The following is a 144179-nucleotide window of genomic DNA, read 5'->3' on the forward strand; positions in this document are numbered from 1 at the left end:
ATGATCTTTTCCTCGGGAATAATGACCCCATTCTCCACAGTCTCTCCGTCTTCCCCACAGTCAAGACGAGATAAGGCAATAAGGCATCTGCCTTTCCATTTACAGATCCGGGCTTGTAAGTCAGGACAAAATTAAAGTCTGAAAAACATAATGAACATCTTAATTGTCTAGGAATGAGTGTTCGAGCAGACTTTAAAAACTGAAGATGTGTTCGAGCAGACTTTAAAAACTGAAGATCCCGATGGTCAGTGAAAACCATCACCTCATGTCTCCACTCCTGGAAGGCGTCTTTAACAGCCAAAAGTTCTTTATCCGCAATGGAATAATTTATCTCTGCTGGGGTCAATTTTCGAGATCTGTACGCCACTGGTTGCAACTGTCCTGTGCGTCGGTGTCTCTGAGAAAGAATACATCCAATAGCCAGATCTGAAGCGACAGCTTCAACATCGAATGGTTCTTCCGGGTTTGGATGAAGAAGCACTGGAGCGGTGAGGAAAATCTTCTTTAATTCAATGAAAGCTTGCTCTGTAGATGCACTCCACTCAAATTTAATATTTTTCTTCAATAATCGAGTAAGAGGACTCACCTTATCTGAAAAATTGGAAATGAAGCATCTGTAAAAATTGGCAAAGCCTACAAAACTTTGTATTTCCTTCACATTGCGAGGTGATGGCCAGTCCTGAATTGTCTTGACCTTTGCATCATCCATAGACACACCTTCTGGGGACAACACGAAACCCAAAAACTCCACCTGAGTGGAATGAAACACACATTTTTCTAACTTGACGAAGAGTTGATTTTCCAATAGTTTCTTCAGAATTGCTCGAACATGCTGGATATTATCTTTCAAGGTGGCAGGAAAAAAATGAGGATGTCATCAATATAGAAGACTGCAAAACGATCTAGAAATTCACTTAAAACGTCATTGACAAAATGCTGGAAAGCCACTGAAGCGTTGCACAGCCCAAAAAGCACAACCTGGTATTCGAACAAGCCCAACCGAGTTCGAAAAGCTGTTTTCCATTCATCACCTTCCGCAATTCTAACCAGATAGTAGGCCCCTCTTAGATCTAACTTAGTGTACACCTTGGCATCCTACACTTGATCCAACAATTCAGAGATTAGAGGTAGAGGGGATCTGTTCTTTTTTGTAACCAGATTTAGTGCCCGATAATCGATGCACATTCTAAGTTTGCCATCCTTCTTCGGAATAAAAAATAGCGGAGAGGAGACTGGTAATTGGGACGGACGAATCAATCCATTAGCTAGATACTGATCTAAGTACTCCTTGAGATGCTGGTTCTCTGCTTCTGACAGTGCATAGATTCTACTACACGGCAATGAGGCCCCAGGTTCTAAATCGATCTTGCAATCGTACTCTCGATGGGGAGGTAACTTCGGAGTCTCCGGTTTATCAAAAACGTATGGCAAATTATGGTATTCTCGTGGAATCTCTTGAATTTCAACAGTACCAATCAAATGGGTCAAACTAGCCAAAATTGTCGGTGAAGCCAAGGAATGATTATTCTCCTTCCAATCAAAACAGTGTTCCTGACAATATACGGAATTCATCTTGATAGATCTCTTGGCCCAATCAATCTTCGGATTATGTTCGGTGAGCCAAGGTAATCCCAAGATGAATTAGAATTGTGGGGCATCGATTAAGCTGAACCTTAAAACACTGATATGATGACCGGGACCTCTCAAAAAGATTTCTTCAGTGTCATGAACAATTGGTCATGAAGATAGATTAGTTCCATCAACAGCACACACCGATTCGGGTCTTTCCTTTTTTTAGGAATCAAATCCCTAATGACTTGACAAATCCAATAGCACAAAAATTTCCAGTCGCTCCTGAATCGATCATGACTGCGATCTTACATACTTCTTTGTCTCCAAATTTAATCAGGACTGAAATAAACAGAGGAGGAGCTGCAGATTGCAAGGTATTGGCAATGAGTTGAGAATCGGGAGTTGATTTATCAGCTTCCACCAGAGCAACTCCTTTTACTGGTGGAGCCTGTCTTTTACCCATGAATTACTCTTAGGCTTCTTTGGGCACTCTTTTACAAAGTGTCCCGAATTTCCACAATACATGCAAAGTCTGCCCACTTGTCTTTTCTCTCTTTCTTCCTTGGTCACGGGCCCTCGGACTGACTCAATTTGCATGGGCTCCTCTTCAGATGCGACCTCTTTAGGTCTAGAATTTTCTGACCTTGCCCTGTCAAAACGAGGGGGTATATATCTAACATCCTTCCTCCGCTCACTTCTTTGTTCACACTGGCATTGGTAAATTTGTAACACAAGGTCAATTAACTCAAACATCAGAAGGTCGCTTCGTAATTTGAACCAACCCATCCTTCAACTCATCTTTTAATCCTCTATAAAATATAGCGGCTCTCATGGCCTTTGGCCAGTTTGCCCCTACTATTAGTTTATTAAATTGAGCCAGATAAATGACCAAATCTCGACTGCCCTGCTTGAGCTCTAATAGCTCGTTGTCAGTAGATTGAGAGATGGAGCGCCTGTCAAAAATACGTAAAAATTCCCTTTCAAAGCTCTCAAATTCATATAAAATGTAATCATTATTGTTGACCAAAGGCATAGACCAGGCAGCCACATCTCCACTCATATAAGACAATATGAAGGCTACTTTAGACTGATCTTCCTTGAAAATAATGGGTCAACACAGAAAATGTAACTAACACTAGGTGATGAAAATCTGGGCCTTATGAGGACCCCCACTAAATCTTTTGTTTGCTGCTAAGGGAATGGTTCGAGAAATAGCATGGACTACCTTGTGTAGTGAGCTCTGCAGACAAGGGTGCTGGTGAAAAGGTCTGTGATTTCTTTTCCTTTGACATAGGACTTGGGCCTACCAAAATCTCTTCTACTCTTTGACGTAAATACTGGGTCTCCTGACTTGATTTTCTAACCTCTTCCCTAGGAGATTTATTCTCATTCATGGTCTCGCTCAACTGTTTTTGTATTCCATCTAACACTGATGCCAAAGCCTTAATATCTATACCCTCTACCATTCTGCTCGGGTGGAAGTTTTGGAACCGGCACTTCAATCTGTCAAGCACCTGTAACCAGAACTGTAATTTCCACAGGAGCAGACGAGTAGTTCCTCAATCCCCTACTCCACTACAGCGAGCTAGTAGACGCTCACTAAATAGCAAAGAGGGGGTAAAGGGGAATGAGAAGAAAAAGAGAGACTGCCACTGGATTCAATCTGGTCTTGACTGGTGCCACTCTTCTGATGGTGCCTGCAGAAAGACAACTTTATATATACACATGTACACTGCCACTTGGAAATATTTTATAACTACATTACTAATAGCGACTCTAAGTTACCTGTAGTGTTCCAGTGATTGCTACTCTCTCTGGTTAAATATTAGAAGTCTGACTTGTCTCCTTCTGTGTTATGTGAAGTCTTATATCAGGTAGGAAATCTATAACACAAATAATCATATAACTTCTACAAAAAAAACTCTAGAAAATTTTTAGTTTGATTGTTTCTTCTAACTTTACCTGTGTGTTTATTTTGAGAACACCTCCTATCTATTCTGTTGTTGTAATTGTCTCTTTATTTCTTTAATCATGTTTTTAATTCGCTTTTCTTCCGATCTTGCTTTTATCATAGATGCCAGACTGCAGTGCCACAAAATGTTGGTAAGTACAATTTTATATATATGATTCTATTTACTTGTTGTTCTGTTAATTCACTTGTCAAAAGTTCTAAATTGCGTGAAAATATCCAAATGAAATGTCAAGTCTCTTCCTGAATTTTGGTGTGCTTATAACTTGTTCTCTAAATAAAGTCTCTCGAAAACACTGGGCTTCACTCTACTCCAGAGCTGCTTCATGGAATCTTTAGACATAAGGAAAAGCACTATTCTCCTGCTTGAACTCAAATAACAATTATGTCCTTGAAAACTCTTCGACTTGACAACAGTAAATTAGAGATAACTTACTTGCAGAATATCAAAAGGAAAGAAACACCTCAGATCTGACTGTCTTACTAATGCTGAAAGTGTTGCTCCGCTAGTTGAATGCCGATTTCTCTCTCGAACCTGCAAATGTCCTGGAAATAGGCCCTAAGAGTAGTGTCTCTGGAAAGGTGTTCAAATAACTTAAATTCTATCTATGAGGGCCTGCAGAACCGTGAACGGCAGCCGGAAATAACAGAGAGCTGCTGCCTCATGGAGAACTTCAGTTGAAGTGTGCAGCGCAATTTGGAAGAGCTGGCGAGCTCAGCTGTGAAGATCTGTCAGCAAAAGAACTAGGCCAGCAACTGGAAACAGTAGCGGCGGCCATCTTGGAATTCGGCGAGAACGAAGTAATCGGAAATCGAAACCACAAGGCTGCCTGCTTTAAAGGAATGGATCGAAGAAACCTGAGAAACAGGTAACGGGCCTTTTAATGCCTACAAATCGGACATAAATGATTTTCTTGATTCTAGACTAGCCAATCCTAACATGCATTCCCTAACTACAACTTCTACCTGACGGTCTACCCCAGGCCACCAATACGTTTCTCTCACCCTGGATTTGGTTAGGCTACGTCCAAGGTGACCTTCATGCGCGAAATTATCTTCTCACAAATACTAGATGGGGGGGAACTAATTTCTAACCACGACAAAGCTCACCGTCAACAATGTTCAACTCATCACGTACATTCCAAAACCCTCTAGCACACCTTGGAACATCACTGAGGACAGGCCACCCGTTGACAACATAATACATAATGATCTTTCTTGAACTGTCTGATGCAAAACTGGCTTCCCATTCAATTTTGTTAATAGCAGGTTCTTTGACCCATGATACAACCTCTGCATTGCTTATGGTGACTAATTTGTCAAGTGGCATCCTGGAAAGACAATCGGCAGGAACATTTTTAAGCCAGGTAAATATTCTACAATGAATTTATACTCCCAAAGTTCCTCGATCCACCTTTTAATCCTAGGAGTGGTGCTCTCAGCCTTTCTGCAAGCAAACATGTGGACCAGAGGTTTGTGGTCAGACCTGACAAGAAAAGGTAAACCCCAAAAGTAAAACCTGAAGTGATTGATCACACATGTGCAGGCTAATGCCTCTCACTCTATTGCTGAGTAATGTCCTTCTGCCCCTTTGAGAGAACGCGAAGCAAAACCAATAACTTTCTCGTTGCCATCAACAATTTGGGACAAAACCGCATCCAACCCACGTAGACTTGCGTCCGTAGTTAGCATAGTTTTCTTAGTAACGTCAAAAATGACCCAAAGTTAGCATGCAAGCGATATCACATTTGACCTTTTTGACAGCAAGTTTGCAGTCCTCCGACCATACAAACTTCACACCCTTCTTGAGCAAAAGTCTTAAAGGTTGTACCACAATAGCAAAATTGTTGGTGAATTCTGAGTAATACTCTGATAACCCAAGAAAAGATTTCACTTAATCTTTGTTAGTTGGAGCTGGAGCTTGAACTATAGCTTCAGCCAAATCTATCTTGGGGTTAATTCCTGCACTGGAAATGGAATAACCCAAATAGGACACAGATTCAACTCTGAATTTACACTTTTCACTCTTTAAAGTGAGCCCGCGTTGTAACCTGGACAGTACTTTGAACATTACTTTATCATGGCTGGCTCTGTCCGTACCATGCACAAGTATATCATCCTGGTAAAATAAAACAGAATGTATGCCAGACAAAACTTCCTTCATCAACCTCTGGAAGCATGCAGCAGCAGATGCCAAACCAAAAGGCATTCTGATGAATCTGTAACCTCCTAGAGGTGTTACAAATGAAGTTAACGTTCTTGATTCCTCATATAGCATGACTTGATGGTACGCAGATGGTAAGTCCGTTACGCTAAAAATACGTGCACCACTTAATGTCGCCACAGCCTCATTAATATTGGGTAAAGGTTGCCTGTCGATACAAATACAATTGTTTAAACTTCTTAAGTCAACAAACATTCTGATTTTGTTGCCTTTGGGCGTTAAAATGATCGCAGCCAACCATTCGGATGGATCTATCTCCTTAATGATCCCCATTTCAATTAGTCGGTTGAGCTCTTCCTGTAGGAGTCCTACCATAAGGTTTTGCACCTTCCTAACCTTGTGGACCACGGGTTTTGCTTTCGCTTTCAGGATTATTTTGTGTTTAAAACCCACTAAGAAGTCCCAATTGGTCACTGAAAACGCCATGAAATTTTCAATGATGTCTTTGTGACCCCCAGATGCGCGATTAACATTACTTGCTCATGCGCATTGGCATTTAAGAATCCCAAAATCTCTTTGGTGGCGCCAACCTAACATTATCGCCTCTTTTGGCAACATACACTTTTCCCACTGTTTCTCTCCCTTTAAATATAATAGTTTGGACACAGTAACCCACTAGATCAATGCTTTTCTCACCATAAGAAACAGGAATGATATCTGGTGGTAACAGTTTCATGTTATCACCGTCAAATATGCTCTCCCAAAAGGGATCACTTATCAGAGTATAAGGCGAACCTGAGTCAGATAAAACTGGAACAGCTGTTTTCAATGTAAACATCACATTTAGGCATAATAACATTACCATTCTCAACATCTTGCATATCATGTACAGCTTCACTTTCGATTGCAGTAATGTGATGAATAGCTTGTTGTGCATACAATGTTTCATCTTCCACAAAGTTTACCTTTGCATTTTGATTATTTCTTGTCAACCTGAGTAAATCCAACCTTCCTGTATGTTGTACTGGGTAATGAGGAGTCTATACTTGTAATAGTCTTGAAGACAACTCCTCTCCCTTTATGCATTTTTCTTTTCAGTTAAAAAACAAGTTGTGCCAGAAAAAACAAATAAATTGTACCTGTAATAGTACCGCCAGTCACTGTAAAGGAGATCATTTGCCAGTTAACATCAATTCTTGCGTATCAGAGCAGCACCGGTCACATCTTCCCCCCGCTGTCTAATGCACTCTTCGCACTAGTTCTTTTCCATTTAAGGACGTCAACGCATCACACTGTGGTTAGTCTACATACGATGATGCGCCACGCTCTGCGAGTCTGCTTGCGCTCAGAACACCTCCGATTCTCTTCGAACTTGGTTCTAACGCCGCTCCACACTTGAACAATGCTGGCCCCATGCGACAACAAGTCAGGACAAAACGCCATAAAAAACCAGGTACAATCATACTTTGCTTTTTTCTTTGATGGCTGACAATAACGGGAATACAAATTCCTATGACTCTTCCCACATTAATACTGTAGCTATTCGCGCATCCAGAGATTCGTTTTACGAAATTGCTGCAACACTGACCTTTCACCGTTTAGTGATCTTTCCCCACTTCTGCACGCTGGGTACTAGGGAGGGTGCCTTCATTCGTCGCCAGTATTGTAAGGAACGACAACACTTGAGGTAGGCTAAACACATGAATTTATTAACACCCAGTGGAGGAGAGACCAACAGCCAGCTTCCTCTCACATCGTTCTCCACAAGCCTCTCTTCCAAAGTTCTGGTGATGCACCCAACATTGTACAAGAGCATTACCAGTTAAAGGAGAAACTACACCGAACTGTAACTCTGGTTCCCCAGATGATCCCTGCCCGCCTCAGTTTCTTAAAATGGTTGCTCTCAGTGTAAACCCTATCCTGAACCGGATTTGGAACGCCTCTCTGAAATCTGGCATATTCCACGTCATATGGAAACAGGCAAACCTACTGCCGCTGCTCAAGAATCCCAACACGGACCAGGAGGTGCTTTGCAATTTTAGACCCATCTCATCATTACTATCGGTACCCGCGAAAATCTTAGAAAAGATGGATCATAGCCAACTATTGTCCTTTGCAGAAGCTAATGGTTTGCTGCACGACAGTCAGTCTGGCTTCCGTGCAGGTTATAGCACGGAGACCGCTGTACTGGAATTGTATGAAACGGTTAGAAAGACGCTGGATGACGGTGCCTCCACTATGGTAGTGATGCTTGATCTTTCGTCAGCATTCGACACATTAGCTCACTCGGCCTTGTTGAATAGACTAAGCCAATTTGGCTTTCAGGGTACAGTGTTATCTTGGCTACGATCTTTTTTAGAAAATGGATTCCAGCGGGTCTTCCTTCGTCCTTTTTCATCTTCACCCAAACAGTTGGTTTATGGGGTGCCACAGCGTTCTGCTCTCAGCCTGCTGCTTTTCAATCTATACATGACCCCTTAGGCCACCCGCATTGAATCCTGGGGAGTCAACGTTGTTACATATGCGGATGACCTGCAGCCTGTGTTTTCATTTAGAGAGCATTCAGAAGCAGCTTTTAATTTCAAAGAGTGTCTGTAAGATATCTCAAAATGGATTAACAGAAACTTTTTTAGTCAGTTGCGTCCCCTCCTTCCAATCTTTGGTGGCCCACGAAATTGAATCCTCCACCAATTCTGGCTTCTTCCGCTAGAAATCTACTACTTATGTTTGATTCCTATCTCTCTTTTGTGGTTCAAATACAGAATATTTCTTAATCTTGCTTTGTTAAGCTAAGATCGGTCAAAAAGCTATTGGGGTTTCTTCCAGAGGAGACCCGAAAGATCATAATCGATGCATTGGTGACTTCGCATTTGGATTACGCCAATAGCTTATACCTGGGGCTTCCAGCTTCTCTGATACATAGACCACAAATAATAAAGAATGCAGCGGCCAGGCTCTTCCGACAGGTCCCTATTCGTCATCACATTTGTCCACATTTGAGGCAACTCCATTGGCTTGCGGTTTCCAAGATGGTCTAGTTTAAAGCTTTGACATTTGCTTTTACAGCCTTAAGTGGCAGAGGACTAAAATATCTCAGGAATAGGCTTAGCCTGTACCATTAGGAGAGAGCCCTGAGTTCTAACCACCTGCGTCTCCGTCACATGATAAGGTTCGACGTGGTGGCAGGTAATTTTCGGAACAGACGGCCAAGCTTTGGAACTCCCTGCCCATTCATCTTCGCATGGCAGAGTCTGAACAGGGCTTCAGGAAAGATTTTAAAACGTTGTTCTTCAATCCAGTTTAGATAGTGTTGGCAGAGTCTTATTCGACGTGGAGAGGTGTGGTGCAGCGGCCATGGCAGCTGCCTTCGGAGCACAGGGTTCACGGTTCGATCCCAGCTCAGCTCAGGACCATGTGACTCTGGGCAATAGCTCACTTAATTTCCACGATGGCCCCCAGCACCTTGAGACCCGTAAGGGTGAGTAGGTTGCGCTATACGAATACAGATTTACATTACTCAGCCTGCTTTGAGCGCAGAGACGCCTCAGTCGAGGTAGCTGCGTGCTGTACAAATGAGTCTGATTATTTGAGCCTTCCGGCCTCGCCTCTGGAAAACGATCAGGGATGACAAATCTTTTGTCTTTAGATTATACTTGCTTTGTAACAGTTGTGGGTTTTTCTATGTACAGCGCTCAGATACCCTTGGGTCATGTTACCCGCTTTATAAAATTATTTAAATAGAATACATAAAAAAGACAATGTAGTTGTATATTATACAAAATACCTTTATAACTACTCCTAGCAGCAATAATGATATACATGAGAACACCTATAGTGTCCTCATCTACAGAGCAAGTGAGAGCCAGTGGGAAGTGAGAGAGCCTTCTCTTCGCCACTCCTGTTAATCACATAAGTCTTGCTCTTTTTACTTTCTCTTGAGTATATTTCTAACACCTTTTCAGCACGTCTTCAGAGTACACCCTTTAGTTCACACATGCCTTAACCCTTTCTTCACAGTTACTGTTAAGCAGTGGCATAACAAAAGCCCAGAAGCCTCTCGGTGCGGTGGAGCCCGGAGCTCTAGGGGCCTCCTCTGGCACTGGCAGGTCCTTGGCCCGAGAGCTCCGTACTGGGTCTGGAAAGCAAGATTCCCCCTCACGTTTTGTTACGCCACTGTGCTAGAGTACTTTCTGCAGGGCATCTTAGGCTTTGATCTTGGATTGTTCATTCTGCCCTCCTGCTCCAGTGATCCCCCCTCCCTATTTTCCCTTCCTCTTCAGTTTCTCCTTTCATATTAAAACATTTCCTTTCCTGGAGATTGAGTCATTCTTGAAACAGTTTCCATGATGGTGACAGTTTCTATGTTTTTTTACCACCTCTTTCAATAATGTACAAAGTTCTAGGCCATGCGTAGGCCATGGTAGGCATTTCCTTCCTTCACACTGGCCTAGATGTAGGTTTTTGCTGCTTTCTACTAAGCAGGTCACCGCGCACAAACCTCCCTCGGCTATCGGGAGGACCTCCTGCAATCTTTCACAACCCTAGTGGAGCACGTATTCTTCCTACGCCACCGCCTACTTCAACTTACCATGCCCCATAATGCCCATTTATCTGTAGGTCATGAGGCTGGTGGCATGGTAGCTATTGGTGGTCTCTTGTCTGACCCTATAATTAGAGGACAGCTCCCAAGGGAACTGGATCTGAAGGAAAGAATCACAAGGCGCCTCTGTAAAAAATAACATATGGAACAGTTACTCTAGGCTGGTAAACACAGGCTGAACAACCTTCAAACGAGATACTGACTCTTTATCGCAAAACAACATGAATAACTTGCTTCCATTCAGGAAGATAAATCGGTCCCCATCCTTTCATAATGCTTTGTAATTTGGGGTTATCAAGTTGCATTAAACAAAAAGTGGAAGCACAGGGATGTCATCAATTTCATCTGTGAGAGTATTAGTGCACTATCCAAGCCACAAGTCTGATTATTGAAGAATCTGTACCATATTGGTACTCAGATGTGCAGGCTACGCCCATGTGGACAATACAGAGGTAAAACTTGCATCACTCATAAAAATACAAAGGAAGCAGTCAGACTAGTCAGGAAATTACTCTTTATAGTTGTACATATTTCGGCCGAGCTCACCATCCGCCTTCTCAAACTTCCTACTGCAAACTGAGTGCATGGAGTAGGCAATCAAGCAAGATGCAACAACCATCTATTCTCTCAGATCCACCACTTTCCTTTAACCTTGAGGCCCACTCGAGTGGTTGCAAAGTCTGTGTGAGTCTAAAACTGCACCACTGACACTTGAAGCCTATAACCGGATAACGCACCACCTATTTCCAGAGAGTTTGACACCCTCTGGACCTTAAGGATTCAAGGGGCAGGAAAATAAGGTCACTAAGCATAAGTTCTCATCACCATGAGCGCCAAGGTCAAGCTTCACCACCAGAAATGGTGTGCACTACTCGTCCGGCACCACGTGCAGATCACTGGAATGCTATTGTATTATGTCTAATGCCTTATGTCTCACCCAGAGGCCCTTTATCACTTCATCGTGGATCTACAGTAAAGCATGGGGTTAAAAATGTCTGTTTCTCACTGGTAAGTATGTGTAGAAACTTGTTGTACCGTACCACCATTCTCTCACTAGAACATTCTAGCACGGATTCCTGCTAGCAATTTGAAGTCTAGGGCACAGCTCTTTCTTGGGAAAAGTTCCAGCTGTCAATGACCAACGTGTTTTTTGCTGAAACATGTACTGGAATAAAAATAAATCTATATTAATTTCATCCACCTTCTGGATAACTGAACACTCCCAATTAAGAAGCCCCTGCCTCCTCCACCCAAATCAACTTGAAGCGTCTGTAGCTTCTTTCAACATGTGCACATCAGAAGAACTAGGACCATCTCAACAGAATGCTTTGATGTAGCCATCACACTCTGTTCTCCATGACCCTCATCCAAGGGCAATGTGCTGCACTGAGTCAAATAAAGATTGATTTGGGGACACTGGAAAAATTCCTAGAAGTCTGTCCAAGCAGTAAACCAAATTATAACACTGTCATCCATGAGAATTACGTCCCCCAGTCTTACAATGACTAGTTTTGATCCTGCCCAGTGATGGAGATCATCCAGATAAGTGACAGTGCCTGCAGAATGAGCTGCAGTGTCGGTGGCCTCTCCAGGTAGCAGAACCAGGGTCTTGTCCAGTGAGGACTGGGACTGCAGTCTAGGTGTTCTCTCCAGGCAGCAGAGCTAGGGTTTCACTTCTTCACCTTCACCACCAGTTTGAGACGAATATCACACAGGAAGATGTTCATAAGCTCATCACCAGCTTCCTGTGCTATCTTGCTGATTAGCTGACCTCCTTGACCAATCAGCATCTTCTGTTGACAACATAAAACACAGATACTTACATACTAGCATAAGCTACATTAAGCAACAGAATGTTTGCATGCTGCAATACTGGAAGGGCCTATGAAGCCATACTACTGAAGAGCAGAGTTTGGTGCCTGTCAATACACTGCCAAGAAGCGGAAGTACTGTGAAACGTTTGGTGAACAGAATAGAACCCACATGGCTCTTTAACTAAGGTGAGCTCTGCTTGAATGAGTGAGTAGCACATAATACCGACATACAAGGGAGAGATCTGCTCTGCGGAATGAGAAAATCTATGTAGAAGGGAGAAATCTGCTTGGTGTGAGCAATGGTGTGAAACGTGCAGCTGCAATATTAGGGCAGCTGGCATCTAGGTCACTGAGTGTAGTATTGGATAAAGCGCAGGTCAGTGTAGGTGAAAGTGGCTCACAGAACTCTGTAGTGATAGGAAAGCTCATCTTGATACCCTGTTGTGTAGGTGACAATGAGGCGCTAACACCATTAGTAGCTCATTAACACGGCGGCTTTAGACCTTAGGCTATGGTGCTAGAAAGAAGGAGTGTGGTTCCAATAAGGAGTTAACACTGGAAGAGCAACGATGAGGTAGTGACAGATATAATGAAGTTTGGTGTCACGGAGTACGAGACTTACGACGATACATTCTTAGAAAGAGTTCAGCACAGTGTTGGTGAATATAGCATCCATGTAGCTTTCACACTAGAGAGCGCTCAACAGGGTTCTACTGAGAATGGGGCCCAATAGCTTTGGTGCACTGGGAAGAGCTCCGTTTAGTGTGGGTAAGTTTAGAAACCAAGATACTGTATCACTGGTTAGTTCGGCTTGTTTGTGATGTATGGGTGGGCTCATGTACCACTGTTGAGCTCGCCTTTGAATCGGAGTGTGAGACCACATATTTTGAGGTCCCATTTACAAAATGATGATGTGATGCCATTTCTCTGAGAATAAAGATTTCACTACTTGTTTTTAGTTGAACCATGAAGCTTTCATGTCTGAATTAAAAGACCTGTCAAAAGTCACACTCACCGCATGGCTATCTTTTTGTACCCAAAGCTTCTGCAAGATAACCAGCTCCCCTCCTGGACCTTCTTCCCAGAGTTCAATGGACTACAAGAAAATGAAAGAAAAACGGTGGCTATGTAAACTTAGAAAGTTCCATTTCCCAGCACCTTTAAAAACACTCACTGGGCAACTCTGCCTCTCCAGTTCATCAGACCTTTTGACATGCGTCCTCTGGAGAAGTTTAAAAATATATTGATTTTCATCCAAAGGGGGTTTAGGACACTCCCTGGGCATTTCTGAGTTCACATATGCTTGCTCTGTGAATAGCACGAACAGGCTTGCCTCCTCGCTTTAAATATTTCTGGGCTTATTTGGACATCTGCACTCACCTTACTTGCTCTCACTGTTTTTTTTAAGGTGCATGTATTCAGTGGTGGCCAGCATGGCTCGTGGGCGGTGTGGCGGGGGCAGGGTGTCGCGGGGATGGGGTGCTTGAGTGAGCATAGTTACTACAAAAAAAAAAAAATTTAAAAACTTACCTGGCGCCGGTCCTGCATCTCTGCTCCTGCTCTCCTCAGAACAGGAAACACAGCCAGGCCACACTGACCCATCACAACTCTGCAATGTAGTGTTGGGATTGGTTTGAGCGCTGGGACCAGCGCTCAACCAGGGTCTGGAGGGGTGGGCATGTTCTCCAAGCAGGCTGTAATGCAGCCTGCATGGAGAAGTGGGAAAGTGCACGTGACTGGTTTGGGCGTCCGGGGAGGACCGACAAGTCAGTCATTGTGCAATTAGGAGTGGGCCAGTCACTCCTCCCCTCCTCTGCTCCCAGAGCTCAGCAGCCCCGCCCACAAAGCAGCAAGAAGAATAAAATGATAACGCGAAGTTAATAACATTTTATATTTTGTGCTTTGCACTGATCAAAAGCAGTGGGCGGTGCTCCTCCGCCATAGCGGAGGAGGCACCACTGCATGTATTACTTTTTATGTCTGTTTTTCCTTCTCCTAGTCTTCCTCACCTTGTAAAGAAAGACAATGCCATGTTCCGATTATGTTTTTCTACCCACTGACACTATGAGCATATTTGCTATATGTACACTTTTGCACCCAATATCATTGCTCATATATGCAGGAGTGCAAATCCCAGGACAGCTTTATATAAGTACAAATGAAAACATCTACTCTCTAGGTAATTTTAACTTTACTTATACAAGAGTTATCTGTTGACTCTGGGCATTTGTGAGATTCCTAGTACAGGCCTCGTTTGCGCTTTCGAGGTGTTTCTGAAATCACCTGTACATGCCCTGCCTGCAATCTCTGGGTTTTCAAAATTCTCAATACAATCACTGGAACCGCTATTTCTCAGCCTGCCCGTAAACGAGCTCCCAGATCTTTTGTAACTGTCCCATCTTTGGTGCTCTACTTACCTGAGCATTCCAAACTCACATCTACAGGCCCTGCTTTGTCTCTAATGCATTTCTAAGCTCACTAGCACGGTCTTTGGCTGCTCTCTGTACTTTTGAGTTAACATGCATAGCATTTAGCTGTTCACTTTGGATATTTCTGAACTAGCTTGCTCATGCTATGCCCAATCTCTGTGTTTTTTTAAGATAACCTGTAATGGCCATTTTCACCCTGTAGCCCTGTTAATGCTTACTAGTTCTCTCTTTGCTTACTCGCGTTGTTTAAAGCAGGCTCACACAAAATGGTTGTCCCTGCTCTCAGCTATGTGTTTCTGAGCTCACTGTATAGAAAGACCTTCGACCCTTAATTCCTGAGATCATCCGTTCAGGTCTTACCTGCTCGCACTAGTCCTTTCTTGCATCACAGGCCTGCCCCAATCTCCCTCGGAATGTGCAAGCTCACTTAAAATAATGATGCATCTGTAGTATTATTGTAAGGTATTGCTCCATTTCAAATACCACAAACATTATATTTAGAATAATATATTATACAATTAAAACTTTACTTCCTATTGTCTGCTTCTATAATATTAATTAAAAGATACATTTACATTGGCGACTGGGGAGACCTTCCGTTATCTGCAAGTTTGTCATGCGCTCCAGGTGACCATCCCTCGGGGAGAGGTACTTCCGGAGTCTTCGCCATTGGAAGACAGATTGTTAGACGAGCATATGAGCGGAGGGGAAATCTCCCTTACCTATAAAAATTGTTAAACAACTCCCCAGACACGCTCTTCCACTTGTGCCACCGCTGGGAAGTAGCCTAGGTGATATGGCAGATGAAGACTGGCCGGACGCTATGGCCTCCCCCAGGGTAGTAGCAATCAAAGCAATGTATTGATTGGTGCAGTTAAAATACTCCATTGATCCCATTTGTCCTGCACCACCATGGTAAAGCTGGTCAGAGTACTTGAATCAACTTGTCGTAGACTATGCAGGCGGGAGATATATTTTTTCTATGTCATTTGGGAATACCCAGTGGTTCAAGACTACTGAAAGTCTGTGATAACGTGTATGAGCCGAGTATGTGGGAGCACTTTCACACCTTCCGCAAAGTAATGTCTTCTCAACATCTGGGATGCCACAGATATGAATTGTATGGAACAAACCTGGGTGATCCTGGGCATGATAATGGCCAAACGAAATATAGCCCATGAATAGGGGGCAGAAACTGTGCAACTCCTCAGAGACTGGAAGGGAGACATGGAATAGTGCATAATTGCAGAAAGGGTTGTGTATGAAAGTAGAGGCTGCCCAAAAAGGTGGGAAAAGATTTGGGGGAAACTGAATATTTATAGAGGTAGTCCATGTGCCGCCCACATGGGGCTATCCTCCAGGTTTGGAAATGTTGTTAATACAACGTCTGACTTCCACCAGATTAGGAGTGTATTGTAGTACAAGCAGAGGACCAGTCCACAATGGAAGAGTACGGTTTACACTTTTTGTATCTATACATGCCTACTGTGGTATGCAACTCTGTGTTGCTTTCTCAAGTGCCCAAAAAAAGAGGTTTAAAAAATACATTTAGATTTATCTCCTATTGACTGTACTATATTTTCTGAGTTTAACCCCTTCTGTGCTCGTGACGGAACCACTCCGTCACGAGCTGTGCTGGTGACGGAGTGGTTCCCTCACGGCACGGCCGCCCCGCCTACGCGGTGTCAATTCCGCACCTGCGCGGCCGTTTTATTGAGCGGGCGGGGCCGTGACGCAACCGCTCCGTCACAAGCACAGTGCGTCCGTGGCTCGTGACGGAGTGGTTCCGTCTCCAGCATGGTGGCGCCGCGCGGCCGCCCCTCCCCCTCAGCGTCCAGGCGTAATTACCGCCACTGCCAAGGGGTTAAATCACATGGTGAGAACAAGAGCATATGCACCTGAGCTATTATTATGTTCAAGTAACATTCAATTTTGCTGGTAACTATGGAAGCCATTCCATACACCTGGAAAAACAAATAGTGGTTCTGATATTTTTATGTTGCTTCTTATGCAAATATTATCCCACATCTTTGAAACTTTTACTCAACTGAACGAGCTCACTTGTTTTGTGCTTGCAGGTATTTGGGCCATTCCAAGCCCTAAAAGTATGGTTTTCCGAGAGCTAACTTTGTGAAGATTGGTTTCAGATTAAATGAAGTTTACTGGTTTTGGTCAGGCATGTGCAAATCGGAACTTGGTCACTTTGGGCTTACCTGGTTGACATTGTAAGGTACTTCCTGGGGCAGATATTCCAATAACTTTGAGCGGACAACATTAACGCAAATATCTTGGGGACACTGGGTGGTCACAACGCCGCTGTGAAACTCCCATGAACTAGGCTTGGCTAGTGATAGTAGGTACCTCTGGAAGACAATGAGACAAGCCAATGTGAAATTAATCCACCATATCTACGTTCTTGTGATTCTCCACCCTTCCCAGGTCACCTCATGCATTTGCATACTCAAGTTACAGGCATTGGCAAAGTCAACAGGTCTTGCCTATGCAAGACCAATGCCAATGTGTTTTAGCCATGTTGTACACCAGCAAGGCTCACAGTTAGTGCCATCGGAAGAGTGGTGTGGAGTGCCGTAGAGTGGAATGGCAAAGAGTAGTGTCAAAGAGTAAAGCGGCATAGATTGTAGTCATGTAGAGTGAAGTACAGTGGAGTGGCGTAGAGTGGACTCGCGTACAGCTGTAGAGTGCAGCTGCATAGGATTCAGCGCCATCCAATGCAGCGTTGTAGATTAGTGTTGCATGATAGAGTGTAATGGTGAAGAGTGGAGTAGTGTGGCGTGGAGGAGAGAGGCAGAGTGCATTGATGCAAAGTAGAGTGGCACAGAGTGCAGTGGCGTAGAATGGTGAAGATTATAGTGTAGTGACAGAGTGCAGTGGCAAAGTGGAGTGCTGTAGAGTGGAGTGATGTGGCATAGAGTGGAGTGATGCAGAGTAGAGTGGCATGCAGTGGCATAGAAGGCAGTAGTGCAGAGTTGAGTGGGGTAGAGCTCAGTGGCGTAGAGTGCTGTGTTTCAGAATAGAGTGGCGTACAGTGCCGTGATGCAACGTAGAGTGGCATAGAGTGATGCAGAGTACAGTGGTGTAGAGTGGTGCAGAGTACAGTATAGTGCCTTGGAGTGCAGTGGCAGAGTGCAATAGCGTGGGGTGCTGCAGAATGCAGAGGAGTAATGCAGAGTGCAGTGGCATAGAGTGCAGTAGCGTGGAGGGCAGCAGAGTGCAGTGGCATACAGTTGAGTGATGCAGAGTACAGTGGCTTAGTGTGCAGTGGCGTAGAGTGCATTGGGGTAGAATGCAGTAGTGCTGAGTAGAGTGGGGTAGAGTTCAGGTGCATAGAGTGCAGTATTGCAGAGTGGAGTTGCATAGAGTGCATTGGCCTAGAGTGTTGCAGAGAATAGTGGAGTGGAGTGCAGAGGCATAGAATTCAGCGGCGTGCAATTCAAAGTCGAGGAATTGAGTGGTGTACATTAGAGTGGTGCATAGTAGAGTGCAGTGGCGTTGAATACAGTGGCGTAGAGTGGTGTTGTAGGGTGGCACGGAGTGCAGTGGCGTACAGTGCAGAGTGTTGTAGGGTGGCATTGAGTGTAGTGGCGTATAGTGGTGCAGAATAGAGTGGCACAGAGTGCAGTGGTGCAGAGTAGAGTATAGTGGCGTACAGTGCAGTGGAATAAAGTGGAGTGCAGTAGTGCAGAGTAGTGTGGCACAGAGTGTAGTGGCATGCAGTGTTGCAGAGTAGAGTGTTGTAGAATGCAGTGGCGTAAAGTGCCTAGGCGCAGAGAGTAGAGTGGCAGAGAGTAGAGTGGCAGAGAGTAGAGTGGCAGAGAGTAGAGTGGCAGAGAGTAGAGTGGCAGAGAGTAGAGTGGCAGAGAGTAGAGTGGCATAGAGTAGAGTGGCATAGAGTAGAGTGGCATAGAGTAGAGTGGCATAGAGTAGAGTGGCATAGAGTAGAGTGGCATAGAGTAGAGTGGTGCAGTGCGTAGAGTGCAGTTGTGTAGTGTTTACTGCTTAAGAGCAGAGTGAAGTGGAGTGGTGCAGGTTAGAGTGGTTCAGTAGCAGAGAGTGCAGTGTTGCAGAGAAGAGTTTCGTAGAGTGCAGAGGTGTAGAGTGGCATAGAGTGCACTGGCATAGAGTGCAGTGGCGTGGAGAGCAGTGGCGTGGAGAGCAGTGGAGCAGAGTGCACTGGCGTAGAGTGCAGTGGTTTAGAGTAGAGTCGCGCAGAGTGCAGTGGCGTAGAGCAGATTATTTGAGAGCAGAGTGAAGTGGCGTAGAGTGGTGCAGGGTAGAGTGTAGTGGTGTAGAGTAATTGTGTAAAGTGGTCTAGCGTAATGGCATAAAGTGGTTAGGGTGCAGTGGTGCACAGTAGATTAGAGTGGCGTACAGTGGATTGGCATAGAGTGCGTGGGTGTGGAGTGGTGCAAAGTAGAGTGCACTGGGGTAGGGTAGTGCAGAGTAGAGTGCACTGGCATAGAGAGTAGAGTGCAGTGTCAGAGTGCGGTGACAAAGAGTGCAGTGGCATAGAGTGGCACAGGGTGGCGTGGTGTGGAGTGTAGAGTGGCGTAGAGAGCCTTGGCATGGAGTAAAGTGGTGCAGAGTCGAGAGGCATAGAGTGACATGGAGCAGAGTACAGTGGCACAGTGGCATGGTCTAAAGTATATATAGGAGAGTGCAGTGACGTGGAGTGGAGCGGTGCAGAGTAGAATGGAGAGGCGTAGAGGGGAGTATGCATGGTGTGGTAGCACACTGCCATTACAGACAACACATTTTCAAATTAAATGACCATTACATTTGCACAGACATACAGTTTTATTTATAAAACTAGACAGCGGACAAACAATGTGTGGAAATGGCATCATCTAGTGTATTGATTTGCTTTGATCTTATTAACGAATCTGTTTCCAACACACTTCAGAATTAAAAAAGATGTGCTTCATTTGTGCTTTGCTAATTCTGGTATATTCTAAAAATCCTTCCACAGTTAATTTCAATGTGTGCTAGGAAAAAAGCCTTTTCTCTACTCCTAGTATCAGGCAAGATTGTCACCTAAATCCTCTTACTTTGATATCAGAGAAAGTAACACCAAACTCCCTCAGAAGATAGAGCCTGACATTTGAGCTCTGTCTTCAAATGCACAGCAAACGAGAAAGGACAAGAACAAGATTTACATGCTGGTTTACAGAAAGGAGCACTCGTGGAAGAATACAAGGAGAGGTAGAGTGAAAAGGCGTTGCTCCTTGGGAACGACTAATTGGACCTGGCAAGCCTAAAACAAATAAAGCCAGAAAATGTGAGTTACATAGCCAATGGTATGCAACGAGTGGTATGCATCCCCAGGGAATGTCTTGAGCAAACCAGACAGCTGGGCTGTCCGGTAGGTTTGAACCTAAGAATGCCAATTACATAATTATTCAGCTTCACACAACAAGCTGAAGGGTGGAAGCCCTGTAGAGCAACCATTCATAGAGAATAATAGGCACGTGAGGTTGGAATGATCAATTTAAGAGTTGTAGTGGTGGTGGGGTGCAGAGGGTGTAAGTGAGGGGCACAGGCAAGGGACGCAAAGCACTGAATGGTTGAGAACCTTCAGGTTGTATTCAGCTGCATGATACAGCCGGTTAATCAAAGATTCTCTCATATATTTACCTTCAGGGTCTCTACCTCCTCTCCGCTCACTGCAGACAGCATGAAGACTTCCTGAAAATGAGGCCAGCCTTGAGTCTTTAGATCCATCACCATCTGGTTCTCCTCTGCAGCTGGAGTAACACAATCTGGATCAAAATCCTCCAAGTTCTCCAACTTGCTTCTGTCTCCATCTTTTCCAGGGTCCAGGCTGTGATCGGAATCTGCATGGATATCACAGCTTGTTTCTTTGTGCCCATCTCCTAGATATTCCCCAAGCTGCAATTTGTGGGTTTTTTCTGCCTCACCAATATCCACCTCCCTAGTTGCTGCTGGTGATTGCAAAGTTTCCTTCTGTGAGGAACCGGAGAAGGGCTTGATCAAAGATTTCACTCGCAGCTTCTTTCCATCCACAAATCCCTCTGTCAGCTCCTCCACCAAGTCCAAAAGTACTCCTTTCTTCTTCACGAGGTCCACCTAGAGAAGTAAGAAGTAATAAAAACCGATGATGAGAAGAATCTGGAAGAGAACCTACTCTAGGAACGCAAGAAAAAGGACTTTTGATCTGTGGGCCTTCTGCTCAGATAAGGAAACTAATTGATAACCATGGAGTAGGACGAGGTCACATATGGGCACAACACCACATGGGAGGGTCCTTTTAGGCACCACTAAGGTTAATCTTTGACAATCAATGACATTGTTAACGTAGGTCTTTCTTACAAATCTGGAAAACCATGATGGTGGCACCAAATACACACATAGGTTGAAGGTCAGGATCTATTAAGTGTCTCATCTAACTCTACAATCTCCTAACAGTGGAAGCATGTTAGAGAGGGAAACGAAAATAAGAAGGGTTTAAGCTTAAAGAGAAGGTATAAAGGGTCACCAAAGTAATATCTACATTCTTAACTGGTCTATTAATATCTAAAAAAAAAAAAAAAAACATTCTAACGTGTGTTTGGGAGGGTTTTTCCACTCATCACCAGAGCCGAAGATACACTTATAAGCAAACAGGCATTAAATGTATCATGGAAATAATTAGAAGAATCTTATTAATGTATACGAGTTCTAGAAGCCCTAGCGCCATTGCTTGTTAGAGAAAAAAATATGAATAGCAGATTGTGGCAGCAAGAGCCCGGAAGCAATGTGGACGAGTCACCTGGCTCTTAAAGCAGAACACTGCAGAGAAAGGAACAATATGTTTGAGGCTCCAGATTCCTTTCCGTCATTGGACCTTTAAGCCAACAAGTAAAACTAAGAATGGTTTTTAATAGCGGATTCGTGAAACTGAAAAGGTCGTGCACAACGATATACTGTTGGCTGTGCATGCACGATGTTTTGAGGCACAATTACACCCAGGTGAAGAGACTTAGCAGCATAAGAACATGCCATACCGGTCCGTGCTTTATGCATTCCTCTCTCACACACAGCCTGGTCAGAGTCCTCCACATCTAACAGTCCCAGTTCCTTTCAGCTAAGCAGTCTGGTCTAAAGAGCAGATCTATCGGTATGCGGATATAGTACTTGGGTATTTTAGGGGTCATCCTGATCGCTTCTAAACAGAAGGTTCGAAACTACAGCACAGGAAGAAATTTTAGCGTCAGCGTAGTCCCCAAAATAGGTAACATTTTCCCCCAAAAGGCTTTATTTGCACAATGAGCAGGATTCAGGGCAGGGTATTTGCACTCAAGAGTACCTGGAGATCGAAGCTCTCCCTCATCTAAATGCGTCCCTAGTCCATGCAGCTCACCTACATATGAAAGCTGGAGCTCGTGGTAGTGTGGGGTCTTTTCTGTCCACCTGGAGGGATTTATGGTCCACTAATGAAAGTCGTCATCCAGCGTCTACCAACTGATGTATGATGCTCTATGTAATTGCCTGAAAAACACTTAGTTTTGTAATTTTTGCATATTTAGTGTATCAGAAACCTCTAAAGCAGCCGAGAGGTGGCATATTAGCCAAGGGCAGCTCGTCAAATCAGGTGTTTGAAGGAAGTGTTCAACCAGATATGAGAAATTATGAAGACGAGATTGAGAGGCTGGTCTGATGCTCTCCCACTGAGGAAGTATGGCAATAGAAGCGCAGCAGACCAATTACCAACACCACACTAGGCATGCAAGGGCCGTTGCCATATACTGTGCCCAAAGTTGGTTATGCCTAGTGCACAAGTTACTTACTTGTGTAACGATATATCTGTAAGAGACATTAGTTAGTGATAGATTCCTTACCTTAGAATAACCCCCAGGCGTCAGGCTGGATCCAGAAAGGTTTTCTGCTTAGCAGTACCTCTGCACGCCAGTAGGTGGCGTCCTACGGCTCCGCGTCCGTCACTGGCGTCGTAGGCGCCGAGATGACGTCACAGAGAGTACTTAGGCGCTACCCATGCGCGTGGACGTCGGTTCTGTACACAACTATTCTGCGCCGAAGCGCAGAGCCATGGAAGAGACTGACAATTGGTGCACAAAACTAGGGCCCTTAAAGGGGATGACCTTAACCCTAGTGATCAGTTCGCAGAATGGGGAGGATGGGCGGGGCAGTAAGAAATCTATCACTAACTAATGTCTCTTACAGATATATCGTTACACAAGTAAGTAACTTGTGCATCTGAAAGAGACACGTTAGTGATACATTCCTTACCTTAGAATATATACCCCAGCAATAACAACCCTGGTGGTGGGTCTGTGAACAAGATTACACCAGAAAGTCACGGAGCACAGAACGGCCAAAGAAGCAGTCTCTCCGGACCAGACTGTCAAGGCAGTAGTGCTTGGTAAACGTGTGCAGCGAGGCCCACGTAGCTGCCTGACAAATGTCCTGCAAGGGAACGCCGCGTCCCAGGGCAGTAGTGGCTGCAGTTGCCCTGGCTGAATGGGCACGCAGCCCCACAGGAGGCTCCTTCCTGGCCAAGGAGTAACATGCTTTGATGCATAAAACGACCCACTGGGAGATGGTCCGCTTGTGCACAGCCCGACCTTTTTTGGCGCCCACGTAACAAACACAAAGCTGATCATCCACCAGGAACTGCTGTGTATGCTGCAGATAGAATGCGAGCGCACGTTTTGGGTCCAGACAGAGGAACCTCTCCTCTTCCCTTGAAGGATTCGGAGGTGGAAAGAAAGTGGGCAAAGTAATGGTCTGCCCGATGTGAAAGAGTGTGACAACCTTTGGCAGAAAAGAAGGACGGGTCCTTAAAACCACCTTGTCCTGATGAACAGACAGAAAAGGAGGTTTGGAAGAAAGGGCCTGGAGCTCACTCACTCTTCTGGCAGAGTTGATAGCAACCAGGAAAGCCGTCTTCAGCGTGAGAAGACGCAAAGGACAGTTATGAAGGGGCTAAAAGGGATGGCACATCAAAAAAGTCAAGACAAGATTTATGTCCCACTGAGGCATTATGAAGGTCACGGGTGGAAACAGAAGCGTACTGCCTTTAAAAAAACGGTTAACAACCGGGGACTTAAAAAGAGAAGGCTGATCTGGAAGCCGTAGAAAGGCGGAGATGGCCGAAAGATAACCTTTGACAGTGCCCAGAGCAGAGCACTGCTGGGCCAAAGAGAGAAGGAACAGAAGAACCTCAGAAAGAGGGGCAGAAATCGGATCCACAGCCTTCGCTGTGCACCATGTCGCAAATCTGTTCCACCTGCAGGCGTACACCGTTTTGGTGGAGGGACGCCTGGCTGCCAGAATGACATCACAGACTTCGGGAGGAAGATCAAAAGGTGTCAACTGTCGCCGCTCAATCTCCAAGCATGGAGGTTGAGGCTGGACATGTTCGGGTGGAGGACCGTCCCCTGCTGCTGAGACAGAAGATCCTCCCGAAGAGGCAGACGGATCGGGGGATCGATGCTCTAACTGAGAAGCTCTGGATACCATACTCTTCGAGCCCAGACTGTAACTCCACTAGCGAAGAAAAGCGTCTCAGAGCGAGTGCCGCCTTGGAAATTCCAACGTGCAGAACTGATGACACTGCGCGTTCTCTTCGGTGGCGAATAGATCTAACCAAGGCTCTCCCCACTGCACAAAGATCTTCCGCCACGTCCGAGTGCAGACGCCATTCGTCATCCATCAAGCACCGGCGGCTGAGTTCGTACGCCCTGGCGTTCAGAGAACCCGCCAGGTGTTGAACCAACAAGGTAATGCGTTGATGTTCCAGACATGTCCAGAGGCGCTGAGCCTCCTGACATAGGGTCCAGGACCCCACCCCGCCATGTTTGTTGCAATACCACATGGCGGTGGTGTTGTCCGTGAACACCTGCACTACACTACCCCGGACAGAGGGAAGGAATGCCTTCAGTGCAAGCCAGATCGTCCGCAGCTCCAGAAGGTTGATATGGAGCAGAGACTCCGCTGGAGACCAGAGGCCTCTGATCTCTGCCTCTCCCATGTGGCCTCCCCATCCCAGGAGGGACGCATCCGTCACCAATGTGTGCTCCGGTTGGGGAAGGGAGAGGGATCTGCCACTGACCCAATCCAGATTCGTGAGCCACCACTGCAACTGTCGTGCAGCGCCCTCCGAGATCCGGACGTGATAGGACAGGTTGCCCTGTTGCTGTGCCCACTGGAACTTCAGGTCCCACTGCAGAGCCCGCATATGCCACCTGGCATGCGTCACTAGCAGGATGCATGAGGCCATCAGGCCCAGAAGCCGGAGGGTCATCCTGACTGAAACCCAGGATGGAGGCCAAAAGAGCAGAATCATAGATGGAATGTTCCGGACTCGCTGCTCGGGGAAGATAAACCCGAAACAGCGTCGAATCCAGAACTGCTCAGATGAAAGGGAGCTTCTGAGGGGGACTCAGGTGCGACTTCGGCACATTGATGGAGAACCCCAGCAAATGCAGGAGGTCAGCCGTAGTCTGGAGGTGGGTGACAACTGTCTGGGGTGAGCCCACCTTCAACAGCCAGTTGTCGAGGTAGGGGGAAGACTGACACCCCCAACCTGCGCAGATGAGCTGCGACCACTGCCATCACCCTTGTGAACACCAGAGGGGCAGTGGTAAGGCCGAAGGGGAGCACGGCAAACTGAAAATGCTCTTGGCCTACCATGAACCGCAGGTAACGCCGGTGGGCCGGCAGGACGGTGATATGAAAATATGAGTCCTGCAAATCCAATGCTAGCATCCAGTCTCCAGGGTCCAGGGCAGCCAGGACCTGAGCCAGAGTGAGCATCTTGAACTTCTCCTTCCGAAGGAAGCGATTGACGTCCCGGAGGTCCTAGATGGGGCTCAAGCCCCCCTTGTCCTTCTTGGGGACCAGAAAGTAGTGGGAACAACAACCACGCCCTACTTCCTGATCGGGAACGCACTCGATGGCACCCTTGGCCAGGAGGGCAGTGACTTGCTTACGGAGAAGAACCAAATGATCCCTCGACATGCGGTGGTACCGAGTTGGCATGGCTGGAGGGGAGGACAGAAAGGGCAGCAAGTAACCTTGACAGATTATCTGCAGCACCCATCTGTCCAATGTGATTTCACGCCAGTGGTGGAGGTGGTGGCGGACCCTGCCCCCTACCGGCGAGGGGTGCCCCCTGAAGCTCAGATTAGGAAGGCTTAGAGGTGGAAGCAACGGCGTGGAGGTGGACTGACCCACAAGCAGGTTACCAGATCCGCCCCGACGGAAGCCACATCCGCGGCCGCACTGATGCTGGCTCTGCACAGGCTTCGTGGAGGAGCGTGCTTGGGTGCTTTTACCCTGGCCACGAAAGGAACGAAACCCAGTTGTTGCTGTGCACTTCGCAGAAAGACCCAAGGACTTTGCCGTGGCCCGCGAGTCTTTTAAGCGCTCCAGGGCACTGTCAGCATTGTCACCAAAGAGGCGGGAGCCATCAAAGGGCATGAACATGAGCGAGCCATTGACATCGGGCGAGAACCCGGTAGACCACAACCAGGCATGACACCGCAACGCCACCATTGTGGAAATCGCCCTGCCCAAGGAATCAGCCGTGTCCAAACCACACCTGATGGCAAATTTCGCCGCATCCTTGCCCTTCCGCAATCGCTTGGGAAAGGACAGCCTGGACCTCCTCAGAACACTGAGGCAGGACCTCTGCCACTAAATCCCAGACTGCATGGGAGTAACGACCCAATAAGCAGGCAGTGTTAACCGACCGCAACCCTAAGCTGGCTGAGGACAATAACCTCTTGCTATATTGGATCAGCTTCTTAGAGTCCTTATCCGGCGGAGCTGTGGGGAAGGCCCTCTGCGATGTCGAGGCCTGAATGACCAGGCTCTCAGGCGTGGGGTGAGTGGTCAAGAAGGCAGGATCACCAGGCGCCAGACGATGACGCCTAGCGACGTTCTTATCCACCGGTGTCCCCGAGGCCGGCCGCAACCAAGTACCCACGAGTACTTTGAAAGGGAGCAGTGGTTCAGACGACGTAGGCGTCGTCTGGAGCACCTCCGTAACGAGATTAAAATTAAGGGTCACCGTGGGGAGGTCGAGATGGAGAGTCGGCGCAGCACTATAGTAGGAAGCGCCCTCCTCCATAGTAGGCGTAAGGGAGGCAAACCCGGGTCGGAAGACACATCAATTTCACCCGCATCCTGAAGGTCATCCACCCAATCCTGCTCTGATTCACACTGCCACGCAAGGGGGTCCTCGGAGCCGTCCCAGTCCTCCTCCGGCTCTGGAGTAGAAGAAGCCGGTCGCGGCGGCAGGGCCGGAGTTGGAGAAGGGGTCAGTGGTGCCGGGAGCTGCACCGTTCCCGGCGCCGGCCGGGGCCGAACCGGAGCCGCATCCCAATGTGGATCCCAGGCCTGAACGAAATGGTCCGGGAACCGGGGCAGGGGCGGGAAAAACGGCACACAGTGCGGCGCCTGTGGCGGAGCCAGGGGCGGTGCTGGGGCCGGGCCAAGGGCAGCACCGGGGCAGGAGCCAGTGTCCCTGCACCTTGTGGTGCTCGGGCCAGAGCCGAGGGCGCTAGATCCAGTGGCTCCAGGGCCGGCGGTGGCGCCGGGTCAACAGGATCTGGACACGGGACCGCGCGGCCCGTAGGCGGGAGCCCGAGGCCTAAACAGGTCATGGCAGCAAGAAACCCTTGCATTTGTTCGGGGGTCGCCAACGGACCCGGGTATAGCGGGTAGGCCGCGGGACTCCCAGGCTCTGGAGGAGTCGCATGGGCGGAGCCCCTGTCCCCCTCGTCTGCCTCCGAGGAGCAATGGGGGGACGTCGGAGAGTGAACACACTTCTTCTTACGCCTTCTTGCTCAATCCGGATCTGCGCTTTCCTCACGGAAAAAGAAAGAACTGACGTCAGCGCGCATGGGTGGCGCCTAAGTACTCTCCGTGACGTCATCTCGGTGCCTACGGGTTCAGAGGTACTGCTAAGCAGAAAAACTTTCCGGATCCAGCCTGACACCTGGGGATTATTCTAAGGTAAGGAATCTATCACTAACTTGTCTCTTTCAGATGTATGAATGAGCATGAGGATGCATGTGTGGCTGCTCAGCCTGAAGCAGCAATGTTCTGAACCATGACATAAGCAGCGCACAGAGTCCCAGATCCAGGCCTACTACTCTCATTGGCTGACACTTCAAGCAAAGACGAACAAAGTTCACACACGCTGAAACACCAAATGAATGCAACACCATCACACTCACAAACACACCCATTAGTATACAGTTCCAAACACCATGGCCCCACACACACACACTACAACACATGCCCTTGCGCGCACAAACATGAACAAATGACCTATAGCAAAGAAAGAATAAGAATTGGCAAAGCCAATAGGTCTCACCTTTGGAACCCATTCGATTTGCCAATAGTTTTTAGCCACGCTGCACAGCATCCCCGAAGCGTATATATTTTTTTTTAAGCAGGTGGGGGAGAGAGCAACAAGTCAAAAGCAATACAACGACATGCATGGGAGGGCAAACACATGGCGGCAATGGTGGGGGGAAAACAGAGAGAGAGAGTCATAGAGCAAAGTGGAGCACTGGGGGAGAAAACAGGCGAAACAGCAACATGTAGCAGGCAGAGGAGAAAGCAAAATGGGGGTGAATAGAACAGGAACACAACTTGGAGCGGTATGGAGAAGCATATGGGTGACAGAGAGCAAACGAAGTACGCACTGGAGATAGCTGGAAAACACATGCACTCCCATTGAGTGCTTAACCAAAAAGAAAACAATAATGCTTGAAAAGCAAGTACTGGAAGCCAGCCAATAAAAGAGATGGTAAAGAGGCTATGCTTCAAGGGGGGGAGCAAACAATCCTGGCAAGCTCGGACAGGAATAAGAAGCAGGCAAATTAGAGTGACAGGAAAGTCAACCAATGAAATCAATGGTGGGCTTTGAGCCCGTTCGTTTTTGGTAAGCCCACATGTCTCGCAACAAACAGCGCATGCGCTGTGTAGGAGGTGAACCCAAAAAAACAAGTAGATAAACTCAATGTGCACTAATGTAAAGAATACAGAGACATCCAATTTCAAATTAGAAAAAAGAGGCTCTCACAACCAGGCTAAATTATAACTTGCAAGGAGTACAAGGTAATCATTATGGTACCTCAAAAGAGAGGAAAAACATGCTAAAGTACTGCCACTACAGGGCCAGCACAGCCAAGAATGCTCACAAGGACACACGACCAACAATGCATCAGCAGACCTATGTTTGGCACAAAATCATCTCATCAATACATCTGGCAATGCCTCTTTGTGGTACTTGATGGAGGACAGTTTGATTTCTCTATCCTACTTGATATTGAAGACACTGTCAACTGCTAGAGAGACTTGACCGGGTGTCTGTCTGTCTGTCTGTCTGTCTGTCTGTCTGTCTGTCTGTCTCACTCTCTCACTCGCATTCGCCAGTAGGTAGTTATATTTAGAACCTAGTTTCCATAGGAAAAGCGTTTTTTGTTTTGCCAATAACTTTGGCACTGTTTGACGAATCTTCACAAATTTTTCTAAACTAAGTTAATATTCACGCTGTATGCGTGCCGGCCAACGTTTTACACAATTGGGAGCACTTTGTTCAAGGTAATATGGCAGCCCTTTCAACCTGATGGTTACCGTATAGCTTAGATCTGGCAGTGGTGCACAGCTGATTTCAGAGCTGCCAATCTTTCCAAGAGGTCAAGCTTGTTGCTATTCAGACTTTCCCTGTATGTGTTTTAGCCTTACAGACATTTCTGTGGAATCTTTGGGAAACAGTATTGAGGACTAATTAGAGGGCTAAATGATCAGGGTCCTCGAAAAGGTAATGGGCCCCTGGATGAGACCATTAATTAAAAATTGGAAATCTGCTCCAAGAAGGGATAACCTGCTGTACTGTTGGGGCAGTTAAGGCCCTGAGGAAGAGGGCTGCAGGGGGAAGCCTGCCAAAGGGGGCAAAAAAAATCTAAACCCACATGGGACAATTTAAAACGCATAGTAGGTGGTGACAAGAGTGGTGCCTTGGGCACTACAGATGGGCAAGAAACAGGCCTGGAAATTCCCATATCCAATTACAGAGATGAGGCCCTTGAGCCTGAGATCAATCTCTAGTGCTCCTCTGAACTCGATACTGATAAAAGGAGGTGGGAGTCAGGATGATGGGAATATCTAAGATGGGCATCACTGACCCTTTTGGGGAAGATATGTTGTATCCCCTCCTCATCAAACACCCACTGTCCCCAGAGTGGGCGCCTTCTCAGCACATTGCGGAGTACCTCTCATTTTAGCTTAAGAAAGAGATACCAAAGGAGATTAGGTTTCGTTTGAGATCAAAAGGACCACCCTCCCTGACAAGGTCGCAATGACTCCAGATGCCAAAGTGGTGGCGTCAAGGACCCTAGGAAAGTGCTCAACAAGAGCTTGAATCCTTTCCAGGATTGTCTACTTGACATCACTGATCCTCTAACCAAAAAGATTTGAGATGGTTGAGGTAGTCTTTCTCGATGACAACTCTGTGAGCAAGCAGACTTAGGCCTAACACAGGAGTGTAAAACATTTATTGCACACACATGATCAATAAAAGACAACTCAAGGAAATGATCCAGACCAATTTGATAAAATTATGCTTTGTTTAGACTTTTACCCCTCCGGTGCTGATGACGGCTCCCGGTCGTCATCAGTTATGGTGGGCGTGTGCTGATGATGGCCGGGACCCGTCATGACCACGCTTGCGATCGGAATGTGCCGCACAGGCGCAGAATTCCGGCCGCAGCCAGGGTGTTAATTTAAGACCCAGGTCTTTGTGATAAGGTAAGTACACTTTTAATTAAAAATACTGTTCACTTTCAAAAATCGATACTTAGAAACTTTTTTACACTTTCCAAGTTGGCGCCGAGCGCAAGGTAAGTATTTTTCTGTTTTTAATTTAAATTTTCCTTCGTCGTCTGTTGACTCACTCTCAATCCTGCCCCCCGCTCTTTCCTGCATGGGCCGCTCCTGGGTGCAGGGTTCAACTTGATGTCGGCGCCCAATGATTTTTAATTTGGTTTTTCCTGACTGCACAGAGGCTGCAGGCATGGCACAGGGGGTTGCAGGAAGAAGACCAACAGCAGCAGAGGTAAGTTGGGATGTAAGGGGTAGTAGGGGCACCATCGTTTCAACTCACCAAGGCCCAAGTGCTTCGGGTGCAGGGGTGCCTTTGTACTTTGGAATCTTCTTAAAGGAGCCAGTCGCGGTTGGGGGACCCTCTGGATTCACACTGCAGGCGCCGTTGTGGAGGGCAGGAGTGGTCAGCCAACGCTGGACTCAATGTTAGGATTGTCGGGGAGACTTCACTGCACAGGTGAGCCACTCGGACCATGGACATTGGGTGCAGAGTTGGCTGGAGACATGGATCCGCTGGGATCTGGAGTCTTTGGAGTCGGTTTCTCCTGGACAGATCCGTTGACCACCTGACAGTCTTTATTGAAGGCAACCGTCCTCCCAGGGGTTTTGGAGGTCATGCTGTGGGACAGGTCACAGGTTACATCAAAGCTCGAGATAGGCCGGTGGGGCTGGAACCAAGACAACTGTCGTCTTCTGGCTTCTGCTCTAGGGTGTCTTATAAGGTCATCGCAGATCTGAGGGTCAGGTCTGGGGGAGCCTCCTAAATATAACATTTAGGGGGCATTTTAGGGGATTAGCAGGTCGGGCTCATGGGTACCTTAGCGGGGGTGGCTACACCCTATATTATGCGACCATCCTATTGGAGGGGGCATAGACCTAGCCCTGATTGAAGGGGTCCCCCCCCATCTTCAAGATGTCGGAGACTGAAAGTTGTGCTTTACCTTGCTTTCCCCCACCTTAGGGTTGGGGTTGGCAGAAGTGGGTACACCCCATATATTTATTGAATTTTCCCACCGGTTTTCCCACCAAAAAGGAGGGTGTAAACCAGGGGCCTGTCATCTGCTGCTATCAGCAGAGGCTGGTGGTTGCATTACAAAGGTGCCATACCTTTGAAGCTTCCCTCTTAAAGCATTGGCCCATCCTGGGGGAGTAGGCATGACACCTTTGCCCAGGATGTGCATTGTTTCTGATCCAAGAGATCATGGTCTCTCTCTCTCCATCCAGGAGTCCAGAAATATGTCTGGTGGTGGGTGGCTGCCTACAGCCGGTCAGACACCACACCAGGGTTGGTAGGGATTGAGGGGGTATTTCAGGATTTGCCCTCTGGGTACATTGTACATTACATAACACACTGGCAGTGTGGATGTATTCAAAAGGAGTAGTTTGGTACCAAATACTCCTACATTTAGTAAAGCCATCATGGTGCTGTGGAACTCGAGTTGTTGAGTTCCCAGCCCCTCTACTCTTTATGGCTTGACTGACACTTGGGAAATTGTGCCAATGTTGTAGGGGCATATCTGCTCAGGCCGATTTGTCCCCACTTGTAGTAAGGTGCACCCTGCCTTAGGACTGTGAGGCCTGCTAGAGGGGTGAATTACTTATGCTGCCAGGTAGTGTTAGTTAGCATGGCACCAAGACACTATGCCATGTCGACTTTATAGTTTTCTCCCTCACAGGGGCACGCAGGCTGCAAGGGCAGTGGCATGGGCCCAGTGAGGGAGACCCAAGGGACCCTCTTCAGCTCTTAGGCCCCAGGTTCCTAAGGTACCAGTTACTAGGGAATTACAGGTGGCAGATGTACCAATTGGGAGTTTGTTTTTAGGGAAGGAGCACTGGCACAAGGAACCTGGTTGATAGGGACCCTGTGCACTACATTTGAAACCACATCAAAACCAGACAAAAAGTGGGGGCTAACAATGCAAAAAGAAGCACTTTCTCACAGCTCTCAAATGAGGAGGAAGGGCATCCTCCTGAAAATCAACCCTAAACTGGTTGAGTTGGCCAGCAAGGAAGGGGGCCCTGCCTCTCAGGGGCTCCTCTTCGGTGACAATTTCATAAGGGACATGGCCGAGTATTTGGGAATGTTTAGCTCCATCCAGAAGTACCAAAAGGACATCAAGAGGGTTTTCCTGGATAAGGTTTTTGGCAAGGCCGGCAGAACGAGGGGTCGGTTCCTTGGCCGTGGCCAAGCTTCAACAAGACCCTTCCTTTGCACAAGATTCTCACAGCAAAGCTTCGGCAGCCACCAAAGCTTACATCCCCAGATGCAGAGATTCCATGAAAGATTCTGCAGAAGTGATCGGAAGCAGAGAGGTTGCTCTGCAGGTAAGGGTTTTGAAAAGACCTTTCAGGTACCACTATAAAGGTAGGGAGGCAGACAGGCCCAATTTTGTCGAATTGGAATTTAGTGACTGCGGACTCTTGGGTTCTGGACACGGGCGTGGAGGTACAAGATCGAGTCCAAGTGAAGATACCTCGGGGAATAGTGTTCTTGAAGGCTGACACAAGCCTAGTGTCACAGGAGGTAGAGGATTTGCTGGCCAAAGGGGCAATTCAAGAGGGAACATGGTCAGGTTTTGTCAGCAATACCTTCCTAGTAGAGAAGAAGGACAAAGGGTTGAGTCCGGTGAAAAGTTTGAAAGATCTAAACGAGTGGCTGATTTACCATCACTTCAAAATGGAAGGGGTTCACCTTTTAAGGGATGTGCTGAGGAAAGGAGACTGGCTGACAAGGCTGGATCTCAAGGATGCATACTTGACAGTTCAAATGTGTACTCTGCATCAGAAATGTCCCCACTTTACTTAGAGGTGCAAGCTTTGGCCATTTTGCAGTCTCCCTTTCGGCCTCTCTTTGGCTCATTGGTGTTTCACCGAAGTACCCCATAGAAGCCTGGTTTCAGGCAAGGGGAGTGAGGCTGATAATACACCTGGGCGTTATTCTGTTAATGACTCAGTCCAGAGACGTGGTCTCCCATCATACAGATCTCACCATACACTTACTATAACACCTGGATTTTGTCATAAACAGGAAAAAATCATGTCTGGTGCCAAGCCAGGAAACGCTGTTTCTAGGCTGTGTTGTGAACACAATCCGGGCAGAATTGAAATTACCAGGTAAGAAGCTAAGGAAGTTTTGCAAGAAGTTGTGGAGAATGCAAGGGAAAAAAGAATTCCTCTTAAGGTTTTTGTCGAGGATCTTGGGTCTCCAGACCTCAACGATCCAGGCAATATTCCCAAGTCCCTTGTATTACCAGACCCTCCAAAGGCTCAAGGCAAGGGCGTTAAGAGCAACTGTTTTTTTTCCTAAATCTGGTCTTTTACTAGGAGTCAAGGAAGGAGCTGCTCTGGTAGCTCAGGAATGCAAACACATGGAATGGCAGAGCCATCTTTTGGGGAAAAGTCTGAGGAAGTAATAGAATAGGATGCAAGTTTAGAAGGATGGGGTGCGAGATATGGCAACTCATCAACAGGTGGATGCTGGACAGATCAAGAGAAGGGGTTTCACATCAACTGCTTAGACTTACTGGCAGGTTCATTTGCAAATTGCTGCTTTACAGAGGGCTTGATGAAATGCTCTGTGATGCTGCTTATGGACAATATGTAGGTAGTTAGGTACGTTATCAAGATGGGGAACCCTCAGTCCAAGGGACTTGCAGATTTGGCGTAGGTTTTTGAGGGGTACTGCTTGAGCAAAGGAGTTTCGGCTGTGGTGGAACATATTCCTGGGTTAAGCAATGGTATGGCGGATTGGTTTTCCAGGAATTTCAAATATTTCAGCAACTGGAGGTTAGACAGGGACATATTCCTGAATATTCAACTGAGATGGGGGGCCTTCAGGAGGACCTATTTGCAGACAGACTGAACACATAGCTGGCGAAATTCTTCAGGCAGGACCTTCAGGCTTTGGGGTGGGGGGGGGATGCCTTCCCTTAGAGTTGGAGGGGTCTAGCATCTTATGCTTTCCCTCTATTTGCCATGTTGCCAAGAATACTGTTGCATGTATACCAGTTCAGACAGACCACAGTGGTGATAACACCCCTCTGGAAGTTGCAGGCCCGGTTCCCAATCATCTTAGAAATGACTGTAGATTTCCCTATCCTAATAGTCCGCATTCAGGTCAATATTTCTAGGCCCAGAAGGAGAATCAAACCCTCTCGTAAAGCAAGGGCTACTGATACTGATGTCCTGGAAGATTTCAGGAGAAAGTTGCGAATCCCAGGCCTTTCGTCAGTTGCTTTCCAGCTCATATCTGAGTCATGAGCATCTGGAACAAGGAAAGCATATCGACTGGCTTGGGAGAAATGGGCTTGCTGGAGTCTTCGAAGGAATTACGATCCCGTTGTAACTGATCTAGTGCACGTGGTTAATAATCTATCAGAATTATTCGCCTCAGGTTTGTCCTTTAGAACAGTTAATGTTTACAGATCAGCTATAGAAGCTGGTCATTGTTGGGTGGATGGGGCCTCTATAGGCCAGCGCTTACTAAGAAAATGATGCGAAGTATGGGGGTACTGAACTCACCTACTGCGAAATGCACTGCTTTATGGGTTGTTACAGATGTCCTACGGGCACTAGTCAGTTGGGGCGAGAACTGTGGTCTTTCTCTGAAGCGCATCTCTTATAAGACGGACTTTGGGCATTAAGGTCTTGAATGTCACTAGCAGGGCCCATCAACCGAGAGGGGTTTGCTTTTATTTTAAAAGGAGAACAACTTCTGTTTTCTATTCTTTCTTTACAGAATGAAAGACTTAGCGTAGTGAAATGCTTGAAGGAGTATAAGAAGAGAACTGAAGGTTTGAGAAAGAATGCAGCACCACTGTTAATTTCTCATAGATGTCCTCAAAGGGCTATTTCTTCCCCCACCTTAGCAAGATGGGTGAAGGAGGTTATGAGTGAGGACTGTGTGGATGTCACCATGTGTGACGCACACTCCCTTAGGGATGCGTCAGTTTCCAAAGCTTTTATTTGGGGGGGGGGGGGGGGAAGAACGTCTACAGGATATCCTTAGAGCTGCAGATTGGTCCAATGAAAAAAAATAGGTTTATGAATTGTTATTTTAGACCCATCACAAACGCAATTGATATTGTGTAAAATGCACTTTAAACTTGCATATTGTTAGCCTCCGCGTCATGCCATACAATTTCGATTTTTCACAGCCAGGTGGGCAGAAAATCTGGATTTTACTAAAGACATGGAGGCTTAGTTTATCGCTCCACGTTGTTAGCCTCCCTAGTAGAGTTAAAGTTTATTATCTAAAATTTGGGGGTTTTGTTTCAGAGTAAGAACTTGCCTGCGTTTGGGATTTACGCTGGTGAATTTTCCATTTACTAAAGTTACAGTTCTTTGGAGTTATCTTGTTTGCATTGCTGGAAGAAGGCTGCGTGTGGGGGGACTTTATACCGTGTTAGAATGTACTTGAAGATCTATATTCTTCAATAATTGCTACTGTGAGCTATCAATAATGGATATTTGCTTAATCTTAGCCAAATTGTCTTTAATAATATCTAGATTTTTTTGCCCACCAGGCTGTGGAAAATCTAAATTGTCCGCAACAAAACAATTACAGGAAATGAAATAGGCCCAAAACAACAAAAAAAACTTCAGTGGAAAAAAGAAAGGAAAAAAAAAAACTAAAAAAGGAAACTAAATTGGAGCAAAAACAAAATACGGACAACGATTACATAAATTGAGCCGTATTCCCTTTCCACATACAGGAATGCTTCTGCCAGAAGTGTCTAAAGTGCCTAGACTGCCTATAGTGTCTAGGATGCAGATGGAACGAATTTCACCAATCCTGAAAAATCCACCAGTAAGATTGGGGGATGGTCTCCCCTTAAATCCTGTGGCCCACACCCCTCCTACGTGACCAACAAAGTAATATTCCTAACACATGGCTGCATCGCCTAAGCTTTTACTATGCTTTTGATCCACAAAGCTGAATGCTTCTAGTCTGATTTCAATTTGATTGCTTATTACATTATTCAGCTCTAGACATAACAGAATGGAGATGCTATTCCTATGCACAGCTGACTTTCCGAGTTCAAACTATTATTGTGTAAACTACAGGTGCACATTTGAACCTTATTTTAGTATGGATGTAAAGCAACTTGGCGATACCCCAAAACAACACATTTTTCCTCTAGACGATGATGAGAGGACTTATCTTCTTGTGTACTGGCTGAATCATATCTAATGATCAATGTAATGTCGTCTGATGTGTAAACTTAGAAATGCCAGGAAGCTGAAACTAAGATAAGGATTATATTTTTAAAGAAGGATAGAGTAATCAAAATTGAAATTGGGCTTTGAAGCCACCCAATAAAACAATTTAAAAGTATAGCATAGGATTAACCATAAAGTATCAATAAGATATTAATACAAAAGTAATAATTAAGTGGGAGCCAAAATTAACCTCAAATAACTAGTGGCGGGAATTTAAAAACATGGAACATGTAAAACAATTCATTCTGCATTGCACTCCCTACAAAGTTACTTTACTTTTCCAACAGCCTGATTCCATTGGCACCATTTATCGCCATGTATTCATGTCTTTAACCTGAAAGCTTTGCTGAGTGCCAGGCTCATCTTAAACAAGAAAATCATCTGGGTACATTTACCTGGCTAGAAGGTTTGCTCCACTCCCCCCTACTAAACTCCAAGCTACACTAAAGCCAGTCAGATCACTAAAATGCTTTGTACAGCAGCATCAACTACTCAAGATTCAAGCTCCAACTTACCTAAAACAAGCAGATCAAATTCATTTTTGATCTACTTCCCCATGGCCTCACCATATCAACCTTGAGTGACTGAAACCAGAAACTAAAGACTCACTACATCTTGCTCTCATACAAAATAAGAGTCTGGCATACCTACAAGCTAATAATAACAGATATGTTCCAACTCAATCTCATATGTCAAAATGACCATTCTTCATTTTGTTCCAAGAGCCTTCAAATGATTTGCTATCCAACCACCAAAGCTCTCAAGCACTCTTCTGTGATGAGCAAGAAAACAGCAGGACTAGAAACTGAAAATGTATCTGTTCAGCTTCATCTTAAACTCTTTTGGTCCCCTGTAACATGTTAGCTGCCTTCTCCTACCGTACCTCCCCTATAACTTCCTACCACCTTGCGCTGTGAAGCAGTCTCAGCTACAGAAGCAGGTCAGAAACAACCAATAAATAACTAAACCCATTGTCCCACTGACATGGGAGGAATGGGGGTGGGGGTGAGAGACTATAAAGTATTCTTGCACTTGGCTAGGCCCAGGAGAGCAGGGACCACTCTAGACTCCAGTAGGACATTATTCTTCACATTAATTCTTTTTAACAATGGTAACCATTTAGCAGATCACAACTATTTCTGGGACAGTGACTGTATTGGTCTTAAATATGCGAAAACATTTGATTAATTTTATTCATACTAAGAACATTCCGAGTTGAATTTTCTATTTACTGCTTGGTTTTGTTGTAAATTGTATGATTTTGAATTTCTTTTGTTTAACTGAGCAATGAAGAATGATAAAATAATAAACAAAATAAAAATAAAAATAAATAAATCAAATAATAATGAATAAATCCATTCTTTTACTTGGCTCCTCCTTTCTTTTTTAATCAGGATCTTTGATATATTTTCTGTGCTGACAGAAACTGCAAGCCATCTACACGAGCACGTGTTGGCCATTCTCAGAAGAGACCGGGTGACATAATTCAGTTCAAAAGAAGTTTTTGTAGGACACAGCTTCTAAAGGTATATGCTTCAAAATGGTACAGAGTGGGACCCCATTTCCCCATGTGCTCAGCCCACCCCACTAGAGAAGCAGTGCTTGCTCACCACTCTTACCTTGTTCATCACTAGAATGCTTGGCACATCCGGGAACTTGGAGAGGCACTTTAACACCTCCGGGTGCAGCCTGTGTCGTGTCCAGGAATCTGAAATGTCTACCAGCACCAAAACTAGAAAAAGAAGGGGGATAAGCCTTACATCACTTCCAAACATGGCACCACTGTGAAGATCATAAACCAATCACATAGCACATTTATAGTACAAAACAATACTATCAAAGCTTTCCTAATTTATTTCAAATGTACCCCTTCTAACCAGTGACAATTCTACTACACTCAGATCTCTGCAGCAACAGCAAAACACAACTGATCTATCTTAGAGACTAGATACCCAAATGTTTGCTATCTACCCTCGTTTGTTCAGATACATCCACGGACCAGCTGTACAAGTGTCTTATACTCGCATGGTTTCGATACCTGCACAGTACCCTCCATCTGCTACTCATGCCAACTTGAACAATGTAAATGAACTTAACATCTGGATAGTCTCTCACTTCCTGGCACAGAAAGGAGATAGAGTGCCTGGGTACCCGTACGATGTAGGGACAACAGTGCGATGAACTCAATACGGACTGTCCTGCAACAGAGCGTAAAGACAGCCATTCCTCTTCCAACACCTTACTTGTTCTACTCAACAACACTTCAGCTTACTTTTACAATAAATAGAAGGGATATAACTACAGTGATCAGCTGTGATGGCAAGTTTAAGGTACCACTGAACCTGTATTGCTTGGCGAACCTACAACATTAAATGCTGATGAGTCGTAGACGTCTAATAGCACCCAATATTCTTTTGTGTCTGCAAGCGTTACAGAATGTTTTGTTAGACTGGTCCCCTATGAACAGTTTATTGTGCCTTGTTTGTGTTCTATATAAGAATTTGCTTACGGGAAGTACATAGAGGGGGTTACGTACCAAACTGCCCCCGCCCCCCATCTTTCTCCTCCAGATACTCAGCTTTTTAAAATAAAAAAAGGCTGTATCGCCTCCAATGGTACTCTGCCCCTTGAATTAATGAAAGGAGTTATAGAAACCCCCCTGAAATCACTGCTCCCTGCCTGCTGCCTTGCTTATTCCACTATGGTTATTCACTCAGCAATAAACTGCAGAAGCAGAGAAGGACTGATTTCAACAGTGACTTATTAGTGCAAGTGCAAATGAACTTCTCGGTTTTGAAGCATTTTTTCAGAAGCAATCTCTTATTTCGTTCCAGCCTCAAAAAGATAGGGCTACCACAAAAGAACTACATAACTGTCACTAGTTTTCTGAAAGTCAATGAAATACTTCCCTGTTAACGTGCCCTGTACTAGTGCCTAATTCACTGCTGTGATCTAAGACGTGCTATGAAGACCTCCTCTCACCGATTCACCTGTAAATCTTTTCCTCTGATGCCAATAGTGTGCTCCTTCCTCCCCTCCCTGCACTCTTAAAGCTTCTTCTGGAGTAATTAGGCTGATGAGTTGTGGGATGCTTGCTTTGGAGTGGTACGGACCTGATAAAGTACAAGTAGCATTTCAAGCATCCCCAAAGACACCTGCCACTTCCTGCTGAAGAAGGGCAATCACCAAGCGCACACATGTCCAGAAAATCCCAGAAATACCAGCACTGCATATACCAGATCGCAATGGGGAGCTTTTGTTGAGATGCCAGCAGTGAGCCCCTTTATTCCCCTGCCCCCTGCACATTGTTAAAGCTCCTTTGGGAATGATTAGGCTGACAAGCATTGGAATGCACCTGTAATGTAAATGTAATTTGTACTTGTAAAGCGCACTAATACCCATGGGTGTCCTGGCGCTGTAACGCATACCGCTGTGGAACCCTTCCTGGCTTTTCCCTGTGAAATGTCCACTCCTGGGCACCCCCAAGATGAAGCCAGGCATGCCAGCGCTGTTGGGGCCGTTGAGGAGATTAAGCAAGCTATTGCCTAGAGTTGCAGAGTGGGACCCATGATTAGAATAGGCACCGAGGCGAGAATTATCAGGTCCGAGGAAATTGAGACCAAGACCCGCCGAGGCGGGAATTGAAGCCTGGTCCCGGGCAAGACCTCTGCATCAGGGTTCGCCGCTCTAATCATTGAGCCACACTTCTCCACCTGTATGCTTCAGAGTGGTATTGAATACATGAAATACAAACATAATTTCAATCTTCCACCCCCGCCTTCCCCCCCACACAAAAAAGAGATCTGCTACTACCTAGTGAAGAAGGGTAATCACAATGACATAAGTGTCCAGCAATGCATAGAAATATCAACACTGGATAGACCAAAAAATGTGAACATTTCTTTACTTGTGAATGACTGCAATGATAATGAACTGCATTTAACAGAATTCAATGGGGACATTTTGATGAGATGCCAGCAGTGAGCTCCCTAGCCTGTAAACCAGTTCATCTCAGCTTATGGACTTTCATTAGGCATGTAATATGAAAACACTTCTCTAAAAGTCTCACTTGAAAACCTGTTTATCTCAATAAGTAGGATTTTAATTTAGTTTTCTTTGTTTATTCAGGGATATTGAATAGTTTGGCATGTTGCCTTGTATTTATAAGCATACACCTGTATAATTTCTGTATTTGGGAATTTGCATTTTCAATCAGGCAGTTAGAATTTTATTCTGCATAATTGTCGTCTGCAAAAGACTAGTTTGAGGGAAAAACGCCTTGCATGTACTAGCACCCGAGAGACATTTTCTTCAAGAGCTACTGGTATCTCAAGTGACTTTTGTTTATGCGGTAAGCCTCTAATGAGAGCCAATGGGGTGCTTTAAGAATATATTTGATCTGGTTATAATTTCCCAGTTTAAGGTACCTTCTGGCTGCTTGGTTATAAAGTTTTTGGAGCACAGTAGGAGATACTTTGTGAGATCACAGTAGTATTTGTAGCCTCAATTGCCACTGTGCAAATATCCTGGTGTATCTGATCACTACATGTACCATTTACACTATTTGCTTTTCCATTTTGCATACTCTTCCATAGCTAGGATACTTTTTGATTGCTACGCTGTTTCAGTAATATTAAGTCTAATAAAGTGGGACTGCAGGAGTACACAAACTGCTGAACCAAAACAATCCTCCAGCTTTCTGGTGGGAGGCGTTGGAGAAAGGCAGCTTGCCACAAAAAAAGTTAAACATACTAACCTACATTTGCAGCTTGCATGGAGTCCCATGGATCCTGATACAGAGATTTCTCCAGATTATGTCTGGAAAAGAAGCATAAGCACACGTCAGATCATCATCCCTGTCCGTCTAGGAAAAAGTCGATGTCAAGAAATTAAATCATAATACTTCTAACTCTCAAAGATCACTTTCAAGTAGCAAGTGGAACTTTCACCAAAGAAGTGTGCATCACCTCCCTATTCCTTTTCGCACCCTCACCTCCACTAATTTATAATAAAATGAATCCTCAACTTGGTAAGATCCTATTAAAAAGTCCATAAAACGATCAGCATGTCTTCAAGTAGATCTATTCAAGAGTACATGTACAGACCACCAGCCTAGGCAGCAGCTAACATCCACCTGCCAAAGGTGAGTCTGGGGAAGGCAAAGCATTGTGTTGTCATGGATGACACATGGAATGCAGAGACACTGCCCAGCAACAAAAGTAGAAGGCAAGGTAAGACCATAACTAAATAGGTATATAACTAATGAGGAGAGGAGTACAGAGACCACACAGCAAGTGTGGCAACTAAAAACCACAGCACATCTCCCTCCCACACAAATGAACAAAAGAAAATATTCAAAGACAATGTGAGAATGCAAAAGCAATTGAAGAAAAACATTAAAAAGATACAATGTGAAAATGCAAAAGCAATAGAAAACCAGGGCAAAATCAGCCAAGGAAAACTAGGACATTTCAAGTCGGTCTGAATCCCAACCTCCTGGAACTGCCCAAATCAGGCACACCAGAACCAGGAGCATCCCAGGGGCCAGACCACTCAGACACATCTAAAAGGACCATGACCACAATCATCACGATCAGACATATTGGAACCACCATTCCACTAAACCAACCTGGACATGCCCACATCTCACCAGATTTCAAACACAACAACATTCTTCCTTACTTCCTTGATGACAAAAGGTCCCATAAACCTGGAACCACCCTTCTTCAAAAGCCCAGGATTCTTGATCAACACTTCATCACCAACACGCCAAACTCTGCACAGAGCAGAATTCCTTCGATCAAATCTGCTCTCATACTTTTCTTGGTAAAGTCTCCGTTTAGATACAGACTGTTCATCGATTTTCACACTCAATCTCAACCACGCAGGACTCAACTTATCATGAGGCTTCCTACCTCTCAAGACAGAAAAGGATGAAACCGAAGTTGTACAGTTGGGTGTATTGCAGTGAGCCCACCACGTATCTCTGAGCATCCTTTTAAGTGAGGACCTAGTCTGTAAAGCTATCTGAGCACAAATGTTTTCCAATTTATTCATACTCTCTATCAAACCATTGGCTTGAGGTGAATATAAAGCTGTCTTGAAATGTGTAATGGACAGCTCTTTTAGAAACAAACTCATCTCACACGAAACAAACTGGTTATCAGTAATGAGATGTTTAGGAATGCCTTCCCTTGAAAACTCCTCAGAAAGAAATGCAATAACATCTCTGGTGTTGACAGTAGGCACACATTTGGTGACCATCCACTGGGAAGTGGAGTCCACCAACAGCAAAACATAATGCTCATCATGAGCAAACAGTTCAACAGGACCAGCAATGTCCAATCACAACTTGGCCAAGGCTCAGAGGGAATCTCCACAGGGGATAGAGGGGCAGCGCATGTCTTTTTGGTCTTATCACTATTGGCACACTCCCAACAGTGCTTAACAACATCTTCAATCTGCCGATCCATGGTCGGCCACCAATAACACTCACAAACCCTAACTTTGGTCAGGTTCCTCCCTAGATGCCCTTCATGTGCCAAGTTAATGAGTTTGCACCTAAGATCACTGGGAGGTATTACCCGATTACCCCTGAACAACTTCTCTTCAAAAACACACAATTCATCCTGGACATTGAGAAAACATTTCAAGGACTCAGGCCACCCTTGTCCGCTGGCTACCTGTGTTATTGTAGGTAAGGAGTTCCAGTACACGGGGTTAGGTTACAGATTAATATGTTTATTGTTTTTAGAAGTTAAGTAGGTTTTCCAGTAAAGATGTAGAAAAGGGCCCACCAGGAGCAGCATCCCTGCTGCTCAGCCCGGGATCTAACTGACACCACCTCATAGCAATCCACACATTCCAATGACATCACCATCCACACCAACATTCTACCCAACACATTCACACTGGCTGAGCAGCAGAGGCAGAGAAACAGGGAAGATGCATAGTATAAAACCTTAGATACAACACACCTTGCCCCTTTATATAATACACAAAAACATAGCAAATATAAGAAAGGTCACAATGATACCAAGGAAACTTGCAAGAGAAAATGTAGCAAAATACAAGTAGAAAACAGCATTACATAAGAAACGCATAATACTAGAATATAAGCAGAAAATTACAGTTACCAAAAAAAACTTGCATAAGAATATATCGCAAATGCAAACAGCATTTAGTGAAATACACAAGGCACTTAAGTTGCGACTATGCATAAAATGCAGCAAGATGCAAGGAGGAAAAGATATACATGAAAGATAAGACCCACATCTCCTTCCTTAGCAGAGAAAATTGAAACCAGAAAATTTCAAAAAGAATCAAACTGTCCAAAAATACAAAAGCAAAAGGAGAAAGAGACATACATAAATAAGAACAAGCATTTGCAATGCATCGGTTTCACCTTTGGGACGTTATATGTATTTAGGAATGCAGCATATTAGCCTGGGTGCTGAAACATCTACCGTTTTTCAATATGGAGGGAAGTAAGCATCAAACTACTGTAATAAACACTGCCACTGGCCTCAGAATCTGGTACTGACCATTAGTGGCAGCCAATAACCACAGATCCTGGCAGCGCCCAGAGCATGAGACTACTCATCTGCGACCAGCACTGGCCTCGGAGCGACCCTGCCCACTAAAAGTGGTTTTGGCCTCTGAGCCTGCCCCTGCCCATAGGGGGCTGTTGTTAGCCCTAGAGCCTGGCAGTGCCCATTATAGATTGCTGGTAACCCCCCCAATCTGATCTGAGCCTGTCTGTGACTTAAAACTCTGGCAATGTCTATTATATTCTGTGCCCTGACACTGGCTCCCCCCAGCACATTACAGAGCCAATCAGGCCCTGCCATTGCCCACAGACCCTGGGACTGTCTGTCAAATCCTGCCTCTGGCATGATACCGTTAAAGTGGTCGAGTCCAACGTACTTACCGGGGGAGCATGGGCATGGCTCGAGATCAAGTATTTCTGTCTTGATGATGGTTAACGTTGGTTTAATGTCCACAGCTGCCTTCATGGTGACTGCCGCTGTCTTTTAGACAGGGGTAGGGTTGCGGAAGTCCCTCTGCGCAACCTGTCCTGGCCGGGGGTTCCCTGAAAAGCCTGTACAGGGAACCCTGCCAGGCTGTTTCTGACGGGCCGGGGTCCCCGTAGAGCCCGTCGATGGCAGTGTAAGCTCAGCGACAGGAGGGCTGTTCCGGACAGAGGTGCCCTACAGATACAGCGGGTGTGATGCTGGTCCTCCTGTGCGTGATGCAGTGCCCTCCTCTACCGTGATGCCCACTGCCCTACTGGCCTCTCCCGCTCCTCGCTTGGCTTCTCAGGGCGTAGCTCCGTTCCTCTGGTCAGGGTGAGTCTGAGGAGCTCATCGGCATGGTGGGCTCGGCCAGGCCAGTGACAGCCTCGGGGGCGGGCTTCTGAGAGCCAGCCCCTTCTTGATGAGTAGGAGGAGATTCAGGGGCGGAGATCTGTCCACGGGTAGCACAGCGAAGAGAGAGGTCTGTCTGCTTGCCTGAAGAAGCGATGTCGTGGAGGGTGGGGGTGGGTATCTGTCTGGAGACGAGCTGAAGCGAGAGACCTTGCTCGGCCAACGGCGGGAGGGGGCAGGAGAGGACACGGACGGCGGGAGGGGGCGGGAGAGGACACGGACGGCGGGAGGGGGCGGGAGAGGAGATTCAGGGGCGGAGATCTGTCCACGGGTAGCACAGCGAAGAGAGAGGTCTGTCTGCTTGCCTGAAGAAGCGATGTCGTGGAGGGTGGGGGTGGGTATCTGTCTGGAGACGAGCTGAAGCGAGAGACCTTGCTCGGCCAACGGCGGGAGGGGGCGGGAGAGGACACGGACGGCGGGAGGGGGCGGGAGAGGACACGGACGGCGGGAGGGGGCGGGAGAGGACACGGACGGCGGGAAACGTGCACAGGACAGCGAGGGGGGGGGGCGGAAAGGCACACGGAGGGGGCGGGAATGGACAGACTTTTAGTGAAAGGGGAGGGAACGGGAAAAAACGTAACTCCGCCCTGGGAAAAAATCTCGGGAACGCCCCCGAATCTGGTCCGGCCTTGACGGACAGATCCGGCACTCAATGGCTAGCCTCCATTTATGGAGCTAGCCAATGAGAGCCGGGGGACGTTCCCGAAGTCCTTATTGTCAACAAAGGATTTCACCTGCGCCGAAAAGCTGCGCAGAGCGCAGCCTTCGGCAGGTGAAACCCAAAAAGTATACCACGAAAACAAACAAGGAAAGAGTGCTCCGAATTACCACCGCAACCACACCAGCTGGCCAGACTGGCGAAGAAAATGGGGAAACACAGAACACAGCAAAAAGAAGAAGAAAGGACAAAGACTTACAACCAAACAAAAGTAAGCAACGGGTGGCTAGTACCCAAACAGAAAGCAAGCAAAGGGTGACATACACCCATCCAGAAATTAAGCACGAGCTGACTGGCACCCAAACGGAAAGCAATAATAAGTAAGCAACGGGTGGCTGACACCCAAACAGAAAGAAAGCAAAAGGTGACTGACACTCAACCAAGAAAGCAAGCAACGGGTGGCTGACACCCAACCAGAAAGCAAAGAATAGGTGACTGACACCTAACAAGAAAGCAAGTAACAGGTGACTGACACCCAATAAGAAAGCGTGCAACGGGTGGCATACACCCAACCATAAAGTAAGGGAGATCTACGCCCCACAGAAGTAAGGGAAATCTCCAAACAGAACACGCAAAGAAGAGATTGATCTAGATGGACCGCACCCCACTCGACAGAAGATAAATGGTACAGACACATCTCAAAATGAGACCACACAGGAAAGAAAAGGAAGAGAAATGCACATACAACCAGTAGTACACAAGAGCAAAAATGCATAGTAAAAGTAGATCAAGTAAAGGAGCAAAAGGTACCCACTGACAACCAAAGAGAAAAACACGAAAAACCTGCAATTTTAGAAAGATACATGTTAATAGTACTGTCATATGTAAATGTCAATGTAGTAAAAACACACTATCATGAAATAAGTTAAAGCAGGAATATTAGAAATATAATGAACAAACAACACATATCATAAGAGAATGGCATAAGTGAAATGGCAGGAATAGTGTAGGAAAGAAAAAAGGAGGTGCGAGAAGAAGCGGAAAAATGCATAGTATTGAAAATGCCGAAGATATGGGAGCCAAGTATAACCTGAAGTTCAGCACGTAAAGGTGAATCAACGAGGAAAACTGCACAGCGTCTCAAATCAGAGGGCGGTAAAGCTATAGACAATAAAAAAATGTCCCCCAAAATACCTCACATACATGGCTCCACAGACGGCAAAACTGATAGTTGTAGGTTTTGAAGAAGGTGTGCGTGTCACTGCGCTAGAGGTACTCACAATTAAAGCAAAATGCCGCCGATGTTGGTCTGTTGAATAATGTATGAAGAATAGGAGTGCACATAACCGCGCTGTAGCCATTCAGGGATACTGCTGGTAGAAGTTTGTAAATGTTCACGCCAACACACTGTAAGCACTACAGAAGATGCATGTACGTGCTGAAGAAAATCTCGGTAGAAGGCTTGCAAGGGTTGATAAGCAACGGAGTGAAGGACGCTGCATGGAGGAGACGCGACATATGGCACTTTCAGATGTGCAACATCACAGAGAAGGGACTTGTAGAATGCTGCGGCTGGAGTGTCAGCTGCAGGGAACTCCACCAAGGAACACAGTAAGGTTCTTTAGTGGTAAACAGGATCCGTTTAGAAAAATGTAGACTGATAACTTGCGAAGGTGTAAAAACGTTGAAGAGGCAAGCAAAGTCCAAGAAATAAAGTCAGTAAAAATCATGATGTGTCAAAATAGGTTCAAGTTGACACAGGTTCAGGGTAAAGACATCCATAGCAACGCAAATTCTCCGAAAGTGTGCAGGCGAAGGGCAAGTCATGCTCAATCCTTGTGGAGAAAAACCATGAATAAGCCTCTATCAGGCAGGTAATATGAAAGTATCCATGGTGAGGTCGCCGAAATTAGTAGAGTCCTTGCGGTCAGCTACTGAGCTTGTACAGGATGTAAATCAGTGGCAATACAATTGAATTTAAGCAGGAGCAAACGCCTTGTCAAAGGCAGCAGGAAACAAACCCCCTGTAAATGGCAGCAAGGTGTCAAAGGCAGTAAGGTGTCAAAAGCAGCAGGAAACATACAACTAGAAAATAGCAGCAGGAACCATACGCCTTGTAAATGGCAGCAGGGTTTCAATGACAGCAGGAAACAGACAGCAGGAAACAAATGCCCTGTAAATAGCAGCAGGAAACATACGCCCTGTAAATTTGCTGTCCGGTAAAAGTGGACACTGGTGGGGTGGGGGGGCATGAAATCCTTAAGTAGGTTATTTTTTAAGTAAAATCTTGAATAACAGTTCCTTATGAAGCTTGAAGTAAGTCCTCACATGTAGTTTTAATCCCATCCTAGTCACCAATTTATATTGTATCGTAGGTAAGGAGTTCCAGTAGATGTGGTTTATTGTTCTAAGATGTTAGGTAGGTTTTCCGGTAAAGATGTAGAAGAGGCCCCACCAGGAGCAGCCTCCCTGCTGCTCAGCCCAGGATCCAACTGACAATACAACTCACAGCATACCAACCATTCCAATGACCTCACCATCCACACTAAGTCTACCCAACGCATTCACACTGGCTGAGAAGCAGAGGCAGAGAAACAAGGAAGATGCATAGTATAAAACCTTAGACATAACACCAACCCTTCACAGAATCCTACTTAACCATCTCCAAATCCTTGTCACAACGAGAAGCCAGAGACCACTCTTACAAATTAACAGCAGATTCATGCACCCACGCCACAAGGGAATTCTCAACCTCTAAACCAGATTGATCCAAAGGCATTCTAGACAGGCAAACCGCAACAGCATTCTTTGAGCCACGCACATACTCAACTGTGAAATTAAACTCAGTCAACCCTTCCATCCAACGTTTGATTCTCGAAGAAAGATTATCGACCTCCCTGCAAGTGAAAATTTAACACAAAGGACGATGATCAGTCCTGACAACCACAGGTAAACCCCAAAGATAAAATTCGAAATAATGAATAGCCCAGAAAACCGCCAATGCCTCCGCCTCAATCTCGGAGTATCGCTCCCCTGCATGAGCGAGAAGCAAAAGCAACAACCCTGGATTCGCCATTCACAACCTGTGAGGGGACTGCCCCCCAATCAAGCATGCTGGCATCAGTGGACAGTACAGTTTTTTTGCAAGCATCAAAATGTCACAAAGTAGGCATTCGACCAATGACATCCTTGATAATATTGAAGGCAAGAGTACAATCATCAGACCATGAAAATCTGGCACCCTTCTTGAGCAATAACCTCAATGGAGAAGTTACACAAGCAAAGTTAGGAGCAAACTTATAACCAAATTCAGCCAACCCCAAGAATGATCGAACTTGGTCTCTGTTGACAGACACAGGTTCCTTTACAATGCTCTCAGCATGATCTAACTTGGGACTGATCCCTTCACCAGAAATTGTGAGGCCAAATAACTTACATATGACACCCGGAATTTACATTTTCCTTTCTTAATAACAAAACCAGCATCCTGGAGTCACTGTAGAACCTCCCACAACTGTTTGTCATGTTCATGTTGATCCTTCCTATAAACAAGAATGTCATCTTGAAAAATAAGGACTTTAGAAAACCCTTCCTGTACTCTATTCATGACTCTCTGGAAGCAGGCGACAGCGGATGCCAGACCAAAAGGCTTGCAGATAAATCTGAAGGCACCCAAAGGAGTCACAAATTATGTCAAATATCTTGAATCTGGATGGAGCAAAACCTGGTGGTAAGCGGCAGATAAGTCCATAACACTAAAACATTTAGCATCCTTAATAAGAGCAAGAGTCTCGGAGATGTTTGGCAAATGCTGCCTGTCGACCCAAATATGCTTGTTCAGGATGCGCAAGTCCACCCACATGTGGATCCCTTTGCCCCCATCCTTAAATGCTAAAACAACCGGGGCCAACCACTCCGAACACTCAATCTCCTCTATAACGCCATCAACTAATAACCTTTTCAGCTCTTGACCTAAAGGATCCATCATCATATGTGGTACCTTCCTCACCTTGCTGACAAACGGCTGAGCATTCTGCTACAAAACAATCTTGTGCTAAAAAAATCATGAGGAAACCCAGACCATCTTTGAAAACTTTAAGAAACTGAGAACTCATATCCTCAGACAACTGACCAGAAGACAGGAGCAAAACATTTTCAGGTGAGTTGGGATTTAAAGTGATCCCCATGTCTCTCTGGTGTCTCCATCCAAGAAGATTATTACCCCTTTTATCCACGTACACTTTCCCAACCGTTTCCCTGTCTCTGAACTGAATTCTTCTGACCACATAATCCAAAACATCAATTCTGACGCCACCATATCCTACCAGGTTGATGTACGGTGGACAGTTCAACCTAGTTGTGACCAAACACAACATCCCAATTGGCATCACCAACTATGGTATAAGGTGAACCTGAGTCAGCCAGAATAGAAAACTGTTTACCATCAATAAACACCTCACACTCAGGCATATCTAACTTGTCTCCTTCCGCAACACCATCATCTCTGACACTCAACATATATTTTTTCTATTCCTAAACACAATGTACCGCTTGGTTCTTAGCACCACGACAAATGCGAGCGTAATGTCCCTTTTTGCCACTCCTATTACAGGGGACAGATCTCGCAAAACAATTGGGACTATTGGGCAAATGGCTTTCACTCCCACACCTAAAACATCTAAACCCAGGCTTGCTGTACCTGGAACCAGACTGCTCAGAATCAGGTGATTTTTTATCTTTCTCACCACAAATATTTTTTTATAACTCAACCCCCTTGGCATCATCTCTCTTAACCTCATGAACCACTTTGTCCTCCAGGGAAATATCATTGCTTTTATCAACTCTCATTTCACGCACCCGCATATTGGTGTTTTCCATACTCTCCACAATCGCTAAAGTCTCTTTAAGAGCCGGATTTTTGGCAAGGAGTTTCTGTTGAACCTTCACATCATTGGTGCACCTGACAATTTGGTCCCTAACAAGAGAATCAGTAAGCTGTTGGAACTACAAGAGCGAGACAACATTTTCAAAGTAGCCACATAGCTACCAATTTTTTCTTGCTTGCCTTGAACTCTTGAAAAAAACTTGTGACGCTCTAAGACTACGTTAATTTTAAACCCAAAATGTTTCTCAAGCATCATAACAGACATGTCAAAAACACGTCTGGTTCACCCTCTCCAAGCCCCAAAACAATTTCATCTAAACTATCATATACATGTCTGCCTTCAACCCTCAGATTGTGTAACAAAACAGCTTGTTTTCTTAAGGCAGATCATTTCTCACCCCCAATGGCCAATAGATAAGAATCAAATAGCGGCTTCCACCTGTTCCAAGGTAAAATTGGGTCACCTTTGTTTGAAAGAAATTGTGGAGGTTGAGACATGTTGGATGAGGCTTTTTGTGAAGAGAAGAGAGACCACAGTACTTGGCATACCAATTGTTAAACAAAAAGTTAAAGCACAATGCAATCTAAAATAATTGCAGAAGTCAGTGGTAATGGCCGCCTAACCTGATCCCTGCCGCGTAGGAGAGCGATTTCTTTCGCCTCAGGAGTGAACCATCAAGCCCCCAGTGCAACACCCACCACATTCGGGCTCCCAACATCACGGAGCACACTCGGAGTGAAGAGTATGGACGGGAAATGCTCTTTCTAGCTCCCGCACTTCGGCGCCTGCCAGCCCAAGCACGAGTGAACGAAGGGCCGGGGAGTCGCTTCCCTAGACCTGCCCTTCGTTTCTTACTGCGCCGAAATCACCAAATGAGACCCCCCGAGGTGAGCCGATCCCAGCGCAGCCCACCGCAAGTCAGCCGCAAATGCCTGCTGCCTAAATCCAGCGCAAATTATTACAACCGGCCCCCATGTCTCCGTGTGGTACATAAATGATGATGCGTAGTGCAGGTGTAGTTATAGATCCCTCTTTATTATCATGTAGATAGGTGGCAAGTTATTAAGTAAGAAGATACAAGGAGAAAACCCCACCAGGAGCGAGCTACCAGCTCCTCAGTCTGAGATGACCAACTGACAATCTCACCACAGTAAGGCACTCAAACATTCCATGAGGTCACAGGACATTCTGATGAAGTGGTAGAGAGGGAAAAGATATAGAAACTATTTACCACACATCCTCTTCCGTTAGCGAACAACAGCAAGTAAGAAGTTAAGACGGAGCAGAAGGATTCAGAGGAGACTGTAGACACAAGAGCAAGTCAAAGAGACAATTTGAAAAGCAGGAAACTCCAGCGTGGAAGCAGAAACAAAGAAAATTTAAAAAGAGGCATGTAGAAAGATATTCATAAGATGCACAAATGGTCATGGTTGGTCAAAACACAAGAATGCAAATTACATAACATGCCCATCCACCCTCCTTAATAAAACAAGGTAGTGATCCTGGTAAACCAAGTAGGGTGTAACAACCAAGAGACAAAATGTGTGCAGATGGAAGTAAGCACAAAAAAATGAACTAGCAACCTACACAGAAAAAAGGGGATGCCTTGCAATAAAGACTAGTGCATGACGTGCACTAACAACATCCCCTCCAAGGGTACACCTAGAAAGGCAACCTTTAAACTGTGGAACAGAACAACTCCCCAGGAAAGGGTACACCAGAGGACACTAACGCCCATGCAACAAAGAACACAGTAGCCACACACTGACAACTGTGACGCAACTACACCAAGAGGTAGCGCTGACCACGCACCCCGCCTACCCAAATAGAGTGATGCAACTTAGACAATCACAGACAACCTCCCCTAACAAAAGGGTACACAACGGAACAATGTAAAAATTGTTCAACGCAATTTAACCTAATGGTGGAACAACACAAAAATAGAGTGATGCAACTTTCTGACAAACACTGACAACCTCCCCTAACAAAAGGGTACACCATAGGGTACTAACCCTCTGGAACAAAAGGCATAACAGCCATGACATTACAACCTCTCCTAAATAAAAGAGTGCACCATGGAACAATGTAAAAATTGTTCAACGCAACATCACCTAATGGTGGCGCTGAGCACGCACACCACATTCCCTAGAAAAGGGTACACCAAAGGATACTAATCCTTGAAACTTTTAAGAATAGTTGTTACATGCAGACAACCTCCCCTAATGAAAGGGTACACCACATTAACAATGTGTGACGTAACTTCTTCAAAGGGTAACAACATGACCCTAGGTAACAAAACTTCGGCACTGACTGGCACCACAACCTCCCCACAACCTCCCCTAAGTAAGGGTACACCATAGGGTACTAACCCTCTGGAACAAGAGGCATAACAGCCATGACATCACAACCTCTAAATAAAAGAGTGCACCATGGAACAATGTAAAAATTGTTCAACACAACCCCTGGAACCAAAAAAACAATAGTCACACACTGACAACCTCCCCTAATAAAAGGGTACACCTTGTAAGACAAAACAAAAATGTGACATAATAAGAGAAGACACAAACTCTCCTCGTAAAACAAAAAAACAATTATACACAACTGGTGCTAATTGAAAATATCTTTCTAGTGTATTACTGTAATTCACTGTAAAGTAGACATACTACTACTGCCAAAGACACCAAGAACGTGTGTATCGCTGGTACAAACTCTGTGGATGTTGTCGAAGAGAACAAAAAGTATATTGCTGACAGATACACAAAGAGCGTGTGTATCGCTGAGGTAAACGTGCAAAGAACCTCGAGACCTGTAGCTGATGCGCAGATGCGCAGAGAAAAGTACCTTGAGACCTGAAGCTGACGGATACACAAACAGCGTGTGTGTGGCTGAGGCAGACTTAGTGAGCAGGAATTGCTGGCAGAGATGATTCCAAAAACAGACGAAAGCTTTGCATAGACGCCCCGTGACTGTCGGAGTCCGTTGCTGTGGAAACCGATCGGCGTGGATAGTTTCCTGGACGCTGGAGTAGCTAAAATGGCTTCCTTGTGACGTGAGCAGACCATGATACGAGATTGGTCAGAGTCACAGAGAGAAACGTGTGACGACGGGAAGAATGAGAAGCAAGTGTAATGGACGCTGATTGGAGATTCATGAGCGTCATCACTGTCATCCACCAACACTGTTATGCATTCCACTACGTCATCAGAAGTGCAGCAGAAAGCAGAGAGAACGGAACAACAGAGGACAGAAATGCAGTTGGGAAACAGTCATACGCCTGGCGAGTATTAATGCCGCTGTGAAGCAGTGAGACACTCCGCAACTATCAAACCAAGCAGGTACAGTACAAACAGCATCCAACTGAATTTCAGGGTAGTGTCTATAACGTGTCCATTCACTCATGATGGAAGATGCAGATGAGCTGAAGTATCCAAATCTTGGGCAAAGTCACATAAGCAAATGTAAAATGTAAATGTAGTATACTTGTAAAGCGCACAGCTGCCCCAGCAACGGGGCGTCCCGGCGCTGTATAACTCTGGGGAACCCGTCCTGGCTTTCCCTGTGGGATGGTCCCTTGCTGGGAGTCCCCAAGGTGGAGCCAGGCATCCCCGGAATTGGTGGGGCCGTTGTGGAGATTAGGCAAGCTAATGCCCAGAGTTGCCGAGTGGAACCCCTGATTAGAGTAAGCACCGAAGCGAGAATTATCGAGTCCGCTGACCAAGGTCCACGACCCTGCCGCGTCGGGAATTGAACCCTGGTCCCAGGCTGACTTCTGCTCTCAGGCCTGCCGCCTCTAACCAGTGAGCCACACTACTCCTGAGACCTCCTAGTGTCGTCATGGAGAGAGGCAAAAAACAACACGGGGACAAACCACTGTCAGTCACGGAGGCCAGGGACCAAAAAATTAAATATCTCGGTGTAGCTCACAAAGCAAAGTCCCAATCATACCGTATTATTTCTTAGATCCAGGTCGCAAAGACTTAATCTCTCACCAGCTTGTAGTAAGTTTCCTTACGTCTGCATCGATGTTGACAACAATCCCATGAGTGGGAGAAATATCAGCCTCAAATTCGCGGTCTCTAAGTTGACAGTTAAACTGTCATTGAACCATGGCAACATGTTGAACACCAAAATAGGCAAAGAAAAGTCGCTCAAATCCAGGTAAAACACGCTTATCCATACATGCATGTTAGTTCAAAGAGTGGTGGTTGTTGTGAGGGATAGAGTACTGCTTGCGCCGGGGCCCTTCCATGAAAGCAGACGCAAGAAGTGCTTACATGAGAAAACGTGCCCACACTGTGGGAGTACACACATGTCTCACTTGTCCCACAGTAGTTGAAGAGAGGACGAACTGTCAAGATGCAAAAGCTGTAGAGACACAGTAGGGTGATCAGGCCAGCTGAATCTCAGACGCTTTTGTGGCTGGAGGCAGTCAATGTCCAGATGACAGCAAGATGGCAGTTGGCTCCTTCACACAACAAACGCCCAGGGTACAGGCTGCCAAGATGAAAAGGACGCTGGTGGGGTTTACTGGGCATTTCTCCAATTCCTTGAAATGTTTAGCTTTTTCTTGTTTAGACTTTTACTGGGTCCCAGAACAGTCCTTGGTTTCCTTAATGCTGAATTTCAATCCACTTTCCTTGCAGCGTAGGTTAGTCCAAGAAACGTCGCCAAACTGTGGTACATAAATGATGATGCGTAGTGCAGGTGTAGTTATAGATCCCTCTTTATTATCATGTAGATAGGTGGCAAGTTATTAAGTAAGAAGATACAAGAAGAAAACCCCACCAGGAGCGAGCTACCAGCTCCTCAGCCTGAGATGACCAACTGACAATCTCACCACAGTAAGGCACTCAAACATTCCATGATGTCACAGGACATTCTGATGAAGTGGTAGAGAGGGAAAAGATATAGAAACTATTTACCACACTCCGCCACACCTGCCTCTAAGATGGCGACCCGCATCCACTCCTCCGTGCAATAGACACGACCGGGGCCGTTCAGAACGTGGATATGACACCCCAGCCTCACAGCTACTGATACTGCCAAAATGGGTGCCTACCGTACAGCGACCCTGTGAAATTTGCTGTCTCCAAGCGCCACGAAGATCACACTGATCGGACCTCCCTGGGAGACTTGCCTGACCTCAAAATGGCGGCGATTGTGACGAAAATTCAGTGCGAAAATCGCTCAACACAGCATGAGGGTCTCAACCATGATCAAGTACACCTGGAAGGCCTAGCTACTGCCACTAATGATGCCAATGCCAATGCCGCTTGGGTGCCTATGACGCAAAATGTACCAAAGATATTGCTAATGCTACCACATACTCTATAACCCCGATCCAGAGATATTGTAGTACTGCCTCAAAGAGCTCAGCTACCATCCTTGTGTCAACTGGAATTGCTGACTGTCCCTCACTGTTGCCGGTTCACCTACCAACCAGTGTTCTGCCACCCCAGGGAAATCAGAGGGGACCCACGTGACATCAGGTCACGCAAACTTACTCCAAGAGGCAGCGCCACGACCATCACCGTCGCCACTACAGTAGAGAAACGGGGAGCCAATCGGGTACATACCCTGCATCCACACTGCTCATCGAAGCACCGTGAAGTGATTCATAAAATAAGTGACGCAACTCTTGAATTATACTCACCCTAAACCCAATTCGCGTCACTTCTGGATCTCTCACCCAGGTCAGTGATTAAGCCCAACCTCCGCTTTAGCCTAACCGCTTTCTTTGAATCTGGCCCTACCGTCAAACTGGAAGATCTCCGCCCCATTGCTAGCCCGCAACGGAAAACCAACAAAATGGCGGAGAGAGACGACGAAAAGAACAACAAGAAGGTGCGGCCTGAACCATCCCTATCGGAATGGCCCATCAAAGCAAGAGCGGACCTTAACACCACTCTGGAAATGACCCTCAAAAAGCTGGCAGAGGTGCATGACCTTGCCAAATCTACGAAGAGCAATACAGACACCATGCAGCTTGAACTTACTGCGATTAGGGCAGACATGAACTCTGTACACAAAAGCATAGACGAGGCAGAAAGAATAAGTGATGTTGAAGACAAAGCCAACCTTTTAGCCAAAACCATTCTACAGCTTCAAAAGTCGACCGACTCCCTCAAACACCAGAATGCAGAATTGGAAGATAGAAACAGGAGGGGAAACGTTCGCATTTTTGGAGTTCCTGAGAACGCAGAGAAGGATGCTGATTCCTGCGTAGCTTTCTTGGAAGCTTGGATCCCGGCGGTAACAGGTAATTCTTTCAACCATGAACTTGAGCTTGATCGGGCTCACAGAATACCAACCTTCATCCCTCATGGATATAAGGGCCCTCGCCCGCTGAGCTGCAAACCACTACGCTTCCAACACACCGAAGCCATCCTGTAATTCGCTAGACACAACCACTTTGTCACCTGGGAAGGCCACAAAATCACCTTTACTCAGGACTACTCGAAAGACACGGTGGAGGTCCGAAAAGGCTTCCTGGCCCAAAGAGAAAAGCTGAAATCAAAAGGAATACAGTTCTCCTTTGCAGGTCCGGCGAGATTCAAAATCATCATCCACGGCAAACCTCGCTTCTTCTCGGATCCTAAAGACTTAGAGCAATTCCTGGAGGATTCCCCACCACAAGCAATGGACTCCTCTAACAGCGCGTCAAATAAACGGAAGACAGATGCCCATGAACGAACAAACCTAAACACAGGACAAGGTTGAGCTGATCATTTATTTGTCTGAGGATCTCCGTCACTTCTCGTCTGCCCGCTTCCATAAGTCCTAAAGGCAAAAGCCTGCCGGTCAAAGGCGATGTCTCACTTGTTCCCCACTTATATGTGGGCCGCCTGCATATGTCTGCATATGTCTATTCACCTACTTGTTCCATGTAAAACCACGTTTCTGTTGTACTTGCCTGTTTTCAATATCCAAGTTGATCATCACCACCAGGTCGGACCAGCTATTACCCTTTTTTGTGCCTCACAGCACACCATTCGATGGCTACTTTTCAGTTGCATGTCGGAGCCGGAAAGTCCAATATTAAAGAGTCACTTAATGACACTGTTCTTATCTCCAAACTGGAGAGGAAAATATTCACACTCGTGGCTCTTGCGTCGTCATTGTGCTCTGTTATACTTCCTACAGTCTTATAGTCCTGTAGAATGTTAGCCTATTTATGACCAGTTATTGCCTGTACAGCTATAATACCAATTGCTTAGCTATGCTTTGATAGAGTATACTGACTAGAATTGTTGATATCTCCTGTTATGCTGACACCTAACAAATCATCCTACGTTGAGCATGGACGGTACTGCCGTCGCTGCTCCTAAGTTCTATTTCTGGGGGAGGAGGGAGGGGGGCGGGCAGGGTAGGAGGGGGGATGGGTAGGAAAAGAGGGGGTGGTGGAGGGGGGGGATCAATTCTTCTTGGATTGTTTCAGTATGTCTTTTGTGCTCTTTTCTTTTATTTCCTGAAGTCCATTTGTTTACAAAAGTACAGGTTTCTATAAAGCCGAAATGTCTCTCGTTGGTTGCTCGACACGTGCTCTCACAGCCCTTTTTTGAATCTCACGAACCTTACTGACGAACCAGGCCATTTCCCAAATCCAAATCCGCAGTAATCCTCACTACAGTAGGTTTACCAAATCGCAAGCGACACACTGCAGCCCCATGACCCACACCAAGTCCATATCGGAAGGCCTTAACGATGTCTCCCCAAATGTCAAAGGACTCAACCACCCTGTTAAACGGAGAAAAGTCCTAGAATATTTGGCCAAATCCAAGGGTCACATTTTCCTACTCCAGGAGACCAAACTGTCAAACGATGACGCTGAATTTATCAAACAACACTGGATCTCACACACTCTATGCTCCCTGGCAGTGCACAAAAATAGGGGAGTCCTCACCCTCATTGCAAAGAAGTCCAACATTTCCATAGTTTCACACACTCAGGGCACCGATGGTAGGTTAGTCATGGCACACCTTCTAAAGAACGACGACCACAATTATGTATTGAATATTTATGGCCCAAATGGCGATGATCCGATCTTTTGGGACTCACTCAACCTATACTAGAAAACATCCCACAGGATGAACTACTAATCGTTGGAGGGGAATTTAACTTACCTTTAGACCCAGTAATTGATCGCCAATCAAATTGTACTTAATCACCCCACTCGTTCACACAATACTTTACAACGCCTCTGCTCCAAATTCGACCTACAGGACTCGTGGCGATTGCAACACCCAGACGGTCGTGATTACACATTTTACTCGCCTCCCCACAATTCCTATTCCAGAATCGATTATATCCTCATCAACAGTCCTTTCACACACCTCATTGAAGAAACCTATATTGCTCCCAAACTGGTCTCTGACCACTCCAGCATACAAACCAAACTAGTAGGCTCCAGATCCATTCTTACCCCGAAGAGAAGGCGATTTAATGATGATATTTTCTCCGAACCAGAAAACAAAAAAAAGATCGAGACTGCCATACATGATTACCTCACCTTAAACGATACTCCGGACTCGGATATAGCGAATGTCTGGGACGCACTTAAGGCCACTATAAGGGGAGTGATTATTAGCATCCGGGCACAAAAACAAAAAACTAAATCTAGAGCTCGTTACTCTAGAGAAAGACATTAAGACCCTAGAACTATCTCATGCAGCTGACCTCCACAACACGTCGATTCTAAACGACCTCACTAAAAAGAAATACGAATATAACGCGATTCTTAGCAGAAGAGCGGGAGTTTGGGTTAATAAATTTAAGGCCTTGAAGGTATGTGAGGGCAACAAAGCTGGGAATCTATTGGCATCCTACTTAAAACATAAGAAAAGGCAATTTAACATTGCCTCAATCAAAGATCAAAACAATATCGTCAAAACTAAACAAAACCACATTCTTCACACCTTCAAGTCCTTTTATGAAGACCTCTATAAGAATTAACTAGACTTTGATGCACAGGCGTGCTCTGACTACCTGAACTCATTATGCCTCCCAAAACTCAATGATGCTGATAATTCTAAACTGAATTCCCCGCTCACCCTACAGGAAGTCTTGGCTTCCATTAAAACCCTCAACTGCAATAAAGCACCAGGCCCCGACGGCTTCTCAGGCAGATTCTATAAGGAACTCAGAGCACCTATTAGCCCAACCCTACTAAAATTGTTCCAATTCTTCGCCTCAAAAAAGGGGTAACTAACTCAATGAGTGAGGCCACCATTTTCATCATACCTAAAGAAGTGAAGGATCCTCTACTGACAAAAAATGACCGGCCAATATCACTAATAAATCTGGACTGTAAGATCTACGCCAAAATCAAAGCGACCAGACTGAACTCACTCCTCCCTAAATTAATTAGTACATCACAAGTTGGCTTCCTAAAACATCGCATGTCTAATGATAACACGAGACTTCTATGCCATGTTATAGAGAAAGCCAAGGCGTTTGCTGCTCCCTCCGTGGCTATTACGCTAGACGCGGAGAAAGCATTCGATAGAGTCTCTTGGCACTTTCTTAAACATTGCATGACCACCTTCAACCTAGGGAACACCTTCATAGACATGGTAATGGCTTTATACCTCTCCCCTTCCGCTCGGATTGCCATAAATGGCTCATTGTCGGAACCATTTAACCTGGATCAGGGAACCAGACAGGGCTGCCCCCTCTCCCCATCACTCTTCCTCCTGGCGATGGAACCCCTTCTCGCCGACATTAAAAAGAATGATAAAATTAAGGGAGTGAGTTTTGGAGATACCTGTGTTAAATTAGCCGCCTATGCGGATGACATTCTGATAGTATCTGAGTCCCCGGAGTCCTCCATCGCTGCATTGATGTCCACCATTGAAACGTATTCCATCCATTCCGGGTATAAACTCAATCGGGAAAAATCGGAGGTTAAACCATTAAACATCCTAGCCACCAAAGACATGCTGGGAAACTCTGGTCTCTGCTGGCAACCAGGGTTTGTAAAGTAACTGGAAGGATGTTCCCCTCGCTTCATCACTTGGTGGGGCAGAGTTGAGACCATCAAGATGATGACGATCTCGCCTCTGGTGAATTATCTCATTTCCATGCTTCCTCTAACCCTTACCCAAGATTTCTACCACAAATTCGACCAGGCACTTAGCAACTTCCTATGGAAAGGGAAAAAAGCGAGGATCAGCATTAAAAAATTACGCTTGGACAAGTCTTTAGGAGGGGTCAACCTGCCAGACTTTAGGCGCTACGAGTCCGCTTTTCTAGCAAAACAAGTAGCCCACTGGCTAGCCCCCACGGTAGACTACACCCCTGTTTGGCTGGAAGTCGAGCGAGCGATCCTAGACGGCATCGCCCCTGCTGCTGCCCTTTCCACCAACTTAAACATGTTAACCCACTCGAAACCAATCTTCCGTAATACGAAAGCGGCACTTCTTAAAATCGATAAATTTCTAGAACATAGCATTCGCTGCTCAGGTTGGGAATCCTTATGGAATAATCGATATATACTATACAAAGGCAAACCACTGTTTAATTCGCAGTGGGTTAAAAAAGGCATCCTCTTCCCGCACCAACTATTCGAGGGGTCATACTCAATTCCGTTCAGGGACATACAAGCTACTTATAGTCTTGCGCCACTAGAATTCTACACCTTCTTAAACATAAAAGCTGCACTCTCTAAGGCGAAACTCTCACTAACACCCCTCTCCCTCCCAATTTACCTCGCTAGGTTAAAAAGATTAGGTCACCAAGTGTCATATCTCTACAAACTCAGTCGCCCCCAACATTCCAATCTAACCACACCGCTCACACAGTTCTGGTCCGCACTTTCGTCTAGGCCGATCTCAGAAGCGGATTGGACCAATACCTGGGAATCTTGCATGCAATACAAAATTAGCCCTACTTTATCCCAGACCAAATATTGGCTCCTCCACAAAGCCTTTTGGACTCCGGCGCGTCTATATGCGCATAACATCAGCCCAGACGCCTTTTGCTGGAACTGTAAGCGGGCGGAAGGCGAGTTAGCACATATTATCCTACAATGCGACTGTGTAACCTCCTTTTGGGACAAGATATTTGATTTGATTAGTAAGGTTTTCCCCATTGCTCCCTCTAGAAAGCTACCGTACCTGGTCTTCGGATTCACCCAAGATCCCTCCCTCAACGCCGACGACAGAGTATTACTAGATCTCCTGCTCACAGCAGCTGTTATGGTAGTCCTTAGCAATTGGAAGGACACTAGCAACGCTAACTTTGCCTGCTGGCTCAACTGGGTAATTAGCCTCCGAGGAGCGGATAACATAGCTCTCCAACAGTCCCCTTGGCGCCCCCCTGTGAGAAAGATGTGGTCTACCCTTGACAGTTATTTTACCACCCATAAACCGCCTTAGGTATCTTCACCCCCCTACACATTTGAACCGAACTGACAACACCATAAACCGGGTGTGTGGAGTTACCCTACAACCATTGTTCACTCTGAGACCCTGAGCTTCAACCTCATAACTTTACCACCTCTTATTCTGTACTATTTCAAGTTCTACCGATGTAGACTGTTGTAAGCGACCCCACTACAACCAACCACATACGCCGACTAATGTAGTATGTATTATTTTGTACCCTACTTTACGTTACTTATTATCCTTTTGCATTATTGTACTATTTCTATTGTATTAAGGTATGTATCCAATGTATGTTTCATTTGCATTTTATTTGATACTGAAACACCCAATAAAAATAATTTGAATTTAAAATAAAAAATAATAATAATGTGCCATACAGAAATGTTGCAGAAGTCACAATAACATGCCATACAGGAATGTCCCAACATGTGAGAAAGGTGCGCGCATCCCTGCGCACTTAATAAAACTCAAATCAAATCCCAAAAGAAGTGAGAGTGTCACTGACACGCTGTAGAAAGACAGGACCTCATAGAAATGGTGTGCGCATCACCGCGCATATTCCACTGAATAAAGATGTAACCTAGTGCCAGGGAAAAAAACGAATGCGCATGCTCCAAATTTCCAAGAAGGTGTGCGCATCACCATGCATGCTAATAGCTCAGAGAGAGGTGTGTGCATCAAAGTGCATGGTTACAACACAAGAGGAAGTGTGCACACAACCGCGCACGCTCACTGCAGTATGAGAGTACACAGCGCATGCACCACGCACTACAGGCAGGAGCGGGTGTACACTGCGCATGCAACGCACACGTAGGCAGAAACGGCTTTGCAATCTTGCAGAGCGGGAATCCAATGGAATTGGAAGTGCCAGAAGGAGACCCACGACCATGAGTAGCGGCTCAGCGCACCGCCATGAAGAAATACGTGATCCAGGACAATGGAGGAGCGCATGTATGAACAGTGCGCATACCACTCAGTTGCCAGGGAAACAGCACAGCACACAGAGAAGCCTCAGGTAACCGATGTCACAAGGCCACCCTTGACTGGCAGTTTGAGTAGAAACTACAGTTACTTCTGGCCTTCAGATTTTCAAAGTCCAACTGCTAGGCCACGAAAAAATAGAATAATTCTCCCAAACCTAGCCAAAACCAGGAAGAAAAATAGTTTAAACTCAACTTAGAGTACCTGAATCTACACAGTCCAAGGAGATATCAAACCATGGCCAAGTAAGCGCTGCAGATCACAAACGAGTTTGATGGGGAAGCTGATGATCTAGGAATCCCTGTCCCCAAGCAGGCATAACTCGTCGCCAGTGTTATAAAGGCCATAAAACGATCAGCAGGTCTTTAAGTAGATTTATTCAAGAGTACATGTATAGACCACCAGCCCAGGCAGCAGCTAACATCCAACTGCCAAAGGTGAGGCTGGGCAAGGCAGAGCATTGTGTTGTCATGGATGACACATGGAATGCAGAGAAGCTACCCAGCCTCAAGAATAGAAGGCAAGGAAAGAACATAGCTGTTGTAATAAAAAGTAATGTCCATTCCAGATGTTATCTTCATGTTTCTTTAATCAGGCAAGAAGTTACACAAAGAGCCCCACCAGGAGCAGCCTCACTGCTGCTCAGTCCACCTCCAACTGACACTCACACACTTGAACATTCCATTCACTAACATCCTCTCACTCAGGCTGAGCAGCATCCCCCTTCTTTGCAACGGAAAAGAAGGGATTCAAAAGGCATAAGAATCATTGCAAGAATACATGAGCTGACAACTTACTAAAGCGAAGATAGAACATTCATGCAAAGAATAGAAAATAAGGAGGGAGAAACATAACACAAGTGCAATGACTCATGTACATCATCCTCCTTTCTATCGCAAAGCAAGCCAACACCACAGACTACAGACCAACCTAAGTACTAGGGTCGTGCAAGCTGGCCAAGCAAACATGAGAAGCACAAGAGAACCAACAAAGAAAGTGTGAAAGGAAACAAACCAGTAATTAAAAAATAAAAAGCAGGTGTTGAAAATATCCACACAGAACACCGTAACAAGCACACCTGTAGCACACTTCCCCCAACCACAAAATGGGGTGTGATGTGTGTAAAGGGCGACACACAAACCCAAAAGGACTCCCGACACAACCCTGATGTTTGAGGGGAAAACGCAAAGCAAGCAAAGGAAACCTTGACACCCAAGGGAGTAACAATGCAATGCAGACCAAAGCAAGAAGCAATCTGAAATTACGTAAGTAAATACATGTAAAGTAAGCAAGCAAAACTCTTACCCCAACAACTAAAGTTGGGGTGTGGAGGGGCTTCACACAGAACCAAGGGAACATCCAACGCAACCCAGACGTGTGATGGGAAAAAGCAAATCAAGAACGGAAACCTTGAAATCCAAGAGAGTAATACACTTGCAAGCAAGCAGTAACCTGAAAATCACGTAAGTAAATGAATATAAAGTAGGCATACAAAACAAGTAAAGATCACTCCAATCACCATCAATAACCGCCACCCAAACATAAAGTTGGGTTGTGATGTGTGGAAAGGGACTCCATACAGAACCAATACATCCGTACAACAGTGGGTGCTTACACCACACTGACCCATTACCATATAACGTGAGAGAAAGCAATACCAAGAAACGCTATAACCAATGGCATGATTGGTAGCAAACTAACACAATATATATGTAAAACTCAAGGGAGCAAAATGAATTAAGGGTGAACAAAATACAGAACTTCATGTAAGCAAGTACGCGGTATACATGGCAGACCGTAACATGTTCAAAGGAAGCAAGCATTCCTTTGGAAAAAGGAGGAAGGAAAATGGCAAGTAAGCACAGCAAACAAAATGTCAGCAAACACGGGAACAACAACATAGTCAAACAGCAAAGTATTGAACACGCTACAAGTTTACATGAACAAATAAGACCAACATGTAGCTCTGTTTTAATAAATAAAAAAAAATTAAGTAACTCGGCTGGTGAGTCCAGTGCACATAAACATTGTTGAAAGAAGTGCATAGTCGAATTATGTCTTTAAGGAATGCAGCTCCGCAATGTGACTCTAAAAACAAAGCATGTAGCTTGAAAAACGAGTAGCATGAATGAGGAAAGAAAAACAGCAGTACCTCTATTTTGAAGGTTTCCCATTCCCCAAAAACTTCTTAAGTGTTGCCAGATCAAAGTTTGGCAGAATTCATTGAAAGCTCAGCTCACCACAACACAAATGAAGAGGCAGTCCAAACGAAGAGCACCACGCAAGAGAAAAAAACGTGGTTGGCAAAAAAAAAAAAAACTTGGTTGACAAGAACAAAGTCCTTTGGTGGTACCTGTGCTTCATTTGTGCAGTACATGGAGAAAAAAATGGTGCCTTCTGCCAACCAAAAGATGGCGGCACCCTCCAGACGCTGTGCAGGGTGGTTCACGGTGCGTTAGTGTACCAAAACGTCCAATAGCAGGCCGAGAAATTAACTGGCGTCACAGAAGGTATCACGGAGGTACGTGTACGCAGTTAGGATTGCACGTGCTGAAGAAAGCACATGCATAGTTTACATTTAAACATGACTTTACAACTGCCAATTGTAATGGGGAAACCAGGGACCATGTAAGTGAACCAAAGAGTCTTAACTCCACAAAAGCGCACATAAACATGAAAGGCACGGCTCACCCGCATTTAACTTAACAGAAAAGGGGTAACCCCGTGTCCCTCAGAACCTGGGTAAGTGCGATTAAAAAGAAAAATGGTTCTGTTGGGTAGCAGAATGCATTGCTTCAAGGAAAGGCAGTATTAGCTCATGCCACAATGAACAAATTATATTCAATCAAATTCAATGAAACCTCTCTGAAAACAACCGAAATTCACAGTTTTTTATACAGTAAAAGTCACAATTACAACATAGCGGAATTACTTCATTCCGTATGCGTTTCAATAAATGCTAAAAATAGGTGAGGAGTGACTGTTGGTGAACAAAAGTGAATAGTGCAGTGTTATTCAGTGACACATTATATACAACTTTATACAGTATTGTACACTGGGGGGGGGGAAGTTATTGATTTAGAGGTCAGAGGGCTAGATGTAGGTAAATAATATTTATCGACTCTTAAATACCGAATTTTACCGATTCGGTATTTAAGAGTCGGTAAATATGAAGGGGGGAGATGTAGGACAATCCAGATGTTTTTTACCGAATCGGTAAAATTCGGTATTTACCGATTCGGTAAATACCGACCGGTAATGCCCATTCATTCCTATGGGCTTTGAAGCCCATAGGAATGAATGGGCATTACCGATTCGGTATTTACCGAATCGGTAAATACCGAATTTCACAAGGGTGCAGGGGGTGTCACTTTGACACCCTCTGGCCCCCCCAAAACAGGCTTGGGTGCCATGTGGCAGGCATACATGCCCCAAGGGCAGGTCTGCCTGTCACATGGCAGAGGTGTGCATGCACACATGTGCATGCACACCGGAATCGGTATTTTACCATCAAATTGGATTTGATGGTAAAATGCCGATTCGGTAAGGCTTGTGGGACTCAGAAGAGTCCCACCTACATCTCAAATTTACCGAATCGGTAAAAATACTGATTCGGTAATTTACAGAATCGGTAAATTTACCGATCGGTAAATTTACCGATTCTGTATGAAATTGCCCCCTACATCTCAAAATCCATTTACTGGTCGGTAACGGCCGAAATCGGCTGTTACCGATCGGTAAAAGCCTACCTACATCTGACCCAGAGTTCCGAGTTAATGCTCCAAGGAAGCAGATGGTTACTGTGCCCGTTCCTGGAGGTTACTTGACCCAAGTTGTACGTCGACGTTTCGACCCTAATGTGCCCCGGTTGGTGGTCACGGCGGGTCTTTATCAAGACAGTGGTGGGTGGGGGCGGGGGGAACAGGTGGATCTGGACTCGCAGGCGGAAAATATCACACCCTGGAGGAAAGCCGGAAGGTCAATCCTGAATCAATTGGTATATGTGCCTTCACTGCAAAAGCCGAGCGCCGTCTGGTCTGTCATGCAGGAACTCAATAACGCCCCGCATTTAACATCCTCATAATTCAGTGCTCAACAGAATAACAAGCCTCCGCGTTGTGGCAATATCTTGACACAGGCTGGCATACTATTCCACATCGCCTTACCGGTGCAGTCCACACAACCAGTAATCAGGATCGATGAGAGCAGAGTGCCCAATAAAGTTAAAAGAGACTTGAGGGTACGTGTAGAAGGAGGTTTCCACATTACAGGGTACTCGCTGTAATGTTGTAGGTTGCAGCAGGTCTTTGGGCAACTTTGGCAGGGACAAATAAAATGAGGCAGGAACGAGCAGGCCGTGGTTGAAGGCAACAAAGTAGGCAGCAGAACAGGGAGGAAGCAAGACAGCAGGGGCGCAAACGGCAGGACAGGCAGGTAACGGTAGCAAGAACTGGAAGCTCATGAAGGAAACTGCACTTGTGAAAGTACTGTCCCAAAGTTGCAGGACAGGGACAACAGTGCCTAGGAAGCAGGAGAGGAAGCTGGAAGGTAGAGCAGGGACTGGCACAGAGAAGTTGGGGCGACCAGTGTAGGGGTAACTGGTGGGGCTCACTCAGGTGTGCCAGTATGCTTTTAGTCTGTAGCTTGAAGTTATAGAAGGTTCTTTACCTTTGAATTTCTCGAGGATGCAAGTTTCAGCAGTTCATCAGGTGGAACACGTTGGTTCTTTCCAGATTGTTGCCAAAATATGTTGTAATAAAGGTAATGTCCATTCCAGATGGTATCTTCATGTTTATTTATTCAGGCAAGAAGTTACACAGAGAGCCTCACCAGGAGGAGCCTCACTGCTGCTCAGCCCATCTCCAATTGGCACGCCCTACACATGAACATTCCATTCACCAACATTCTCTCACACAGACACTCAGGCTGAGCAGCAGAAGTATAACAATAACTACGTAGGTATATAACTAATGAGGAGATGAGGACAGAGACCACAGAAGGTGTGGCAACTAAAACCCATAGCACATCCATTGTATGCTCTTAGCCACTGCGGAGTCCTTGGGTCCTGGGGTGTCCTCCTTTAGTAGTACTCTGGCTTCGGCTTCCCCCGGAGGACTCCTTGAACCTTTTCTTTGGATCAGTTTCAACCTTTGCCCTCCTTGCTAGGCTATTTCAATGGGCCACCATTTGGATCTCAGGCTCAAGTTCTCCCTACGGCCTCTTCCATGATCACTCATGGTATCTTCTGCTAGGGTGCTGCCCATATGCTAATACTTCCCTCTGCAATTCATATCCAGCCTTGCGTTCGCCACCTTAGTGCCTGCTCCTGCTCTGCCCTATAATCCTCCTACTTGTGCCCTGCCCACATTATTCAGGCTTCTTCTTTCAAACTGGACACATCAGGGGCCCCCTCATCTTGTGCTCTCCCAATTCTCCACCGTGGAATAAGTCTCCACCTAGTACGCTGCTGCACCCTTGCATTCGGGCATGTGCCTTCTCTACATTCATGTCCTCTGAAGGTAATAAATAGCATACAACAACCTTCACAGCTGTATCTTGTAGGCTTTTGATACCTCTCCCCAAAGAACTCCTTAACATCTGCATACCTTTTCATCTTTGACTTGCTGGTGAGGCCTGGCGTGTCTAGAAGGATCTAAAAGATGAAGGGAAAAATCAACAGCGATATGAGAACCTCATTTTTCCAGAGCACAGCAGTTTCTGCGATTTGCCCGAGCTGCATCAAGCATTTAATCCCTGCATGTGCGCTACCCAACCAATGTCAGTGAGTTGAAAGGACTTTGGTGGACAAAATCAGAGACATGTCTAGTGAAAAGATCCCTGCCCTACATGCACTGATTTATGCAGTCAATGATATATGGTTAGGTAGACTGGCTGCATGTCTGAAAAACTTGGTGCTCCCATAAACTTTAGCCATCTTTTCTCTGATGAAAGACAGCCCAGCAGGTTTTTCTGAAGGACAACCCAGATAGAGAAATATTATAGGTACAGAAAAAACTTTGTGTTTCTGTTCAAGCAAAACTTACCCTTCCTAACAAAGTTCAAATACCTTCAGCTAAGATTAAACACAGACTCCTCTTCTCAACTCACCATCTGGGTGTCTGCATCAGTGATAACTCCCAGGGCCTGACAGCGTGTTGTATGCACCTTTTTGGACACAGGAAAAACCTGGATAGCAGAACAACAGTGTTAATGCTGGTCTTACTTCTATGGTTTGCTAATTATTCATACCCCTAGAGGAGGTCGAGGTCACCTTTCTTCCAAGAAGCTCATTGGAGAGGGTGGATTTGCCAGCATTAGGTGCTCCAATGATGGCCACTCTTAGAACCTTGGGATTCTCTGGCTGGTCCGGGATATGCAGCAACAGGCCGTCCTGCTCCTCTGCAGAAAGAATAAACTAAGGTTAAAGACCAGTCCAGAATGCTCAAATTAAAATAGATCAAAACATGGCAGGAAGAAACCAAGAATATTTATTGTTTGGAGCACAGGCAGCATTCAAAGTGCCATCAATGCTTCTATACTACTTATAACCAAAAATGTGAGACAATTTATTAACCTCCACCGCCCCAGGGAAGTCAATTCCTGTGTGCCTCACCTGTTGCTGGAAATTAGCTTTCTGTGCACGAAGTGCCTTTTTAAATGCTAGAGTGCTGGTTGTCAATTATTCCTTTCTAATGTATTGGGTGTGTGAAGAAGCCAACTTGCAACAATTCCTTATCCTTCATTAGAAAGGGACAGCCCTGATTCAATAGATACACCCACATTGTCAAGTGAAGGGGTGTTTTCCCACTTCCCAATCCCAGCTCATACTTCCAGGTGACATTTGAAAGCATTTCCTCCAAGGCAAAGAATCCTTTGATGCACTTGGTTCTTGGAAACAAATGACACCAGCTCTGGATGAGAACTGGGGACACTGGATAACAGCTGGGCACATAAATGTCCCTTCACCATTTAATCCCTTATGTTCCACTGGAAATGTAAGAGATGCCCTATCTTTGAAGTGACACAAGTGGCTCTTTGCCCACAATGTACAATGACTGTTAAAATATAAAAAGTTATTTTATATGAGAAGTGTGCATGAAAAATGACATGGAGACAAGCGTGTCATGAAATTACCTTTAATGAAGGACACCGGTGGTGGGTGTTGACCTAGTGCAGCAAAGGTTTCCTGCTCTTTAACAACTCCAAGGATGTGGCCCAGTGCTGACTTTTTTCCGTAACAAGCAGCAGGAACAATGATCGCTTGAGTCCTTTTCTTCAAATATCCCCCAACAAACACTGCATGAAATGACGAGAAGCAGAAAATCATGTGGATTGCAGGTCAAATACACACACTCTGCAGGTCAGTAGTAGTAGTAATGCAAACTCCCAAACACCTCTCTTCAGTAAAGTCAGGTCATATTTTTAAACTGGAATTGACAATTTCTGCCATTTTGTTTCCCTCTTTAAAATACTTTCTGCCCAATTATGCAAGGCTCAAGTCATAGCTTTTACCTGTGATTTCTGCCCCACTAGGAAAGATGGTCTGAAGACATGTACAACATAGGAGGAGCACCATGAATCCGACAGAGCAGATGATTTACTTCATAAAACTGTGTGTGTGTGATGTTATATAGTGAGAACATGATCAAAGGGCATTATAAAGCTTAAAATGTTCAACGCTGGATTACAATGGAGTAGTTAAGTACTGTCGATATGTTTTAGATCAAGCTACAAGGAATAGAACATTAACAGAATACTCACATTATATCAAAATAGGAGAGGGTACAAAAGTAGACAAACATTTTAAAAAAATACACTTAAGAACAAGATATCAATTTGAACCTCAGTTAAGTACAGATGCAAATTAGTGAGTGAATGGTACAACAGGAAAGAGCGACGATAAGGAAAGTTTACATAAAAGAAGCTAGGGGGAAAGGGAAGACCCCAGAAGAGCACTGGCCAAATTGCAGCGAGGGGTATAATAGCATTGGCCAAATTGTAGCGAGGGGTATAGGACAGGAGACTGGCAGTCCTAGATATTCTGAATTATTATTGGGCTTCACAGTTACTGGTTGTGAATGACTGGGTATTTGTCGATCATCAAGACACGGCATACAGGGTAGACAGAGCATTCATGTGGGGGGGTATGAGAGACTTCTCTATGGGGTGGCTGGAAGCAGTTGCTGGCCAAGACACACGCAGGTAGTAGTTGATGTATGGAAGGAGGCCACCAGGTTTCTAGGCTGGAAGGGGAAACTTACTGGTTTGACAGCGCTCTGCTGCAGAGTATACTTGTCAGAGGTAGGAGGCTTGAATGGATTCCGAAAATGGGAGCTCATTGGTGTAGAACATTAGAGAGACGTCTGCAGGAACCAGGCTTACATAACATTTATAGACCTGCAGGGGGAGTTTGACCTGGTGGACTATGAACACTTCCAGCATATACAGTTAGAACACGCTTTGCAACGTCATTTGCCGGAAAGTGAGCAATTGCCATACTCCTTGCCACTGGAGGACCGAGTACTGACCAAGGCTCTGATGTACAAGGGAGTGTCACTGATCTACAAGAAACTAATGAATACTTCTCTTGATCAATTGGGTCTCTTGAGGATGGCGTGGGAAAGGGCCTGGTGACGCTTGAGGACGATGGGAAGGGTATGCCCAGACGTTGGTGCCATGCTCACTACACCACTGGATTGAAGCTAGCCTGGCTGATGAAGGGTGATGCCCTGAAACCGGTCCCAGGAGGATTGTTTCGGGTCCAGGGGGGACATGGCTTGGCAGTCGTGCTGGACTGTTCCCATAAGGAACATGGTGAAAACTGATTTGCATATGGCTAGGTCCAAGCTGGGGTGGTGTGGTGAGCAAAAGAATGATGGATTAAACCCAGATCCTTTTCGCTGGGGGTGAATGTTTGCATTGTCCAGCATTCCGTCCATCAATCGTTTCTTTTGCATATAAGGACGATGACTGGGCAGAGGCCCTCCAGGATATAGTTATTAGGATGCAGTTCAGATTGGTCCAGTTTAAAGCACTCCACGGGTTCCATTATCCACAGATGCTCCTATACAAAATAGGTAGGGTGGAATCACCACTGTGCAGGAGGGGCTGTGGGAGCGAGGGGCCCTTTTTTCATAACCTCTGGGACTGCCAGCTCGTGCAGGGCTAATGGGCTCAGGTGACAGCAATAATGGCAAGGGTGGTGGAGATGAAGCTCCCCCTCGAAGTCAAATAGTTACTCCTGGGGATAAAAGGGAAGCTGGGTTGACCCATCTATAAGTTAATATATGGCAGACACTGGCGGCCGGAGTGGCTAATCAAAACATAGCAAGAGCATGGGGGCCACTGCCATGCCCATAGACACTGACTGGGAGGCAGGCCTGAGTTGGTGCCAGAGGGCGGAACGTGGTATATACAGCGAGAGGCTGTGGGGCATGGATGGCATACAGGGCTGACTGGAGTCTGTGGGAGGGAAAGTTCAAGCTGCTTTGTGTACACAAACCAAATAGTACCAAAGAGAGCTGGAACAAGAATTATTTCTGTTTGCGCCTTGTTTCTATATTTATTTATAACTAGCAACATTTCATGTTCCGGGTTTGACGGCTTAGTGGACTGATGCATCCACTGTAGGGGCCTGTGTTTGACCTCATACTAAAAGGCTCGAATATCGGCACATCCACTCAACCTTTCATCCTTCTGAAGACGATAAAATGAGTACCGCCAAGTAGGGTAACAATTAACATCTGTTACTCAACACCAAGATATCCTTGGATGAACGTGCATTTTGCAAATACACGTTATGTTATGTGGATTTTATTGTCTAACAAGTCTACTCCTCCCTTTGTAGGAAATGCATAATGGGGAAAATGTGGTGTTTATTAGATTAGTACAGAATATTAAATAAGACATATGCAACACAATGCTTGAAATTGTAGCTTTAGTTGCTGGGGCAAGAGATAGGAAGAGGTCAAGAGAATAATAACAGCAGTAGAAGGCGATGAGAGGTAAGGAGATAGACGAGGCAGGAAGAGAAGAAAGGCAAAGAGGGAACGGTGAGGCAGTCAGAGAAGGAAACAAGCATTTGCAATGCAATATGTCCTGCAGTAGAGAGAGTTAGAGCTATTGGAGTTGCAAATGAGAATGTTTTTAGTAAAAAAAAAATGTTTGCAGTGAAGTGATTATTTGACCTTTTTAAAAAGATAGGAAGGAAAGAGAATGGAGAGAAAACCGTGAGAAAGTAGGGGGTGGTAGGAGTGAAAGCTTATACCCTCTACAGAAGCAAAACCCTAAAAGCACATCACTCATGTCAGAAGAGAGAAAATAATAGCAACAGTTTGCACTCGGTGAACACGTTCATATAATTACACCCAGTAACCTTCAAAACAACGAGAGAGGAGTTTTAGTCAGAGGAAACATGACTGCATAGACAGGACGGACACTGGGTGCAAATGGTGGAAATAATGAAATCCTTTCCTATTAATGTTTTTGCATAAGTTATACGGTACCAGTAAGAGTTGGGAGAAAACGTATATAGTGAGGCGTATACCCTGTACAGAAGCTAAATTCTAAAAGCAGATCACTTGTGTCGGAAGTAACAAGTTTGACTTTAAACGGTAGGGGAAAGGCATAGCCAATATATCTTGCCTTTGGGACCTTATAAGTGTTTAGCCATGCAGCACATTATCCACGGGCTGTGCCACCAGAGATTGAACAGCTATACAATTACTACACACTAGGTCATGCAGTCAGTTTCTAGGTTTTCACTACAGAAATAGTGCATGGATACATTAATTTAGGGGGGTGGATTAGCCAAAAAGTTAGTTAGCAACTGCACCCATGGGCATGTCTGTGGTGAGGGTGGAATCTTTAGAAATAAGGCATGCATGTTTGTGAGTGAGAAGTAGGGAGGGATGAGGTGAATGGAGAGAAGATGCGAGAGCTCAGCAGTATGTGACCGTGCAGTAAAAAATGTGTTTTTGCTCAGAATGCACAGATTGGTAGTAAAAGGTTGATGTAGGAGGAGTGGGACCCCACACAGGATTGTCCTGAACCTCGTGTTAGCAGCTTGATGGGGGAGAAGGGGTGCACCACTGGGAAGTGTGTACACAATACAACTTTTAAAATGCCGTTTGTATCTCTTTTGATCGAGACACTGGTCTCTAAAACGTATGTCCCTAATACCACTGCAAGCTCTGGCAGTTACGTGACACCCTCGCACTGTTTTTTTCTCCCCAATAGCATATGCCTTGCACATATCCCATAACGTTCTCACTTACCACAAAAGGACGCATTTTTCCTTTGAAAGTGAACTAACATAAAACAACTTTTCATCTGAAAAGTCTCACTTCCGGGGACACAGGATGCATCTTCTCTCGTCAGGACCCACTGGGGTCCTATACTTAGGAATAGGAGGTCAGACAGGATAGATAAAGGAGCGGCCATATTGGAAAGGTGAAGTGTTGTAATTTATGTTAAGGAAATGTACCTATAACACTTGTGAACACAAATGTAAAGAGAAGTGGATCACAATACTTATTTCTAAATTAAATGCGATTCTCATTATTCTGAAAAACCCATAGTTTTCTACCATTCTACTAGGGCCACTGAAAACATACATGGCTACGAAATGCCAGGCTGTGAAGGGAGGAGCTAAATCAACACAGTCACTGTTGAGCCCAAAATAATTACAGCGGCACAGTTAATAAATGCAAATGTAAACAGCACCGCATGACAACACGAACAGACACCGTAGAGCCCAAAATGATTGCGGCGTTGTTAATAAATAGCGCAGGGAAGTTTCACAAAACAGTGATGCCCGCATAAACACATGCAAATGAACGGCATGAGGAAGGTAGGGAGGGTCTAAAGGCAACTCGGGACACCGGCGAGCCCATAAAGATTGCCACGCCCTGAATAAAATAATAAAGGTGTACGCCCATGCTTCCACCGGCTGAATGCCAGTGCTGCTGGAGGACAGCTGAGCACCAGCGCTGCTCGTGTCCTGCCTGCAACAGCTGGTAAGAGAAATTCCTTTAAGAACGAGGTGTGTAATTATATGGCACTGAGTGGTATTATGGGGAGTGTATTTACGTTGGATTGAGAAGAGTGTAATTATGTGGCACTGAGTGTTAATATGGGGAGTGTATGTTGCTTTGTGTGGAGTGTAATTATGTGTCACTGAGTGGTATTTGGAGTGTATGTTGCATTGAGTGCAGTGTAATTATGTTGCATGTAACTATGTGGCACTGAGTAGGATTTGGAGTGTATGTTGCATTGAGTGCAGTGTAATTATGTGGCGTGTAATTAGTGGCGTGTAATTATGTGGCACTGAGTGGGATTTGGAGTGTATGTTCCATTGAGTGCAGTGTAATTATGTGGCGTGTAATTATGTGGCGCTGAGTGGTATTTGGAGTGTATGTTGCGTTGAGCGCAGTGCATTAAGTAGCATATAATTATGTGGCACTGAGTGGTATTGTGTGAAGTGTATGTTGTATTCTGTAGGGTGTAATTGTGTGGTGTGTAATTATGTGGCACTGAGTGGTATATGGAGTGTATGTTCCACTGAGTGCAGTGTAATTATGTAGCGTGTAATTATGTGGCACTGAGTGGGATTTGGAGTGTATGTTGCATGGAGTGCAGTGTAACTATGTGGCACTGAGCGGGATTTGGAGAGTATGTTGCATTGAGTGCATTGTAATTATGTGGCACTGAGTGGTATTTGGAGTGTATGTTGCATTGAGTGCCGTGTAATTATGTGGCGTGTAATTATGTGGCACTGAGTGGTATTTGGAGTGTATGTTGCATTGAGTGCCGTGTAATTATGTGGCGTGTAATTATGTGGTACTGAGTGGTATTTGGAGTGTATGTTGCATTGAGCGCAGTGTAATTATGTAGCATAGAATTATGTGGCACTGAGTGGTATTGTGTGTAGTGTATGTTGTATTAAGTAGAGTGTAATTATATGGCGTGTAATTATGTGGCACTGAGTGGTATTTGGAGTCTATGTTGCATTGAGTGTCTGGGAACATTTGCATTTCGTGTAAAGTTTCAGTTAAAAATAATGTAAATGAAAGTGCAGATTTTCTAACTGTTTGTCTTTAAACAACATGCAATCCTCAATTGTACGATTTCTGTGATCTTTCTTAGGCAGGCTGACACAAAAAATATTTTTTAAAAGCAGCCGCCTAATAATCGCCCCGGCACCTCTTTTGTCACAAATTAAGCACTGGAAAAGCGGCTGAAAGTAACCAGCACTGCGGTAAGCAGCTGTAGCTAAGCCACAAACAACAAGGAACGCTGTGCATCACCAACCGGATTAAATATGCAGTAACAGATGACGGCTAAGTAGGTGAATGGGCCAGGCAGGGACATTTATGACAGTGAGACTACAGGCCCGCCCTCCCATCCGCAGACCTATGGAGCACTAGTTTTTTTTTTAATAAGCAGAGGAACAGACACCAATTAGATGTATCTATTTAATTTTTAAAGCAGATTTTGTGATCGATATGCACTTCATGAATATGTAAGGAATGCTCTCAGGGAGTGAAATATACCGTCCGGACGACGCCTCAGGGAATGTTGGCCGAAAATGAAGACCAGACACTAAGAGGAAGGTGGGCCATTAACCCCGACTTCCTAACATCTTTCCCAGATTTTAATCATTCCAACTGGGGCTGACAAAGTAAATACAGCCACCAGATAAGTACTTTTAACCCACAAATAAAACTCCTCCCTCCATCACTCACTTGGAACATCTGCTTCATATCAATCAGTGCTCCTGTATAATTTACTGGTAGCAGGACGTCTCGTCCCATAGCGGATGGGAAGGAACAGAATGATTAAGCATGCCACTGCCACCAAGGGGTAACCTCGGTGGGTGAGGGTTTTCCTTACAAAACGCATTCTTAATCAATGCAATTCGCTCTGAAGAGTCTTTATCTTTGAAAGAATACACTACAATCCCTACGCAGCTGGGTGGAGGAACCTCAACTACTTAAACGTTGCCGAAGCCCACTGTTCTACATGTGGTGTGCTAACACGGATATGCATACACAACTGTGCATTTGTGCATGCCTTAGCGTGGGAATGGACCCTCTGGCTGCTGTTTGAACAATGCAATACAGCAAGAATCAGGGTTTAGTGGTCCCCGGCGTACTGCACCTGCCGCACCAATGATAAAACCGACTAAACCTCACGGTGTGTGCAGCTGAACATGTGAACGCCGCCCCACAAACGGAAGCTTTAACGCGGCGCTGTTTAATCAAGCAGAAAGGTTTATCCCAACGAGCTTCCTTCTGGGGCCATGGCATGGGTCCATATGCACCTTTACAATTACACTCTGGATCCATTCTAGAGGTGCGCTTCAGATCAACGGTATATGACTGCTCTGGCTCTGTGCGCCGTGCTTTATAAACACGGTGGCATAACATAAGTAGCGAGATGCTAATTAATAAACGTGCATGTTTGGACATACATAGATCCATTATTAGTGGCTTAAAACATAGAGCAGTGCAGGCAGCCAAGCGCAGGCTGAGATCACGGCTTTCTGCATGACACATCCGTGGGGCCTGTTAGCAGGCATGCCGCTGCAATCTCATCCTCCAAGCCCTCTCCGACGCGATTTCGGAGTATGCCATCAGTGGGTGCATTAACGGTAGAACGTACTGACAAATAATACGCCTCTTGGGTTCCACTGTGAAGGTGAGGCTAGCGGGATAAACTGCCCTGTGATGGTTCGAGCAAAGGTTGAAAGAAACTGACCTATCATTTGATGGACATGCACGGAGGGCGCTGAAAGTAGGACGTGAGAGATCGGAGCCTGTCCAGTGGTGGGGTTGGCAAGAGTTTAAGCGACAGAGGGCAAACGCTGTTAAATATTAAAGATTCGTTGTGATGAAGGCGGCTACCTATGGTTGTGCAGTAAAGGAGTGGGCAGATGTGTCGGAATACTATAGACCAATACGTGAAGGACCCAGAACGAGACAGCGCTGAGGCCACCCTAACATTAACAAACATTAAATATTTGTAAACGTTGCAGATATCAAACGCTGCACAACGCCCCGAATCGAGCGGACACGAAGGTTCAGAAAGAACGTGTGTATGGCCCTCTACTTTGGGGCACGTCCAACTTCCTGTCTGTTCCCCCTCAGATGCCCCCTGTACTAGGCTCCCAATCACTCTGGGGCTGTCGCCTCACCTCTGTTATCTGTGATGATCAAGTTGTGGCTGCTCCTCCACCTGCCTCCATTATCTTCTCCCGGGTAGTCTCAGCGCCGGGCGCCTCCGAGGGACAGCTCATGGTGCGCCGGCTCCAGGGTGTGCAGACCGCAGGCTGGGCCCGCAGCGCCTCCGCCTCTGTGACATCAGCTGAGGAGCCTCCACAGCGTCCCCCGCCGCCCGCCCTCTCTAAGGCACGCCCATCCCTGATTCTAATAAGCTGCGAGCATGCGCATCCTGAAAACGGAAGTTCAGGAGCGTCACGCCTGTCTTGGGGCGGGACTTCCGTTTTCCTCAAAGCCCGCGCCCACGGAGTTGATGCCCCGCGGTGGCTGCAGAAGTCAGGACGGAGTGGCGGCGATGCGGTCAGGATGCGGTGAGTAAGCTCTAGTTGTAAGGGGGTTGGTGTGTGTATGCGTGCGTGTCTGTGTGTGTGCAGGGGCTGGGAGTTCGTCTGCGCAAGCACGGCTCAGACGCGCGCTCCCGCGGTCAAAACTGAGACTGCAAAAGCGCGCGTCTGAGCCGTGTCCACATTCCTAAAAAGTGATCACAATAGTTGTCGAAGCACTGCAATCAATGCTTCGCATTGAATGCAGGTCGTGCTTCGACCTAAAAAAGTGCCCACAGACTGTTAATGAAACCTGCGGAGTAACACTACAATAAATAGGGCCAAACCTCAAGGGAGGTTACAAAAGTAGAAAAGGCGGTACTAAGGAGGGACTACTAAGCCTATTCACAAATCAAAAGCAACCAATTAGAAAGGACAGTAACAGGAGCCAATTGATACGATGGGCAGAGCTACAAGTCCATACGTGAATACAGCACATCTCGTAGCAAGCGCTTCACAGGCGAGACCTAAAAAAGGAAGTAAAGACAGAAGTGAGTAGAGAAAAAGAGGGAAGTCTATTTTAGAGCTACAGATATGGAGAGAGAAATGAAGAGCGAGGAAGACTGGTAGGGTTTACAAATGGGATGAGAAAGAGAGAATTAATGTTGAAAGAGGGAGTTTAGAAACAGGTAGAAGAGAGGGGAAGGGGGATGAGCGAGAGAGACTCGAGGTAGTGAGAAACAGAAGCACAGTAGATAGGGAATCATAGGTTAGAGAGAGGAGGAAATGAAAAGACGTATAGACAGAATGCTCAGATTAAGTGAGTAGTGAGTGTGTGACATGTAGAAAGAAGTGGGGTGCAGAGTGGCAAGAGGTCAAGTAGAGAGACAGGTGAAGTAGAGAAAGAAGTGAGGTTGAAATAGAAATAAGATGAAGAGGGTGAGTTAGAGAGTTGTAAGGTACAGACAGAGGTGAGATCGTGTAGTGATGTACAAAGAGGCAAAGAAATATGCGAGGAAGAGGTGGTGAGATGAAATGGAGGCAGTTTAGAGGAAGATGTAAGAGACACAAAAAAGTTAATTATGCAAAAATAAAGTAAGAGCCGGGGGAGGCATGGTAAAAAATTAGTGGGGAAGCAAATTGTGAGGTTAGGTAGTGAGAAAGTGGTGGCATAAACAAATATGAGTTAGTATGAAAGGTATGAACTAGAGAGAAATTAGAGACAGATGCGAGGAAGGGACTGGTGAGGCAGAGAGCTCAGGGAAAGGTAAAGAGAAGGTACAGAGATGAAGAGAGGGAGCGAGGTGAGAGAACAAGCTAGAGGAGCTTTTGAGCGAGAGATTAAGTAGATAGAGGAAAGTTTTAAAGGTGAGATGCAAATAGAACAATCAGCTAAGAAGGAATGGATGAGGTAGAAAGGGGTAAGGCAGGAGATGAACAGAAAGGCACAGCAGGTGATAGCGAAAAAGGCACGACAATGAGAGGGTGGTAGAGAGAAGTGAAGATTAGAAGTATACATTGGCATGGTAGAGAGTTTACGCAGCGGGAGAGGATGTAGATAGGTAGAGATGTAGAGACTAGCAAACAGAGGGAAAGACAGAAGGGTGAGGTGGAGTGTGAGAAGTTGGCCTGGTATATGATGTTCACTATTCTATTCTAGTGAACACCTTGCACCAGTCCAAACAACCCTTATGGTGATGGTTGTTAGTCAAACTTATAGACCAGCTATCCTAGTGGTAGCGTGGACAGAACAGTCTTAGGCTAAAAGACTCTCGAGGGTGTGTAAAGCCAGCTGTTTTACCATATGTAACCCCTTGAATACCAAATGAAAGGACACCACACAGGATATATATAAAATATATAAGTATTTATTTACTAACACACCCCTCTGAACTCTTTATGAGATCAGAGGCAAAAGCACATAACAAGTTACTCTTAGAAATACTTTAAATAGCACAATTTACAGTTAGGCCCTAGGGGCTCGTAAAACCATATACTAAGTAAGTGGTATAAGAACCACGACTCGGAAAAAGGAAAGGCCTAGGGCCTAAAGAATCGCTGGGGCTACACTATCTGAACCTTAGGTTAGGAGCAGGAGGCCCACAGGCGGCGCGTGCAGTGTCAGTACACTCACGCGAGAGTCAATAGAAAGTCAATGGGAACTTAAAAAGGTAAATAACGAAGATTTAGGACACTTCCGGTCTAAATAGGAAGATACAACTAACAAAACTAGACACTAGGATAGTCAATCCCTACAGGAGCACCGAAGTACTCGCCTTACCTCACCCACGGGCTGCGGGTGCATAGGTGTCAAAGTGTGTTGGGTTTTCTCGTTGATTCCTAGGGAGCCTTGGAAGAAGATGCTGCAGGCGACCAGGAGGAAGATGTCTGGGTGGATCCAAGGGTGGATCGGAGTTGAAGAAGACCTGAAAGCAGAGGGAACAGAGTCTAGGTCACTCGCCAGTGACCGGGTGGAACCAGACGTCGTCGAGGGGCAATCAGGTGCTGTCGTGAAGCTCGTCTTTGCAGCCACGCGGACCAGGTGGCGTCGAGGACGACCAGGTGCTGGAGAAGAGCTGTCCCACGAAGGTTCTCGCAGATGGAGGTGTCGACTTCAAGATCGGAGCCAATAAGCCTAAGCAAAGGCAACCCACGCACGATACACAAACGGCTTCTGGTGCAGACCAGGAGGGTCTAAGGTGCTTCACCTCTTCAGGGAAGCAAGAGCCAGTCTGGAGCAACCAGACCAGCAATGGATTTTCAAAAGGATCGTCGTCACAGGGCTACTAGCCAACTGGCCAGCAACCGGGACAACGCGTCGAGCAGAACACAAGCAGAAGGGCCCCACGCCGTGGAGTGTGGAGGGCTGGTCTTCGGTGCAGGTGGAGCTCGGTGTCGGGGTGTCTCAGTCCCCAGGGCACAGCTTTGAGGATGCCTCAGGAGCTGCGCTGTTAGCAAGTTGAAGACTTTCCAAGTTGCCTGGTTCCACGGGTTCCAACGCCTTCCACGGGGCTCAGCTGTGCTGGAGTCGTGTAGTGGGGTCAGAGAGGTCCGGGAGTCGAGGTCTTGTCAGGCTCTGTGCTCGGGTTCCGGCGGGAACGGCGACCAAGCAAGCCGTCGAGTTCCTGGATGGTGCCTGGTTGCCCAGGGTGGTCACTCCTTGGCCACAAGGGAGATTCTTCAGTCTTCAGCTCAGGTGAATGTCGAAGGGTGGAAGGGTCCAGAGTTTCGTTTCAAGTCGATTCCAGGATTAATCTAAAGTCCTGGGGTTCAGCTCCTACCTTTATACAACTAAAAGGGGCTGGATTACTTTCTAGGTCCCTCCTATGGGTGGGACCAGGAAGGGGGGGTGGTTACACCCCCCTCTCCTTTGTCCAGTTTCGTGCCAGAACTGGGGCTGGAGTGCCCCAGCACCGGTTTGAACTGGACTATGCATGGAACACCTAGTGTGCCCCAGGCAGTGTCTCATTCTATTCAGCCCTCCCTGTCCCTATACACAAGGTCCTGTCTGGGGTGGTGCTCGCACCTCTCCAGGCAGGAAACCTATTGTCCAAACCTCCGTGACTGGAAGGACTCCCACCAGCAGGAGGACAGACTTGTGTCTGTGGCAGCAGCGTCCATTTTGTGACGCTGGGGCTCTGGTTAACTTTAACCGGGATAGTCAGAACTAACATGTCTTCTCCCTCTAGAAGGGTGGAATGCTACCCCCGTCGCCAGAATTGGCGAGGGGGTAGTATTCCAAAGCGTATGACACCTTACACGACATGTTTAGATAAAGCCAAACCAAAGTTAGCATACAACCGCGAGGATTATAATGCACTTAAGAGTATATGGTATGGCGATATCATAGAACAGCTATTAGGACATGGTTCCGCAAGCTGCAGACAGGCTCAGCTCATGCTAGACCACAATCTCACACATAACCAAGAACTCTGCCTCCAGGATTGTTAAGGCCTGCCATAGGAGTGACTTATAGGTTACTGTGTGTCTATATATAAGGGTAGATATAGGAATACTATACCTAAGCAAGGGGTGATTACACGACCTTACCCCAGCTGAGTGATCAGCCAGTTGTGTCAGTTTGAGTGGCCAGCCAGGGGTGGCATAATACATGCTGCAGCCCCTGGTAGGCCTTGGTTACACCTATGCCCGAGTACCTAGGGTACACTTCTACAGGGGCTGATAAGGTGAACCAATTCCCAATTGTGGGTGTACCTAGAGTACATGGTGTGAATTTAGAATGAGTGCATCTGGGCTGTGGGTCTGATTAGCAGGCCCACAGCCACATCTAAGTCGAACACCAGTAAAGCAAAAGCAAAAAGTGGGGGTGACCATAGGAAGCAGACCCTAGTCTCCTACATGGAGAGAGACATGACCCCACTTGTTTCAATCTAATTGCCATTTCTGCGGAAAATATGACTACCAAGATTGGTCAGCCCAGGCACACACATTTAGTTTATGGTAAGAATGCCTAACTTAAATAATTACCAAAGACTCTGTAACTATGCTCCCTTTTTCATACCAGGACTTTTGACTGGCCCACTCACTTGACCAGAATCTCCTTGGAACGGGAGGTCCCGAGCAACTCACCACTCTGCCCATACCTTAAAAGATTGCTAGACTAATCCCCCGACGATATAGCACTCCTAATTGCCTCCACAACTCATTCACTGTAGTTGCAACACCATAACTGGTCACACCACACTAAGAACCACTCTCCTCACCAGAATCTTAGCATCAGCAATGTGAGATATCCAGTGTTTGATATAAAGGCATGGAGTGGTGGTCTCCGAGTTCTGGTGGCTTAGTAGCTGGGTCTGGTGGCTCAGTGGACTAATACATCCGCTGTAGGAGTCTGTGTTCGACCTCATGGTCACAGGTTCAAATCCCGGCAGGTCCACTCAGCCTTTCATCCTTCTGAGGTCGATAAAATGAGTACCACTGAGTTGGTTAACAATAAACATCTGTTATTCAAAGCCAAGATACCCTTTCCTGGTGAACGTGCGCTTTACAAATACACATGTTATGTTATGCACCACAAATATAATTTTCTTCCCATTTGCACTTTCTGAAGTGACAAAGAACAAATTGGATTTGCTTCTTTAGGAACACACAAAGTAAAATGAACGCAGTTGTGTACTTCCTTCAGTCTTTATTATGTTCTTTTAAAAGGTTAAACTTACTCCAGAAGCTATGATAGCTACCCTGCTTAATTGCCTTTTCTATCCTATCGCCCACTATACTTTACAATAGACAGAAACTGAAAAACTTCAAAACATTCTACACCCTTTATTCATTCCATAAACAGCAGAGACCTACATTCTCCGTGCTGTGTACCAGTGCAGATCTTCACACTCATTACAAAACAGATTGTATAAAGACAATAACTACCCTGGCCAGATCACCAAACAAGAGATCACAAATCAATCAAGAGAATCAATCAGTTTCTTCCTTCAGTCTTTAGCTATAATAGAAAACTCACAGTTCTAACAAAGATCCCTTACAGAATGTGCCAACATTAGGTGGCAGGCTGCTGGAACCAAGCTGCATCCCACTGAACACGCCCAACTACATTTTTGGTTGTTTGTGTTCCGGTTCAGTGAGGATAAGGCTTGACAGTTCAGGCTGGACAGTTCCAACGGGAACAGGACCAAGGCTGATTTGCATGTGGCTGGTCAAATATGAGGCGGCATAGTGGAAAAACAAAAGATGGGTTGGAATGCTGCTTCAGGCAATTGCCATGTTTTGGACTTGGCCTTTCTGCAGGGTCATCTCCAAACGTTCTGCCTTCACCCCCTGTTTTCTGAACCCATTTTTGTTGGCTTTTAGGACTCTGTACACTTTACTACTGCTACCCAGAGCTAAAGCGCTGGTGCTCTCTGCCTTACATATGGTGAAATTGGCTTACAATTAAATAAAATGTGACAATTGGGTGTAAGTCGATAGTGTGAGAAAGAGGACGCCAGTCTTACCTGTAACTCGTCCTGTAACAAACATTCCGTGGATCAGCGACAGCCTAATGCATCCTGGGACTTGGAGGAATCCGCGTCTATCAATCATTCTCCCCGTGTGATGTTTCTCCACAGCGAGGCCCAGTAAACACCCCGGAAGTAGGCGGAGTTGAACTAGGAAGTTGATGTTTCAGCCCAATGAAAACCGGAGAACCCAGGAAGCAGTCGTCTTGGACCAGCGAAGAAGAAGGACGAATGAAGAGAGGAGGTGCCGAAAACCAAAGGAAACCGGAGGAGGACAACACGGGAATCCAGGAGTACGCGGGAACTGATGTCGGTCAAGAAGAAGACAAGGAGACGGAGGAGCGGTGGACGGAGGATTGGTGGTGTCCACCGGAGGAGGCTGGAGAGCGGCCGCAACTCAGGAGAGTTGCGGCGGAGCCGGTGAGTGGTGCCGCCTCCGGGGATTTGGGAGGTGAAAACGGGAGGCGGGAGGTGTGTTAAGGGGAGGGTAGGAATACCTTGCCTTGCTGTGTATTGAACTCCTTGCCTTGCCGCATGTTGAATAACTTGCCTTGCCGCATGTTGAATACCTTGTCTTGCCGCATGTTAAATACCTTGCTTTACTTCACATTGAAATACGCTGCTGCATGGTGAAGTAACCCGCTGCTTGTTGACGTTGACTCTGCTGTATATTGATATAGAAATACGGGCACCAACTACCAGAGCACGAACCTTATCGGTTTTCCCCTCCATTCTTTGTTCCCCACCCTGTCCCCCCCTTTTCCTGTCACATTTAAACGTTGCGCGTTAAGTTGGGATGGAGGTTCTTCCTTTCCATTCTTCCTGTTTGTCCTAGTCAACTGGACTTCCCCTGGGCACATTCCTCTTGACCGTCCTTTCTCTCACTTCCAGGTGTGGTTAATGGTAGAGACATAACATCAGTATTAAAACAGTGTCGGTCTGCCAGGAAAGAGAGGCGCACTGAATCAACGTGACTAGCCGCCGCAGTATGGGAATGAGACGAGCCGGAACTCTATGGCCCTCGCCACCCCACTTCTCTCTCCACCCCTCCGACCCCCCCCCCTTTTTTTGACCCCCCACTCCCCCACTTCTTTCCTGTCTGGCTACCGACACACCCAAACCATGACCAACACTTTAACCTCACGCTCGCCCACTATGACCGCGGACTCACCGCACTGTGCCCATACCCGTGCGCTCGCTCCCCCCCTTGAACACTCTTGCTGTCCGCCCCGCAGCTATTGACAACTCGCTGGCCTCCCCCCCTTCTCTCCCCCCGGGCTCGCTAACAACGGACCTCTCATCGCACACCACACTGATAACATGACAGGTTTCTCACCCCCGCCCCGCTATTACTCCACAGTTGCACATATGCCTATTGTTGTTTACTCATCGGTCATGTTCCCCGACCGGACCTTATATTGCCATAGACAGAGACATCCCACATACGGTGACACTGCTACGGAACAATGAGAGCGTTGAGGCGAGATGCTCTCCTGTCAGGACATCTACAGATCCTCCCCTGCACACGCACGTTGCACACCATGGTGAACGACGCGTCCCCCTCCCCCTTCCCTGACGCTGAAGGATTAACCGTGGGAACAAGCTAGCGCCACTGCTGCGAGCACACTCATGGCCGCTGCTGAGAGATGCCACGGATGTTCAACTGACGAGCATCCCAGCATTGGCTGTGCTGGCCAGGCACTGCCGTCACCAGCGCTGCGAGTTCATTTCCTTGCGTTAGTGAGCTATACTACTATTCACCGCTCACTCCATAGCGACCCTACATGCATGACGTCCTCAAACCCTCGGCAATGTATCCACAACATGCCCAGCACTTACCTCTGTCACTACACACGAGCTGTGGACATAGATTGCTGTCTGACTGTTACAAGCGTCATGGGCGCACTGTCGAACCAACCAGATTTACTGCAGAAAATGGGAAAAGGTATGGACCTAATAGTTTGTTGTACCCAATGCTATACTGTGTCCACACGTTCTCCACACAATACGCCGCCGGACCCCCGGGTTGTCGGCTGAATGGCTGTGTCACACTGCTCAATACTCCCTGTCTAACAACCATTGCGGCCGGCCCTATGGGTTGTAGGCTAAAAGCTGTGTGAATACGTGAAGGACTGTCTAGAACAATAAAGGTTTAAAAAAAAAATTAAAACAGTGTCGGACGGCTCCATTTCTATCTCTCCTATGAGTCTCCGGGAAGACCCCACCAGCCCGGAACATCTTCTACAACAAGTCACTTCAGCTCACCACTTAGTACATCTGGAGAAGACCAGGAGAAGAGAAGAGACATTCTGTACCTGTGGACAACTCGTTTACTGCTAATAAACCATGTTCTATTGGAAAATATATACAGCCTCCTCGCCTGTTTATCAAACCCGCACTCCCACAGATAGTAAAATGGTACTACATGTTAGAAAGGGCCTGTATATTAATACTATGAGTGGGCCTGCAGTACAGATTGCGTCACCCTCTTAAGCAGCCTTTTAAACATGTCTCAGGCCTGCCACTGCTGCCTGTGTGTGCAGTTTTGAACTGTCAATGCGACCTGAGGAAGAAAAAAAAACTTTTACCAGGACTATATCGTACTTTTTAATACATCTAAGTCACTCCTAGAGTAGGCCCTAAACAGGACCTAGGGCAGGGTGCAGTGTATTTACAAAGCTGTACATGTACTTTTAAGTTTTACATGTCCTGGTAATGAAAAACTCTTAACATTCGTTTTTCACTACTGTAAGGCCCACCACTCCCGTAGGTTAACATTGGGTTCCCTTATTACATTTAATAAGAGCCAGTGTTCAATTGAGAGCAGATAAGAATTTTGAGTTTTGTATCTAAAGAATAACTTAAAATCCTCCTTTATCGTAAAGTTGGATTTCAAGACACAATTCTGAAAATGCCACTTTTTAGAAAGTTGACAGTCTCTCGTCCTGACCATTTGGTGCTTGTAGAGTGGGTATAACTAGATGTAGCTGGCAATTGAGCTTTGACAGCGATACAAAGGCTGAATAGGAGTTATCAGGAAGGGCCCAACTCTGACTTGATGTGGCTATGGAGCTGTCATGTACCACACTTGCACATCACAAGGCATCTGCCTGTGCGTACTAACAAAAGGCTTTGACACGTCAGCATGGTATTCTGCATTCTGTTTAATGGATGATCACGCTGACGATATACTTTGTATTCAAATCGAAAGACATTGCTTAAACAGACCGCGTATGGTACTAGTGCATCATCAAATTTCAGGCAGACAGCAGGAGGCTTCAGGTTATCATACAACTAAATGCCAGGCAGGAATTAGTACTAAGCTACAGAGAGGACTTATGGTTTCTATTAACACCACTGATGAAGCAATACTTTTATCCCGAAATGCATTGGGAACTTTCTGTGAGAGAGAATTTTTATGTATAGTTTGTGAATTGTAAATACACCAGCAATATTGAGTAAATTGTCCTTGAAATTGTTTTTTGTAAGACACAAACATACGATGCATGCTTGGAGAGTAATCCGCAAAAAAAGGCAACAGAAATTAAAATAAGATAAATGATGTATTGATTCATGATTAGTATGTGTAAAACGTTCACATTGAAACAGTGGTTTAATTTTGTAAGCACATATAAATTTCTTCATTTGAAGCAATGCAGAAAGGGTCAAGTGTAGTATCACACTTGCAAAATAACTAGTACGAACCTGACTCCTTTGCCATGGACCACATATTCCATTAGATGTGGGGGCGCTTCATTTGCCTCAACAGTAGTCAAAAATGCGCACGTGACTTGAGTAATATTACTACATGATAGCATATCACCACTAACGAAATGCTCTAGTCCTTAACTGCTCTTCTACTTTTTTCAGGTGCGCAATAGACAATAAAGGCGAAAGACTACAAGAATACATGATTATATAAACTAAAAACCAAGGACTGGAAGGCCGAGTAGGCAGTGATATGGAGTTATCTGGTACATTATGCTACAGCAAATGGTTGACGTTGTCATTTGGCAATTGAGAATCTAATCAGACTGCAGTAATGGGAATGTCAATTAGCTCGATAACCCATAACAGTAGGTTCAGGGATGGCTCCCTAGTTAATAATCCCTTGAGTTTAGAAGGAAGCCTAACCTATAAACCTTGCAGGATTACTACTCCAGAACGTCGCAAGCTTATTGTGTATCAAAACGGAATGCAAACTTTCCATAGCAGAATGTCACGACATCTAAAGGTGTCTTACAGCGAGTACGGACAGTCCGGAATTCTCAGTAGGTGAAATGCATGTCGCAAGAATTATGCAAATAACGGGGCTGCGCCCGCCTGCCTTCTTGCCTTTTCACTGACCTCTGCTCTCTCTTTGAAGGATCGCTGTCCAAAGCTGAGTCCCACGTCCCAGGAGCCCCGTGATTGCCGCCATGCTCTCCTCCTACACAGGACCCCAAGTGAAGTACTCTGGGTGTTCTAAAAGAGGCGTAGCGTGGAGCGTGAGCGAGCGACGAGCGAGGCGGCCATATTGGAATGGAGTCTGTCTGATTTACCGATTTGATATATGAATAGGTCACCGCGTTTTTCCCCTTTAAGAATGCACGGGGAACTTATTTTTTTTAAAAGCATATGTGGACTCTTGCTAATTACATGTTTGGGTCACAGATCATAGTTTACATTTATTATAATCTACAGCAAGATGTTTTGTTGATGTAAACGTAAAAATTAAATAAAAGTTCATAAAAACGGAATAGCTCATTTTGGCGCAGCATACACAGTCAACAGGTTACAACTATGCTCAGGCATACAAGTCAATATTCTGTGATTTAAAATAGGTACGCTTTTTAACAAGCATTGAAAATGCAATAGGTCTAGCCTTTGATTAAGTTAAAGCCATTTGCTTTGCTAATGGTATTGCATAGCAAAGGCTTTAACTTAATAAAAGGCAAGACCTATTGCATTTTCAATGCTTGTTTGAGAATGTTAGGAGTGAACTGAAAGGTTGTATTTTTCTCAAGCAAAGTTAAGAAATGAAGGACGAGAGCGGGGGAGACAGAAACAAGGTAGAGGGGGAGAGTGACACTCGGGGGTGTCAGGCTTCGAGTGAGAGGGAGGGGAGACAGAAACAAGGCAGAATAAGAGAGTGACACACGTGGGTCAGGCGTCGAGGGAGGGGAAACGGAACATAGAGGAGAGAGACGTACACACACATAGAAGTGGAGCGGAATAGAGGGTGAGATGGAAACCAGGGCAGCGGGAGAGAGATATACACAAGGGGTCAGAAGTGGAGCGAAATAGTGAGTGGGAGGGGAACAAGGGCAGAGGGAGAGATACGCATGGAGATCAGAAGGGGAGAGAGAGACAAGGCAGAGAGAGATACACAGGTGTTCAGAAGTGGGGTAAGAAAGCGAGGGGGAGATGGAAACAAGAGCAGAGAGAGTGACACGTATGGGGGTCAGGCATGGAGTGAGAGCGAGCTGGAGACGGAACCTAGGGGAGGGAGACGTACACACACACACACACGTGGTCAGAAGTGGAGCGGAATAGAGGGTGAGATGGAAACCAGGGCAGCGGGAGGGAGATGTGTACACGGGGTCAGAAGTGGAATGAGATAGAGAGGGGAGAAGGAAGCAAGGTCAGAGGGGAGAGAGATACACATAGAAGGGGAGCGAGAGAGAGGGGGAAACAAGGGCAGAGGAGCTCTTCAACATTGTGAAGGAACTCTCCAACCCCAGCTCCAACGCCAACGACATCCCGCCTTCGCAAGACCTATGCGACTCACCGGCTACCTTCTTCCACCGCAAGATCACCGACATCCACGACAGCTTAAATGCCACGACCACCCCGACGACCACCGCCCTCACCACCACCACACGCACCAACCAGCTACTCTCCTGGACAAGCATCAGTGACAAGGACACCAGCGATTTCATGAAGACCATCCACTCCGGCTCACCGCTAGACACATGCCCCCACCCAGTGCGTAACGTACCTTGAGGGGGCCTCCCTGCAGGGTAAGCTAAGGAGCCCCCTCCGGACTCAAGCTAGAGCTCCCCAGCAGAAGTACGGTGCTGACCGGGCCCCCTGAGGGTGAGGGCCCCCCCGCACCGCGGGGGCTGCAGGGGCCTGTGTTACGCTCCTGCCCCCACCACATCTTCAACAAAGCAAGCACATCCATAGCACCCCATCTCAGCAAGGCCATCAACATCTCCTTCGAGACAGCAACCTTCCCGGAAAGCTGGAAACACGCCGAGATCAATGCCTTGCTCAAGAAACCAAAGGCGGACCTCAAGAACTTCCGGCCTATCTCCCTGCTCCCATTTCCGGCTAAGGTCACCGAGAAAATCGTCAACAAATAGCTGACCCGCTACCTCGAAGACAACAACATCCTGGACCCATCCCAGCCCGGCTTCCGCAGCAATCACAGCACCAAAACCTCCTCTATCGCCGCCATACATGACATCAGGAGCCTGCTAGACAACGGAGAAACAGCAGCCCTCATCCTCCTGGACCTGTCAGCCGCCTTCGACACAGTCTGCCACCGCACCCTACGCACACGCCTACACAACGCTGGAATCCAAGGGAAGGCCCTGGACTGGACCACTTCCTTCCTCTCTGAGATCATCGGCGGCGTACCCAGGGCTCGTCCCTCAGCCTGACGCTGTTAAACATCTACATGGCACTCCTCACCCACGTCGCCCGTCAACACGACCTCAACATTATCTCCTACGCCGACGACAACCAGCTGATTATCTCCCTCACCAAAGACCCTCACACAGCCAAAACCAACCTCCACGAAGGAATGAAGGCCGTCGCCGACTAGATGAGGATCAGCCGACTGAAGCTGAACTCGGACAAGACGGAGGTCCTCATACTGGGTCCACCCCTTCGGCCTTGGACGACTCCTGGTGGCTGACTGCACTGGGAACCGCTCCGACTCCCATATACCACGTACGCATCCTGGGGGTCATCCTCGACTCCACCCTCACCAGGACTAAGCAGGTCAATGCCATCTCCTCCTCCTGCTTCAACACCCTCCGAATGCTACGCAGGATCTTCAAATTGATCCACCCTGAAACAAGAAGAACAGTCACCCAGGCCCTCGTCACTAGCAGGCTGGACTACGGTAATGCCCTCTGCGCAGGAGCATCGGCCAAACTCCTAAGACGGCTGCAACACATCCAAAATGCCTCGGCACGTCTGATCCTTGACATCCCCGCCGCAGCCACATCTCTCCCCACCTGAGAGACCTACACTGGCTCCCCGTCGACAAGAGGATAAACTTCAAGCTCCTCATCCACGCACACAAAGCCCTCCACGACACCGGCTTAGCATACCTCAACAGACGACTCAGCTTCTACACTCCCACCCGCAAGCTCCGCTCTGCCAACCTCGCCCTCTTCACTGTCCCCCGCATCCGAAGAACGACAGCCGGAGGAAGATTCTTCTTCCACCTCACCGCCAAGACCTGGAACACCCTCCCCAACAACCTACGGCAGACCCAAGACCTACTGGCCTTCAGAAGACTACTCAAGACTTAGCTCTTCGATCAGTAGCAGCGTCCTCCCCTCCCCCAGCACCTTGAGACCCTCACAGGTATGTAGTGCGCTTTATAAGTGTCCTGATTGATTGATTGATTGATTGAAGCCAGCAGGAAGGGCAGATGTAGCTAGCGATATGGCCGAGAAGCGCAGGGGGTGCATGCTAGTGGGAAAGAACACAGAAGGAGAGGCCGCGGCGGTTGACCTTTGCCGCAGTGGCATCAATGTCATGGAAATCAGCTAAATTAAGCACTGAAAGGGCAACATCTGCCACACCAACTGTTGCACAAAACTCAAATTATATTTGTTATTAAAAAGAAAAACAAAACAATTGAACTGAAAGTTGTTACACAGAGACCACAACAACCGGTTAGGATAACTAAGCGGATAGTGTATCTACTCCATGAATCTGCATTTAATGCCATGGCCACGGGTTCAAATGCTTATTAAACCACTCAGCCTTTCATCCTTTGGAGGTTGAAAAAATGAGTACCATTGACTTGCAAAACAATTAAAATCTGTTGTTTGTCAGTAGTACCAACAGAGTTACTCAGGGTGAATGTGCACTACTCAAATATGCCTGACATGTTTTGTTAACACGCAACAAACATGTCTTCCCTACAGATAAGCTTCCTCCACATATTGCTGCAGTGGCAAAAGTGCAAAGTCCCTCTGCACAATACTTCCTTGGTAATTTCACTTGGTCTCCTATGGGTGGACACTAACCAACTTTACACATGATCTCTTTTGAAGGAAAGGTTGATATTTCACTGTATTCACAATGGTGTCTATTCTCACCCTCTCCGCTACACCCCAAGCTTATGCGAAGCAGCACTTTCCGCACCTTTCTTTCATCATTTGGTTCTAAATGCACAAACTTCACTCAAGATGTCCAGATATTTGACACTAAAACAACCTACAACTTTGGTGCATAAGCAAGCATTACTGAGAGCATGGGAAATGGCTAGCACCTCTAATATTTAAACAGGAACGGTTTGATTGATTTCTGAAAAGATCAGATACATTTTTATTTATCTGAAGGAGAACTGAGGCTCATTCCAAAACGTAGGGTCCTCAAAGCGCATTAACCAACCTCCACTGCAAGGTTTATTTTATCCGGGAACCAGAAGAAGAGAATGATCCAAGGTGACATTTTATTGCAGAAGATTTTATGAGCAAGGCAGAATCTTAAACCTGATTATTTGGTCCAAGGAAAGCCAGTGAAGTCGAAACCTTCAAAATATCACATGGTCATTTGTCGTTAGTTTACAGAGCAATCTTACCTTATAATTCTGGATAGTCTGGTACCATGCAGGTTATGGTGCTGGGAGGCCTTAATTCAGGGAATAAAGGTAAACAACCTCGCTGTAAAGCAGGAACATAACCGTAGCACAAGAATCACTTCGAAGGAATAGTAGCATTTTCCTATGTGTCTGCAGTAACCCAAAGCAGGGGTTAGCAATACAGGAAATATAAGGGGCGAAAGACAGATTTTCATGAAGAATCACACTGATTTATTTGACCTTTGCTACAGGGATTGGGGGTCATCAGTGGAAAAAGACAGTAAACAGTTGCTCTGGCAAAGTTTCTCTATTGAGAAGTAAGAGCTCTGGCTTGTTGGTGTTGAGGTTTTGGAAGTCGTGGTCCAGCCATTGCTGGACAATGTCCAAACAGTCACTCAGGTTGGTTCAAAGAACTGGTGCTTTTTGGTTTTTCCTAAACCTGGTAGAAGTGGTATTGGGAGATAATTTCTTTTTACATCAGATACATCCAAATTGTTTTTTTTGTCATTATTATAGTGAATGCATCTTGCTTGTATGACACCAGAACAATACCAGAAAGATTCCCAGGAAAGTTCAGTGATTTTTCCTGCCCGTTCTGGGGCTTGGAGCACAGCAAGAGAACGGGGGGTTCATCAGGGAACCCAAGTTAACAGAGGGTAAGAGTGGGCCACTTCTTCCTGTGATAGCAACCTGAGGGTGGACAAATCTAAATGAGGGCCTCCTGTAGTGCAGGGTACAGATGTTCCACTACTGCGTGATTCTTTTACCTTGAAGAAAAATCCTGCTGAAATACACTCATAGTTGCATCAGTGAAACATGTGTAAACATTTCAAAGAGTTAAGTTGTAGATGAGTTGTTGTTCAGGCACTGGAGCAGATATTCTCACAGCTACTACCACTAGTTTATATTTTGCAGCTGACACTATTCATGGGTATGTTGCAAGTTCGAGTATCTATTCATTGGTCTGGGGAAATGATATGTACTCACACCTTGTGCTCGGTTTCTGTGCTTTGTGTGTTTTACAACCACCAGCTTTACAAAGGGGATTTAATCTAGGGTTTTTGGTGGTCTTAAGCATATCAAAATCAAGAATATGTGATGTTAACTAGAACTCTGGGTAACCACGTAGTACCAGGATGTACATTTTCTGCATGGGTTTGAGAGCCTGGTGATGAGGCACCTTGTTCCCGCTGGCGAAACAATTATCTTATGTACTAACATCTCATCCTACGAACACTGTAAATGTATTGTATGCTTATAAATAGTGTATGAATAGAAAATAACGAACAAAAGTGCCGAAACTACACCACTGTCCTCTACTTTTTTTAAACATCCCGGGTGGACAGGCAGAGGGAGCCTAATTGCCTCAAATAACTAGAAAAACATTTTAAACCATGTTCAACTATCCTCGATGTGCTTGTAAAACAAATTTTTCTAGTGATTACCCCAGAAGCTGAAGCACAATTTTCAGCATCAAACTGAGTATTAAAATCAAACATTTAACAGTGGAAGGAGACCCTAGCAGTAATTATGACTCCGTCTTTGATGATGGTTCTGCCCCAACCCCTCAAATATTAAACCCCCGTGCGTGGGTCTTGTTGCGCTCATGATGCCAACCCTCCCAATTCAGGCGGGACCCTACCAATTTCAAGGCTAGTGTCCCGCTTCCCACCTCCTGATTCCTGCATGCAAAAACCCGATTGCTCGACGGTCTTCTGCTGATACGGACTTACTGGTCTTGTGTGACTCGGAGTATGCACTGCCAGTCACCTGCTCCTGCAGGCAGACTGTGCACAACATTTTTGTCATGCTGTCCTTGCCTGCCACAGTGCTTTCTCAGTGGTCTTGACAGGTAAGGAAAATACCCATATTTGCATTTCTGATATGCAATCCTCCAGCAGCACATTGGCAATCCCAAAGACATGATTTAGGCCACAATTTGGTAAGTATACTTGTAAAGCGCACTGTTACTCCATCTCGGAGTGTCCTGGCGCTGTATATCGCTGGGGAACCCGTCCTGGCTTTCCCCGTGAGATGGTCCCTCCTGGGCACCTCCAAGGTAAAGCCAGGCATCTCCGGCGCTGATGGGGCCGTAGTGGAGATTAAGCAAGCTATTGCCCAGAGTTGCAGAGTGGGACCCATGGTTAGCGTAGGCACCTCGGCAAGAATTATCAAGTCCGCGGACATTGACCCAAGATTCTGCGCGTCGGGCAGGGTTCCGGGCTGATCTCTGCTTCAGGGTCTGCTGCTTCTAACCAGTGAGCCACATTTCTCCACAATAGAAGTCAAAGAGAGGAATACATTCTCCTGATTATTTGTTTTTAAATCTCCCACTTTCTTCTTCTAAAATGTTGGCATTTATGGTACAGTGTCCCTTCAAATGGGACAAATGCAGAGGAATGAGGGCTGGAGGATAAGCTAAAAGCAGCAGCTGCTGTTTTACAGTGCAGCACGTGTCAGTGAGAGAGGGTGTTGGCTATTATATTTGCGTGTGAGGAGTTTTTCATTGGTCAGCCATACAGTGTTAAGTAGAAATAGCGACCATTTCAGAATTAGTGTCATCATCTAAAATGAATGACAGGATCGCCTCCCACGCGCTTGCATACTCTAATTACCCTAATCTCTTTTTGCGTCGCATAAGAGTAAAGTAATTTAATGAGATCGGATTACCAAGTTAGAAAGCTGGGACCTGTTACTGTCTTCCATTTCATTGATATGTGTATTTTGGCTGGTATGACGGGCAGATCTATGAATTTAGTTGTGACTTCATGTTTTCGGGGTCGGGGATGCATTCCAAGGAGCAAAGTTCTATTGTAGGAGACAAGTTCCTCTCCATAGCTTCATTTAGAAAGGACATAATATAAGGCTAGAATGTGACCAGTGTGGGGCACGTCAAGAACATATGATGTAAATCTGCCCAGGGCTCCTGGCATCATGGCCAACTCGATTGCGCATTTGGAAAGTATTTGTTAACTTTGGCTGGAGTAAGATATGCCCTGTTAATTATGAAAACATGAATCAATTGAAAGCGGGCATTAAGGGATATTCTGGTAGCCCATTTTTTATTTTTGCCTAATCCAAGCCACTTATCAGCTTTTGGCGATCACCTTTCCTGGCTTTCCATTTATCTTTGAGGTGGTCTAGTGGGGTTGTCATATTGGTTCATGAAAGACAATATAATAGTGTTATAACTGTACTAGTGCCTCAGCTGGTGAGCAGTCCCTGGTGTTTATAGGGTTAGCTGGTACCTAGTTTCTAAGTGGTTTTGGTTACTGCTATAGGGATATCCTCCGAGTAAGGAACAGCGATTCTCATTTTCTGCAGGCTTTTGGCCAAGCAATATTGGTTTGTTTACCCTAAACATTCTTCTGTTTCCTTCTGGGTCTTAGCAGTAATTGCACAAGCAAGCGTAACCGTGTACCGCAGTAGTTCGTTACTCTATTTCCATGTGTCTGAGCCGCTATCCATCTTGTCATCCATTGCAGTTGGACTACCACATAATATCTTCGAGTCAGGAGCTGCCAACTCACCATCTTTTGTGGATAGCTGCAGTTTGGCCACCCTGTGCATGACAGAGAGAGTAGTAAAGTAGTGTACGAATCTTGGTAAGGCACTCATTTTGGCGATTGCCACTCATTCAGCGACAGACACCGCCAAGTTTTGCCTGAAGGCCAACTTCAGAGCTATAAATCTGAACCCCAGATATTTTATCGTGGTGTGCGCCTCCTCAAGACCTGCGTCTGACTGATCCAGAACCAATCCAGTTAGCGACTGATGTATCATAAATGCAGCAGATTTTTCCATCTAATACTTAGTCCATACAGATCTCCGAATTAATTTAGAAGCTAGATCGTCCTATCCATGTCTACTAGTCTGTTATGGAGGAATAGTAGCATAACATCAGCATATTATGATAGATGGTGTGCTATACCCTCAGATGATTTTCTTTTATGTATATCTCCCTGTTTTGTTCTACAAGCTAGTGGTTCAAGCGCTATGGCAAATAACAGGGGAGGCAGAGGGCAGGTTTGTCTCTTGCCGCGGTCCACGACATATAATTCACATATGATATAGCCTGTTTTGACTCGAGTTGTAAGAGATGTGTATAAGAGTTTTGCCCTGCCACTAAAGCCTTGGCCCCTACTGAATCTATGCACAACGGTATTAAATACTGCCATTCTAACGTCTTCAATGTTTTTTCAAAGTCAATGGCCAGCGCCATTGCTTCTGCAGGGATGTTTGCAGCATCTCCTAGCACAGCCGCAAGCCTTCGGATGTTTATTGCTGTATTCCGTCCAAGAATAAACCCAGTTTGCTCTGGGTGAATTAAAGTGCACATGTGAGGTAACAACCTTGCGGAGGGAACCCTGCTAAGATAGAATCTACTTTTACAATAGACTAAGGTCTATATGCTGTTGTAACTACTGGGTCTCTGCCTGGTATATCTAATGGGACCACTAGAGCTTCACTAGTCGACTGATGGGGAGACAATTCTCTTCTCTAGTAGTTTTATATACTGCTTCTGGTTTCAGACTCGGGAGTCCTCTCCCAGAACTTTCCCATGGGTCATGGTTTTCACCGCTGCTATTATTTCCTCTATTCTGATATCTTTACCTAGTTGATCAGCTACTTCCTGGGCAAGTTGCAGCAAGAATATCCGTGCTAAGAAATCTTCTAATCTACTGCTAGTACCGTTTCTCTGCTAGTGTTCAGCTGCTGATAGTAATGTCTGAATGTGCCATTGATGTCTATTTGCTAATTTGTCTCATTGCCTAGTTGTATTCATCACAAGGTTTTGTGTACCATGTTTGTATGGGTTTACTAACCAGACCAGCAACTTTAACGAACATGTGTCGTATATTCGTTATAGTGAAAGCAGCACAGTTTCAATAAATGTGCTGCTAATTCTATCTTTTCAGTCAGTAACTGTGGCTGCAGCTTGGGGTTTTACAGCCTCTGTATATCTCTAAAGACCCGTTCCTTAGCTATCACCTCTCATCAGGGTGTTGCATGGATTCCTACATTCTACACTGTGCATCTACCCCGAATGACTGTTTTAAGAGCTTCTCACTCCACCAGTGCAGAGGAGGCAGCCCCCTCATTGCTGGTGAAAGAGTCTTAATTGTGTTCCGAATAGACAGTTTAAATATAGGGTCTTCTAATGAATCGAAATGTAATCTCCGGCTTCGTATAGTAGTACATCATCTGTCCCTTGCTAAGAACAGAAGAAGGGGATTGTGGTCAGACATGGTACTAGTTATGTGTTACGTCAGTGAATATATTAGGAGTGCACAGAAATGTATTCAGTCGAACATGCTGTTCGTGTAAGCTATAAAAAATATGGATAATCCCTTGCAGCAGAGTTTAATGTCCTGTGTGAGTCAATCAGATCCATTTATTAGCTGTTCTAATCAAAGGTGCGTCTGGAATAGGTGATGTGATCTATGCATGGCAACATCTGCAATGCAATTGAAGTCTCCTCCAATTATGAGGGAGTGGGGCATATATTGTGACATTACCCTGGCAAATGTATTCAGAAACCCTGTTTGATCAGTGTTAGTTCCAAAAAGAATTACAGTAGTAAGGTATTTGCCATAAAGTCTTCCTCTTCCAAACACATATCACTCTTACCTATGTTATGTTATATGCAATTTGTATAGCGTGCGAATACCCGTAGGTGTCTTGGCGCTTCCGGTACTCCTTACTAAGTTTCAGACTACTACAAGAGCTTAGAAGAGCCAAGTCTTCAGTTGCTTCCTAAACTCAAGGTGCATAGGTATTTCCCTCAAATAACGAGGGGGAGAGTTCCATTCTTTTGAGGTGTTATAACTAAAGCTACGTCCTCCCCAGTTCACCTTTCTTATTCTGGTCATAGGTATTGATAGAGCGCGCGAGGTCACCCAGCCAATGATTCCGCCGTTTCCGGCTTCAGGGCCCATATACTTTCAATTCACACTATTCATTGACCAGGCGACTTCACGGGCTGCTACCAATTGTGTGTGTTCCCTACTGTTATTACTCAGTGTACCCGACTTACCATCCACCAACACGGGTACCTATGACATCAATGAATCAGGGGCCTAGCTGTAAAAGGAAAGGCAGCAAAATGCAATTTCAAATGACATTCAATATTGTTTAAATGACCACGGACAACTGGAAGTTTTAAAATGTTTATCTAAAGATCGTTATCATCAAGCATTAGATACACAAGTATGAAGCAATCAATAACCAAGATAATGTAAATGATATAACTATAGAGAAATAATGACAGGGTAACCATTCAAATGTAATATGGAATGCAAATGGGAAAATACAAAAATCTCAGAAATGTTTAAGCCTGGACTGACTATGCATGGGTTACTATAGGAGGGCCTATAAAGAGTAACACGCTAAACTTAAAGTAAAGGGACCTTTAAACAGTCTAGGTAAGGAGGTTCTAGACCATATCAGAAAATGACAAACAGCAATGCAAAATATAATCTCTAAAAGATTGAGAGACATGGGAACATATTAAAAAATATGCAAATGACTTTACATTTCAATAGTTTGCGGCAAAAGCATGGAAAATCAACATGTGCAAAGGTGTCACTTTATTGTAGCAAAAGGTAGAAATATAGAAAGGTGCAAGTTTTAAAGAACTTAGAGCAGTATTTACCTAGACTGGTGTGGAAACCAAACCCTGGCCACGGGTCAGTTAAGGACAGGAAACCCTCAAGGAAGGATACCCCTCAAAGGACAGCAGGTGCAGAATGGACACCCCGGACAGGACAGATACCCTCAGATTAGGAATCAGGACAGGACCCTCAGGACAGGACCGCTCAGGACAGGACCGCACCCGCAGTTTGTAAGCAACGCCTGTGCTCCACCCTCTCTGCAGCTATCGATCAAGACCCCGATTGGGTCAACGAACTCCCAGCAAAGTGCTTCGCCAGCACTTTAAGGTTCAGTAGAACCTCAGTCTATGGTCAATTTCGGACAGAGTGCTCCGCAGCGCTCTGTATCTTCAGTCACCTATTGAGTACGATGGGTCAGTGACAGGTCAGCTAAACCAGACAAGTCGGACAATTCCCTAGGTAAACCCAGGGTAGATATACTCTTTTGGGACGGTGTACCACCCCCCAATGTTGCAAAGTGTCAGAATCCCTCAATTTGGATTGGTCCTAAAGTAGGATTTGGGTAACACACCAATCAGAACACGCTAATTCGAGCCTATATTAGCATACTTGGGTACCGCCTAGAGAGATTGGGGTTCTCATGAGAAATTGTGCAGAAATACGAGTGACAATTAACATTGTAACACATGAGGAGCAACATTCTCCGTTCTCGTAGCGCAGAGGTGGCTTTCCCAGGCACATCTTGACTGTGGCTGCCAGCTGGCTGAGTTCCACTGTCCAAAGTTGCCACCTTTCAGTATTCTCTGGTCATGCGCAGAAGAGACCGTCAATATGGCTCCCAATCAGTTTGGACCCCCATTCCCCGCGGTACATGAAAAGTAAGCGAGAACAAATTAATACACAGAAATAACGTTATGAAATCACATTCACAGGGTTGTACTTTCAACTTATCATTATAACATATACTTATGCAGTCTAAATGTTAGCTACATGGAAACAGGCACAAGAGCAGTGGCACGAGCAGTACCACATGATGGGCACAGCTATGTATTACGCATGCGCATAATTTTCCCTCCAACTCTGCAGACGCGTCAGGACACGTGAGTGTGGCTGACGCATGCGCAGTAACTAAATTACAAGCGGCGGCCATATTGTAAGTACACGGATTAAATGCATTAGAAATACACATAAGCAAGCTTCATAAACTTTTACTCAAACTTAATATAAATGTTAGTAAGACGTACATTTATTACCTTGTTACACATAAACGAGGTTCTTGAATACAGCAAGGTCGCAAATATGCGAAGCTTTGCTTCATCAATCCCCTCTTTGATGATATTTACTATCATCACAAATAAATGGAACCAGATGCCAACTTTCTTTCACACTTTATACAATTCTATCTCTTCCAGCAATCGTTCCAATTTCTCTCTTTCAGTTTTGGTAGGGTGAGAAGTCTTCACCTTTTTGTATATTTGATCATTCACTTCTTCCAATTCAATCTCATCCACACTTCGTTTCACCCCTCTAGCATTCACTTCATGCTTTCCGGTGCGCTTGCGGCATTTGCAGCAAACAAATATGAAAAATAGGATGAGACCTATAATCCCAATTGGCATCAGTACTTTGAGCAATAAGCTTTTACCTATACTAGCGAACCAATGACCTACATTTGAGAGACCATCTACCAGTCTCTTCCAGGCACTATCAACCTCGAGTGGTCTGAGTTCCTTTGCCAAATTAGTAATATTTTTCACATATCTTTTGATCTGTACACTTTTATCCGGAATATAAGTGCAACAATGTTGCGCCTTCAACATCCGGCAGACTCCGCCCTCTTTTGCTAATAAGGTGTCAAGAGCAAGTCGATTCTGCAAAACCATTGATCTGATCGCAACCATTTCGGTATTGACCAGCAGAAATCCATGAGCTGTCTCAGTAGACAATACATCCACTATAGTAGACAATTTGCAAATTCTGTGAGTGTTCAGAACCACTCCCACTCCAGGTATCAGTGCACTGAAAATACTACCCATAATTTCACCTATACTTTCTCTTTTACTACGCACTAAGCCATTAGTATTTTCACTGCTTCCAGCGCCTCCATTCACATGGTATATTTTCGGGAAGACAAGCCAAAATAGCAACTTCCATACCAGTGATCCGGCAATTTGAAATAAGCCTTGTCCCCACAAATATAATAAATTCCAGGAAACACAGGCTCTGACCCATTTTTGAAACCCCAACCTCCAATTACCTTGTAATTATGTTCGCATTCACTGGAACCAATCAAAATGTTATTATAATAGCTAGTCTTCTCGCGGTGAAGACATAGCTTGCCTTTCTTTTCAAAATCCAGCAACAGAGCAGGACCCGCCCCACCAGTTGAGGTGCCTTCCATGTTCTCTGCCCACTTTGGCTTTTTCTGACTTTCGTCATTAGCCTTCTTTTGTATTTTAATTCTCCTTTTCTCTGCCATGTTTAGGAACATCTTTTCCTGCTCATGCAAAGAACAAGTCAAGTTATCTCTGTATGCGTCCGCTATGTCAATGTTACCTATAGTCAGGAAATAATCTCCCATGTATCGTATTGCGTCACTTTTGGTATGTACAGGATTCAAGTTCCCACGTATAGGAAGTTCAGAAAAGATCACGTCATTGTTAGAGTAATAGTACTGTAACGGTCCTCTTTTGTAAAATAAGCTAGCTAAAATGCTACAGGAAATTCCGTATGTCAGTGGCAAGTGATGGTATGTCACGCCTTCAGCCACAGAAGTAGGTAGCTTCATGCAGACATAGCAATCTTCAATTTCCATAGTCTCTACATAGTGTATTAACAAGTTTGCGAAAACATTTAAGCGTGTCCTGTTTTTGATTCTATGATAATGTAGTTCCTCATCTGATGCTTCTAAGTCTTGTCTTGTTTGTCTCAGTGCTCTTTCATGTCTAACTACACTCTGTGTTGTCAGCTCTTCACTGTCAGTATTTACAATTTCAGTAGGGGCAATGTTAGTATCTTTATTCACAGCAAAGGGTATAAAGATTGTTAGTCCTATCCAGAGTAATATCAGGACAACTACACTACAGACACATACCTTGCTGCAGCAAGTTTTGCAACAGCTGCGACTAGGTCTACCACTCACGGTTGAATCAGACATTATGGCTCAGAAATAGTTTCTCGACCCCTCTTTGTGACTTTACACGAGTATCTTACTTGGTGCAAATTCACGGTGGCTCTTCTTCCTCTTCGTCAGAGTACTCAGGGACGGGCTCTCCGTCGCTTACGTCAGTGATATCGAGATCTTCAAGTTCTTCTAACACAAGTGTCCATTCAGGTGACTTGTACTTTTTGTTTTGTCTCTTTATCCGATCACTCCTTCTTTTGGAAGAGTCTTCTGGTTGTTCTGCTATACGAGCACTTCTCCTTTCTTCTGCACGTTTTTCTTCTACTGTTTTTATTCTCAATCTTAATTTCTTTATGTATTTAGGCTCAAGATGCTTTCTTTTCTTAAGTCTTTTGGTTGGTACTTGGACTTCGTTTCCTTCTCTTGCCCTTTTATTCTCATTAGCTTGTGGCAATTCTGCTTCAGTTTCTTCTTCTTCTATCTGACTAATTCCAGGGCCAGTATCTGTTTCTTCTGCCTGGGTACTAATCTGGCCTTGTTCAGGTATACCGTGTGTTTGCTCTTCAAGTGTCTCTGATTCTATTTCCTGAACACTTTCTCCTAATCCTATCTGATCCTGTTCAAGCTCTTCGATCTCTTGATTTTCTTCTGCTCGAACTATTCCACTATGTCTAGTCTGTCCCTTCCCGATATCAGGTGTCAGTGGTGGAGTATCAATCACTTGTTCTGTATTCCTCTCTTGTTCAAGATCCTTCACTTGTTCAGTATCGGGCACTTGTTCAGTCTTATTCACTTGTTCTGTATCAATCACGTGCTCTGTCCCTGTCTGACCTTCTCCTTCCTCAGTTTTGATGTGAATCTCAAGATTCTGAGGCTCTTCGCCTATGCCTTGCTTTTCCTGACTAGTCCACTCTCTACCTTCCCAAAGTCTTTCATTTGTTCGAATAGGGTCTTCAGTGAGGTCAATCAATGGAATCCACTCTTCTGGCCATATGCTTGGCAGCTCGTCTTCAGCTACTTCTGGCTCAGCTCCTTGGACTCCTTCAGCAGGCTGGGCTCCTGGTAGTTCGTTGTCAACTATTCTTGGGCCAACGTCTGCTGATTCTGCAGCTTGACTGGTACTGCGCTGTACGCTGTCAGCTACTTCTGGTCTGGCTCCTGCAGAGTCCTCTGCTGGACGTCCTTCTGCTTCAGGCACTTCGTCTGGTGGTACCTTCTGGGTGTGGCTGGCGTGTATCCAACGCGGAACCCCGGCACACTTGACTGCTGTGGTAGTAACCAGAATCACCTGACGTTTTTCTCCCCACCTTGGCTCCAGGCAGGTCTTCCGAGTGTGCTTCTTTATCTTCACCCAGTCCCCCGGGACCAGTTTGTGGAGAGGAGTCGTTGGATTGAGGATGGCGTCTTCTCCGATCTGGCGAGAGATAGAACGCACTTGGTCACCCAATCTCTTGCAGTATTCAAGTACCAAATCATCAGTAATACTCAACAGTTTGCTTCCTGGTACCCATGCTTGTCTCATTATTCTTCCCATAATTATTTCATGGGGACTTAGGCCTGTTTTGCGATCAGGAATACTTCTGAGTCCCATTAGGACCAAGGGCAGGGCCTTCACCCAGTTCAATTTAGTTGCATCACACAGTTTTGCTAGTCTGTTTTTGATAGTTCCATTTATTTGTTCCACCACTCCAGAAGCCTCTGGACGGTAGGCACAGTGTAGCTTTTGTGCAATTCCAAAGGCCTTACAGAGTTCATCGATGACGTCATTATGAAAATGTGAGCCTTGATCTGATTCAATAGTGACTGGCACCCCGAATCTAGGTATCAGTTCTTTTAATAAACACTTAGCTACCGTTTTTGCGTCATTTTTGGGAGTGGGGAAAGCTTCCACCCATTTTGAAAATAAACAGACCATGACAAGGACATATCGTTTCCCTTCACAATGGGGCATGGTGATGAAATCAACCTGTATTCTTACAAAGGGACCCCCGGACCTCCCAATTTTTCCCAGTTCCACTACAGTCTTCTTCCCTGGGTTCATCTTTTGACATGACAGGCACCTCTGGCAGAGGGACTCTGCTACTTTCCTGAACTTCTTACTGTACCAAGTCTGTTGGAACACTAGAATCATGGCGTCCCTACCAATGTGTGATCCTTCATGTATCAACCTCGCCATTGCGCTAAGTAGGTGTCTAGGTAACACAGGCATACCAGTTGGACCTATAATGACACCATCCACACGTCTTGGTCTACATCCATCTTCCTTCCACTTCTCTCTTTCTTGCCAAGGTGCCGCCTGCTGCCACTCTTTCACTTCATCCCATGTAGGCACTTCCTCAAACACCTGAAGTTGGCAGCTGGTTCCTGGCCCCCCTCGTTTTGGATTCACGATATACCGATCTCTTGCGCACCATTGGGCCACTCGATCAGCATAATCATTCCCTAGTGATACCTTGTCCATGCTCTTCTTATGAGCAGCACATTTTACCACTGCCAGTTCCTTTGGTAACTGGATTGCCTCTAAAAGGTCTTGAATAACTTTTCCATTTCGAATAGGAGTACCCGATGAAGTCAGGAACTCCCTCTGCAGCCACAACTGGCCAAAGTCATGCACAACCCCATAACAGTACTGACTGTCAGTATACACTGTTATGCGTATGTTCTTCCCAATTTGGCAAGCTTTTATCATAGCAATCAATTCGGCTACTTGTGCAGACTTGATGTGATATAGATAACCTGCTTCCTCAATTTTCTCGAAGGACACTACTGCATAGGCAGCACTCAGGCCTCCTTGTTCATGCCTTAGACATGAACCATCTACAAATAATTCTTTGTCATGCTCAGGCAAGGGCGTTTCTTTTATGTCTGGGCGTGGCTTGGTGTTGAATTCAGTTAAGTCTATGCAATCGTGTTCATCATCCACCCCCCCTTCCATATCCTTTGGGTCGGGGAGTAAAGTGGCTGGGTTCAGAATACTGCACCTAACAATGTTTACATTTGCAGCACCCACAAGAATCCTCTCATATTTAGTCAGCCGACTAGGGGTGAGATACTGTGTTTTTGTTCTGGTCAACAAAATTACCACTCCATGCGGAACATACACAGTTACCGGATGTCCCATGACAATTGACTCACTCTGTTCTAAACTGGCACAGGTAGCAGCTACTGCTTTCAGACAACCTGGTAATCCAGCAGCCACTGGATCTAAGGTGGCAGATAAATATGCCACAGGCCTTCTCGTTGTGCCATGTTCTTGAGTTAGGACTGACAATGCGCAATTATCGCGAGTGTCACAGAATAGGGCAAACTCCTTGGAATAGTCTGGCATTCCCAGTGCAGGAGCAGTACACAGACAATCTCGTAGTTTGGTGAAGGCTGTTAAGCTTTCATCATCCCATTCTACAATCTCCGGTGTTCCTCTCTTAGTCATTTTTATCAAGGGCCTGGCTAGGACTGCAAATCCCAGAATTCACTGCCTGCAGTATCCTATCACACCCAGGAACATTCTAATTTCTTTCTGAGTACGGGGCAACTGCATCTTTTGAATTATTCTCACTCTTTCCGATGTCACTTTTCTGACACCTTTTTCTATCTGGTGCCCCAGATATTTCACCGATTTTGCACAAAACTGTAACTTGTCAGGGGACACTTTATGTCCCTTTTCACACAGGTGATTCAGTAGGGCAATGGTGTCAATCACACAATCCTTATGACTTTTAGACGCCACCAAGAGGTCGTCTATATATTGCACTAAGACAGAGTTCCCAGGTAGGACTAAAGTTTCCAAACATTTTTTCAAGATCTGATTAAAGATAGAGGGGCTCTCTGTATACCCTTGAGGGACCCGGTTCCAGCAATACACGTGACCTTCGAAGGCAAATGAGAAAAGAAATTTGCTATCTGGATGCAAAGGAATGGAAAAGAATGCATGACACAAGTCTATCACTGTGAACCACTCTGCATCCCAGGGAATCTGATACAGAATCACTGCCGGGTTCGGGACAATAGGGCAACAGGGAACTACTATTTTGTTAACTTTTCGCAAATCCTGCACTACTCTGTACTTGCCACTAGGTTTCTTAATGCCCATAATCGGAGAGTTACATGGGCTACTCATCACCTCCTTTATGATGTTTCCTTCTAACAATTTCTTGATTTCCACAGCAACACCAGCTTTCACTTCTGCATTCATCCTGTAGGGTTTAGTATTGGGGTATACCGCATTGTCCTTTATTGCTATCTGTATGGGGTCCACATTTTTCATCAACCCTACATCTTTCCCAGTAAAGTCCCACACCTCCGGCTTCACTGCTTCCTGGAGTTCTTTGGGTAAATCCTGCATGGTCATTCGTTTAATTTCCGGTCAGGGCGGACTAACATTAATTTATAAATGCCGTCTTCATCTGGGGTCTGAATTTCAACACCCTTTGGTGTGCAAAAGATGGTACAGTTCATTTTGCACAGCAAATCACGTCCCAGTAAGTTTACTGGACTGGTGTCGCAAACTACAAATCTATGCATTTCCTTAAAGTTTCCGATTGAGATCTCCATGGGCTTGGTAACAGGAGTACTAATCAATTGATTAGATACACCCACTACTTGGATGGCTTCTCCCGAGAGGGGTAGGTTTGGAACGTCCACTGTTCTCACAGTAGAACGGGTAGCGCCAGTGTCCAACAGAAAGGTGACATCGTTTCCGTCAACCTTTCCTTCAATGTATGGTCCGGACTGGTCTACCGGCAAGGAGGCGCCAAGTACGCACTCCTCGTCCTCCCCTCTCAGGCCCCATCAGTATTGGTCATCACAAAGGAAGGTATCATTTAGAAGATACTGCGAAGTTGCTGCATTTCTGTTCTCATTGCTTTCCCAGACTTCTATCTCATCTCCCTCTGCCTGTTTTCCCCTGTATACTTGCTTTGGTGCTCGGGGCACCTGAACTGTTTTTACCTGTGGTTGAGTCTTTCTCGGTCTCTCTTTCTGCGTCTGTGGAGTTAAATCAGGAGTTTTGGAGTTATCTTCGGGCAAGTAAGGACACTCGTTACGCCAATGTCCAATTTCGCCGCACTGATGGCAGGGAAATTTCTTCATAGCCTCCTCCCTGCTCATTTTGGGCCGGGGCTTGCCTCCTCCCCCTCCCCCAGGGCCTTCATTCTTAGCATTTTTGACCATGTTACTCAACTGCTTTTCCTGCTGCTCTGCGAGCTTCACCTGAGCCCACATCACTTTTTCCTTTAGAGCCTTTTTCTTTTCTGCCATCTCGTCCTCGCAGTACTTGGCGTACCGCAGGACCTCATCTACCTTCTTGGAGTGCCAACAGATTTTGTTATCTTTTATCCACTGACAAATCTCAGGTCTTAAACCATTTACAAACCTGTAAATGAAGTGCGTCATGTCCTTCATCTCGATGTTATCTATACCACTGTATGTTTTGAACACCTGTAACAGCCTTTCATAATAGGAGTGCACTGTCTCTTCTCTTTCCTGCGTTGTTCTATCTATCCTGGTCCAATCAGTTTCCTTTGCTGGGACCTTTAGTTTCAGATGCTGAATTACCTGCTCATATTTTCTCATCACTTCTTTCGATGGTTCCCCAGTTTTTTCATCTCTCGGGTATTCCTCGCTAGGCCAGGCTATAGCTATTTTACACTCGGTCCATAGATCGACTGGGACCACAATGTCGAAAAACCCATCCAGGTCTTTCCACAGGCATTTCTGTACCTTTACAAACCTTTCCACTTGCCGGTACCATTCAACTGGCTTCTCCCGCAATTTTGGGAAATCGTTAGTAAAGGACACAATATCCTGTCTGGACCACGGAACGTGCACATACCTCCCACCGGGTACTTCGCGCATGGGGCATAAAGTTTCGGGCTTGTCTACTTCTCTCAGAGGGAACCATTTTTCCACGTCTCCCCATTTTTTTTTTTTTTGTAAAATTTGTATTTTATTTTGAGTTACATAGAGAAATAAACAAAGGGCTGCGGGGGAACCGCACAGTACCCAAAAGCAAGGTAAGAGCCTTGTACGCACATCAGCAGTGTCCCAAGCTATAGCAAACGCATATCCAGACCAGGCTCAAAACAACAGAGCAATTAGGACCACCGTACACAGTGCGCTATCAGCTTATCATTAGGCCGGGCCAGCTAAGACGACCAGTGCCGCAATGTACCGGACCCCAGACCTCCAGGTTCCATACAAGCAATGCAGGTAGTCAAATCGTGGATCCTCCACAGCCCAAAAAAACCCAAACAACCAACATCCCCTTCCCACCCCCTCCCTCCCCCCCGGTGGTGACGCCATTCACTCAACACTCAAACAGATCCACATCACACTTGAAAGAGGTGCATCGACCTCACCGAGGCCGGACATACGGCCGAGGGCAACCCCTTAGAAAGAAACGTAACCAGAGGACCCCACTGATACCGGAAATTCTTATACTGGCCCAAGAAGATGTCCGCCACTCTCTCCAAACTGAGCAACCTCCATAACCGCGCATGCCACAGTGAGACCGCCGGGGCCTCCTTCTTCTTCCAGGCCGCTGCTAGTGTGAGCTTCGCTGCGCCGAGGCACAGCCACAAAATCTTTTTATCTGCCCTGGTCTGATAGATTAGGCCAGGATCACACAGTCCTAGCAGGACGCAAGCCATAGAGTCATCAATGGGATAAGTCAAAATGTCCTTCATATGGGAAAGGATTTCCTCCCAATACGGACGGATCACCGGGCAGTCCCACCAGATATGGCGGAAATCCCCCAGAAGTCCGCAACCCCTCCAGCACTTATCCGAGGTCCCCGGGAAAATGCGGTGAAGCCTAGTCGGGCACATATACCATTGCATGACCGTTTTGAGGTGGGCTTCCCTCAAGTGCAAGGAATGGTTAAAGGACGTCAAATCGCGCCACAGCGCCGACCATTCCGCGTCCGAGACCTCTCGCCCCAGCATTTCCTCCCATTGCCCCATGTAACGAGGTCGAGGAGTTATCGTCGATTGAAGCAACAGCTGGTAAATGAAGGAGATGGCCCCTTTCAAGGCAGACGTCCGCAAAATAAAGGCTTCAAACGGCGTCGGCGGTCTCGTAGCCGCCTCCACCACTCCAGGTGACGTAGCCCAGTGAAGCAGCTGAACATGCCGGAATTGCTCAGTCTGGGGGACCCCATAATCTCTCATACAATTAGCGAAAGTGAGGGTGTCCAGGCCATGGAACAAATGGGTCAACGCCCGACACCCCCCCTCCCTCCACACCGCAAACGGTCCTTCATGTAGCGCCGGCGGGAAAGCCGGGTTGTAATGCAAGGGCGTAAACGGCGAAGGGAATGTGGTCCAACGGTCATCTCCCGCCAGTGAGTCCCACACCTTCAACACCGTGCTGGTGGGGGTGCTGATATATGCATTGAGGGGGCGGTCCTTCTTTGGTTTCCAGGCCAAGTCCCAAATTGACCTACCGGCAACGCATCGGTCCATATGGAGCCAGTGTTTCTCGGAGGTCTGTTGCGACCACTCTACCAAAACTCTCAGTTGCGCCGCTTTGTAATATAACTGCAGGTCTGGGAGCCCAACCCCACCCTCTGATCTCGGTCGACGGAGAACTGCATATGACACCCGTGCCTGACCCCCCTGCCACACGAAACGCAGTAAGGAAGTCTTGAGGCGCCGAAAGAAATCGCTGCCCATGGGGATAGGCAAGGCTTGGAATAAATATAAGAATTTAGGGAGGAGGACCATCTTCACGGCATGGATTCTGCCCAGCCACGACAGAAATTTCGGCTTCCACCTGTCCAATTCGGCCCGAGATTTCGCCAGCAAGGATGGGAAATTGGCCTGGAACAGCCCGCCCACCGTCGGTGTCAGATGGACCCCCAGGTAGACAATCGAACCTGCGGCCCAGGCTAACGGAGTCAGCGGCCGCACCCGGTCCCTCTCAACCTGCGACAGGGTAAGGTTCAGGATGTGCGACTTGCTATAGTTGACCTTAAAGCCCGCCACTTCCTCAAATTCCAGCAATGCCTCCCTGACGTAAGGAAGCGAGCTCTCCGGATCCGCAATAGAGAGCAAGACATCGTCCGCGAAGAGCGAAATCTTATGCTGCTCCCCCGCGAATGGTAAACCTCGGATCCCCTCATGCTCCCGCACCGTCACCGCCAGCGGCTCGATGCTCAGCGCGAATAGCAGGGGGGACAGAGGGCAACCCTGTCTAGTGCCGCGAGTGTGAGCAAAGAATGCTGACATATGACCATTCACCGCAACCCGGGACCTGGGGCAGCAGTAATTAGCCCTCACCATAGCGATGAAGGTCTCCGAAAAACCAAAGGCAGTCATAGTATTGAAGAGGAACCCCCAATCCACCCTATCGAAGGCCTTCTCGGCGTCCAGGCCTACTAGGACCGCCGGTATACGAAAGCGTTCCGCTTTTTCTATCAGATGCACCACCCGACGTGTGTTATCATGCGTCTGGCGCCCCTTGATAAAGCCAGACTGGTCCGGGTGGATCAGCGCCGGCATAAGGTCTTGTAGCCTACCTGCCAGGATCGCCGAATACAATTTAGCGTCCAGATTAAGAAGCGCTATCGGGCGAAAGGAGGCACACTGTGTCGGATCCTTCCCCGGCTTTGGCAAGACCGTAATCATCGCCTCCGCCAGGGAGCCAGTGGAGGAACCAGAGGCGGCCATGTCATTAAAAAGAGCGACCAAGAAGTCACAGAGCTCGGAGGCGTAAGATTTATAAAACACAGCAGTGTACCCGTCCGGGCCAGGCGCCTTGTGAAGCTTCAAGTTCTTAATAGCCGCTAGCACCTCCTCCCTGGTAATCGGTGCCCCTAAGAGCTCATTCCATTCCTTAGACACCTGCGGAAGGGTTAGGCGCCCCAGGTAATCTTCTTGGGCAGCCGTTCCTATTTGCTCCCCCTTGTATAGGTCCGAGTAAAAGCGACCAAAGATGGCCGCCTTCGTCTCGTCCCGATGCTGCAGTAGTCCAGCAGAGTCGCGGATCCCTCCAATGTACTCACGCTCTCGCCTGTCACGAAGCTGTCGGGCCAAGTGCCTCCCCACCTTGTTGCCACAAGTGTAGGACTGACGGCCCAACCTCAGAAGGGTGAACTCCGCCCTGTTACTGTAATGGGCCCTCAGTTTCCCCCGTACCGCCGTGAGAGGCCGGAGGGTCACCCTCGAGGGGTTGAGTTTATGTGCCTGCTCGAGAGTAGCCAGCTCAGCCTCCAGGGCCTCCCTCTCCTTGCGTCGCATCCTATTGAGCTGAGCGTTAAGGCCCAAGCAAGTGCCCCTGATGGACGCCTTAAAGGCATCCCACGTGTTGGGCACCGAGGTATCAGACGGTGGATTGAGGGCAAAGAACTCCCTAATGGCCACCCGCAGCGCCTTGTTAGAAGTTTCGTCCCGAAGCACCGATGCCGGGAAGTACCACTTCCGTTGCCCGGAGCCTGTCGGCGACCAGCGCAGTGTAAGCACCAGCATGCTGTGGTCCGAGACCGAGAGGGGCAGTATGGTGGAGTCAAGGACATCTCCTCTAAGAGCCTGGCTAAGGAATATATGGTCCAGTCGTGAATACGTGCGGTGCACATGAGAAAAAAACGTGTAATCCCTGGACGTTGGATGTAGAGACCGCCACCCATCAACTAACCCCATGCCCTCAACCGTTTGCCGTGACACCTCTGAGAACACACCAGTATCCGCCCTGCGAGAGCCAGAACAGTCCAGCTCTCCGTCCCACACCAAATTACAGTCCCCCATGATGAACAACTGCCCTTCAACAAAATCACCCACTTTACGCAACAAACCTTGCAAAAACTTATTCTGGCCAGTATTAGGAGCATACAGCACAATAAAGGTACAGAGCCGCCCCTGAACCAGCCCCCTCACCATCAACCAGCGGCCCTCCCTGTCTGTGCGAATCGCCTCAGGCTGGAAACGCAGCGAAGCACGGAAGAGAAGGGCCACCCCCTTGTGCTTTGTGGACGCAGAGGATCTGTATATCAGAGGGTATGCCTTATGCTTAAGACGCAGCTCATCTGCGCGTGTAAGGTGAGTTTCCTGCAGACCCACTATATCTAACTGGTGGTCCGTTATATATTTCCACACCCTTTGCCGTTTCTGTGGAGAGTTCAGTCCCTTAACGTTCCAGGTTCCTATGCTAACAGGCATCGGGAGACAAAAAACCAGAATCCTGTATAACTCGGGGGCAGGCCCTCCACCCCTGCCGTAAGATGCCCTGGTTACAACCCATGGTAAGAACAGGGTCCCGCCAACCCTCCGCCCCACTGTCCCAACCTCGAGTCCCAGGCCCACCCGCCTCGCATCCCCCATACCAACAGCACCTCCCATTCTCCCTCTCAGCACCACACAACACCATCCACAGCACGACTGCGTCACCACCAACCCCCCCCCCAACCCCAACACCCCAAACAACCCCCCCAAGACCCTCCCCCCCCCAGAAACCCCCTCACAAACCATCAGAAGTCCAAAGGGGCCCTCCTTGGGAGGGCTAGGAGACATCGGCCGATGTCCCCCACGAATCTCGTACCTGGGTGTCTTCTCACAAAGTACACACGAACCCACGGTACCTGCAGGGGTGCGCCCCTCCGGCGCCATCCAGAATCCTCGTCAGAAATCATGCCGCCCCGGAACCAAGTTGAGAGGCTGACAGCGTGACAGTGGCAACCGAGGCCACCGCGTCGACCCGTTCTTGCATGCTGGTGGGCCTGTCAGGCACCCTCCTCCCCCCCTCCCCGCCCACCCTGTGCCAGGAGGGGGACCTTCGCCGGCCCCTAGCAGAGGGACTCCTATCGCCAGGTGAAGCATCCGGGCCGTCGATCCCCAGTAGATCCATGGCCACTTGAAGGGACCTGATCTGTTCAAGCCTGTTGTTCCAACGAAATATGATGCGGAACGGGTGGCCCCAGGAGTAAGCAATGTTGCGGTCCCGCAGGAAGGCAGTCACTGGTCTAAACTCACGCCGTTTCTGTAGAGTAGAAGCCGCCAAATCCTGGTACAGCTGCGGGTGGTGCCCACGAAACTGGATAGACGCAGCCTCCCGGGCCTTCTTCAGAATGCGCTCTTTCAACTGAAAATCGTGGACGCAAACGAGGATGTCAGGCGGAGGGCCCCCCCCGCGCCTAGGAAGACCAACCCTATGGGCCCTGTCCATCTTAACATCCGTTAGTTCTTCGTCACCCAAGATCTGCCGGAACAGCTCCAGTACATAGCCTCTCAGATCGCCGGACTCCCCGTCCCAAGGCACCGACTTAATACGGATGTTGTTCCGTCTGGAGCGATTCTCCAGGTCCTCCGCGTGGGACTGCAGGTCCAGATTCTGTTCCCTAAGACGCAGCACATCCTGTTGCAGCTGATGTACATCATTAGCCAAGGTAAGATCATGGTCCTCGAGGGTGGCTACCCTCTCGCCAACTCCATCCAGGTCTCTCCTCACCTCCCTAAGGTCCGACGCGAGCTGGGACCGCAGCTCTGAGATGTCATCTTTAATGGAAGCAAATAGCTCCGTCATGAACGCTTTTGTGACCGGCGCCTCACCGTCTCCCGACGCGGAGGAGGAGCTCCCCCCAGGCGATGGCGGAAGATGGGAGCCCCTGGACAGGCCATCCTTGTTAGTCTTCCCCCTCCTCTGGTTGTTCGCCATATCAAGACCGGCCGTGTGCGTCTCCCCAGTCCGACCACCAATCGCCGGTGACCACAACCCACAGCGTCAATCGCCGGCCACGAGATGGGGCGACCGAGGCGGGGCCCCCTCGGGACCTTCTTCGATGTGTCAGGGCCGCTATCGCAGGTCCGCTCCTCTGCACGGCCAGCCCTCCAGATCTTGCGGCAGCCCCCACCAGGCCACAGGTCAGTTGTGCTCGTGCCCCCAAAGACCAGGGAACGTCTCACACGCTCGGGCCACTGCTCCGCGAGGTAATGGCGCCCGGGGCGCTGCACGGCCAGGCCCTCCAGGTCAAGCTTCACTCAAGTTGTAGGACGCAGCAGAGGCTCCAGATGCCTCGCCTCCCCCTCCACTACAGACCGCCGCCGTCCCTGTCGCCTTGTAAGCGGAAGCTACTTGCGGCCGCAAACCTCAATCGTCCCACTCAAGGGGGCCGCCTAGCCCGCACCAGGCCGCCTTCACTTCCGGCCAGAGCTCAATGTCATCCCCTCGTAAGTCCGGCCCAGCAGTCCGGCTCAATCGGCGCCCTTCACGGGCCAGATCGCGGCCCCGAGCCCCCCGGCCGCCTCCAGGCGCTCACCTCCCTCCGGTCTGCAGGGACTCTGCTCCACCGGTCCGCAGTCAGCCTCCGGCTCCGCCGCTGCTCACACAGCTCGACACACGGGAAGGGGGTAGCGGGGCAAACGCCGACCTCCGGGGATCCCGTCGGCTGCTGAAGCTCTCGAGGTGCCTCTCCAGGCCTCGGGCCGACCTGCAGTTCCTCTCTGCGACCGCTCTGCCTGCACTTCCTGTCGGCCTCCCTTCTACTGCAGCCCGGCGTCGGACAGGCCCTCCGCCGCCTCCGCTCCAAGAGCGCGCCTCTCCTCTCGGGACGCTTTAAGGGACCAGCGCCGCCACCAGCACTCAGCCACAACGCTCCGGTGCCCTTTGGCAATAGAGCCACCGGTCAAAGCACGGTTCCGGGGGTGCTATTCGGTGCTTTGTTAAATTCGGCGCCGGAGGGAACGCAGAGAACGTCTCACTCCGTCGCCATCTTGGCCACGCCCCCGTCTCCCCATTTTTGCAAGACTGCAAGCAATTCTTTAATCTGCAATTTTCTTCCTGACACATTCAAACTTTCTAAATCTTTGTCGGAAAACTCAGCTCGGTATGGTTTCTGCAAGGGCTTCGATCTTGATATATCTATCCCCATACTAGCTGCAGTGTCGGTCAGTTTTTCATGGAGCACCCTAGTACTCCGGGTAAGACTTTTACACATAAACAGCAACTCTTCTTCAGAATAGGTATTCAATCTGTCTAAACCCACATTTCCTGCCATTAATTCCTCTATTTCTACTCTCAGTTTGTAGAGGTCTAAACATTTCGTTTGCGGAGCCTGTTTTTCTAATTCACGACTCCAATTTTCAATTTCTTCCGGCGTTACCAAAGAGACACTCCTAGTCCCTGTTGCTGTTTCTAATTTAATTTCTTTCGCATCAAAAGGATTATGCCTCTTCTGCACTCCCTTTCCGGTCTGTTTGTTTGGCAGATCCAAGAACACAACATCAGACTCACACTCACTGGACTGATCGTCTATTAGTAAGGGCTCTTGCCTCGGCGGGGCCATTATCGGGTTCATAACTGGAGGGTTCAGACCTCCTTGATTATTCCCGTACAACGGAACCACTGGTCCGATTGTTACCGGAATAGTCAAAGCTTCAGGACTGGTATTTAACTGGGAAATTTTCTGAATTATTTCTGACCTCTGTTTAGCTATGGCCTCTTGCTCCCTTTCATCTAACACTCTTCCTAATGTTCGGTCAGGTATCATCTGTGTGGTCAGTTGAGGCGTAAAACTCGGGGCAGTAGGATGCGTCTCACTTGGTCCCCCACCATAATTTGGTTTCGGGAACAAAGTTCCCGTGCCAAATGACCTACGCTCTTCCCCATATGGAGGCTGCAAAAAGGGTACTCCTGAACCTACTGGCTTTTCTTCGTTCTCATAAAGGGGTCTGGGGTAAAATGTTCTTTCACGGGAATATTTTTCCTCTGAGCTTTCGGGCATTCTAGGATATATATTGCGTACCTCCGGGGGCTCGGGCTTCTCAAAATAGGGCAATACCTGGCCCCCTCCCCCCCTACATAGGGATCTGTCCTCCTCCTTAATAGATGGACGTTGGACAATTTCTCCTGTACTGGAAGGTCGGGCTCCCTCATTATAAGGGGGCGGACTTCTCGTAAAGATGTCATCTAACAATTCATCGTCTGACTCTCCAAGAGCTCCCCAATGCTTACACTTTTCTGTCCTTTTTTCTCCCCCCGACGGGGTACATGCTGGCATCATAGGAAACAGACCCTCAACAATCATGCTCTGCCTCCACTGTTTCATCCTCTTATCCCTGGTCTCTTGTTTCAGCCTGGGGTACCATTTGGTCAGACCTTTGTCCATTCGGGGTTTCTCTCTTTCAAAAGCCTCAATTTCCCATTCCTCTAATGCCTCATACTGCGTTAGTCTCGGTCTGGGATGTAATTCATTCATGCGGGTTCTCAAATTGAATAAAATTCTACCATTAAAAGTACCGTCTAATGGAAAAGCCAATACTCCGTCATCTTTTGTGTACTTCACCCAATTCTCCAACCACACACAGGTGTTGTACCCTCGGTCAAACATCATGAATGAGGCAGGAGTATTCGGTGGCGGGACAACAACGCCTTCCCTAGATTTAATCGGTTTGTCCGTTTTGAAATAATTCTTTACCCTACTTACAAGGGACATCTTTCTCTTTCCTCCGTACATAATATCGTATCTATTGGCTTTCCACTGATCCCTTTCGAACCCTTGGTTTCTCGGATCGGGTCGAGTCTCTGGACAATACGAGTGCCACATACGATTTCTACGCTTAACTTTGTTTACAAAGCTACCTCCACTCAGAACGCGCCTTGCAATTCTGTGCGACCAATGAGGTGCACGCGTTCAAATAATTTCGACCAATGGGTGCGCGGCCCCTTCGTGAGACAGTTCTCACTCCTCGGCGCTTCACCCCTCCTTTACAATTCCAGCCCCGCTACCCGCCCGCTGTTTCTACCAATCCCAGCGCGGCACGGAGTGACGTCAGAGACGCTTCGCGACTGACTCCCTCCCTTCACAAGGTAACGGAAACTTTCTTTCCTTTAAAGTGCTCAGTGCTTGGTTATTTTACAACAAATACACATTCGCCACAGTGCTCAAGTGTCTAGACAGTATAGCTTTGTTTCGCTGCAAGTAAACTACTTCCATTTACTTTTCACGCGCTGCGGGCAGATCTCTTCCGCCTACCCTTCACTCTAGCATCAGTGAACCTGTTATTCCCCTAAACTCATCCACTTCTTTCCGGGATATGTTCCGAGTCTAAGGTTTCTCAGCGGACCCCTTTGCTTTCACCCAAGCTTCGAGGAACCTGCTACTTTTCCGATGTGACCCTTACTAGGTTACGCCACTATGGGAATTTTGCCAATGAACCTCGTTACTGACATTTATTCACACATGTATTCAGAAAAAACCCTAGTTAGTGCTTCCCGGTTATCCTAACCTGCACCTAACTTTCCTTTAAGCCTGTGACCTCAGGACAATGGATTCTATTCACCACTTGCCCTTTCAATTCCCCGGGGAGTTCGGACAACAAGAAACTAAACGGTTGACAAACGCATGGATTAATACATATAACAATATAAGAACAAGAATAATAACAATACAGCAATTCATGAATTTCAGCAGCGTATTCACAAGAGAATGATCAGCTCTCTCAGAACAGCCGCTCTTTTAGCAGCATTAATGTACTAGCAGCTTCCGACTCAACTAGTCTAACTAATCCTGCCTAACCTTTAGCTAGTCCCTAACCATACCTCTGCTTACCAGAAAACTGATAGAGCGCGCGAGGTCACCCAGCCAATGATTCCGCCGTTTCCGGCTTCAGGGCCCATATACTTTCAATTCACACTATTCATTGACCAGGCGACTTCACGGGCTGCTACCAATTGTGTGTGTTCCCTACTGTTATTACTCAGTGTACCCGACTTACCATCCACCAACACGGGTACCTATGACATCAATGAATCAGGGGCCTAGCTGTAGAAGGAAAGGCAGCAAAATGCAATTTCAAATGACATTCAATATTGTTTAAATGACCACGGACAACTGGAAGTTTTAAAATGTTTATCTAAAGATCGTTATCATCAAGCATTAGATACACAAGTATGAAGCAATCAATAACCAAGATAATGTAAATGATATAACTATAGAGAAATAACGACAGGGTAACCATTCAAATGTAATATGGAATGCAAATGGGAAAATACAAAAATCTCAGAAATGTTTAAGCCTGGACTGACTATGCATGGGTTACTATAGGAGGGCCTATAAAGAGTAACACGCTAAACTTAAAGTAAAGGGACCTTTAAACAGTCTAGGTAAGGAGGTTCTAGACCATATCAGAAAATGACAAACAGCAATGCAAAATATAATCTCTAAAAGATTGAGAGACATGGGAACATATTAAAAAATATGCAAATGACTTTACATTTCAATAGTTTGCGGCAAAAGCATGGAAAATCAACATGTGCAAAGGTGTCACTTTATTGTAGCAAAAGGTAGAAATATAGAAAGGTGCAAGTTTTAAAGAACTTAGAGCAGTATTTACCTAGACTGGTGTGGAAACCAAACCCTGGCCACGGGTCAGTTAAGGACAGGAAACCCTCAAGGAAGGATACCCCTCAAAGGACAGCAGGTGCAGAATGGACACCCCGGACAGGACAGGATACCCTCAGATTAGGAATCATGACAGGACCCTCAGGACAGGACCGCTCAGGACAGGACCGCACCCGCAGTTTGGAAGCAACGCCTGCGCTCCACCCTCTCTGCAGCTATCGATCAAGACCCCGATTGGGTCAACGAACTCCCAGCAAAGTGCTTCGCCAGCACTTTAAGGTTCAGTAGAACCTCAGTCTATGGTCAATTTCGGACAGAGTGCTCCGCAGCGCTCTGTATCTTCAGTCACCTATTGAGTACGATGGGTCAGTGACAGGTCAGCTAAACCAGACAAGTCGGACAATTCCCTAGGTAAACCCAGGGTAGATATACTCTTTTGGGACGGTGTACCACCCCCCAATGTTGCAAAGTGTCAGAATCCCTCAATTTGGATTGGTCCTAAAGTAGGATTTGGGTAACACACCAATCAGAACACGCTAATTCGAGCCTATATTAGCATACTTGGGTACCGCCTAGAGAGATTGGGGTTCTCATGAGAAATTGTGCAGAAATACGAGTGACAATTAACATTGTAACACATGAGGAGCAACATTCTCCGTTCTCGTAGCGCAGAGGTGGCTTTCCCAGGCACATCTTGACTGTGGCTGCCAGCTGGCTGAGTTCCACTGTCCAAAGTTGCCACCTTTCAGTATTCTCTGGTCATGCGCAGAAGAGACCGTCAATATGGCTCCCAATCAGTTTGGACCCCCATTCCCCGCGGTACATGAAAAGTAAGCGAGAACAAATTAATACACAGAAATAACGTTATGAAATCACATTCACAGGGTTGTACTTTCAACTTATCATTATAACATATACTTATGCAGTCTAAATGTTAGCTACATGGAAACAGGCACAAGAGCAGTGGCACGAGCAGTACCACATGATGGGCACAGCTATGTATTACGCATGCGCATAATTTTCCCTCCAACTCTGCAGACGCGTCAGGACACGTGAGTGTGGCTGACGCATGCGCAGTAACTAAATTACAAGCGGCGGCCATATTGTAAGTACACGGATTAAATGCATTAGAAATACACATAAGCAAGCTTCATAAACTTTTACTCAAACTTAATATAAATGTTAGTAAGACGTACATTTATTACCTTGTTACACATAAACGAGGTTCTTGAATACAGCAAGGTCGCAAATATGCGAAGCTTTGCTTCATCAGTATCAGGTGAGAGTTGGAGGATCTCAAAGATCTATTTGGGGTATACCATTTAAAGAGGTCCCGTAGAAATGTAGGGCCTTCCTTATGAAGAGCTTTGTGAGCAATGCATAAGGCTTTAAATGTTACCCTTTGGGCAACTGGCAACCAATGAAGGTCCTGAATACCAGTTCTGACTGACTGATATTTAGGCAAATCCAGTATAGGTCTCGCAGCAGCGTTTTGTACTGTTTGAAGTTTTTTGAGTAGGGTTGCTTGAATATTGATGGATAGCCCATTGCAGTAATCTATTTTGGGAAGAACCAGCGAAGTCACCACCGTCTTTCTGGATTTTGGCGGGATAAAAGGACATATTTTTCTTAGCATCTTTATCATAAAGTAAGCTGAGGACACCACTTTAGATACTTGTGATTTGAAAGTCAATTTATCGTCAATAATAACTCCCAGATTTTTAGCTTTGGTCACAGGTGTGGAGGGGGCGAGGTTGTTCAGCCACCAGTCTGGGGACCAGGGAGGGAACAGATTCCCGAACATAATCACCTCTGTTTTAGTGGAATTTAATTTCAGGCAGTGATCACTCATCCACGAACTAAGTTTAATCATACAGTCATGAAGCTTAGTGGAGAAGTTGATACCCTTGTCTACTGTTGGGATAACCAATTGGGTATCATTGGCGTAGGAGGTAGGAATAAGATTACAACTCCTGATTATAGGGGCCAATTCCGCAACATAAATGTTAAAAAGGGTGGGGCTCAACGAAGAGCCCTGTGGGACTCCACATGGCAGGGTAAAAGGGGCTGATTTAAAATTTCCCAGCTGAACCAATTGGGTTCTATCAGACAAAAAGGAGGTAAGAAGAGAGAAAGCAGCTCCTCCGACTCCTATCGATTTTAACCGTTGTACCAGAAGATTGTGGTCTACCGTGTCAAATGCAGCGGATAGGTCTAGCAGTATAAGAACTGCTGACCCACCGCTGTCAAGGGACGAACGAATTTCTTCCGTAGTTTTAATCAACGCCGTTTCCGTACTATTATTAGACCTAAAGCCAAATTGACTATAATCTAGGACTTCGGTATTGGATATGAAAGTAGAGAGTTCTTTAATAATAATTTTCTCTATTATCTTTGCTGGTAGGGGGATTCTGGCAATAGGACAATAGTTATTTGGATCGATGACATTAAGATTGATTTTCTTCAGCAAAGGGAGGATACAGGTCCGTTTCCAAACTGAAGGGAAGCATCCTTGTGTCAGCATTTGATTTGATAGTTTGGACATATAAGGTCCTATAAAGTAATCAATACTTTTTAGAAATCTGGGAGGGCAAGGGTCTTCCGGTGATCCTGATTTAGCCACAGAAATGGAGGTAACTATTTGGCTTTCTGAGGTCGGGGTAAAATTGAGAAGAAGAGGTTTGGCAGCATCTTGCTGCCCTATCTTCTAATAAGAATTAGAATTAGAGGAGGCAAATTGATTAAAAATTTGGTCCACCTTGGCTCTAAAAGTATGAGCAAGGACATTACAGAATCCTTGATTGTGATTAACGGAATCATCATTACTATTGGATGTTAAAAGTTTAACTGTTTAAAAAAGCTCCTTAATGGAGTGTCCAGCTTTTTCAATCCGAGAGGTATAATACTGGCTCTTTTCAGAGATTACTTTTTTTTTTAAAGTCTGTAAGTAGGGCTTTGTATTTAGCTTTTTCCGGAGCTTCATAGTGTTGTCTCCATGCTCTTTCCTGTCTTCTGCAGGCCTGTTTATTCAATCTTAGGGCTTCAGCGAACCAGGGGGCTGAGGGCAATTTCCTATTACTGTTGATGGTCACAGAAGGAGCAAGGGTGAGGCAATTAGCGTCCATCCATGAAGTATAATTTATGGTTGCCGAATCAGTATTTGGCTCAAGATCGGACTGGGTTTGGGCCAAGTGATCTATCAATACCTCAGGGTCGATACGGTGCCAAAGTCTGCCAGTGGTCCTAATGGGGGCTTTATTCTTTTAATCACGTAAAGGGGTTTTATATCTAAAAAGAATAGCATGGTGGTCAGACCAGGTTAATGGGAGGGTGTGGATACAATAGAGAGCTGGGTTATTGGAAAAGATGCCATCTAAAGTATGTCCCGCAATATGTGTGGGACCTTGAATAAGTTGCGTAAGGCCCAGCTCGGACATCGACTCCAAGAGCTCCTTGGTGTCTTTGTCCTCCTGTATTTCCAGGTGAAAATTCCAGTCACCCAGGAGCGTAAAACATTTGTATTGGAGACTACATTCAAGGAGTGAGCTTAAACTTGTCAAGAAGTTAGTTCTTGGACCAGGTGAACGGTAAATTAAAAGACCATTAAAAGAGTCTTGGCCCTGAAATGACATTTTATAATGAAAGGCCTCGCAATTGGTGGAGGTGACTATTGTGCAGTGGGCACTAAGTTCAGGTATATGGATCAGTGCAAGGCCACCCCCTCTAGCCAAATGCCTATCATGCCTAAACTTGCTGTCCAGTGGGGACAGCAATATTTAAATCAGGGTTTGCGGCATCATTGCCCCAGGTTTCAGTGATAAATAGAACATCTATTTTGTTATCAGTAATAAAGTCCGCTATTTCATAGCTGTGTTTTACAAGGGACCTGGCATTAATGAGGGCTAGCTGTAGGTCTCTGATGTTAGGAGTAGGGTAGCTCACATTGGTATAATGTATAGTTAAGCGATTTGCGAAGTTTTGTTTTGCATCCCCGGCAATAAACATAGTCAGTTTGTAAAAGATCTTCCCCCATAAATATGTTGCAGGACTTCTGTTTGGGAGGGCGTAGTGCTCTAAGGGATTCTCCAGTATAACTTACTTTAGAAATTTCAGCATTGCCAGGACCAGGGGTTCTGGCCTCGGCCCGGTCTTGGTGCGTATGGGCGCAGACGGGCTTACTTTGGCGCGCCTTTGGCGCGCCCGCTGTGCGTCCGGGCCAGCGTGGGTCTAAATAGACACGCCTGGCCACTAGACCGCTAACCTGGGTGGAAGAAGGAGCCCGGAAGTGGTGTTTTCTGAGGTCTTCCCTCCGCAACAAACGGCACAAGCCGCGGCGGACCGGGGAAGCCTCAGGGCGAAACAAGGTTTGTGTGCAAATTAAAACTGACATTGTTTAGCCCAGTAGCAGCAGGAAGAATTAAGAAGTTAAAAAGGAATTAAGAACCCAAGTCGTTTTTAAAATCTTTAGTAGCAGCAAGTACAGTACAAATATAATTAATGAGCTGGTCCTAAACATCACATGGGCAAAATTATGCAAGCAGCATTCAGATAGCCCGTAGCACCTTATAGCAGTCTCAACAGCAGTAGGAGACCTCCGCGCGTCCCGACCTGCACGCCTTTAAATAGGCACGCCTGGCCACTAGACCGCTAACCTGGGCGGAAGAAGGATCCGTGTTTCTGGGGTCTTCCATCTGCAACAAACGGCACAAGCCGCGGCGGACCGGGGAAGCCTCAGGGCGAAACAAGGTTTGTGTGCAAATTAAACAGACATTGTTTAGCCCAGTAGCAGCAAGAAGAATTAAGAAGTTAAAAAGAAATTAAAAACCCAAGTCGTTTTTAAAATCGTTAGTAGCAGCAAGTACAGTACAAATATAATTAATGTGCTGGTCCTAAACATCACATGTGCAAAATTATGCAAGCAGCATTCAGGTAGCCTGTAGCACCTTATAGCAGTCTCAACAGCAGTAGGAGACCTATCTCTAAGCACAGAGATTAATTGAAGAGGGATACCTGGCCTTATCCAAATAAGGGCACCCCTTGCAAGCGCAGAGTATAATGTGTAGTAAAGATGTCCCCTCCATCTTTTCTACAGTACTGCATCTTCAGGCACAGTTAAATGGGTCTCTTGTAGTAGCTCGATGTGCATTTCTATTCTCTTTCGGTACGTCTATACTTTGTATCACTTTGACATTTTATTAAGACCACGTACATTCCACGTTAAAATCTTAAGACTAGTCATGTTCTCACTTCTCTCAGAGGAGTCTTTGGGTTCCCCGTATGCTACACATGCCCATTGTGTTAAGTAATCTATCTTAATATCCTCCCCAGGCGTCAGTCAGCACATTCAGTTCCACCAACATTATAACAAAAACAAACAGTCCACTATCCAAACTATAGCACCAAAATGTGATGAAAAACAAAGTGTTCCAGAAGTATTTAGTGCTGTGACGATATAATGACTAAAGAAAACATATATTCTACACTGTAAGGTGGGGGGATCTCCTGAGGATTGCCAACTGATTTCTGGCCAATAACCACAGATGGCTCATTGACACCAGTGAGCACAGTACGCAATCTGGGGGTCAGCTTTAATGAGAAACTGAATTTGGAATCCCATGTCAACAAACTGGTGGGAGATTGATATACTCTCATCCGAGGACTTCGGTAAGTGCTACCATTGCTGCCAGGCAAGAACCACGGTTGTCAGGAGCATTATACTGAGCTGCCTGGATTACTGTACTGCCCTGCTCTTAGAATCCCCGGGATATCTGATTGCTAGACTCCAGAGTATCCAGGCGGCAGCAGCTAAGCTTGCTCTGACTCAAGCACGCAGCTCCTCGACAACACAAGCACTAGCGGAGCTGCATTGGCTCCCAGCGACTCAAAGGATTCTGTTTAAATCCATATGTATAGTGTTTAAAGCACTTCATGGACAAGGACACAAGCTGCTCCAAGACAGATTCCAATGGTATGAACCCATACGTAACCTTCGCTCATCCTACGCCTGCCTCGCCAGGATTCCCTGGATAAAGAAAGCAACCCTGGGGGCAAGAGCTTTTAGTGTGGCATCTGCCTGCCTTTGGAACCATCTCCCCCTGAAAATTAGGAGCACACAGAACTTCATGCTGTTCCGTAAGAGAATTAAGACGTGGCTCTTCCCTAAAGTTTGATTTCTGACTTAGTTATATGATTCTCCACATTGGCTGCCTTCCACTCATATCAGCTGTTTCTCTCACCAGCTCTCTCCTTATGTCTCAGCGCCAGGATGCCCGCAGAGTTACAGTGCTCTCTACAAATGTCAAAATAAATAAATTAGTTCTCTCTCCCCGGTAGGTCCGTTTTACCACACCGCTATGTGAAGGTTAACATAACATCAGTTACCTGTTGTTTTTGCAGCAGTGAAGTGCACATTAATATCATTCTTTGATAACAATGGATGGACGAGCCCTGGAAAGGGTAAATAATTTTACTTATCTAGGCCTGACCTTAAATGATAGAATGAGTTGGGAAACCCAAATGACTAAGGCTAATTTAACCCTTTCTCAGTCTATGGGGGGTATTCTTAAAGTACAGAAATCCTGTGTTCACAAGCTAGTCAGTGTACCGCTGGAAATATACAAGGTACAAACCAGATCTTCCACCCTATACGGGGCTGAACTCTGGGGCCATTGTCCAGCGAATGAGATTAGTATAACAGAGAATAAATTTGTTAGACAGCTGCTCTCCTTACCTACTAACACCCCCCTAGTTCCACTAAGGTTGGATACAAATCTGAGGCCTATTGCAGAAGTAATTGCCTCACGCCCGCTTCTCTACTGGCGTAGACTGTGGAGTGTCCCGGAGCTCGAGTGTTATAGAGAAGAACTAGAGATTGTGATGGCTCGCCCGGGTGTAGGGAGGATAAAGTGGTTATCTTTTATAAGGGGGCAGGCGTCCAAGATTGGCATGGAGAATCTCTGGTCTAACCCGGAGGACACATGCAAATCTATCTCAAAGAGAACCCTGGCTGAGTCTATAAAATATCACAACCTTGAAGAGGTCCTTCGATCAGCCAGGCCCTCTAGCCTCACTGACAGTTTTTTGGATTTCAAGAATGTCTATAGTTTTGAGAAAGAACTAGACGCTATAGAACCTCTCTTAGCAAAAAAATTGTTCTTACAATTCAGATATGGTACACTACCCCTTTATTCCTATTCTGATAAATGGAAATTGGGTTTAGCTCGTCCTTGTCCAGGTTGCAATGATCCAAATGAATCTTTAATCCATGTGACCTTGTTCTGTCCTGCCTATTCTGCTAGCAGGAAAAAATGGATCATACAGTTATGTGTGAATCTAGGACTCAGGAATTACATAGACTATTTTAGAATTTTAAAAACTGACACTAATGCATTGATAGTTACTGCTATTGCTAAATTCTTGTTTTCGATGTGGTTAACTAGACGAAGACTGATTCGTTTGTAGTAACCCGCTTATTGTGGGTAGACTGCTCTGTCTCAGTAATAACTAGTTTTTTATTGTGTCCTAAAATTTTTTTTAGCTCCTGTATCTTATTGTTGTGTTTTTATTGTTATATTATAAACCGCACGTTAACTGATTATTGCAAATATTCAAAATGAGATGTAACTATGCATTGGATGAGTTGTAAATGTATTTTTTCTAGTTGCAATGTACTTTTATGGTTCATTAACAAACCGAAATAAAGTTAAAATGATGATGATGATCATTCTTTCGTTACTGATGCTTGAGGAAGGTATGAGTAATGAGAAAAAATATCAAGGGGCATACATTACAGTCAGATTACAGTCAAGTATCAAACGATATTGACTGCAGATCTCGGTATGTATATGGGGACGCCACAGGTGTTCCTAGATTTCAGTGTTGAGTTCGACCCAAAGTCAGTATTGGTGTCTTTTTCAATCACATCTCTGGCGTGGCATCCCTATTAAGTTCATCATTCTGCATCTGGGCTGCCACCGCTAATGCCTTTTCTTGTTGGACTGTCCCTTGGACAGCAGGCCCTGGATAGGGGACAGTTTGTTTTTGTTATAATGTTTCCGTCGCGGTTGTTGTATTGGGATTTAGGTTTTGACCGGTCTCTGGCACTTGGATGATTGGGCACTGGGACCCAGCCAATCCCAGACGTTCTGCAGATCTTTATAGAATGTCAGCCCCTTCTCAGACACTACTCTCAGTTTTGCTAGGAACATTATGGTATGTTATTGTTGTACTGTGGCCATGATGTCAGGGAACAGCATTACTATGTTATTCTCAGATTAAATTTCCCCCATCTTGCGTGTCTGTTGCACAGTCATAGGGGGCTACAATGGGACCCTATGGGCACGTTGGAGCCTGAAGAAAGGGGAGAGTCCTTCCTTGCAATAGTTTGTCTCCGCCAAGTTTCAAAAAAAATATTAATACATTTACCCTCAATCTGCTTCCGGAGGCCTAGTATTCGGATTTTATTTCTTCTGACTCGTCCCTCAGCATCTTCAGCTCTATTTTTTCATAAAGAGATTTTTTCTGCGACGTCTTTCAGCAATCCCTTTAGACTTCAAGTGGCTGGATCAGGTCATTCATTGACTGTTCCTCTTTGGTTACCCTTCCAGCTAATTTACGCTGATCAATGGAGAGCAATCCTATATCAATTACTACAGTATTAATTTTGAGTACAAGGGTATCTGTAGAATCTTTAATGGTGGCTAAAATAGTCTTGTTTATCTAATTGGCCATCATTTCCTTCATTACATTCCATTGTGTTATTCGTGTTATGTTATGTTGTTCTGACCCAGTATCATCGCTTCTAGTATGCTGCCGCATTTCCAGCATAATTAGTTTACAAATAGGGTAGGAAAACAGAGATCAACTATGTGGTCAATGTGTTGCTCTGTTTCTCAAATGTGGCGTGCTCGCTGTGTAAACTCAGCCAGGTTATTATTGCCAAGATGATCAGTCAAGTACTATAAACACAGCCAGTTCCCAGTAACAATTGCACTTAGGAATCCATTAAATGCATTAGGCCTATTAGTCAGCATGCAGGTCACCATGCCCACCACTTTGTCATGGGAAATACAGCATGATGCTCTCTAGTATGGATCGTGTGCATTGCACTGTTTTACTGCACAGTTACTTGCTCAAGGTGTACTTATCTATTGGTGGTGCGCTGTGTGAGCACAGTACGTATTAACAGGTGGCTTCCAAAAGGTCAGAGGACAGCAGACCTCATGCTTGTGCATGGTTATTCCTAAATGATGTTCCTCTTACTTCCAGTGTTCTGTGGGTGTCAGGACTCAACCCACTTTTCCTCCACCTGCAGCCACCAGAGTGGCCGCCGTCTCCAGTGTAGCTTCACCAAAGGCCTCGTGGCTGCTAGTGAGATCAGCAGGGCCAACTGCCACTGCCAACCCATCACAGCCAAGGACGCCCGAGCCAACACATTTATGCATGTGGCAGCTGTCCTCCACTGCTCTGAAGACACCAACTCAGGACCAACAGGGCAGGGCAACCTCGGTATGATTCAGGACTGACATATGGCATATTTAGGTATCGGGAGGTTATTGTAAAAGAGGGCCAGGACACCTCACTTGTGTCATTCAAGGATCTTGTATCAGGAGTGAGCATCCACTCACAGTGCTCCCTGCTCCCAGAGCCTCTCACCCCACAATTCAGTTTTTCCAGTTTTAAAGCTTGTTGAAATGACAATAACGCTCTATTTCTTAGCTGCTCCAGGTGGTATACACTCAAAATATCGAGTTTTTAATATCGATTTGCATTAATATTGATTAAAAAATATAGAATGGACACAATATCGACTGGACAGAATATAGACTACAAAAATATTGAATAGGATAGCACTAATATCGAATCAAAAGTATAGAATGGACATAATATCGAATAGGCAGAATATAGACAACAAAAATATAGAATGGACAGAATATAGACTACAAAAATATAGAATGGACAGAATATAGACTACAAAAATATCGAATTTGAGGTAAGTAAGTTAATATCAATTTTTAAAGTGTTATTTATGTTAGTATATGTTTGAAAGGTGTATATTTATTTTATTATTTATATTAATTAATTATTTTTATGGTATTTAATTTTTGCGTAATATAATTCTGTAGCGGGTTGTGGGTTTATAGGGGAATAGGGTGGGGAGTAATTTAATTATCATTAATTAAATATGTTAATTTATTTATTGGTATTTATTTTGAATTAATTATTAATTAATTATTAATTGTTAATTAAAATATAATTGGTAATTAATTTTAATTAATTGATTGATTGATAATTATGTTAATTTTAGTAATTTATTTTCTGTAGTTGGTTGTGGGTTTATAGGGGAATAGGGTGGGAAGTAATTTAACTATAATCAATTAAATATGTTAATTTATTTATTGGTATTTATTTTGAATTAATTGTTAATTAATTATTAATTGGTAATTAATTAAAATATAATTGTTAATAAATGTTAATTAACTTATTAATTGATAAATATGTTAATTTTAGTAATTTATTTTCTGTAGAGGGTTGTGGGTTTATAGGGGAATAGGGTGGGAAGTTATTTAATTATAAATAATTAAATATGTTAATTTATTTATTTGCATTTATTTTGAATTAATAGTTAATTAATTATTAATTGGTAATTAATTAAAATATAATGGGTAATTAATTTTAATTAATTTATTAATTGATAATTATGTTAATTTTATTAATTTATTTTCTGTAGTGGGTTGTGGGTTTATAGGGGTGTAGGGTGGGGAGTAATTTAATTGTAAGTAATTCAATTTTTAAATTCTTTTTGTATCTAATTTTTTATTATTTTTTAATTGTTAATTAATTTATTGTTAATTGGTAAATATTTTGCATTAGTAGGTAATTATTTTTATTAATTAATTTTTATTTGTATTTTTAATTGATTAATTAATATATTATATTAAAGTGTTAATCATTTTAATTAATTTGTAATTGGTATTAATATTTATTTTATTTTTATTTATATATGAAGTATTTACGTTCCCTACTGTTGCACTCACTGGAGTGGGAATAGTAATTTTTACCCTCCTGCTATCCAACGCTTTCCCTACTGTTGCACTCACTGGAGTGGGAATAGTAATTTTTACCTCTACGCTATCCAATACTTTCCCTACTGTTGCACTCTTTGGAGTGGGAATAGTAATTTTTACCCCTACGCTATCCAACGCTTTCTCTACTGTTGCACTCACTGGAGTGCGAATAGTAATTTTTACCCCTACGCTATCCTACGCTTTCCCTACTGTTGCACTCTCTGGCGTGGGAATAGTAATTTTTACCTCTACGCTATCCAACGCTTTCCCTACTGTAGCACTCTCTGGTGTGGGAATAGTAATTTTTACCTTCCCGGTATCCAATGCTTTCCATACTGTTGCACTCACTGGAGTGGGAATAGTAAATGTTATGCCTACGCTAACCAACGCTTTCCCTACTGTTGCACTCTCTGGATTAGGAATAGTAATTTTTACTCCTACGCTATCCAACGCTTTCCCTACTGTTGCACTCTCTGGAGTTGGAATAGTAATTTTTACCCTCCCGCTATCCAACGCTTTCCCTACTGTTGCACTCATTGGAGTGGGATTAGTAATTTTTACCCCTATGCTATCCAACGCTTTCCCTACTGCTGCACTCACTGGAGTGGGAATAGTAACTTTTAACCCTACGCTATCCAACACTTTCCCTACTGTTGCACTTTCTGGAGTGGGAATAGTAATTTTTACCCTCCCGCTATCCAACGCTTTCCCTACTGTTGCACTCACTGGAGTGGGAATAGTAATTTTTACCCCTACGCTATCCAACGCTTTCCTTACTGTTGCAGTCTCTGGAGTGGGACTAGTAATTTTTACCCCTACGCTATCCAACGCTTTCCCTACTGTTGCACTCTCTGGAGTGGGAATAGTAATTTTTACCTCTATGATATCCAACACTTTCCCTACTGTTGCACTCTTTGGAGTGGGAATAGTAATTTTTACCTTCCCGGTATCCAATGCTTTCCCTACTGTTGCACTCACTTGAGTGGGAATAGTACATTTTATGCCTATGCTATCCAACGTTTTCCCTACTGTTGCACTCACTGGAGTTGGAATAGTAATTTTCACCCCTACGCTATCCATCGCTTTCCCTACTGTTGCACTTTCTGGAGTGGGAATAGTAATTTTTACACTCCCGTTATCCAACGTTTTCCCTACTGTTGCACTCACTGGAGTGGGAATAGTAATTTGTACCCCTACGCTATCCAACGCATTCCCTACTGTTGCACTCACTGGAGTGGGAATAGTAATTTTTACCCCTACGCTATCCAACGCTTTCCCTACTGTTGCACTCTCTGGAGTGGGAATAGTAATTTTTACCCCTACGCTATCCAACGTTTTCCTTACTGTTGCACTTACTGGAGTGGGAATAGTAATTTGTACCCCTACGCTATCCAACGCATTCCCTACTGTTGCACTCACTGGAGTGGGAATAGTAATTTTTACCCCTACGCTATCCAACGCTTTCCCTACTGTTGCACTCTCTGGAGTGGGAATAGTAATTTTTACCCCTACGCTATCCAACGTTTTCCTTACTGTTGCACTCACTGGAGTGGGAATAGTAATTTTTACTCCTACGCTATCCAACGCTTTCCCTACTGTTGCACTCTCTGGAGTGGCAATAGTAATGTTTACCCTCCCGCTATCCAACACTTTCCCTACTGTTGCACTCACTGGAGTGGGAATAGTAATTTGTACTGCTATGCTATCCAATGTTTTTTCTACTGTTGCACTCACTGGAGTGGTAATAGTAAATTTAACCCTCTCGCTATCCTATGGTAAATATATAGTATATTTTTTATTAATACTATGTTTATATATATATATTTTCTTTGGCTTTGGACCATTACCTGAATAAAGACTTACCTCTCCCTACGGCACACAATAAAATGCTGGTTGACATGACCAGAATGTGCCTAGAACAAAATTTCTTCATTTTCAATGGCGCAATTTACCACCAGGTCAGAGGTGTGGCGATGGGGGCCTGTTTCTCACCTAGCTACGCGTGTCTTCACGTTGGGCTATGGGAGGAACAGGTCCTAGTCGGTCAGCACCATGATTTCTTTTTTTACAATATTGTTTTGTATTTGCGTTATATTGATGATGTTTTCTTGATTTGGAGGGGCAGTGAGGAAGAGGCCAGAAAGTTTGTTGATTTGATTAATTTAAACACCATTAATCTTAATTTCACGGCGAACTTTAGCACTGAGTCTATCTGTTTCTTAGATGTTGAGGTATTTGTGGAGGGCACTAGTCTTAACACCAGACTGTACAGGAAGCCGAGTGCAGGAAATACCAACCCGCACTCCAACAGTCAACACCCAGCACATTTAATTCGGAGCATTCCCTTTGGGGAAATGCTCCAAATAAGAAGAATCTGCAGTACAGATGCCGAATGCGCGGCTGCGCAGGAGGCATGCAGATTACGCTTCCTGGCTAGAGGCTATTCCACTGAAACTTTGGCCAAGGCCATCACACGTTCCAACTCAGTCAGCAGGCAGGAAGCATTAATACCCAGAATGAGGAATGCTCAACTGAATAATGATGTGACCAAGGATGCTCAAACTTGTTCTTCCAGAGTTATTTTAACATTCAACCGACAACACGGGGCTCTTCGAAAAATTATCAATAAGAATTGGAATTTAGTTCGCAGTGACCCTGTGATTGGTCACATGGTGTGTGTGAATAGCAACTCAAAATGAATACAAAACTATAGGTCACAATAAACAGCTATAGGTCAACAGGGAAAGGTACATTCAAAGGAACCAGCACAAGAATAAGTTTTTTATAAAATAAGTTCGATTCATTTAATAGCAGTCATATTAAAAAGTAGACATCAACTGTCATACTAACATAAACATACAATTAATAATTAAAAGCAAAGAACAGATTAAACAACATCACTGTACTTCAATACATATAAATTGACAAAAATAATAAAAAATAATCAGTGGCAATGATTATAGTTCGACGCGCGTTTCGGCGTTGCAGACAACGCCTTCTTCAGGAGCCACAATTTTTCATCAGAAAGATATTCTGTTGATCACTTACACCAGCTTCTAGTATAATAATGGCCAGGATCTAGCCACCTTTTGTGAATAGTTTTTCCCCACGAACAATTTATAAATCTAAAATATATAGTAGTACTGCCTCTGTAGTAAATGAACGATGCACTTGGAGGCAGCTGTGTATTGCAGTTATTTGAATTGACGTCGACTGCTCCTGATGTGAGCTTGTCTGTATATTCAGGACAATAATACCCTGTCTCTTAAAAAATGTCAGGCTTATCCGCTCTGGTGATTCTTAAAAGTCCACTAACTGCAGTCAATGCAATGCACCTTTTCTCAGCGTGAAAGCGGACAGATAAACCGCTCCAGGCAGAGTCGTTTCGATGTTAAAATGGTGCACCTTTTCTCAGCGTGAAAGCGGGCAGATAAACCGCTCCAAGTAGAGTCGTCTTGATGCTCGAATGGTGCAGAGATACGTCCGGGTGCTGCAAGGGATAACTGCTCGCAACCCGCCGACGGCAAAAAATGTTATCCTGTATGTTAACATTTTTTGCCGTCGGCGGGTTGCGAGCAGTTATCCCTTGCAGCACCCGGACGTATCTCTGCACCATTCGAGCATCAAGACGACTCTACTTGCAGCGGTTTATCTGCCCGCTTTCACGCTGAGAAAAGGTGCACCATTTTAACATCGAAACGACTCTGCCTGGAGCGGTTTATCTGTCCGCTTTCACGCTGAGAAAAGGTGCATTGCATTGACTGCAGTTAGTGGACTTTTAAGAATCACCAGAGCGGATAAGCCTGACATTTTTTAAGAGACAGGGTATTATTGTCCTGAATATACAGACAAGCTCACATCAGGAGCAGTCGACGTCAATTCAAATAACTGCAATACACAGCTGCCTCCAAGTGCATCGTTCATTTACTACAGAGGCAGTACTACTATATATTTTAGATTTATAAATTGTTCGTGGGGAAAAACTATTCACAAAAGGTGGCTAGATCCTGGCCATTATTATACTAGAAGCTGGTGTAAGTGATCAACAGAATATCTTTCTGATGAAAAATTGTGGCTCCTGAAGAAGGCGTTGTCTGCAACGCCGAAACGCGCGTCGAACTATAATCATTGCCACTGATTATTTTTTATTATTTTTGTCAATTTATATGTATTGAAGTACAGTGATGTTGTTTAATCTGTTCTTTGCTTTTAATTATTAATTGTATGTTTATGTTAGTATGACAGTTGATGTCTACTTTTTAATATGACTGCTATTAAATGAATCGAACTTATTTTATAAAAAACTTATTCTTGTGCTGGTTCCTTTGAATGTACCTTTCCCTGTTGACCTATAGCTGTTTATTGTGACCTATAGTTTTGTATTCATTTTGAGTTGCTATTCACACACAGTTTTTGTCCCTGCCTTAAGAACTATCTATTCTATTAGCAGGGGACCCTTGATATTCACAGTGTGATTGGTCACATGGTGGACACTAAACCGATTCTTACTTTTAGAAGATCCCCTTCAATGTCCAAGGCTCTAGTTAACAATACTTTAGAACCTAAGATGTCTACAACCTGGTCAGCATTGAGAAAGGGTTTCAAGACTTGCCCCCAATGTAAGGCCTGCCGCTTTGGCAGCAATAGGACACATTTCAAAAGTCCTTTTTCCGAGCATCCTACCGCCATTTCCAAGTGGCTCACATGCAAAACAGAATATGTCGTCTATGTGTTGGAGTGTCCGTGTGGGCTACAATATGTGGGCCGCACTAAGCTGCCCGCCCACAAGCGGATTCTCCAACACATACGGGCAATTTCTGGACATGACCAGAATTATCCGGTTGCCAGGCATTTCCAGGACAAACATCTAGGTGTCCCTGATTTACTCCTATTTTTTTTAATTGATTGTGTTGAGGCCTCGAGGAGAGGAGGTGACCGTGAGGCCAAGCTCCGTCTCCTTGAGACTCGATATATTCTGGAATTAAACACCAAAAATCCGAATGGCCTCAATGACAGGGAAGACCTTTACACTTGCCTTTAGAACCATTTTATATGCCTGCCCATGCCTGTCCGGATATTTTAATAACCATTGAATTGTTCCCTGTAAAATTGTTTCCTGATGTACATATTATGCATTTTTCTCCTTTTTATCTTCAGTACATAACCATTTCTGATTTTAACTTTGGAATCACCAATGACTAATACTTTGCACTTTGCTAAACTTTGCACTTTACATTATGCACTTTATATGCCTATGACTACTATTGTGACTTGCCCACTTGGGCCCAATTTTGAATGCATATTCTTTTTGTGTCATCCATTTGCTGCTATCGGATTCTCATTATTTGCACTATTTGTAAATACTATACTCTTTTATACATATCGGAATATTTAGGGTTTCAACACTTCAGAATGTACATAGATGAATTTACTTATCGTGTGCATATACATGTTAGTGTTTCTTATTGATCAAGTTTTGCGATTTCTACATGCTTTTAGCTTGTATTTATCAATTTATATATATAATTGGTTGTAAATATGTAGATTGCTTTATCTTGAATCATGGTAGCCCACTTGGGCTTTATCCACTATTCCGGTGTATATGTTTACAGCAATCACGTTATGAAGTATTTCCTTCATTTCTATGACACAATGTAAAGCACTGTCACTTTAAAAGTCCAGCTCGATGCTCGCTGTTTGTCATGTGATCAAGCCTCCTTGGAGGCGAAACGCGTCATGGCGGCAGCGCTGGCTCTTATGGAATAAACACCGTTCACCAGCACCTTTGGGTCGGCTCTTTGTTACAAGTATTCGGACTTTGTTGTTCTGTGTGACAAGCTTCGCCATATATATATGTATATATATATATACATATATATATGTGTATTTAAAACATTCTTTTTATTTATATTAATTATTTATTTATTTTAATGTTATTTAAGTATTTTAAGTATGTTTAAGTTAGTTATATTTATTATTTCATTAATTTAAAATTACTTATAACTATTTTAAAAAATCGATATTTTGACTATCTATATTTTTGTAGGTCTATATTTTTGATTCGATATTTTTGTACCTACCTGTTTGAAGATAGGAAGTCGATATTTTGGCATTCTATATTTTTTACTCGATATTTTTGTAGGTCTATATTTTTGCCATCGATATTGTTTCAGTGATCCGCTCCAGGTGCCTTGGAGCACTGTAGTGTTGCTAGTTGTTGTCGCATCCCAGCGTGTGGCTGCCAACATCTTGGGATCCTTCTTGCGATCTGGCTAGGGAGTTGAATTATCTAAACCTCACATATACCAACGAACTAGATAGATCGGACAAAGACATGGCCAGAAGGGAGCCCTGTCTATGCGGGGGGGGGGGGGTGAAGTGGCCAAAAGATGTAGGCCTAACTGACATTTGGAGAACCGTCCATGCACAGTTCGAAATTATACATATTACTCCTTTACACATAAAACCTATGCCAGACTGGACTAATTGCTAGGCTCATCTAACCTCACCTCCCTCGTGCAAGAAATCAATATCAAACCCTGGTCTCTGTCAGACCGCTCAGCTGTGGTGGTCACGCTAACAGCCCCGCAAACAGGCCTAACAACCTAACACATACTCGAGGGTCTCCTGCAGTGACCCTAAAACATAACCCAAATCTCTAGAGTCATTACTGATTATTTGGGCATCAATGACCACCCTGATATTGCCGTTTTAACCCTATGGGACGCCCTAAAGCCAGTGGTTAGGGAGGAGCTTATCGCTATATCAGCTTCCGAAAACAAACTTCGCCAGGACAAAAGGGAGCAAATCTCCCTTCAAGTGGCAGAACTCAAACGCATCCACAAAAGGACCAAAGCCCCCAGCGTCTGGAGACAGCTAGGGGCTGCCAGGACAAAACTTGCTGGCATCGATGTGGACAGGGCCGAATATGCGGCTCTCCGCCTCTGGCACCGATTCTATGTTGGTAGCGACCAATGCAGGTGCCTTCTCACCAACAGACTCCGAATCCAGCTTCAGGAACATCAAGTCCAAGCGGTACTAAATTCTATGGGCAGAGAAAGGAAGGATGACCCTCTTATAGCTGAGGTGTTTAGGGAATTATATCAAGATTTATACATGGTACAGTTCGTCCCACTAGATGTTACTTTGGTGTATCTACAGGATGCCCGCACTTCTACTCTAACCTCAGATCAAGGAGCCAACTTAGATAGCCCCATTCATTTAGAAGAGGTCATCTCTTCCATAGCCTGCCAGAAGCCATTCAAATCCCCCGGCCCGGATGGCGGCCCTGCCATCTTCTATTTTACCTTCTGCCAGATCTTCCCACCCCTCCTCACTAGACTGTTCAATGCCCTGGGGACCTCATCAGTCTTTCCCCCATCTATGATGATGGCAACCATCGTGGTGATCCCGAAGCCATGTAAAGATAAACACAATGCTCCCCGTATTGGCTGATTTCTCTCCTGAATGTTGACCTTACAATCTTTACAGGTATCCTAGCAGCTCGTTTTAATCCCCTATGCCTGGGCCTTATTGACCCGGACCACGGCGGATTTGTCCTGCAATGACAATGTAGCAACAACACAAAGAGGGTCCTCCACCTCATAGACAGAGCCCAGAGAAACAACCAGGAATGGATGCTGCTCGATGGATAGGTGGTTTCTTCCTGGAGGCAGCTATAGTCGGGCGCTGTATGCTGGGTCGGCGGGAAGCGGTTTGACAGGACCGACTAAGCATGCGGGGCGGATTTGGCGTGATGCCACCAGCTCTTTGGGATGGAGGGACCGTTTGACGCAGGCTACCCCACTTTTTGACTTCGGCAGGTTGGGCAAGCTTTGGAATACGAAGGGCTTTGACAAGTGGGACCTGATTGGGATCTCGACTATCGGTTATGTTTGGGTTAAAGGAAGGATTAAGACGTTTGAGGAATTGCAATCTGAATATAAACTAGGGGGCACTGAGAACTTTCGCTATGCGCAGATCAGGCATGCGTTGACAGCGGCTCTGCAGGCGGAGATAGACCTTCCTGAGGCGTCTCCTCTAGAGGACAGGATCTTGGATGGGCACCTGCCTGAAAAAACTATCTTTCTGATTTATAAAAAATTGATCAATCATAGGGCAGATCTCCTGGTTGACTTAAGGGGAAAATGGTTGCAGGATGGTATTGAATTGGATGATGAAGACTGGCAGGCTGAGTTGTCTTCGCCGAAGGTAGTCGCAATTCCGGCACGCTTGAGGCTTGTTCGGCTGAAAATATTACATAGAGTGTATGTCACGGGGCCCCGCCTGGTTCGGATGAGGCTGGTGGATACAGGTCTCTGCATACGGGGATGTGGCTCTGTGGGTACATTCCTTCACATCATTTGGAAGTGTCGTTCTGTGGCCGAGTATTGGAGTAGGATACATGTGTCATGCGGGAGGTTCTGGGAGTAACTGTGTTGCCAGAAGCGCAGCGATGCCTCCTGAATATTTGGGAACCCACTGATCTAAATATAGAGCAGACCAAATGGGTAACTCTAGGTAATATGATAGCTAAAAGGAATATAGCACAGTGATGGGAGTCCGAGAGGTTACCGTTGAAGAATGGACGGAGAACATGGATTGGTGTATGTTCCGCGAAAAGACTGTGTATATAGCAAGAGGCCGCCCGCGTAAGTGGGCACCAGTTTGGGGGCTATGGAATCGCTACAGGGGAGATGTCTGTGTGCCTCCTGTTGATGCACCCGTTGATATTCCAACCTCTCCGTAAAAGTTTATGATTGTGTACCGTGTTTCCCACTTCCCCCCCTCCTGTTAAATGTTGTGCAATAAGGGAGAGTGTCTCCCCCATGTCACGCCATTCTTTTTGATGCCTTTTGTTAATAAAAAGAATTATAAAAGAAAAAAGGAATGGATGCTGCTGGCCGTAGATGCTGAGTAGGCGTTTGACAGACTCCACTGGCCCTACCTGAGGCCACTTTACACTTCGTCCTCGGGGAACGTTTCCAGGATCGATTTTCATCACCAACGACCGCTCCCACGCCAGTAGTCCGGATTAACGGCCACTCTTCCACCTCATTTACAATAGACAGGGACATTAGGCAGGGGTGCTCCTTGTCGCCCCTGCTCTTTGCCTTATACACGAAGCCTTTGGCAAGTAAATTGCGCACCTACCCCCTGATACAGGGGATTACGTTTGGCGGAGACCGCTGCACAAATAGGCCGTATGCGTACGATGTCCTGGCAACTCTAGAGGCTCCAGCCACTTCAATACCTTGACAAACTGATGCCATTTGTCCGAGCAGCAGGACTTAAAATGGATATTCAAAAATCACAGCCCTCAACCTGACCTTACAGCACCACACGCAAGATACCCTTTCAAGCCTTTCCCCTCCAATGGGCCTCAACATGTATCCCCTACCTAGGAGTTCAAATCGCCCCTACGATCTCGGCAAAAGTAGCCCTTAACTACAGTACTCTGACCCGTCAAGTTAAGTCTCACCTCTCTTGGCTCGGAAGTATAGCAGCAGTAAACATGGCCATCCTGCCCCAGATTCTGTAACTTTTTCAAGTCTTCCCAACTGAACCCTAGTTAGGATCCCTTTGCTCCCTCCAGGACGAGCTCAGTTGTTTTGTCTATGCTAACAAAAGACCCTTTCTCCACAGAGAACTCACCTACAAGCCTCCCCTTGACGGGGGCTGGGACTTCCAGACCTATCCTGATATTATCAAGCTACTCAACTCCATGTTTCTGCGAAGTGGTCCCGCCCGAGTCTGAAAAGTACTGGCCTTTCATGGATAAGCCTCTTGTGGGACAACCTTTGTGGCGAATCCCCTTTCTTCCTAAAAGCACCCGGCCCCAAAACCTATATCTTTCCACAGTGACCTTACCTCCTTTCCCTCCCCTTTGACACCCATAGTGTGGAACCTTGACTTTACACCAGCCCTAACAGACCCAGCGTTCCATCGCTGGGATAGAATGGGATGCAGATCGGTCGGACATGTATTCAACACAAAAGGCTCAATCCCATGGGCGTAGGAAGTGTGGGGGACGAGGGGGATATATCCTCCCCAGATTTTAATGTGGGGGGGACACGGGGACAAGCGTGGGCGGGACAAGGGGACAAAAGAATTTCCCCTCTCCCTTCTGTTATTCACAGGGCCATTAGGTAGCGCTTTTACAGGGCCATTAGCGCGCGAAAGCGCTACCTAATGGCCCTGCACTTGACCTGCCTGCAGTCAAAGAGGCCGCCCGCCCTCTGCTCTTTGTTATGCTGTAGGAAGGCTGGATGTCCTGGGAAGGGCAGAGAAGGGAAAAAACTCTGTCTCTTTTCTTTCATACTCAGAGAAGGCAAGATCAGTGTCAACTTCTCCTGAGTCCTGATCTGCCTCTGGCAGCGGCCCTCCTCCCCCTTTCTCTTTCTTTTTCCTCTATCTTGTTCTGTCTCTGTCTCCCTCCTAGTTACTGATTTCGAGACAGCTCTTACATTCTCTCTCTTGCCTCTCTATGTCTTTATTTGTTTCCCTGTGAAATGGATCCAAAATAGGAAGAACACTTTGGCTGGAAATGTCCCCATTTGCTGATCGTTTTATAATTCCAAAGAAAAACCTCAGGACGGAGAGAAAAAAATATTAAATACCTAAATGAAGCGATACAGAGTGGTCTGCAGACAGGCCAGATTGTTATTTACACCCACACACATTAGCACCACTTTACATAGTTTGCCAGTGAAAGCACTACTTTCTTTTTTAGGTCGAGGTAATATCCGGTCTGCCGAAGGCAGAACCGGAAGTCCGAGAATTAATGTTTCTTAGTGTGGGCTATTTGTCCCGCCTCTTTGTTTTCCTCTCTCTAATTGGCTAGCTTCCTAAATGGAGGCCATCCATTAGAGGAGAGAGCCTTCACTCCGAATAGGCTCCGTCTTTTTCGGATTTGGGGGCGTAAGTTTTGCTGTTCTTTAGACAGTGACGTTGTCCGTCACTCAGAACCTCAAAACCACGCCCCCAAGTCCGAAAATGGCCGTAGTCTTGTAAATGCCATTTTGCGATGATCGTCTCTGCAAGCAGTCGCTCATTACGTCTTCCGCCGGGTTGTTGTTGTTTCCGTTTAGAGGTAAGCCATTTTGTTTATTTTTGCTAATTTTATGTTTCATCTTTGTTTTCTAGGTCCAACTTGGCCCGTGGCGTCCCCCTGCAGCGATGTGCACCGCTGTGCACGGAGCGGTTCCGATACGCTGTTTTTGGCAGTTTGAGGTAAGCTATGTCTTCTATTTTACTAATGTTATATTTTTTTCTGTTTTGTAGGTCCAACATGGCCCGTGGCGTCCCCCTGCAGCGATGTGCACCAATGTGCACGGAGCGGTTCTGATACGCTGGTTTTTGCAGTTTGAGGTAAGCTATGTTTTCCATTTTACTAATGTTATGGTTTTTTTCCTTTTTCTAGGTACAACATGGCCCGTGGCGTACCCCTGCAGCTGTGTGCACTACTGTGCACAAAGTTCTTCAGGCGGGTATGTATGTTGTTGCCGTTTAGAGGTAAGCCATTTTGTTTATTTTTGCTAATTTTATGTTTCATCTTTGTTTTCTAGGTCCAACTTGGCCCGTGGCGTCCCCCTGCAGCGATGTGCACCGCTGTGCACGGAGCGGTTCCGATACGCTGGTTTTTGCAGTTTGAGGTAAGCTATGTCTTCTATTTTGCTAATGTTATGTTTTTTTTCTGTTTTGTAGGTCCAACATGGCCCGTGGCGTCCCCCTGCAGCGATGTGCACCGCTGTGCACGGAGCGGTTCCGATACGCTGGTTTTTGCAGTTTGAGGTAAGCTATGTCTTCTATTTTACTAATGTTATGGTTTTTTTCTGTTTTGTAGGTCCATCTTGGCCCGTGGCGTCCCCCTGCAGCGATGTGCACCGATGTGCACGGAGCGGTTCTGATACGCTGGTTTTTGCAGTTTGAGGTAAGCTATGTTTTCCATTTTACTAATGTTATGTTTTTTTTCCTTTTTCTAGGTACAACATGGCCCGTGGCGTACCCCTGCAGCTGTGTGCACTACTGTGCACAAAGTTCTTCAGGCGGGTATGTATGTTGTTGTTGTTTCCGTTTAGAGGTAAGCCATTTTGTTTATTTTTGCTAATTTTATGTTTCATCTTTGTTTTCTAGGTCCAACTTGGCCCGTGGCGTCCCCCTGCAGCGATGTGCACCGCTGTGCACGGAGCGGTTCCGATACGCTGGTTTTTGCAGTTTGAGGTAAGCTATGTCTTCTATTTTGCTAATGTTATGTTTTTTTCTGTTTTGTAGGTCCAACATGGCCCGTGGCGTCCCCCTGCAGCGATGTGCACCGCTGTGCACGGAGCGGTTCCGATACGCTGGTTTTTGCAGTTTGAGGTAAGCTATGTCTTCTATTTTACTAATGTTATGTTTTTTTTCTGTTTTGTAGGTCCAACATGGCCCGTGGCGTCCCCCTGCAGCGATGTGCACCGCTGTGCACGGAGCGGTTCCGATACCCACCTGCGGCACCAGAGGAGAAGCCAAGGGAGAAGAGAAGAGCCGCCGGGCAGAGGAGACGCGCTGCTCCCTCCGAGCCTCCGCAGGAGTCCACAGAGCCCGGTGAGTGTAGACGGGCAGGGGGCACTCCTTCAGAGAGTCTGAGAGGCTCGGGGGCAGAGTATAAGATAGAGCCCAGCGAGGCTCCAGTATCTTGGGGGCATTTTGTTGTCTAAGAGCCCACGAGGCTCAAGAAGGCGCCACAGTTCTGTCAGAGCCCCGAGAGGCTCGAGGAGGCGCCATTGGTTTTAAAAGCCCACCAGGACAAAGGCGGCATTTTGTATGTAGAGCCCCGTGGCTCACCGCCTGCATTGCTTAATTAGAGTCCATAGAGGCTCTGGGGTGCCACAGTTGTTCGTAGGACTTGTGTTGTATTGTCTAACTGAACTCGTTGTATTCTATCACAAACTGCAAGGGCAGGTGTCGAATAAATGGGAATATAGGCTTGACCGATGTAAAACCTGGCCCTGGGTCCGGGGACATTTACAGCCGTGCTCCCTGCAGCTAAGTCTGTTTTGACTTACATTACACTAGTAATCGTATGTTATTAAAACAGCTAGTTACGTCTCTAGCTAGTACTAATGGTCGAAGCGTTGTTTTTGAACGTACTGAAGCCATTAGCATCACATTTGCCATTTACGATGTAATGTGCCTGAAGGTGGGAGATATGTAATACAATCCCTTGACAGCTATGAAAAACATAGGGCCACAAACCGCTTTACAGCCTTGCCTCCGAGCTGTGAGCGACATGAATTCATGAATGCAATTGCACAACGCTGTGCTGCCTTAAGGCGCTGTGTGGTAGGAGAAGTGAAGGTGGTGAGTCACAAATGGATCAGAGAAGTGGAGTTGCCTCCCCCCTCGCTGTGCTTGTTGCTCTGTGTGTGTATGTGGCTCTGTATGTGTGTCTGTGGGTGATACACTTTGTGTGTGTGTGACTCTGTGTGGGTGGGTCTGTATGTGTGTGTAGTTGGCTCTGTCTCTTTCACTACCTCACTCTCTCTCTCCCTAACTCTCTCTCTCACTACCTCACTCTCTCTCTCACGAACTCACTCTCTCTCTCACTAACTCACTCTCTCTCTCACTAACTCACTCTCTCTCACTACTTCACTATCTCTCTCACTACTTCACTCTCTCTCTCACTACTTCACTCTCTCTCACTAACTCACTCTCTATCTCACAGCTTCACAATCTCACTACCTCACTAAATAACT

The 144179-nt window shown here is 45.8% G+C and overlaps 1 protein-coding gene across 1 annotated transcript; it reads right to left on the reverse strand.

The window, feature by feature from the left end:
- Positions 1-9472: 9472 nt before the first annotated feature.
- Positions 9473-88969, reverse strand: ERAL1 (Era like 12S mitochondrial rRNA chaperone 1). The gene is made up of 11 exons (XM_078680089.1): positions 88851-88969; positions 70119-70280; positions 69256-69383; positions 69093-69170; positions 68591-68637; positions 41406-41467; positions 38269-38381; positions 20201-20653; positions 16762-16911; positions 13135-13215; positions 9473-12098 (listed from the first exon to the last, which is right to left on the reverse strand). Exons 1-11 carry the CDS (start codon positions 88921-88923, stop codon positions 11976-11978), a joined length of 1470 nt encoding a protein of 489 aa, XP_078536215.1. The 5' UTR covers positions 88924-88969; the 3' UTR covers positions 9473-11975.
- Positions 88970-144179: the final 55210 nt, after the last annotated feature.

This window comes from Lissotriton helveticus, chromosome 3_1 (genome assembly GCF_964261635.1).
Source record: "Lissotriton helveticus chromosome 3_1, aLisHel1.1, whole genome shotgun sequence".
In the NCBI taxonomy this organism is placed as follows: domain Eukaryota; kingdom Metazoa; phylum Chordata; class Amphibia; order Caudata; family Salamandridae; genus Lissotriton; species Lissotriton helveticus.

What these genes read in the sequence shown, in the direction of transcription:
- ERAL1 (XM_078680089.1), bottom strand. Translation starts at nt 88,923, where the DNA reads ATGGCGGCAATCACGGGGCTCCTGGGACGTGGGACTCAGCTTTGGACA. An exon ending in AGCAAGTCAAAGATGAAAAG is followed by an intron (nt 41,468 to 68,590) that starts GTATGCAGATGT and finishes CTTCTTTTCCAG; the next exon opens with ACATAATCTGGAGAAATCTC. An exon ending in GCATTCTAGTGATGAACAAG is followed by an intron (nt 20,654 to 38,268) that starts GTAAGAGTGGTG and finishes TTACTTCTCTAG; the next exon opens with GTGGACCTCGTGAAGAAGAA.